At 34.4% G+C, this 122,961-nt stretch overlaps 7 protein-coding genes across 9 annotated transcripts; 4 read left to right on the top strand and 3 right to left on the bottom strand.

Moving 5' to 3' along the window:
* The first annotated feature begins 21,733 nt into the window (after positions 1–21,733).
* LOC147071424 (SKA complex subunit 1-like) lies at positions 21,734–31,939 on the top strand. The gene is made up of 4 exons (XM_085948207.1): positions 21,734–22,226; positions 25,401–25,555; positions 27,515–27,687; positions 31,295–31,939. The coding sequence occupies exons 1-4, from the start codon at positions 21,858–21,860 to the stop codon at positions 31,447–31,449; spliced, it is 852 nt and encodes a 283-aa protein (XP_085804333.1). The 5' UTR covers positions 21,734–21,857; the 3' UTR covers positions 31,450–31,939.
* Positions 31,940–34,452: 2,513 nt separating this feature from the next.
* On the top strand, positions 34,453–44,647 carry PTPMT1 (protein tyrosine phosphatase, mitochondrial 1). Its single transcript, XM_085948593.1, has 5 exons — positions 34,453–34,520; positions 34,658–34,804; positions 41,381–41,461; positions 42,584–42,823; positions 44,280–44,647. Exons 1-5 carry the CDS (start codon positions 34,518–34,520, stop codon positions 44,406–44,408), a joined length of 600 nt encoding a protein of 199 aa, XP_085804719.1. The 5' UTR covers positions 34,453–34,517; the 3' UTR covers positions 44,409–44,647.
* A 2,239-nt stretch (positions 44,648–46,886) lies between these two features.
* Positions 46,887–51,031, bottom strand: SdhD (succinate dehydrogenase, subunit D). The gene is made up of 4 exons (XM_085948594.1): positions 50,913–51,031; positions 50,129–50,280; positions 48,047–48,222; positions 46,887–47,338 (listed from the first exon to the last, which is right to left on the bottom strand). Exons 1-4 carry the CDS (start codon positions 50,956–50,958, stop codon positions 47,146–47,148), a joined length of 567 nt encoding a protein of 188 aa, XP_085804720.1. The 5' UTR covers positions 50,959–51,031; the 3' UTR covers positions 46,887–47,145.
* A 434-nt stretch (positions 51,032–51,465) lies between these two features.
* Positions 51,466–56,865, top strand: Rpt5 (26S proteasome regulatory subunit Rpt5). The gene is made up of 4 exons (XM_085948592.1): positions 51,466–52,107; positions 53,740–53,935; positions 55,371–55,698; positions 56,419–56,865. Exons 1-4 carry the CDS (start codon positions 51,553–51,555, stop codon positions 56,624–56,626), a joined length of 1,287 nt encoding a protein of 428 aa, XP_085804718.1. The 5' UTR covers positions 51,466–51,552; the 3' UTR covers positions 56,627–56,865.
* An 8,083-nt stretch (positions 56,866–64,948) lies between these two features.
* Hrd3 (HMG-coA reductase degradation 3) lies at positions 64,949–81,697 on the bottom strand. Its single transcript, XM_085948324.1, has 14 exons — positions 81,467–81,697; positions 80,860–81,165; positions 78,228–78,373; positions 77,148–77,238; positions 76,278–76,501; positions 75,904–76,099; positions 75,613–75,767; positions 72,314–72,439; positions 71,954–72,182; positions 70,801–70,949; positions 69,807–69,972; positions 68,341–68,509; positions 67,938–68,142; positions 64,949–67,053 (listed from the first exon to the last, which is right to left on the bottom strand). Exons 2-14 carry the CDS (start codon positions 81,158–81,160, stop codon positions 66,913–66,915), a joined length of 2,298 nt encoding a protein of 765 aa, XP_085804450.1. The 5' UTR covers positions 81,161–81,165; positions 81,467–81,697; the 3' UTR covers positions 64,949–66,912.
* An 862-nt stretch (positions 81,698–82,559) lies between these two features.
* Positions 82,560–102,558, top strand: AlaRS-m (alanine--tRNA ligase, mitochondrial). 3 transcript variants are annotated; one of them, XM_085948321.1, is made up of 15 exons: positions 82,560–82,635; positions 82,891–83,208; positions 83,868–84,041; positions 89,017–89,162; positions 90,088–90,243; positions 91,033–91,177; positions 92,790–92,923; positions 94,645–94,951; positions 95,144–95,958; positions 96,809–96,970; positions 97,978–98,104; positions 98,271–98,491; positions 98,996–99,203; positions 100,324–100,452; positions 101,870–102,558. In XM_085948321.1, exons 2-15 carry the CDS (start codon positions 82,960–82,962, stop codon positions 102,005–102,007), a joined length of 3,111 nt encoding a protein of 1,036 aa, XP_085804447.1. In that variant the 5' UTR covers positions 82,560–82,635; positions 82,891–82,959; the 3' UTR covers positions 102,008–102,558. The 3 variants fall into 3 exon arrangements, with proteins under 3 accessions (XP_085804447.1, XP_085804448.1, XP_085804449.1); XM_085948322.1 differs by having other exon boundaries at positions 82,591–82,700; XM_085948323.1 differs by lacking the exon at positions 82,560–82,635 and adding an exon at positions 82,650–82,782.
* A 7,638-nt stretch (positions 102,559–110,196) lies between these two features.
* cbc (protein CLP1 homolog) lies at positions 110,197–120,959 on the bottom strand. The gene is made up of 8 exons (XM_085948325.1): positions 120,734–120,959; positions 120,419–120,580; positions 118,211–118,430; positions 114,936–115,106; positions 113,915–114,105; positions 111,794–111,925; positions 111,230–111,411; positions 110,197–110,374 (listed from the first exon to the last, which is right to left on the bottom strand). The coding sequence occupies exons 1-8, from the start codon at positions 120,824–120,826 to the stop codon at positions 110,263–110,265; spliced, it is 1,263 nt and encodes a 420-aa protein (XP_085804451.1). The 5' UTR covers positions 120,827–120,959; the 3' UTR covers positions 110,197–110,262.
* Positions 120,960–122,961: the final 2,002 nt, after the last annotated feature.

Below are 122,961 nucleotides of genomic sequence, written 5' to 3' on the forward strand. Positions count from 1 at the left end.
TAAAATAACTCAATTTTACAGCCAATTAAATGAGAAACGGCGTGGTATTTTCTTTTTTACACTTGCAGATGCGGCAATCATAAAGCAAACACTGAAAGGATTTATCATCAGATGGAGGTCCGCGGAGTGGTTAATAATTAACTCTGGCATCCAGCTTACCTAGATAGGTACCAGTGGCAAAGGGTGGAGGTAGGCTGTTAAGTTCTGACATAAATAGTGCACATTAAACTTTTTCAGACATACGTATTTGTTTTTATTGAACTAAGACTAGGTACAATTTACAGATGGATAAAAAATCAATTAAACCCTGCCTAACCAACCCATAATAGTTTTGGTTAGCCAATATGTTTTGGGCGATCCGACAAAATTGTTTCATTCATTATTCGTTTTCATTGAATTAAAAATAAATATTACACATGTTGTTAGTCAGTTTTTTTATGTTCATTATGCCCTGCTTAAACGAAGACATAGGTATATAAAAATATTATTCTACCTATAAAATATCCAAAATTATGTGTGATTTAATGTCATAATTTTAGATAGTTTATAGATAGACGAGTATTTTTTTACTATTATCTATTATGACTTCATTTTCGCAGGGTTTAATTGAATTTCAAAAACTAGCCAACACCATCTAGTTAGTTAAATGTAAACATTTATTATGCACTCTTTGTATCGGATCATAACAGCCTACCTCCACCCTTCGCCACTGGTAATTATCTAATTGTAAGGAAATTTATGATTTAAACCTACTTATATGCTCTTAGCTAAAATCATATGCATAATGCAGTTAGTTTATACAATCTCGTCAGTTAAGTTAACCATGCAATATCTTGGCTTATCTTCCCATTCATATCTTATTTATGTTCCGCTGTGTCCAGCTGAATGTCTCCCCAAAAACAATAGTGGGTATGCCGCAAAGAGACCAGCACTGCGTATTCAAATCTACCATTGATTTGAATGCATCCGAGAGACTCAACAATTCCGTCAGGGAGCTCGCTATGTGATAGGTAGAAAATATTATTTCATTAATATACTTATTAATACATTTATGTTTTTGTCTGAATAATCAGCGAAAGTCGGTGATGCTCTGTCAGGGAACACAGAAATATTATGGAAAGTGCGTTTCCTTCCAGGTGCGACAGGAGCACTATTTCCTTAGGCAACTTAGGTATACCGATAGATTTTATTAAACTGTCAATACTAATCAAAACAAGCGATCGAATTAAATACTGAGCGCCGCCGAATACATAATAAAAATGTAAGTCAATTAAAGACAATCGGTTTATTAAAAAACTGTGAACTAACAAGCTCCTCCCATTTAGTCGACGAAAGCGCCTTCCGGCTTGTGCCTAAATCTTCTTGTTGTACAGTACACGCATGTATTGCTATCTCGTACAATAATATTATTACGTTGGTTATAGCAGCGTTTTTTTTAAGTATTGAACAAAGTAATTATTCTTTCTTACTAAGTTTTAGTTAGAATAAGTTTTGATCTACTATATTATATTAAGGACAACTGTATATTAGAGGTATGCTAAATTATTTGTATAGGTAGATAGTAAATAGTAATATGATATTACTATTACAATTCAATATCCTTTCTACTTTCATACATTATTTTGGGTTCACATAATATATTATATTAAAAATATTGGGTGAGTTTATTATATCGATAATACTATTTATATTCTAAGATATATTTCATTCAATTCGTTCAAGTAGTATAAATTATTTTTTAACATATCTCGCTAATACCTACCTACCATTGTTTATTCAGAAAAACGGTGATTGGCCAAGGCGCACAATACTTAACACCGAAATTAACATGTCCCCTATATGTGAATGCAAAGAGTGGAGGTTATATTAATAGATTTTTTATGAGGAATCGTTGTTAACCAGTCGTCCTAACCATCGGAATAAAGACACACGATTACTGATGATGTTACAAATAATCAAACGGGATAGGTAATTTTGCTTTATTTTAGAAATAGAATCGAAAAAACAGAAAGACAGCTAAATTGCAACATTAATTTCTCAAATTGTGGTAAACCGTTTAACTTACCAAATATATTATGTAAAATGCCTTCGTTGTGTAAAATTTAACTGTCTTTATTTCATCTCAGAATTAAAGTTCTCTAACGGTTAATGAAACATTAGCCAAAACTTTGACCGTCATTTTACCAAAATGGCGTCATTTGCCCAATGGACAGATTTGTAATCAGAGTAAATTAGGATAATATTGAAACGAAATATAATAATACTTAGAGATAAAGATATAATTACCAATTTGAATTAGTTGTTTTTCTTGTAGCTAACAGAAATACTCGAGATGGCGGTAGACATGTTGTCAAAGTTTCTCCATCGCTACATCTTTAGTCGAAGCTGCACTGTGAAGTTGCCGAAGAAAATCAGACCAGTAGGTATCCATTCCATACACTATCGCAATAATTTTGCATGCCACAATAACTACCATTATACGAAGAGACTTGATTTGCATAGGAACCTACTATGTAAAATCTCAACATGACCGCGTTTTGTATTCAGAATTAGAATATCAGTTCATCCAATGTTGAATATAAGATATGGATGATATTATCAGATAATATTATATCCATACCGAACATCTCATAGAGTACAATCTGGATCAATAGATTGACTCAGTGACCCGCAAAGGGTGGCTGCCGTCCGGGTGCCAGCTTAAAATTGCCGCCCTCCAAATAAAAACATTTTTTTTTGTTTTTAAGCTGAGAAAACTATTTTATTGTCATATTTTACATCTTGAATCGATAGATATATTGATCTATTAAGCACGAAAGCATCAATTATAAATATTTTTTTAATGACAGAAGAGTGCGATAGGCGACTTTTTTCATTACTTATAAAATTATTTGTATGTAACATCATAGGTATATTTTTTAATAATAGGTATCATCAAATGTTCTTGCCGCCCGTGTGTTTTGCACCCACTAACACCCCTGCTTTGTGCGTCTTTTGACTGACTAATCCATTTACTTTACAGGACATACGATGTCCCACAAAATCTCAATTTTAAAGTGAAAGTGTACAAAAACGTAAACCCGATGTTGGGGTCCCCGGGTCCGGACATGAGTCCAGGAACCAGTGGCGGTTTTCCATGAAGCAGATGATGCGGACGGTTCATCAGGAAGTTTGAAAAGTTTTAAAATATTCGTATGTTTCTCAGCATGAGTGTAAACAACTAACAAAATCATAAAATGTTAGCAGCAGTGGTGAGTTTAGAGACGTGGAGGCCCGCCCTTAACAATAATTAGTAGGTATTGAGGATGACAGTGATGACTTTATTACTTTTTTTCGTCTAGAAGTAGAGTTGCCACTTCATAATTTTGGATCCGGTTACAATCCGGCTTTATGATGACAATGATGTACTTAATATTATATCTACCTTATTCTAAAAATATATATATTTACATATATTATAATATATTTATTTATTTATTACTAGATACATATTATATTAATACAAGTGAATATAATTTGATCTAATTGTATGCGAGGTACCTAATCAGGCAAAGAGGCGTATCAGTGTAGTAAAAAGTGCAAAGTTATAAAGCGTATAACTACGTATCTGTTTGAGTTGTTATGTTATGTGCCCCTTTGTCGTTTTGCATGGATTTTTTATGCTTTGGGTGGTAACTGATAACAATGCCTAGGTACTGAATTTGTGAGAAATACGCACCTTTTTAAGATTCTGGTAAAATTTAATAATTGTGTGATTAGTTTGAACTGTTTCGAGGCCCCTTTATAAAACTTCTGACGAATCGATGGCACAATGCGCCCATGAAACTCGCCGCTGGTTAATACCACTACAAAAAAATCCTGACGACATTGCTATCCTGGCAGTCTTTTCGTAAGGGGATCTCCAAACCCGACAATGCCTTCGGTTTCTACATAAGTACTTACAAACATCAACACTGCCAAGAACGAAATAAAATCATAAATTGTATATAAGTAAGTACCTATAAATAAGAAATGTTTGCTATTAGTATTGCTATACAGTATACAGCATGTCTAAAAGACAACACAAACGATCCTAACAATTGGGCCACGCGCACATGATAACCACTCGTGGGCGCGACCAATCCCACCAATTCATATGTGAGCATCCCATACTTGATTAAGGCTGGAAGTTAAAAGTAAAATTACAATTTGGCACTGGGAGTCGATTCTAAGCTTCGCGTATTTCAATTTCGTGATAGTAATTAGGATCGTGTTGTAAAGATGTGGACACGAATTTGTAATAGTAATTACCTACCCTTATTGCAATGTTGATGATCAAATGTATGTGAGCAATCAACAGACCCAACTGTCTCTGAGCAGGCTTGTTTACGAGGACATTTTTTCTTAACCTTCTGCGTCGATTATTGTTTATCTATATAACTTTATCTAACTTTGTATAATAGTGTCTGTATACGTGCATGGATTTACTGTCGGCAGTAGTGCTTATTTTAAACTATCATGATAATAACTGTTTACACGTAAAAGTGCTGACTGTCTCTCCAATCTCATTCTTCAAGAATCAAGAGCATATAAAGAGTAAGCGAGGCGCATTCGCGTTCTCATTTTATAGTACTACTTGACAGGACGTACCCATTGAAAATCGGTTAACCTCAAAATGAGTAGGTAGTTCCTTTTGTTACGGGCAGGTTCGCCATTGTCGTTATACTGCGCAGGCGCAAATCTTACTTGCGCGTTAAAATTCAGAAGCTTCCAAACTTGTTTGATTCATGCACGCATCTTGCAACTGCAGGATAATACCTACATGTTTACCGATATATTTTCTTACTGTGATCAGTAAATCCATGCACGTGTAAACGGGGTATAATACCTCTTTTACACGTGCATGGATGTACTGTGCACAGTAAGAAAATGCAAAATTGCGTGCATAAATCAAATAATGGAAGATTCCAAATTGTGATGATTTATTGCGCGCAAGTACGATTATTTTCGATCTGCGCCTGCGCAGTAGGAACATGCCGGTAAAAAAATGAACTACTCATTTTGAGCTCTGATTTTCAATACGACCTGTCAGATAGTAGTATAAAATGACAACATCGCGCCTCGCTTACTCTTGAAGAATGAGATTGGAGAGACAGTCAGTACTTTAACGTGTAAACAGTTATTGTCATGACAGTTTAAAATAAGTACAATTGCCGACAGTAATTCCATGCATGTGTACAGGCGCTATTATAATGCTAATTCGAGAGAATTCGTCGTCAGTGTCCGACAATGTTTTCAAAAATAGAACACAAATCCATCAGGCGTTGCGATAGTTGATGCGAACATCGTGAAACTAGCCCCCGAAGTAACATTAAACCAGGCAGCCAACATAATAAAGACATTTTTTATTACCAAAAAATACGCGATAAATTTTCTAACCCCCCAAAACGGATGTCACTAACGACTAACATCACATTGTTTCGGTTTAAAAATGTCTACATAAGTAACCTATAGGTTGGTCACTATTTTTATTTAGTTTAAACTTTATTTGAAATAATATTATTACTTATAATCATGTAGTTTGGACTATAAAAAATAAATAGGGTATCTATTAGAGCTTTTATGTATTACAATCGTCCCTAGGCAAAGTGCAGCCCTTAGCCAAACTTAGAATATCGTCCCCTTTCATTTTTTAATCTCAAATCGTATGCAAAAATGTGCGCAGCTGGGTACCCATTTAATTATCATAAACAGACAAGAATGATAAATCCAACCAAAATCTTGAAAAAAAATAATAATTAGGTACATAATATCATCTCTACTGAGCATTTCTACGAAACCTACTCTAAAACAGCGGTGGTATTAGGTACGCGGAGGTCTGAGGCGCTGACAAGCTTGGAGGCCCTCTTGTTAATTTAAAAAATTGACATGTCAGTACTTTCTAACGAAGTGACCGCATCAGACCGCTTCATGGGAAACCACCACTACTTTCAAAAGCATTGATGTTTGTATTTGTTCGTTCACTTGCCGCCCTTTATAATTTTCGCCCCTAAGCAACGTATGACCTGCCGACACCCACGGGACATCACTGATTACAATATTTCACAGCAATTCCTGTATTTAATTTACCTACACATTACAGTACAGATTTATAATAAGTATAGACAATACCTATGTGAAATTTTGTAAGGTCATTAATCCGTCGTCGTCGTCGCAAATCGCAAGAAACACAAAGCGCACCGAGTGTCCTCAAATATCACCAATATTCAATGTGCGTTTCGTTTACGTGTAAATACATATTATGTTACATACGTAATTATTGAAAACAATATATTATTTTTTACCCACACTCGAGATTTAAACCTTGTTATTACCTCACTCAGAAGGCAACCCACTCCCCATTATTTATGTATTCCCCGGTAAACACTGTACCCACTATGAACAGATACTCGTTATAGATTGTTTTTATACATTATATAAAATACCTATTGTGTAGTTCCTAGTTTTACATTCTATACAAGTTGCTTGAAAATTCAATATAGGTACCTACTGTTTTAGACGATAATATTCAGCACTCGAAATGGAGAATTTTACGAACTGGAGCGCTCGGTAATTTTATGTGTTTTATAAAAAATAAGTGTGTGATTTTTTGTTATATTATGGCCATTCTAGCTCAAATGGTATAATTATTTTTTCCATGAGATGGAACGACAATGTTGCCGATTTTACGACCCGGAACGGCGCTCCGGTGCGTTCCGGTCCATTTCGAGCCCTGATAATATTGTGTCATCAAAATACGATCCTTATAATATATATTATTATACTCTTATTAGAATAGGTATTCAATTGATTGTTGTTGACTGTCATTAAATCCATCATTGATTCGTTGATTTTACCACACTATGTTTGATATTTTCTAATCCACTCCCTTTTTATAATTTGATCCTGTAAATACAGTGTAGGTACAGCACATAAAAGTGGTATGGAAAAATATCAGATCACAATCGAACCGAGAAGCTCCTGATTCAAAATTAAGATAGGGCTCGCAGCAGACGCTAGTTGGCTCTCGAAGCCTCGACTCTCCAGCGTCCGCCTTGTTAGCGACGAATCTTAAATCTGAATCTCGGATCTTTTATCAGCTGATCGTGGAGACGCTTTTGTCAGGCTGACGGCTCTTCTGACCGGCGCACCGGTGACATAAATCGTGCTGTTTTTCGACTGTGATCGCTGATCATCCTGAGACGAGAAGAGATAGCTTGAGGCCTGAGCCGTGGCAAATTATTAAGAGCTTTATTTTAAACTTGACATGTCGACTTCTTTAGGTGAATATCGATTTCACCAATGACAATTTTTCACCTCGACATGACTGTCAAATAAAATGGGGGGTGGCAAACCTCTTTATCAAATAAAATGAATGTTGAGCGAAAAAGTTGTTGGTGAAAAATCCTTAAACAAAGTAGCTGTAGGTACCTACACCTATGGTGTTTAAATTGCATGTCTATCTAAACCAGTGTTTCGTAACCTGTTTTGTATGGCAGAACCAGGGCTTTTTTTAAAACAAAGGTGCCGGAACTCACTTCTTTCCAAACTTCTTCCCTACTAAAGAAAATTATATTCAAATATCATTACTTTTCCTATGCCACGAAGCGGATAAAAAATTAAGCAAACAAACATATACAAATAAACAACTAAAGTTGTAAAAACATCATATAGATCAGTGCTCCGCAACCTTTTCTTACCCACGGCACACCAAAGTTGTTCTCAGAATTCCACGGCATACCACATGTAAAACAATTTATAGACCAAAACGTGGTCCCCACATCCTGAAGGGAGACCCCAAGCCAGGATTTTTGGTGGCCCCCCCTACCTATCACTAAGGTTAAAGACAGTGTGATACTCTAAAATAGCGTTTTTCAAATGGTGTTCGGGGTGGAATTAATGGTATTGATTGTATGTTTAGCGATTTTTCGTATTTACTAATATATCCATTTGAATTATGGATAGTTGTCGGGTTAAGAATAATTTTATTATTTGTCGAGTATTGACATAATAATAATAAATTTTATCCTACAATCGCATGTTTTAAAATATTAATACCAGCGTAATAAAATAGCGCCGCAGGCGACATTTTTACTATTAATGCAAATTTGTAATTTGTTTTTATCTCACTTATCTGGTTGACCTGCCACACAGGCCCCCCTGAGCCTGGGCCCAAAGGCTAAAGCCCTGTCAGCTCCCCTCTTGTGGGGGCCATGCACCAAAATTACATTAATTTATGTTTTTTTATTTGATAAATAATTAAATATACAAACAACATAACACACGACGAAGAACTAAAAATGTACAAATTTTCATGTATTTGTATTATCAATTTAATAACTAATTAATGTGATAACTGAGCTTGTTTCAATGAACGTAAAAATTATATATATTTTGACTTGATATTTGAAAGTGCAAGACCGGTCAAGACCTTTCAAGCAAGACTGCTAATTATTTTTAATAATAACTTGAGTTGAAAAACTTTGCTCACCTAGATATTTCGTAGGTAATGCGAGCTGAACTGCGATAGCCTTGTCGGAAATCCGAGGATATTCTTTATTAACCGAAATCCAGAAAATAGCTAATGGAACATCAGTGAAGGTCAGTTTTAGCGTCCCGTCGTTTCTCAATCCAACGAATTCCTCTCGAATTTATAGGGAAAGCGCTTCTATACAATTTTCAGCATTGGTTGCAAAGGGATTTCGAATCCAGTCATATTGATTGTATGAAAGTAATGATGAAATTTATTTTGCAGCAAAGTTAAATGTTTTTGAGACGGATCCAAAATTAATTGTTTGTTTTCAATGGTGGTCTGGTAGGTCTTTTGGTAAATTTGTAGAGATCCTTGTCTTAACTCCTTCTACTTTATCAGAGCACGTCAATATATTTTCATTCTGATCTTGCATTGTTTTATTAAGTTAATACAGGTGCTCAAATATATTACCAGCCATGTACGAAAATTTGACTATTAAGTATTAATAATTAATATTGTAATTAATTAATTAAAGTAATAATTAATTAATATATAATATATATTGTATAATGAGATTGGAGAGACAGTCAGTACTTTAACGTGTAAACAGTTATTGTCATGACAGTTTAAAATAAGTACAATTGCCGACAGTAATTCCATGCATGTGTACAGGCGCTATTATAATGCTAATTCGAGAGAATTCGTCGTCAGTGTCCGACAATGTTTTCAAAAATAGAACACAAATCCATCAGGCGTTGCGATAGTTGATGCGAACATCGTGAAACTAGCCCCCGAAGTAACATTAAACCAGGCAGCCAACATAATAAAGACATTTTTTATTACCAAAAAATACGCGATAAATTTTCTAACCCCCCAAAACGGATGTCACTAACGACTAACATCACATTGTTTCGGTTTAAAAATGTCTACATAAGTAACCTATAGGTTGGTCACTATTTTTATTTAGTTTAAACTTTATTTGAAATAATATTATTACTTATAATCATGTAGTTTGGACTATAAAAAATAAATAGGGTATCTATTAGAGCTTTTATGTATTACAATCGTCCCTAGGCAAAGTGCAGCCCTTAGCCAAACTTAGAATATCGTCCCCTTTCATTTTTTAATCTCAAATCGTATGCAAAAATGTGCGCAGCTGGGTACCCATTTAATTATCATAAACAGACAAGAATGATAAATCCAACCAAAATCTTGAAAAAAAATAATAATTAGGTACATAATATCATCTCTACTGAGCATTTCTACGAAACCTACTCTAAAACAGCGGTGGTATTAGGTACGCGGAGGTCTGAGGCGCTGACAAGCTTGGAGGCCCTCTTGTTAATTTAAAAAATTGACATGTCAGTACTTTCTAACGAAGTGACCGCATCAGACCGCTTCATGGGAAACCACCACTACTTTCAAAAGCATTGATGTTTGTATTTGTTCGTTCACTTGCCGCCCTTTATAATTTTCGCCCCTAAGCAACGTATGACCTGCCGACACCCACGGGACATCACTGATTACAATATTTCACAGCAATTCCTGTATTTAATTTACCTACACATTACAGTACAGATTTATAATAAGTATAGACAATACCTATGTGAAATTTTGTAAGGTCATTAATCCGTCGTCGTCGTCGCAAATCGCAAGAAACACAAAGCGCACCGAGTGTCCTCAAATATCACCAATATTCAATGTGCGTTTCGTTTACGTGTAAATACATATTATGTTACATACGTAATTATTGAAAACAATATATTATTTTTTACCCACACTCGAGATTTAAACCTTGTTATTACCTCACTCAGAAGGCAACCCACTCCCCATTATTTATGTATTCCCCGGTAAACACTGTACCCACTATGAACAGATACTCGTTATAGATTGTTTTTATACATTATATAAAATACCTATTGTGTAGTTCCTAGTTTTACATTCTATACAAGTTGCTTGAAAATTCAATATAGGTACCTACTGTTTTAGACGATAATATTCAGCACTCGAAATGGAGAATTTTACGAACTGGAGCGCTCGGTAATTTTATGTGTTTTATAAAAAATAAGTGTGTGATTTTTTGTTATATTATGGCCATTCTAGCTCAAATGGTATAATTATTTTTTCCATGAGATGGAACGACAATGTTGCCGATTTTACGACCCGGAACGGCGCTCCGGTGCGTTCCGGTCCATTTCGAGCCCTGATAATATTGTGTCATCAAAATACGATCCTTATAATATATATTATTATACTCTTATTAGAATAGGTATTCAATTGATTGTTGTTGACTGTCATTAAATCCATCATTGATTCGTTGATTTTACCACACTATGTTTGATATTTTCTAATCCACTCCCTTTTTATAATTTGATCCTGTAAATACAGTGTAGGTACAGCACATAAAAGTGGTATGGAAAAATATCAGATCACAATCGAACCGAGAAGCTCCTGATTCAAAATTAAGATAGGGCTCGCAGCAGACGCTAGTTGGCTCTCGAAGCCTCGACTCTCCAGCGTCCGCCTTGTTAGCGACGAATCTTAAATCTGAATCTCGGATCTTTTATCAGCTGATCGTGGAGACGCTTTTGTCAGGCTGACGGCTCTTCTGACCGGCGCACCGGTGACATAAATCGTGCTGTTTTTCGACTGTGATCGCTGATCATCCTGAGACGAGAAGAGATAGCTTGAGGCCTGAGCCGTGGCAAATTATTAAGAGCTTTATTTTAAACTTGACATGTCGACTTCTTTAGGTGAATATCGATTTCACCAATGACAATTTTTCACCTCGACATGACTGTCAAATAAAATGGGGGGTGGCAAACCTCTTTATCAAATAAAATGAATGTTGAGCGAAAAAGTTGTTGGTGAAAAATCCTTAAACAAAGTAGCTGTAGGTACCTACACCTATGGTGTTTAAATTGCATGTCTATCTAAACCAGTGTTTCGTAACCTGTTTTGTATGGCAGAACCAGGGCTTTTTTTAAAACAAAGGTGCCGGAACTCACTTCTTTCCAAACTTCTTCCCTACTAAAGAAAATTATATTCAAATATCATTACTTTTCCTATGCCACGAAGCGGATAAAAAATTAAGCAAACAAACATATACAAATAAACAACTAAAGTTGTAAAAACATCATATAGATCAGTGCTCCGCAACCTTTTCTTACCCACGGCACACCAAAGTTGTTCTCAGAATTCCACGGCATACCACATGTAAAACAATTTATAGACCAAAACGTGGTCCCCACATCCTGAAGGGAGACCCCAAGCCAGGATTTTTGGTGGGCCCCCCTACCTATCACTAAGGTTAAAGACAGTGTGATACTCTAAAATAGCGTTTTTCAAATGGTGTTCGGGGTGGAATTAATGGTATTGATTGTATGTTTAGCGATTTTTCGTATTTACTAATATATCCATTTGAATTATGGATAGTTGTCGGGTTAAGAATAATTTTATTATTTGTCGAGTATTGACATAATAATAATAAATTTTATCCTACAATCGCATGTTTTAAAATATTAATACCAGCGTAATAAAATAGCGCCGCAGGCGACATTTTTACTATTAATGCAAATTTGTAATTTGTTTTTATCTCACTTATCTGGTTGACCTGCCACACAGGCCCCCCTGAGCCTGGGCCCAAAGGCTAAAGCCCTGTCAGCTCCCCTCTTGTGGGGGCCATGCACCAAAATTACATTAATTTATGTTTTTTTATTTGATAAATAATTAAATATACAAACAACATAACACACGACGAAGAACTAAAAATGTACAAATTTTCATGTATTTGTATTATCAATTTAATAACTAATTAATGTGATAACTGAGCTTGTTTCAATGAACGTAAAAATTATATATATTTTGACTTGATATTTGAAAGTGCAAGACCGGTCAAGACCTTTCAAGCAAGACTGCTAATTATTTTTAATAATAACTTGAGTTGAAAAACTTTGCTCACCTAGATATTTCGTAGGTAATGCGAGCTGAACTGCGATAGCCTTGTCGGAAATCCGAGGATATTCTTTATTAACCGAAATCCAGAAAATAGCTAATGGAACATCAGTGAAGGTCAGTTTTAGCGTCCCGTCGTTTCTCAATCCAACGAATTCCTCTCGAATTTATAGGGAAAGCGCTTCTATACAATTTTCAGCATTGGTTGCAAAGGGATTTCGAATCCAGTCATATTGATTGTATGAAAGTAATGATGAAATTTATTTTGCAGCAAAGTTAAATGTTTTTGAGACGGATCCAAAATTAATTGTTTGTTTTCAATGGTGGTCTGGTAGGTCTTTTGGTAAATTTGTAGAGATCCTTGTCTTAACTCCTTCTACTTTATCAGAGCACGTCAATATATTTTCATTCTGATCTTGCATTGTTTTATTAAGTTAATACAGGTGCTCAAATATATTACCAGCCATGTACGAAAATTTGACTATTAAGTATTAATAATTAATATTGTATAATATACAAAATTATTTGTATTTTTTTTATTGGGAGCAATGCGCCGCGGCACACCTAGCATCGTCTCACGGCACACCGGTTGCGGAGCACTGATATAGATATTTGAATAAAAGTATATAGTGATTTCATTACATACACACAATAATGATGGTAAAATACACACCTACATGAATGCTTTGCTTCGTCTGATAAATAAGTGGTAATATTTCGATACAAACGTGCCCTAGATAGCTGCTGTAGCGGCCGAAAGCAGTCTTGTGTATAGAATAAATGATTACCTTGGTATCAAAATGGGACATGAGCCATCTGCAAAAAATTACAGGAGACGTGATTTTTCATTTCATATAAATATTGAAACATAATGTATATGAAAAAATACTAGAGTAATGCTTAGAGGTTCTGAATCACATTTATTAAGTTAAATCTAAGATATTCATTTTGTAAATATCAAATATAATCGTTCAAAATTGCTTCGCTTTTGACACAAACTTTTGCGTTTGTCCGTGTTTGATACGCAATCGACCGTACGTGTCCGTTTTTGACAGAAACTTTAATTTTTTAAAATAAAATTTCAAGGTAGTTCAGATTTTTTTTACTGACAAAATTTAACAATAAATGAAAAGCCGTTTATAATGTGACTCAATTCCCTTGAGACATTTGATGAAATCGATGACAGAATTCATCTTGTTTTCAAAAAGTTTATTCTTTCTTGATCCACCTCTTGTTTCAATGGGTCAGTGGCGCACCCAGGTGGGGGGGGGCAAGGGGCCCTGGCACCCCCCCAAAAATGAAAATTATCAGAATGATTTTAAACATTGAAATTGAAAGCCAATAAACTATACCTTTGGGCTTAGACAAATAAAGACACGGCAAAAAAATGATTTTTAATAATTCTCCAGCACCCTTTTTAGAAAAATTTCTTTCAAAAATTTCGAAACACTAATGACAGGTTTTTTAGAAACACAATCCCTAATGGAACTGTCAAAAAATTCTCGGTGTCCACCCGAATTCCGGAGTGGTGTAGCTGATGGCTGGTGAGGGCTGACAGAGCTCTAGCCTGGGGGCCCGGGCTGTGGGGGGCCCGGCGTGTCGGGTTGACCAGATAAGAGAGATAAATTAGCCTTAATAGTAAAAAAAGTCACCTGTGGCGCTATTATACTTCATGGCCATGAACATTTTCAATTACTTATATAATTGTGCAATATATTTTTTGATTATTATGTGTCGATACTCGACAGCTCCATTATTAAAGTAGATGTATTAAAAATCGCCAATAATTCACTGTATAAGTACCCTTAATTTGAACTGAAACACAATTTGAAGAACGTTAATGTAGTGTTTCACACTTAGCGGTAGGTAGGGGGCCCGTTTCAGAATGTGGGGACCATGGTGTAGGTACACTGCAATAGACAAAAGACCGAAAACGAGAAATTAGATTGTGAAGAAGAAAAAGATCCTATGGGACTAATTTACATTCTCCTCCTTGACCCCCCCCCCCCAATATTAAATCCTGGGTGCGCCACTGCAATGGATACTAAAATGTTATCTTTTTTAAACGTTTGGAAGACTCCGGTAACTCTATGCCGGCTCGCACATCACAACTCTCCTTGTGTGCCTGACGGCCATAAATCAAAACATCCGAGACCGCCGGAGAATGTTCCATGTTACAACCTCGCACATCTGCCTAGCGACATCGACATTCGCGCATAATCTCCCGAAACGTCAAAATATACTCTAGCTAGACGACACCATTAAGCAAATATGTCATCAGACGCGGAAACAGCGATTATTATGTATTGGTACCGGAGACAAGTCTCTCGTCTGCCATTTTTATTGTGTTGATTGTATGAACAAACGTCAAACGCGGTGACCAGCGATGAGCGAGCAATGACAGTGTAGACAGAGACAGAAATAGCCGATCGTGCGGCTGTGCGCATGCGCGGAGTCGACATTTTTCGATATCGACATGCAGGCTCTAGCAAACGCAATTCGTCGCATGCAGGAGCGTCGCAGTAGCATCGGCCAATCTGCGAAGCTCCATTTGATATCGTTTGTTTCTTGGTTTACGATGACGTCACATAGACGAATTCGTCGTAAGACGCATGCTTTGACGCAGACTTTGGCACGCAAACTACTCTACTTGATGCTAGTCAAATGAAAATTGTGCCGGCTGAGAGAATATGCCTTACTGAAAACTGTTCTTCTACCCGCATCGGGTATTACTAATTTGAATTCGGCCAGGACATATGAAACCGCCTTGCAAAAACCCTGGAAAATTCTTAGTAGCGCAAGGCGGAGGTGATTCTAATGAATATTTTGTCGTATTCATTGGGAACTGAGGACTGCGATTTGTAGTCGAGATTTTTCCCGTGGTAAAAGAAATGTCGCATAGGACTGATATTCTGAGCATATACTTATCCTATCTTATATGATTGCAGTCACTGGATCTGAAAGGCATGAATCATCATTACATGTCACCATTTATTATTTTTATTCTTTTTATTACATCAATACAGAAATTAAAAAGTGCATCTCTTCCGGCCTCGTTTGCCATGGTCCCCGGAAGGTCTCGAATGTCCGCATCTGCCATCTGTAATAAAAAGTTCATGTTGTACCGCTCGTTGCTAAAGATTTGACAATCTAGAAGTAAATGTAGGACGTCCTGGTCGCTTCCGTCGTCGCATGGACACTTTCCATCAGATGTTATTTTAAACCGGTGCAGGTATGCTCGCATGACTCCGTGACCTGATGCACCCTGACGTCTCGTGCTGCTAAAATTGAAGGTAAAAACTTTCGGGTCAACTCCCCTGTCGATGAGTTTATGTATCGTGAGTTCCATTCGTTTTTCACCATATCTGAAATTGTAATTTTCGCGTAGCTCAGAGGAAATTTGTCATAAGCTATAGCGGTCTTGGGTTCAGAGGCACCATGCCGAGCCAATTTGTCGGCTCTTTCATTTCCTTCTATCCCGGTGTGTCCCCTTATCCACTTGAAGTGTACCTCGGGGTGGCGCCGTCTCAGTATTGCGGACTCACTGTGGATAGAAAAGACAATCGGATTAGTAGACAAGGGATCTCCAATTGCTTGGATTGAGCTTTTGGAGTCCGAATAAATACAAATACTATGGTTTTCGGTGAGCTTTCGTTGGATTGGATCTGAGCCTGCCCACTCCAGAGCGCATTGGATGGCATAGAGTTCAGCCTGCATTACCGTACAATAGCTGGCAAGGCGGTACTTACGAGCCGCTATCTCGCCGCTATTAATTATTAATGTATGCCACAAACCCTGCACCAGTACCGCCATCAATTTTGCTCCCATCCGTGAAAATCGTCATGTTATTGCATTCGTTGCTTTCCAACGTTGCAGGATAAGAAACCACTTCAGAAAATAGTCTAGCCGGGTGTGGCAGCCTTCTATAGTCCACCGGTTTTTCGTAAAGCCTGTCGTCAGGCAGAAAACCTGCGAGGCCCTCCTCGCCCTTCTTAGCTCTGTAAATGAGAGCGATTTGTTTTAAACGTCTTCATTATGATATGACTCAAGGAACCAGGTAGAAGTTACCTGGACTTCAAAGTCAACATGAATAATAAGAGTTTTATTGGTAGGTAAAACTCCTTTCATTATTCGAATTTGACTTTGAAGTCCTTGAGATATCTGTTTGTTATCACCTGGTGTTGGGTATGCCAAATTCCTGAATGTGACAATGATTCATTGACGAGGTATAGACCATCGTGACTTTCAATGTATATGGTTGAATAGAGAAGTCAATGGGTTCTTTTCCCCTTCTGATGGTGGTGTGTCCATCGTTCTCTGGTAGTTGTCGTGAAATCGTCGCTATAGGATTTGTTTCCCGAATAGACCAAATGTCAATTTTACAGGAGACGAAAAACAAATTTCACTGTCGTATATTTTAATATCAGTAGATGTAACAATCATTCTTTCTATACTGTATGATTGCAACATTATCTAAGAATAGATTCCAAGAATAATATACTGGTATAAATCATTAAATGCACAGAAAATGCGTTTTATTTACAAGTACTCACTGTGGATATTCGGGAAATTTTTAGCGTTCTCTTAGAATAATGGATATTCGGGACAAAACATGGACGTTCGGGATTTAAGACCGTAGCGTATTGCTGCACGGCCCACAGATTACTGAGTGGTCAAAAAGTACGCGCCTCAAATGTTATATTTATTTACACGATAATTGTTAATAATTACCTCTACTATTTAAATACTTAATGATCGTAATTATCCAAGTTCGTATGTAACAATAACACGCGGCAATCGCTTTTTTCGGTTTTTTTTTTCGGATTAAGTAATAAAATAGTTTTTAAGTAATTAACTATTTTTTTATTGAACGAATATTTCACAAGATTTAAGAATGTACCATTCTAATAATTGAACATACTTACATATTTTTTTTAAATCACTTCTGAGAAAATATATTATAAGGTATCTACTACTTCAATTACTAACCGACGTCACGGTCATTTCTCCAATATTTTATGATGGTACTTACTCGTACTTGCTAACAATTTTGTATTAATACTTTTTCCAAAAAAAAAAATCTATTTATATATATCTGTATATTATTATATATATATATATATTTCTATAATTGACAATTAAACTTATTACAAACCACCAAATAAATATTATATATTTACTATTGTAAGGAACAACAACACAAAATAATAGCATGTATAAATTAATTACCATTGGCTGCTAATATTAGGTAGGTACCAATATCATAAGTATATAATATCCACCAAATAAATAGTTACTAACATACATATTAAATTAAAATATTAATTATCAGCGCATTCAAAAATAAATAATAGCATCGCCTTTATTTTTATAGAAATACCTAGATTAAAAGTAAAATAAAGACAAACAATGTTTGATTAATAATAATTTGAAATAATAATTATTTTTTACGTCATAGTAGTTGCCGGGTCATACTGTAGAATTCATATAACCGTTGGGATTTTGTGTCATTTATCAAAACAAAATGCAGTTATTTAGGTTGAAATACTCACTTCCACAACTCTATTGTAAGTTCAGGGCGAACTGGTGGTGTATCAGCTATGAATGATCTCTTCAAATTTGATGAATTCACTATTAAAACAATAGTAACGTTAAAAACAATATCAATAAGACGAAATTTGAAAGAAGTCTCCAGACGGCGGAAAAATATGAAAGTGGGCGTGATTGTTTTAGAGCTAGACAGCGTGAATGTGGGAGCGAGATGCACGGCGTGAGCGCGGTTTGATTGGCTAAAGTCATATTCGGGAAATAAACACTCAGCCAGAGATATATTTAGACCGAAATTAACTTGGATATTCAGGTACGAATAGTTGGCCATTCGGGAGAAAACCACGGAGTAATTGTAACTTAACATGGCGTATTCGGGTTTTTTAAAAAAATATCTCTGTTCCTAGATAAAAATATATTGTTTTTATAAATGATTTCGGTAGAGTTCGATAAAAGAAATTGAACTGCATTAAAATGTTGATTTCGACAAAAATGGATATTCGGAAAACAAATCCTATAGCGACGAAATGTCGACTCACTACGCCAGTTACCTCTCTTTAAGATATCATCTATTGGGTATATTTACAGTTTAAGGAAGCCACCACTGAGCGGACACTGCCTGGTGGTTCTTGTACCCCTGCTTCCAACAGTACTGACCTTATCCAATTACCTATAACTGTCCTGGTGGCTGGTTTTGATGATTCTCTTGAAGATATAAATAATTCCGAAATATCCCCACCTTCCCCTCTCCTTGGGTTTGACATGCAGACGAGTTTCCGTAACCAGAATACTGGGTCGATGTTTTGACACGTGGAAGCGCTTAGCTTCCATTCCGATTGACGATGCTTGGCGGTATCTGTATTTGCACCAAACATTGGCCATACAATTATGTGGTCACTTTTATCCACTAATCCATTGTCTACTATTACTGAGTAGTGTGAGGTCATGAACCCTTCGTCCCGATGCGAGATGCAGCCGAGTCCTGCGAGACGTTTCGAATAGGTTGTACTCCACCGGTGTTGTTTTTCCTAAGATGATCTACCACTCGTCCTGGATCCCAAACCGGTGGTTTGACGGGTTTCGTTTTATGTACCGAAATTGCCTGTAACATATTGTGTTGTACTACCACGTTGATGCTGATATCTACAATGATAATCGGTTTGCAAAATGTGGCTATGGCTGACTTATGCACCAGGATGGTGTTGTACGACAAACCCTCCATGTTGTGCATGTAGCCTAGGTATCTGGCCAATTCCATTGGTTGAGGGCTATTATGATCCATTAGGTTCATGTTACCCATGTCATTGTCTTCCATTTGTTCCAAGCTGGTTTGTAAGTTTTTAGAGTCGAAGGCCGCCATCTGGAAGTAAGGAGTGCCCTTTCTTCCGCCATTCAATTTGATGTTATTTCCACCCCACCTAAAATTATCCATAGTTAAAGGGACAGGTCCTGGGTCCTTGGAGGTGGACGGTTGGTCTCCATACCTATTAGTGTCGCATGTAGGTGAGGCATTGTATAAGGAGGTACTATCGCCCTTTTTCGTAAGTCCACTCCCCAAAAGCATTGTTTCCAGCTCGGTGCCACTAGTAAGTAAGTACTTCCCTTTTGCTGAGTTCAGATGCGCTAGGACTCGTGAAAGTATGTTTGGTGGGGAAATATCCACGCCATACATACACGAGTCCTACACTCGGCTCAAGGCGTCGTGAAACAGCGCGCCACTATCTGTAACGTCTCGTGACACATACGTTGCAATGGCATGTGCTGTTTCGCTTGCGAATAAATCCACCTCGGGAACACTCCATCTTTGAAACAGGGGGGTGGTTGCGGTGTTGATGAGGTGCCATTCGGGAATGAGTTGTCTGCGGGAGAGATGATCTGCCACGCAGTTGTAATTTCTGCGGAAGTATTTATTGTGCAGTAAACGAGATTTTGGCTCGACTGGTAAATACTAGTATCTGTCGGCATAGGTTTAGGAGGGTGACAGATTTTGTGCCTCCCTCGTTGTTGATGTATGCCACCACTGTTTTGTTGTCTGTCTGCAGAAGCAGATCTGATCCTATGATTGATTGTACCTGAGATTGAATTGCAAACATTTCCTTCCTGTTGGAATGCCATGCCATGCTAACTGGTCTTGTTCCCACGTACCTGATAGGTGGTGTTCATTCAGTTGGGCTCCCTAGCCTGTGTCGGCTGCGTCTGTCGTCAGGAAGTGATTGATGTGTGTCAACAATGAGGAGCCTATCACCTGGAGCCACCACATGATGTCCTGTTAGGCCTGTGGTGTGATTGTCGTCTATGGCGAGAATGGGACCTCGACAATATTGATGACTGGAGCTTTGTAGCCGTCGGCAATGCAACCTTCCTCATGGAGGTAGGATGCGAAGTTAAGTCGCCCCAGAAGAGATTGGACATGTGCCTGCCGGCGGCCTGGAACGGCGCTCCGGTGCGTTCCGGTCCATTTTGAGCCCTGGATTTGACCCGTTTCTTCTAGAACTCCTGAGTTCTTTAAGTCCTCGATCTCGAGAGTGACCTCTGCTGATTGTTGCGTTTGAAATTCTTTCCGTAAATGTAAAGAAGGACTTACCAATGGTGGTGTCCGCACAAAAGGTATGCGGGCTACGACTATTATTTTTACCAATGTTGGGGGGGGGGGTACACTACGACATCCAGACTCCCCGAAAGTCTCTTAGGCGGCCCCCAATGTTGTTGGTCGTCCAGATGCGGTCACCTTCGCTTAGAGTACGGATCCCTGGTGGAGCCCGTACCTCCGATGGAATTGGGCGTTGTGCCACTCCTTGCCGATCCCCCTGCTGAAATAAGGTGCGTAACGGGGATACCTCAAACATCAGCATCTTAATCGACGCTCGTACGTTGAACTTTTCCTCCTGTAGCAGTTCTGCTTCGCCGTCTGGTGTCCATTGCTTTTAGAATATCCTCCACATGGTCATTCAGATGTTGCGCCATAATCACTGATCACTTAACGTTCGTCTAAGATATTTTTTTTGATAGAATGAACTGTCAGACGTGACATGTAAACAATAAGAAACTCAAATCCAGAATGAAGACAAAAGGATCCCAAACTCCATACATACAAAATGGACGCGCGGGTATGACCAGTAAATAAAAACGGAGGAATGACCAACGACAAGAAAAAGGAAAATAAATTAGTAGAATATAACCTCACGCGAAGAAGAAAGAGAAAACCCTATCTCAAGGACTTCAAAGTCAAATTCGAATAATATAAAATAATATGTAAGTACCTACCTTTGTAAGTAAAAACAACAATACATATTGTAAAGTTGTACCTATTCATATAATTTCTTTTTACCTAAGTAAAACATTATTCATGACAGGCTCAGATTAATGGATATTAGATTTATATAAAAAATCATGAAAATCCAAAAAATGTTTTGTGTTGCCTGAAGATCTTTAGCTTGTTGAATATTATTTCACGCGATAGCCATAAATAGCATAAACAATAAACATACACTGTACCTACTACCAGTGTTGCCAACCGTACTATAATTATAGTACAATACTATAATTTTGATTTCGCAAAAAATGTAAAATACTATAATTTTACGCCAAATATGCCAAAATACTATAATTTTAAAGGATTCAATGCAAAAAATGTTCCTGTACTATATTTTTTACAGAAATACTATAATTTTTATGCCTTTGTACTATAATCAGTACAGAAAAAGATGGCAACACTGCCTACTACTGTCAGTTCTGCCGATATTTAAAATTGTAAAACGAGTGGTCGTTATTGTGATTGAGTTTAAAACATTGTTTCATAATAATATAACCTGTAGGTTTAGAAGTATCAGATTCCGATTTATGTGTATTAGGTGCTTAATAAATTATGACTAATATGGATTCGAAACCGTCGATTGATACGTATCAAAGTATTGCAGAAATAATAGAAACTCACGAAACCAGAAAAAATAATTTGACTCGGATGATATCCTTGGTCCACGATCAAAAGTTTTTGAAGGATGATATAAAATGTGCTTTTGAATCGATACAAAAGATAGCGGCAGATTTAAAAATTGCACAAGAAGAGTTACAGATAACACGAGAATATGCAGAACGTTTCAAAAAACTCGAAACCGTTGCTGAAGACTTGGACGCGGCTTTGGAACATATGGACAATAGCCTTCCTGCGAGATTCAATAAGCTGGCTGCTGTTGAAGAAAATTTTGAAAATAATTTTAATATACAAGATGAAAACGTGAGTATGTTTTTAAACTCTACTGATCCTGACCATTTACTCTATCTCAAATATTATCTTGTAAGCAATAGTAATGTTAATACTATCTAGGTAAAGGTACAGTAGGTAGGTACTTACTTCATATAATCTTTGTCGACACAATCTACTGAAAAACAAACGAAAACCTAACCAACTTGTTTTTGGGTTACAATAGATGGTGTTCAAAAAGATAGGGAATGTCCAACCTTTTTTGTTTTGTTAGGTTTTGATTTATTTCTAGTTCTACAATGACCACGTAAACAATATGGATTATTGTATCTTTATTTTAATATAAATATTCATTCATTTTTACAACCCTTGGTGGGTCTTGGCCTCCTTTAAAAACTTCCTCCATCCTAGACGATCCAGTGCCGACACTCTTCAGTTCCTTCGACCAAGCATTTTTAAATCTTCTGTGGCGCAGTCCAGCCATCTTAATTTTCGGGGGTTGCGTACATAGCCCACCTCCCCGGTATATCCTCTGGCATTCTATCCATGTGGCCTATCATATGCCACATGATCTTTTCGCCCCCATAAAGTCTGTAAAATAATAAGTACTTAATATAAATATAGGTATTAAGGATTATTATTCAATATTAGGTGTTTTATGAGGGTAAAGATCTTTAAAACCCAACTCCACATAATCCTTTTTGGCATTTAACTATAATTCATTTGCACAGCTAATTGGTACCAATATATTTATTTATTCATTAGTAGTTAATGTTCTTTCAAAATATCCATATAACAAAGGTTTCCAAAGAGGGCGCTAAAGGGATCTAGGTGACATATTACTGACCCTAGGGGTGGTAGGGAGCGTTGACAAGCACATGGGCAGTGAGAAATATAGACAAATTGATTGCACCATGGTCAACCTTCGCATTAGTTGTTATTTTAAATTATATTGATTTAATTAATTCATTTAATGGTGAGCAATCTAGTGTGTTTGTGTACAATGTTATCCTCATAATTTATTTTAATAAATACAGGTACCCCACCATTGATATCGGGGGACGTTATGGAGCAAAATTTCGATCACGGGATATTAATTAACAAACATTTTAAAGCAGGAAAACACTTTATTAATAAATTAAATGACAAAATAAATGTTATACATAAAATAAAAGTAATATAACTTTGTAATAAACTGAAAAATAATTACAAGATAAAAAGAACTTTATATATACCTACTTACAACGTTTTTAAATTTTCTGTTGAATCATATAAACTTGACTTGACTAGCTTAAACGATCAAAAAAATTTGTACTTAATAGAAATAATACTGAAATGTCATTTTGACATTCATATTGACTTCCATAATAACGCTTGTATATATTAATAATTTAGTTGCTAGGACCCTAGACCCCTAGCAACCAATAATAGTGGATTGGATTACGGATTTCTTCCGAAATAACTATTCATACAAAACAGAATTAACTGAAAATGAATTCAATTCTACTTAAAGATGGCTAAAAGTATTAAAATAATACATTGGCATCGTGTTCTGATATATTCTAAAAGTTTCAAATGTCTAGCTAGTCGGGAAGTTAGTTAAAAATCGATTGCAAGATTTGTACCAACAACCACCGGATAAATAAGAATACGAGCTAATAAAAACGTTGTAATAACATTAAATTGGTTCCGTGTTGTAAAAAAGAACGCAGTTAATATCCATAATCCAGATTAAACTATTGGTGTAGTTTTCTTTCACCGGTGTTCATAACTTCATTATAATAATTGTGAACGAGTGTGAAAGGTTATACACGTGCGATTCCTTACAAGTTCGGTTGCAAGTTTTATTTCAAAAGCAGCTTTTTGAAATGCAAAAATTACACACGGTACATAAATATTTTGATGAAATTGGTGGAAATATCTTAAATGGTAATGAAAAGGATTAACGTGCAATATTGGAAATAGTGAAACATTTTGAATGTAATACAGTGTTGTTAGATATCCCATTTTACTATTTTTAATTTTTGAAATAGCGAGGGTAATTTTTGGGCAATAAATTTTTTAGCAACAGTAGTTAGTTGTTATCTATTAAGCCTACTGACAATATTGTTCCATGCGGATGAACTGCGTAGGGGTGGAATGCAAATAATGCAACATTTGAGAATAGATTCCATGGAGATGCCAAAATTTTAGCTTACACTGCTTGCAGTGACAACAGCTAATAATATGGCTGTTTGTAAATGTGTATAAAAGACCTGTTTTTATAAATTTTCTTTGCATGTATTATTGCCCACATGGAAATAATAAAATACAATTTTATTTATAGTGAATTTACATAAAATTTTTGACCAGTATGACACTGCCTACCGTTTCATATATTTTTTTAAATTAGTTCTATAATCCTATGTGGATCTGGGCATTTAACAGATTTTTGTTTTACAATAAATGGATATTAGTCACTTGCTCAACCTATTAGGTGCATACTCTGTGTCGAAAAACAACATGCAAATTTTTGACAGATCCGGGATTCGAACCTGGGAACCATGACATAAGCCTGATGCATAGCCGCTCGACCATCATGGGCACATATATATTTTGTAATTTACCCCTCTTCGCCTTAATATGAATCACCCAGTTAGGGTTCCTCAAGATTTTTCAAAATCTCTCAAGTGCTCTGCGAAACAAAAATTGGTTGAGAATCACTGATCTAGCATAAAGAGGTATAGACCCTAATTATACTCAGATGGGTGAATCTTAATTGTACATATTTTAAATTATCAAAATGTACATTTGGATACAGTACTTCTACTACAGCACCTCAATGGCCGCGCGGCTTAAGCGTCGGCCTATAGCGTCGTGGGTCCCAGGTTCGAATCCTGGGTCTGACTGCTACACATATTGTTTTTCAATTTGTGTATGAGTCAGAGTATATCTAATAGGTTGAGCAAGTGGCAGACATCCATTTCTAGGAAAAACAAAATCTGTTAACACAAACCTCCACTCTGTGGAGGCCCATATGATCTTATTAGGATCGGACACGGTCGGGACTTTCCTTTGGACAACCCTTTTCCTCCTGAGTGTCGACCGAATATCTCACAATGAATCCTCATACATCAACAACACACCTTCCCATACACCTGACGACTATTTATGCCGAACAATTATGATGGAAAAATCTTTTAACACAATTTTTATATCAAATTTCAGGTGGACCATGCCAACCTACCGACGACACCTGGTCTTCCAATTAAAAGGCATCTCGACTTTGCTGAGGGTGCCATGATCTGCCAAAGCGCACAAAAAACAATAGTTGATCATGATATCCAATACCTCACCCAATCAGAGTTTATGAAAATACCTGGGTAATATTATAAAAAAAATATTTTAAACTTAATAGACAATTGTCTTTCTAAAGTCAACTACTCCTAACACTCACAAGTCTCTGTATGCCATCTAGTTACCGAAGTCGTAGCCGTCCCGTACTCTGTTTTCCTATTGGAATATTAAACATGATGCGCCTCGTCTATGCTTGGTCATCCATATTTGTCACATGGCCGTCCATCGTTAGGTTTAGATAAATCTGACGACGTCAGGTTCATCAGGCTTGTGGGGATGATGAGGTGTGTAGAGATGAGTCGTCGCTTGGAAGTTTCGAGGAGAGAGTTTATTTATCAATACAAGAATAAATAAATACAATGTGAAAGAGAGTGATAATAATCGCGGGTAAGGATGTACTGATGAGATTGATATTATTGAGAGTTTAATCGGACCGCGAGACTGGACTCGAGTGAATGACGGTTGACTGTGTTGAGTGAATGGATTCGTGATGAGTGGTGAGCTGAGTCACGGACTCGAGATAAGTAACGAGTTATGGATCGTCCTTGCTATTTATACAAATGCAAATTACAAGGGACATTGTCGCAACTAAATAAATCATAATAAACACTATTGATCTGCGTTATGATTGAGGAAATGCTGACGATCGCTTCCGCTACTTTATTTTGTTTTGATAACATAATATAAATATTGAAGTGTGTCACACTTGTTATGCTGAGTGGTATGCATATAGTGCAAAAGATTATGACGCTATTGCTAGATGCCATCCTCGCAGATTGGGCCAAAGATCTTTAGCAAGATTCTGCAGTCAAACACCTTTAACTTCTGGGAATCACTGACAGTTAATGCCCATGTCTATGATCTGTAACATAATATTGGTTGCAACAGTGTTTTATGTAGGCGGACTTTTGTGTTTCTTAAGAGTCTGTAGGATTTAAGGTCTCTATAGATAGACCAGTGGCGAAGGGTGAAGGTAGGCAGTTAAGATTCAACTTAAATAGTGCATACTAAACCTTGTCAGTTAAACATACTTGTTTTCATTGAAATAAGACTACAATGTGTAGATAGTGTTTGTTAGTTTTTAAAATTCAATTAAACCCTGCCTAATCCAAGCCATACTTGATAATAGTCAAAAAATATTCGTTTTTCTATGAAATATCTAGAATTATGTCATTAAACCATACATAATTTCAGATATTTTATAGATAGAATAATATTTTTTATCGATTATGGTTTAGTATAGGTAGGGCTTAAATTAAAAAAAAAACTAACTAACTATGACTGAAAAATGTGCACATTTTTTGTTGGATCGCCCATAGCACACCCATACTATTACTGTTTGGTTTTTCAATTTGTGTTTTTAGTCAGAGTATGGACCCAATAGGTTAAGCAAGTGGCTAACATCCGTTTCTCGTAAAAACAAAAATCTGTTAATGCAAACCTCCACTCCGTGGAGACTCATAATAATGATCCTATTAGGATCGGACATGGTCAAAATAAATAAAAAGATATATTTGGTTTAATGAAACGTCCTTCAAGAAAATTACATTTGAACTTACGAATAATTGAGTTAAGAGAACCAGTCTTAAATTAATAACACTTAACTACAAAATCATGCAAAATTATGATAAGATGCGTTTAGTATGAAACATCATAAACAACACTTCACGGCAGTTTTGCCAGGTGAGTTAATTAGATAAATCCTCGAACTGACATGCTATTGTAACGTTAGCGATACCGCACTGATCAAGCGCGACTTCGCATTAAACTTCTGAAGCACCGCAAGTTCGAACTTTGGGTAAAACACGCGTAGCAATTCAAAGATTCGCCTTTCAGATAACCGTATTATATGCCGAATACATCTATAACATATTGGGGTTATCACGGATCTCGGTGTTATGGAGTTACGTAGATGGAATAGTTCATCTGGGTACTATAAAATAATTTCATCATTTGAATTCTACATGTTTATTTTTTTTCCCCAGTTACATGAGAGGGCGGATAACATATGACATGCTGAACAGTTTTATTGATAAAATCAATAGTTGCGTGAAAGACAAATACGCCCTGCTACGCATGCCGGCATCTTCCGCTAAACGAAGAGCGAATATTGATAAATATAATGTTTATAAAAGACAGGAGTGTCCCAGAACAAAAGGTATTTCCATCCATCTCATTTAATTATGAAAGAAATTTATATTATAGCTCCACCAAGCTGTTCCGGGTAGGAGATGATAAAGCAAAGTTCGCCCTAATGGTGGTCGACCTCCGTTGGGTGATGGCACGATAAGAAGAAGAATTTATATTACTAGCGAGACAGACTGGCGAGAGCCAGCTGGCTCAGCTAGTTTATATTAAATCTATACTATAAAGCAGAAACTTTCACATTGTATAATTATTTGTAACTCGATGACTCCGAAAACGGATTCTGCTGAACATTCCGTGGCTGATATTTAAATCAACTCAAGTAGCCTGTGGTCATTGTGTGGTTTCATTTACATGATATGAGCATTTGAAATTTCTATGCATACACAAGAAAAGACAATGAAATGGAGCAGAAAATTTAAATTTGTTTACGTACCAACCTCATTTTACATTCATCAGTAACCTTGGTAACAGAACGACGACGTTGGTGGAGTCACGACATGTATGTAAGAAGAGGCAGTTCTCCTTTACTTACTGTTTTGAAATATCAACACATCAGTGGTCATTACAAGAATTTCACACAAATAAGTCATACAGATTTTGAGTATGTAATTAATATTTGATTGGACCTAAGGCCGCGGTTAGCGTACAGACGCTCATGCGACTTGCGATGGAGTCTAGACTAATTATCTGCTCCAAATGCTTGGCCTGTCCAAAGTAGGACCGTCCTTTACCAGCGGTTTGAGCCAGTGGCACTTCACCTTTTCAATATAAATATTTATTTAATGTATTTAATGAAATTGAGAACCTGAACAGAGTTGTTTGGATTATAACCAGAAGGTATTATTGTATGATCTTTTTGTAGAATACCCACCTTGTTTGTAAACTTATATCGCTTAACAAATGCACGTTACAAACATTTGGAAGTCTACGCACGTATTCACCTGCACACATTGTTATCAATTAAATGTAGTCTGGGCAGCCCGTATCATACAAATTTATGAGATTTAATCAAAACAACATTCGTCGAGACCACACGGCGTTATTTTTAGTGAAACAAAATCTGTAGACACGTCCACGCTTGCATGTTTGTTTGTGCGTTTGCATACGTTTTCTATTCGTGGCGAAATACAAAAAAGTGCACATTTGTTTAAAATAGTATCTATGAATTGTTTTTATACAAATGTTTGCAAACAATTGATATGCAACTTTAAAACTGTTTATATAATGTTTTTTTTTATTTATCTTGATTTGGGACGTAATTATAATATTATATAAAATCTGGTAAAAGTTAATTACAAATTATTTTATTCAGAATTAAATAGTATAATAAAATAATAAAAGGTTTCGTAGCGCTGCTGATCGCATATGGTTTTGAAAAGAAACATGATGCCTAACGCAATAAAATAAGAAATTTATTGAGTTGAAGTGTCATCGGCATTATTATTATTTTATCAATAACAAAATAATTAAAATATTATAATATTTCATTTTATGTTCTGCATAATTAAAAAAATACACTGGAGCAGGTTATATCATAATATTATGACTTCAATGACGTAATTATAGTAGGTATGTATTTAGTTAAAAATAGACATTTCCGATCCATTCAAAATTACAGTATTTTGGACGTACCTGCTATAATACCTATAGACATTTTTTATATCGTACATAGTACGCGGACCAAAAGCATATGCCAAATAGCTCTAAAAGCTTGGTAACCTACGAGGAATGGTTATCAGCCATTTGGCGAATTCATTGGAACCTTGCTCTGTTACATGTGTTAGGTTACAAGGTTAATGTGCATTTTAAATCTAAAATCGTAAATAAATTTCATCAGTGTACCTATATCAGTGGCGGGTTTAGAGACTTGAAAGGCCGAGTCACTGACTGATGTTGAGGCTCCCCACAATAAAGAATACTACCAACGTACCTAATAAAAATAACAATGTATCTATTTCCCTATCCAATTATTATTGAAGATGACCAGTGATGACACATAATATTGGTGGTTTATTTTTTGTATGTACACGTACGTGTGAGTTGGAGGAATTCTGCATCTCTGCATTCGACATCTTCAGGCAATATGTAGGTAATCTTGACTCAATAGGTAGGTAATAAGTTTTTACCTACTTTGTTGTATTAATTTTATTATATAAGATATAATTAACTTCATTTGTTGACATTTGTTGTTTATTTACCATTGGTGATTGCGCATAGTGCCTGAAGATGCCGTAAGTCAAAAACCGGGTCGCAAAAAACGACTCAAATGGAATACATAGTACAAAACTTAAATGCATTAGATTATTTATACCTGTACATATTTAAAAAAAAACCTAAAGTATAGGTACATGCTAAATGGAATACATAGTACAAAACTTAAATGCATTTGATTATTTATACCTGTACATATTTAAAAAAAACTTAAAGTATAGGTACATGCTAGTGTAATTTATAATAATATGGGCTTAGTAGGTATTTTCCTTCAAATAAAAATGAATAGCAAACTAAGACGCGCGTAAAACACAAACTATTTTGTGATCCAAAAGATTCATAGCAGCGGCTAACCTAACGCTACCGATTGCAGACGCTTTTCGAAGTCGTGGAAAGGAAGGGCGAGGGGAACAGTCAATTTTGTTTGACACACCGCTAGTTAGCCGCTCGAAACGCTGCAAATTCGACGAGCGGCCAGACTGTCTACCGCTCACTCTCCGCGCTTTCATGGTGGTCCCCATACATTTTTTGGCTCCGCTCGACCTGGCCGCTTGTAGGCTAGCCACGGGCTAATATTGAGAGAAGAAGCACTAGGTTTCGAGAAGCAGCATCATTGCAAGATAGATTAGCTGTTACCTTAAGATATTTGGCTACTGGGGAGTCTTTCACAAGTTTGCAGTATCTTTTTCACATATCTAAACAGGCCAGGCCATCAGCACAATTGTTCCGGAAGTCAGTTAGGCGATTATCGATGGATTGAAAGAACATGTCATGATAATTTATATTATATACTTATTTATTTCCTGAAAAAATATATGGAACCAAATCATTTATATTCATATCCAAGTACATATACTACAAGGAGAGTAATTATAAGTTTCCAAAGGTGTAAAAATGTATAACACTATCGAAGTATTTTCACTGTTCGCTGCGGGTAACGGGTGTCACTTTTAACATCCACGAGCGACTGTGAGTCTCCTTTTGATTCGCAGCAAAAATTGACAAACGGTAGATAGCTGCGAGCGCGCCTTGAGCTGCTCGCAGCGGGCTCATCAACTAATTATTTGGCGTCCATACTAGTTACTGTATCTGCAACGGTCACAATTATGGCTTGCTAATGAGTACCCAGCTTATGAGCAGTTGCAATTTTTAGCTTTCATCATTTTCAAAAAAATGTTATCAATTTTAGTAAAAAAACATCTATTTCACAAGTTAATATTATTGTATTGTTCCTGAAAAACATATAAACTTTTCTGCATTTTCATCCACTCTTTCAATGCATTGATTTTTAAATTAAGATCGGAGAACGATAGAACATACTTCAAACACCTTCCTTGTATTGAAGGACTATCAAAAATACTACGATGGCTGACACATTTATTGTTATGGGGCTTATTTTTTTCCAGGTAAGAGGTTCATAACACAAGATGACTTGAAGGAAGTAATGGGAGGAAAGTTGGACAAGCACACTCTCAACTTGCTTCCGATGTTACGGCACACTTCCAGACTGCAGGAAGTCCGAGAAGGCGGAATTATCCGATACTTGGCATTGACAAATTGATTACTAAGATTATTTAGAAAATTTATTGCTCAAAACCCAGCATAATTATTGTTATATTTAAAATTACGTTATTCAGTCTATTATTATGTACCAATATTATAAGCAAAGGCCTTCAGGATAGGGCAATAGTAAATAATATCAATTATTCATTATTGATAATTTTTTATCTACAATTAACATAATTATTTTTGTACAAAAAATGTCTGCAAAACTTCACCTTGGGGTCGAAATACACCAGACGCGAAACGAAGTCGATAATGACAGGTAAATTAAGACCAGTATCGGCAGATTGTCATTTTCACACGATTCATTCTTTGAATACAGTTGTGTTTTTTTGGTTAGTATCGATTACGTTTTACAGCTGTTGTGTCTCTGCCTTAAAGTATAAGTATACAGGGTGTATTTATCTTATTATTGTGTAACAACATACTTTGTCAGTAATTTATTATTTAAGAAAAAGAAAATGTGTATATTGTTCAAATCTATAAAATACCTATTATTAATATCTCAATAAATATTTTCTATTTAAACATAAATATTTTTCTGTGATCCACCGTATTATGTATACCAGAGGCGAAGGATGGGAGTAGGCTGTTAAGATCCGACATAAATAGTGCACACTGAATTTTGTCAGACATACGTCTTTGTTTTTATTGAACTAAGACTACAATATACAGATGGTGTCAGTCATAAAGTCAAAAATCAATTAAACTGCATAAACGAAACCATAATAGTTTTGGTATGCTATGGGCATAATATGCTGGGCTAGTACGCACTCTTTCATACATACTTATTTCTTTTCGTTGAATTAAGAATACATAGGTGTCGCTGAGTTTCAAAACCAGCTATAACACTTTTTTGAAATAATTAAGATATATATATATCGTTAGATTCGTTATTAAAATCTCTACATGAAAATTTTATCGCCTCTTTCAAAAGCCGCTACGATTAACTGTCATTTATGAAACAAAATCAATGTGTCTATCAAATACCGCTATAACACTACTGAAACATTCAAAAACCTTTTTAGTTAAAAAAGTTTTTGTTGATTTTCTCAACATAATGAAAAAGTGTTATAGCGGGTTTTGAAACTCAGCGACACATATTACACATGGTGTTGGTTAGATTTTTAAAATTCATTAAGCCCTGCCTAACCAAACCATAATTGATAAAAAAATATTCTATCTACAAAATATCTAAAGTATGTGTGGTTTAATGGCGTAACTTTAGATATTTTATAGATAAACAAATATTTTTTGACTATTATCTACTATGGCTTGGATTAGGCAGCGTTTAATTGAATTTTAAAAACTAATAAACGCCATCTGTAAATTATGGTCATGGTTCGATGAAAACAAATACGCGTGACTGACAGAGCTTAGTGTGAACTATTTATGTCAGATCTTAACAGCCTACCTCCACTCTTCGCCACTGATGTATACAGGTAATGGAACTGCTAGAGTCTTGCTATTGAATGTGATTGTCTCTTTCGTTTTTCCACTACACATCACAAAGCAGGTTTAAATGCAGTACATAATATATGCTGCGAGATCTTGAGGAGATTGATTGCTCAAACTGAATTCTTGTAATGTTTTTAATTTAATGAGTCAGGCCAAATTTCTTGTTAGTGTTATTCCAAAATACTACTGTTATCTACGATAAACATGATACATACAGAACTATCTCATCTGTTGTTCAGAGATCATATTTTGAGTCCAACAGAGTGACCCCCTGAGACCATTATACTTTTGTTTAATGACGCACCCTCTGTCATCAATTTTGATTTAAAATTCCGATGTTTGGTATCTGCGCAATGGTAGTCATGGGGATTCCAGCCATGTTGTTTTACAAGATCTTTTGGGAAGAACAATATGGTTTTTGGTCTATAAGAGTGAACTACACGTCACCGGTGGTGGATTGGATGATTAAAAAATAGACTAATAGAATCATTTCAAACTGTTGTCCCCAGCATCAAGTTACTTGAATCCATCAACTTATTGGGTATTCCTGTAACAGATGAGGCGATTAAAATCCTTACTTCAATGCTAACAGCATTATGTCACAGCATGGTGTTTTTTCTATTAAAAAACTAGATTAATCTTTAAATTGACTTTGAGGTCCATTAAGACCTGTGTATAGAAATACCTGACTCATTTTCATGGGATTAATGGTCAGCTATTGAAATGATCACATGTGAGATGTTGAATGGTCTCATGTGATTACAGACAACATATTATTCTGAATAGAAATCTGAAAAGGTAATGCAGTCGCTGTTTTGATAGTCTTGGAGTATCCAGAGGACTGGGGAGACATTTTATATGCATGGGGAGACCTAAGATATTGAAAGCTTTATAGTATCGAAATTGAAATCTTTATAGTATTATAAGTATCAAAGAGATTGGACATGTCTTTGGTAAGTATGTATTTATATTATTTAATTTTACACCTTTACAAACTGTTATTGCACTAAATATGAACGACACAGAGTACAGCTGCGAATTGCAGATATCTTTAAGAATGTCGACGAATTGAAAAATGTCCTGGCGGTCAGTAGGACGGAAGAGCTTGGCAAAATTGTGAAGGACCTGATCGGCGGATCCTCATCTAGATGTATTATTTTTTTTTACTTACTATGTTGTATAGGTAGAAGAAATTAATAAATTATTCATGTAATTTATGATTTTTGAACCAATCTCTTTGGTTATCTAGTTAAAATTTAAAAAAAAAATGGGTGGGGAATATTGGTGTTGTGATTAGAGCCCCAAAATGGTTAAATGCGCTCATGAGAAAGTGATATTAGTAATTTACTATTGATTTTAGTAGACAGGGTATTTTATTCATTACAAATCATTCATTTATTCGCAGTAGATTAATTAAAATAATTGGTTTAAAACTTCGCCTGAGTTAATAATATTGTTGATGTGTAGCATAATAAATCTGAAAAAGCTATGTATTTATTCTATTTTAGTCTATGGTACAGTAAAAATATATTAGTCTATGGCTATTACACAGCTGTCAAATCTGACAGATAAGTAGGTCTTTCACTCCCCTCCAAAAAAACTTTCACCATGGTGAGTAGGTATTACAAATTTAAAACCGCAATGTACTTGATTATCTACGAGTCTCGCTCTTGAACTACTTTGATGAAATATCTGCTAATTGTGTTAACACTTACCACATGTTAATTTATTTTTTGTTCGAAATATAGGTGACCACTATGTTTGCTCGATTTACGTTCTATCCGACATTAGTTTATAATGTTTTTATGGAAAAGGTGTCTAGCAGGAGGTGGTATGACAGAATGGATGACTCCATCATTCTAGGGGCTCTTCCATTCAGGTCAATGGCTGCGCAGGTATTTAAACTTGTGCAATATTTTATTGTTACTCAGTACAGATTTTTGGATTGGAAAACAATCAAATAATTGCGTATTTTCAGTCGTGGTATAAGGGAGGAGTCCAATCTCTTTGGTATAAACACTATTATTTATAGAACATAATCCTTTTTTCTGTTTCCAAACTGGAAAACATCTCTAAACTTTATTGATTCTCTATTATCTTCAATAAGTATATTTACATACTTAACCAACCAATGGTGATAATGTACCTATACAAACATTATGCCCTGTGAATACTTTTCCCACAATCATGTTAACCACTTCCCAAAGATTAGGCACACTTCTCTTCTTCAAATTATTCTTCAACCGGATGTTTACCACAAGCGCGTTTACACTCTACAATTCCGTGTGTGCAAGGCCGGCCATAGAAAATGAATGTGTATACGGGCATTTTCGCGAAAGTTTGTACATTGCGTTTTTGGCATGTCCCATGACTTTGATTGATTTTTTCATAGTTATTATATTGTAGAATATTGGAAAGTTATGTATTTTTAACATGAAAATTTATTAATTTACTTTATTCGATCAGTTAAATACAACTGTCTAACATGTATATATTTTTAATTGATTATTTAGATCGAAAGGTAGTGTGTTTTTACCATGTCCCACCCCTAAATTCAAATAAACAATGTCTGATTTCGTCATTAATTTTGAGTGTGTAAAATTAAATTTGAAATGTCTTCAACAGCTTACATTATATATTTTTGGAAAATATACAGTTTTTCCGTAAATTTGGACCAATATTGAAAAAAATCACGTTTAAAGTGTGTCCCAGGGTATTTGAAAAAGTGGAATTCCACACTCCGTTACCACAATTTTAGCATGAAGGCGAAAAATTTCCACTATAAATATGTATTTTTTTTAATGTAGCAACACTTTTGTATAACACTGATCGCCATTTACAATTTAAATTGTTGGTGTGTGTCGGTATCGCTATCGGAACAGGTTGCTTTCTGGGTTAGTCATTTAAGAAGTTCCACTACTGGTACCACGATTTGTAAGGTAAGAAATCACATATTTCCATTTCACATACTATACATATGGAGCTTATCTTTCATACTACAGATATAATAAAACATATCGCAGGTTTAACATTAAAACTAAGCTAAATTTTGGCTTCAAACACTTCTGAAACAGAATCCGTTACTTCCTTTCCGAAACTATATTGGTGGTAACGTATATGTGGAATGTAAAAGTAACGAAATGGAATGCATAAAGTTGGGTTTACATTGTGTGTTTAGTTCTTCATAGATTATAAAAAGTTTTATTTTGTCTGTTCGTATGAAAAACAAAAATATTTTCATTAAAAAATATAGAAAATAACCTGACTATATAATAAAGATTAAAAAAGTATGTGATATGTCTGAATACGCAAAACTAGCGCAGATAAAAGTATGGAGAGATAAAAAAACAACAGAAGGAAAAGAAAAAACACCAGACTGAAATAATTGCGAGACAGGCACTGGCTCTGTCATACTCTTTCTGTTATACGCCACCAAAATTTTAAAACTTCTCCATACATTTTAGGCATAGAAATTTATAAAAATGTATGAAAAAGTATTTTTTGTCACGTTTAACAGAAATGTGTACCCTGTTAGATTTAATACCTGGAACTGTAGGTATTCGCGAAATGTCAGAAAAGTACGTCTTGATTACAATCAACCTGTATAGCTACATTTTATGTTGATGAATACAAGTAAATTTCAAGACAGCATACAGTCGAACTTGGTTATTACGAGGAAGATGGGACCGACTGAATTTGCTTGTTATAAGCGTTACTCGTTATATCAGAGAATAGGTATTTTTAAATGAGAATGTCACATTACACAAAAAGTCGAAAATAAAAAATTTGGAAACCATCGTAAAAATCCCTGAAACGAGCATGGCATTCATAAACTACAAAAGAAGTTGTTTATTGTAATGAACGCTGGTAGGTACCTACGGACTTCACAAACCTTGGATTTTTCAACCATGTGCGTGGATACTTTTTTATTATTGTCGGCGAAACACCAATAAGGTAGGTACTTAGACACTTTACTAGTGTCATAAACGTAATCCGACCCCGGTGGCATCCTGTCAAATCGAATTTTAATGTTTAGGGTCGAAATGTTTTAAAACGATCAACACATTAACAGTATTTTAGCTCGGTATATCCGATAAGTTGCTCGTTATAACAGTGAATAAATTAAATGTATGGCGAAAATCATAAACCGAATGTTTCCTTATTACATCCGAGATCGTAATAACCGAGTTCGACTGTAATTATTTTCGTAAAAGTTATATACTCCGTGCCGTGCTAGGAACTCGCGTCCGAATCCCTTGCTGATTTAATTTTTTTCATATATTGTTAATTTGCTTTAAAATATTTTTTATCTGAGTTACAAATAATATAAATGCCAAATAAAAGTTATGGTAATGTATAGTGTGTCAAAATTATTACCTACCTTATTTTACTAGTATTGTGAAATTTATTATAAAATATGTCTATTTTAGTGATTAAGTTTGATTTGTTTTGTTATTGTGACGCACGTTGAATATATATCTGACTATCAAAAATTCAAATAAATTTCATAAAACAAAAATTTGTTTTTATGGTAACATGTAACTTTAGCTTTACAAATTACATTCCGTTACCATTTCGTTCCATTCCGAAAATGTCCCCAAAAAAGATGAACGTTAAGGCCATTGGACCCGTTTTTTCCTGTCTTCTCAGAATCGTGGAAATGGCAAGGACGTTTAACAGGAATTGACACATAATAAACACTTTATTTATTTAAAATCTAATAAATAATATTCAAATAACACTTTTTGTGTCATTAAAATTTTCTGATTCGCTTTACTTTTTAAAATAAATGAAAAATAGTCGGTCCTGTTTTCGAAATTGGCCAAAACGACTGTCACGCCACAGTGAATTTTTGAACTCAATAATAGTTTTGCAGGTGTTATTGTATGAAAGAAATGGGTAAAATAATACATTTGATTGATTAACCCACGTACTTTTTTTAATATCAGAAAAATAAATATTTTAAAGCCATTTTAGTTTGAGTATACATCAGCCAATTTTGAATGATTTTTACTCACAAAATAATATATACTGCACAATAAAAATATTTTCTTATTATAATATAACATTCAAGTAATACTATAAATAATAATTAACAATGAAAAAATAAATAAAACCCTATAAATTCGGTACAATTAGTGACGCTATATTACCAAAACACATCATACGTTTTCATGTATTTATCCTATTTTCAGACAATTTAGAAATATAATTATTTTGCAAAATTAACAAAAAGAGACCATTTGATCGATTAATCCATATAGTTTGTCTAATTTCTCATTTCTAACCTTAGTAGGCTTCTGAATTTCAAGGCAGAGTCTTTTTTTTCCAAAATTTTATCCATTGCGAACAGTATTTTAACTCATAGAAAAATGACCTTTACTCGCATTGCAGTAACAATCAAATTGGCAAGACCACATGATGTAGACCAGGTGTTATAATTTGTGTTGACAAATCAAACATCATAAAATACCACTGAATGTCAAACTGAGAAAAATGTAGTTATATTATATTATTTATTATCTTGTAATACAAATGGTTGCAGCATGTGAGATATTGTAAGATAATTGAATCTTATAACCACGATGGCTACAAAGAAGTCCTAAAGGTATTCGTTCGGTGCAACATTTATAAAAAAAAAATATTTTGGACTTGAGCAGTTTAGATAAAATATAGGTGGACTTTAATAATTTTGATAAATACCTACTTGGTTGGGCTTTAAGCGATTTGAAAAACTTTGCATGTACTTAATACAGTTTTTATGTACCTGGGTGGCCATGTTTTGTTATTTTCAAAGGGACGTATCCAGGAGTATGTTTATTGGCATTATCAATAGAAACAAAATAATATTATTTTTCAAGGTCTATTTATTATCAATCTTAAGTGGTTTATGTCACAAATAGTAAATTTGTAGAAAATTTAAAGTAAAATACGTTTTCGAATGCTGTCATAGTAATGGCCACTGAAACATGTGTCATTATTTTCCTAATCGTCAAAATAATAATAAAATAAGTGTTTTGGGGCACAAAATCACGTATATGTTTTATGATGTATGTATTTTTCAGATGGTTTGTGGTAAAATCTTTTTTTTTCATACTGCCACAATTCAACTATTCATAATTAATTGTTTGTTAAATTTTTCATTGTGCACTTTGACTTAATAGGTAGGTGATAAAGTTTTTACCTTACTTTATTGTATTAATTTATTGTTAAGTGAGAATTAGCTGCTTTCGTTGTCAGTGTATATTTGATGAGTTCGCATCCTGACGATGTCGAAAGGCGAAACCAGGATCGCATAAAACGACTCAAATGAAATAGTACAAAACTTTTAGAATTTAATATATTTAATGCCGAGTTGAATTGAATGGAATCACCTTAGGCATTTATTAGTAATTATTTAACTCAAGTAAAACATATATTGAGGTAAGAACCTATTTCATTGAATAATAAAAACAATATTACTCTTCACATCACAAGTGACAAGATTTATATGAATTGTGTATTGCCTGAACTCGTTGATCCTAGACTAACACGGTCGATGGATATAAGAAACCCTCAATATAATAATTATCAAGTTAACAATTAATATCTATCAATATAATAATATCAATTATCAATTAATAGCTATCAATAGAAAAGAAAATAAAATTATAAAAAAACAATTTATAATAGTTATTCTAATACATTGCATACCGTTAAACCTATACACTAATTAAGGAACCAATTATTAATTTTCTATACACTAATGTTCCGAAATCCTCCGCGGCGACCAAAACGTACTGCCGTCAAATACACGCTATTATAATAATTGTTTCTTAAATCATAATTGTTGTGTACTAAATTTAAAAAAAAACGTTCCTCGACAAATATTCATTGAATTGCTTTCTTTTATGAGTCATTTTTTTATAATTTAATAAAAACGCAATAATAACAGAAATCTTTCATGCCATCTTGTGAATGTTTTAAACTTATAATTTGTAATGTTAGCTTATGAAAATGAATAAAATTATATTTGTTTACACTTTCGTGTTTTTTAGTATTAGATTTTTTTTTTGAAAAATATTTGCACTGAATTTTAACCTACAATATGATAGGTTCAAGAAAAGGTGTCACTTCACAAATTCAGCATATCAATAATATGAGGTTCTTATTTAGAGGTATACTATTTTTATTCTTATAATTTATTCTACCGACTACAAAAATGTTTATAAAATTTGTTAGGAAAAAAATATTATTAATTCCAACACTTTTAAAACCTCTGATTTCGTATCTACTAGGGAATTGTTATTTTTTATGGTGCTTATGTCAAATTTAAACCCATATGCCTTAACTATTTTTCATTTGATTATTAAATAACAAAAATTATGTATTTTTCCAATAAAATTTAGTAAAAGTGATTACTGTCTTTAAAAAAATAGCAGAATGAACATTGATTGGTTTTTTCAAATTTCTTTTTTTTTCTCTTTTAAGTGATAAAAAGTGTCTCATTCATGTTTTATAAGCTTAGTTTCGTAGTCACGGAACGGAAACTTATTATGCCCAATTTCATAATAAAAATGATATAAATATTCTATTAATCAATATTTTGCTGAAAAATTGCTATTACCAATTCAGCAATAGAACAAGGAATCTGCTAGCTATATAAAAATGGTTAATTTGAGTGAAAAAATAATATTACCTAAATTTCAAACATGTACAAACTTTGGCGAAAATGCCCATACATACTTTACGCTCATAATACTAACCTCGGTCGATTGTTTTAAATAATTTAATATATTATGCGCACACTACCATCTCTTGGAATCATAATGAAATCAAACCGAAATACAAGTCTTTATGATATACTTTTAAAAAGATATGTGTATAAAGTTTTATTTTTTTAATACCTAATGGTATTTAATGAGTTAAGTATTTACCTACTACTGTAGGTCCAATGCAGAGAATATAAAATGCATCGTAAAAGTGGAGATTACATCAGGTTTTTTATGAGCCTAACACCCACGATTGCCGCGCGGTTTAAGCGTCGGCCTATAGCGTCGTGGGTCCTAGGTTCGAATCCTGGGGCTGGCAAGTTCACATACGGTTTTTCAATATGTGTATGAGTCAGAGTATGGACCTAATAGGTTGAGCAAGTGCCTGAAATCCATTTCTCGTAAAATCTAAATATGTTAATACAAACCTCCACTCTGTGGAGGCCCATATGATCTTATTAGATCGGACATGGTCAAAGAAGAAGGACTCATTCAGTCCTTACCATGAATCAAATTCACATTGTAAAAATCACTGTGATTTTTTTCAAATGCAGAAATTAAACCCACACTCTTATCTTCAGAGGCGGGTATTCTAGCATTACTTCTCTATGGGGACGACTGTTATTTTATTTATGTTAATAATTATAAGACTACAGAGAAAGCTAAGAAATTCATTTACTTACATATGTACCTACTAAATATATATATATTTTTTTTTAGTTAAAACAAGAAGAAAATGTGAAGGGAGTTGTTTCTATGAATGAAACATACGAATTGAAGATATTTTCAAATGATGATGTGGTAAGTGGATATCATTTGAAATCATTTTAATTCAGCTGACTTCCATAGCTACCCATAGGTTTACACTCGGATATGCGACAAATTCTCGGTTCGGATCCTGGCTGGATCTCCAATATTGCCTTTTGTTAAGTAAAATCTTCAGTGAAACTCAAGAAATCACCTTGTTTCGAGACACTTTTTTACCTAGCAAACGTCTCATGAATAAAATAAAATATGAATCTTTTGACAGGTATTTCCGTGGTTAGTAACTACATACTTAAGAGCGTACATAAGAGAAACGGCAAATAATTTTCAACACTATGTGGGACGTAATTTTGGCTGCGTTGCCATTCGAAGAGCGATAGTCAACTTGTGAGCACGTCAATTTGTTTTGTGATGGCGTCGGAGGAATATATTCTTAATTGTGTAAAGATGGCTAAAAAATGTTCGGCATGTACTTGAAAAAGAAAACATGTCAATGAATATACTATTATTATTAATAATATAACAATAAACATTACATTAAATGGACGTATGTTGGATTTTTATGACAAATTATATTTCGTTCGGGTCGCGTCATTTGCACAATCTGCGCATCGCGTAGTCACGATATTTTTAGACCATGCCTCAGCTGAGGTATAGCCTTAACTAATTTTTAGAATTTTCGCTTAGTTATCGAATTATTTAAAACCCATATAAAAAGTTTGCATTAAAATATATAACCGGCAATTGTATAATTTTTTATATCTACAAGTTTTAAAATATCGTATAAGTATCGTGCATTAATTTTACAGCCGTGCATTTACAATGACGGGGGGTCATATTATATCTACCGTCTTAAATAATAGTACGTATTTTTATCCGATACTTATACTGCCCCGCTAAGTAAAAAGACAATGTTTTTGGTTTTAGTGAAATGAGAACCCAAGTTTTAAACTACCTTGTCTCTTGTATGATTCAATGACAACAAATACATGTCTGAAAAAGTTTAGTGTCCACTATTTATGTCGGATCTTAACAGCCTACCTCTCCACCCTTCGCCACCGTCTAATAGTACCAGTGAAACTCAGAACAAAAAGGTAAACATCAAATTTACTGATTTTATTTGTTATTATGATTATCAACCTATAATTTATGTTTTAGGGATGGAAGGACCATAATATAGAGTTTCTACAACTCGCTACAACCGACATATTTGAAGCTCCGTGCCAAGACAAATTATTGCAAGGAGTTAAATTTATCAATCGCTTTTTACCACTGAACGGTAAAATTATGAACTCAACAGAGTCAATCAACGATCAAGTAAACAGCGGAACAGTCTACGTTCATTGTAAAGCTGGCAGAACCAGAAGTGCTACATTAGTCGGGTGCTATCTGATGATGGTAAGTAATGAAATATAAATTTCAAATACAAAAGCATCGGTTCTATTAATCTTCAGATTATTTCTGCAATACATTTTTTTAAAACAATATTTATCAAACAAAATTCAAAGCGATAGAAATAATATAACAATAGGTACATTCTATTCCTTTGAATTTTGTTTGATAAATATTGTTTTAAAAAAATGTATTCAGTTGAAAATGTCCCACTAAGGCGGACGAAACCGGTCCTAATATATTAATTAAAGTGGAATAAGTACTATAAAAAAATTGCATTTTATTAAATAAAAACAACAATACAATGCAGTTCCACCATGAATTGACAGTTAACAAAATAAAAGAAATTTCTCATTACCTAATTTTCAATACTTTACCTAGTTCTATTGCTTTGAATTTATTAATAGTGGGTATCTATGTTAATGTACGCTATTTCCATTATTTTCTACATACTTCTTTACTAAATAATAATCTTTTAATGTATTATTTTGATATAAAAACGTTAATTAACTATATTTTGTGTCACTGTGCAGTGTCTGAAAATACTGAAAGACGAAACCCAGGTTCCAAAAAATCACTCAAATAGAATTTAGAATTTAATTTTTATCGAGTATTGATTTATTAATCTTTGTATATGCTTATCAAGACCCAGAGCAAAAGCAACTTTTTGAAATGTTACCCCATTTCTCTCCTCGTAAAAAAGTCACCTTCCATATTGTAGGAATTCATTCATTTTCTGGAATAAATATGATGACAGAAAGACTACCTAAACTACTAAAACACCACCAGGTGTTTAAAAGTTAACACTTTGGCAGTGATGATGTTGGTGATGAATGGGCCGGAGATTGTTGTGTGGTCACCATTTTGGGGCTGAAGGAGTAGAGGATAAAAAACTGGTTGGAGGTTGCTCGAGTGAATTGAGGAGAGTTTATTTTACCGAATAAAGAAATACAATAATACAAAATACAGGTGCGAAGTTAACAGTGCCAGATACTTCGTGGTGAGATATGCTAAGTCCTGGAATTATGATAGAGTGTACCACCGTCTGATGCGTGTTGGTAGAGAGTACTATACTCCATCAACTATGACTCGCTTTTTATTGAAATGAATATTCGATATATTGCGTTAAGCTATTATTGGTCACAATTATTGGGTAATATGGATGACTCTCACATTGCTGCTATCTCACAGCGTTCCGCTGACAAGGCTTGGGTTGACGACCCTCACTGACATATGTCACACTTGCAGAATGTGCTGACTGTAGTTGAAGTGATATCAGAAACTTGGGCAATTCGCTGATATGCTCTATCTCAGAGTGAAAATAGTGATTTATTTTTGTTTTAAGAACAATCACCGATACGACAATGTAACAATTTGATCGCAAACTCCAGAGAATGGGACGGCTGTTGCCATACTTTATAAATTACTTTTATACTTATATTGAAATATATTTTTTTTTCAGAAAAACAAATGGACTCCTGAGTTGGCGGTAGAATATATGAGGGAAAGAAGACCACACATTTTACTCCACACAAAGCAATGGGATGCCCTCTCAATATTTTATAAGAATCATGTAATCAATAGTAGTTAAAATTTATGATTCATAAAATGTAAATAATTAATTTAAAAATAACCAATGTACCTATATTTTGTTTCTAGAGAATTGAACCAAAGATGTTGAAAAAACCTTATTCTATAAACATAGAGCTGACGGTCAAAATGGTCTATTTTACAACCCGGAGTGCTTGATAATTTACGAAATATTTTAAAAGGTGTTAATTTTTTTTTATATATATACGTTGGACGGGCAAATACAACAATTTAAATATCTAACACTTATATCTACCGATAATTCTCTTTTATTCTTCTGTCTGTCGCCTATAAGTAGTGCATCACTGCTTTGTACTTAAAAATAATGTACTATTTATGTTTGTTTCATTAATTAATTTAGTAATTGCAATTGTATCCACAAATATGTCGTAAGCTGCAACAAAGACAATGTTTGCTTAAGGCTATACCTCAGCTGAGGCATGGTCTAAAAAGATCGTGACTGGGCGATGCGCGGGTGCAAATGACCGAAGCCGAACGAAATATAATTTATCATAAAAGTTCAACATGCGTCCTTTTTATGTTATGTTTATTATTATATTCATAATAATAATAGTATATTCATTGACATCTTTTCTTTTTTAAGTACATACGTAAAGTTTTTTAGTCATCTTTACACGATTTAAGAATATTTTCATCCGACGCCATGACAAAACGAATCGACGTGCAGACGCCTTGACTATCGCTCTCCGAATGACAACGCGGCCGTAATTTCATTCTACATACAGCTGAAAGTTATTTGCCGTTTCACTTATGTACGCTCTTAACGGGACCACCAGATAAAAAAAATTGTCTATTTGCTGAAAATCGAAGTGAATTAGTCAAAAGCATTTGTAGCAAAATAACACAAAAGCTAATTATTGCTTGTGGAAATAGGGGTTTATGATAAGTCATTAATATTAGTTTTGTATTTATCTTTTAAGAAAAAATATGTAAAGTAAATTAATTTGATTATAATATTATTAATAATTCACGAACCAAAACATAATTTTTAATTTTTCCACACGACACGGTGTGATAGTCACGAAGATTTTACGAACCCTCAATGGGACCTAAATATATCATGAATGTGAAGCATAAAGGACCTCTGGCTACTAATTTTCATACAAACAGTAAAAAGAGAGAGGAACAGTTCGTTGAACTTGCATAAATAAAAATTACATACATAGTACTGCAGGTTGTTTCAATTTTAGGCAATACAAAAGTTGACACTTAGACCCTTGTAATACTGCACTTGCTAAATTGTACCTTTGACAAACTGGATCTTACTACAGTGATTTTGATAGGGAAACCACAGAATGTTCTATCCGACAGAAGAAGGGTTTCTTCAAAATCTTTGGGTTGAATCAATATTATTTTTATTTTTAGTTTCTCAAATACATAGTCATTAAATTGTAATATATAAACATAGGCTGATTTGGTTACAATCTGTTTATAGACGGACCAAAAATAATGGCTGTTGCATCATGACGTCGGTGGTATATGTGTGAAAGAGCAGGAGGGATTCTTAGCACCGTAAATGGTCCCTATGATGTCCCAGCCATGATATTTTGGTCCATTGGTAATAACGTGTACCTGACAGGCCGTAGTACTTCTCGTAGTAATCTCACTACTGTGTGTAATTTGTGTAAAAAATTGTGACTACTAATTACAGGTATTCCTCCAGTTTTGTTCTTACGCAAAGAATACTTGTATGTACAGTAAATTTTCTATTATCCCAGATTACGAATATTATTGTTATGTAGCTTTCGTTTCACAAATGACCAGTGACAGCGATTATCATAAATCTTGTTAATTATTTTAAGTTTATTGTCAAGTGGGAGTGTTACGTAGTGCTACTATGGACATTTATTAAGTGACTTAATTACTTAACATGTAATTAAATACAATTTACGTATCCAAAAAAAAAATGAATTCAAAAATAAATTTGCAATTAAAAAAAACTATTAAAATGTCTTTTACTTGAAATTATTTTTATTTAAATCTAATTAAGCTTTGGTATTGTCACAATACACATATGTGTTACTATCATAGTAACTATACTAGTGGAACAACTTAACCTTGCGCAGAGTGTGATTTCTTCTACTGTACACGAATTACAAAGGGTAAATTTAATTATTTTTACCGTAAACGTTATTTCTGACTGTTCTTTTACATGAAGCCTATTGCATCGTTTTCTCTCGCTCTAACTACATTATGTCAAAACTATCGAACTTCACGCTTATATGGTATGTTTCCAATAACATTACAGTAGCAGTACCCACATTTCTACTTATATGTATTTAAAATATCTATCAATTTGTAAATGTCTTTCAATACCAAATTTGGTAATTTACTACCCAATTGTGTTCATGTTGTACTGGAGATTATAATGGAATTAATATTATGCGTTAAAGTTTTTAAAGAAATGTAATGTTATTAACTTAATTTTAATTATACAGGTAATTAAATTAAATATTTTCAATATTACATAATTCTTTTATTTAAAATAAATAAACATTCAACAATTTCAAATACAAAATTAATGTGCTGTAAATTAATCATAAACTGAGTAAATTTGATTCAATCTAAAGTTTTTAAAGGAAATGAGAGTGTTCAAAAATAATATTTCACCGAACGAAACTTGAAAAAGAATCAAAATTTCCAACTAAAATACTGTTTAACACACTTTGAGTGTTTCGTTTTTGTGTAGGCACAGAATATACATAAAACTGAATCGATTAGGATTGCTTCGGTTTGATATTCCACAATCTTCTGATGGCGCCAGCGAAGCCGATGTCGTCAAATATTAAGTAGAAAAGGCCTCCGAGGGTGGTCATCATCAGGGCAATCAGGAGTATGTGTGCGATCTTAGGAATGACACTTCCAAATAATAGAACTCGGACGTATTCGGAAATGATAGCTTCAAATCCCCTGAAAAAGTGTAAAACATTAAATATGAAATGACCTTATCATAATTACATACTCATCGTATTGCGATAGGATTTGTTTGTAGAATGATCTTAAATGATGCAATTAGTAAAAAACAAATTAAAGTTAAGTAGGGTAAAATTCCCTAGTGGATGAAGTTAAATGTTTATCTATCGAGAGTGAAGTTATATTTAAACAATCTTACAAAGATTGCTTGCCATCTATTGGACAAACTGAGCAAGAGAATGTTGCTAACCTAACCTCACCTCTACACAGTGGGTGAAATATGCAAAATGAAACTTTGAAAGAATAATAAAGAATCATTTATAACTACGATTTCTCGCTTTATTGTTGTGGTATTGTAGGGGTGTGATTTATTGTTCCTTAAAATCATCGCTCACGCAGTAACGTCAGTGACGCAATGCGCAGCGCATTCTGATGTTAACCGACAAGTTGAAAGTTCAACCGCAGCCGGCGGCGTTATTTTTTTCATGTTTCAGTGTTAAATAAGACACTACGAAATATAACTGGAGATACTTTCATCAATCTGAGCCCAGAGATATAGCTCTGCTAAAACATTTTACTGCTGATCTAAAGGGGATATTTTTCACTTTTGGAATCAGTCATGCTTTTTTATTATATATCAGCTAGACAATTTTCCTGTATGACATATAAATTCTACAAACAAGTCAATTGTTTTTTCTCATTTACCAGTAAGTATGTGCGACAAGACTGACAGCAAGCAGCACGTCTAAAGGCTTTGAAGGGAAAGCGATGGCCAGAGGTACGACAGCAACCAAAGAGGCGGATACAATTCGCTCCGCAATCCACAGTGTGGTCGTGCTTGAACCCTCGGCAGCCTTTGCTGGGGCGGCTGTGCTGTATGTCTGGAATCAACCCAACATAAGAACTTAGATGAACAGCAATATACGATATGTACTACTATAAGAATTATTAGATAGCCGATGTAGACTGTGTCACTACTAAAATTCGGAGTAATTTCATTTAAAAGAGGTAAGAGAACAAAACAGTTCCACACGATCACTGTGATGGTTGATGATACATAGTTCTGCAGAGTACAATATAATAAATACAAATGGAGTGATTAATTATTACGATACAGTTGTAATTAACGCAAATGGTCATGGTACATTCTCTTATTTCTCTACAAAAACTGCTCAAACGAGTTCCAATTTGATATAATTGAAATGCCATGTATAGATAAGTTTCTCTGATCCTAAAACGTAATTAGTATATTATCTGGCTTTGTGAGAAAATCAGTTGTCCCGGTGGTCATTTTTTACCATCACTTTCATACATTTAGGCTCAATCTCTAAACAGGAAGGTTTCCAATAAACTATTTTTTTTCATTCAACGAATTATCTACAAGATTTGAGAATGTAATATTCTTCATTGAACACACATAATATGACAATGCCTTAGAAACACACTTACTAGAAAAATCGTTGAAAAGAATATGATGCCGGGCAGTACACGAACCTGCATCCATCGGATTCTGGCCAATGTGCGTTTTACCTAACTACAATAACATTAGCTAGTATTCATACTTCTTATAACTGAAGCACTTCTCAAATTGCATTATTTGGCAATCGGCTATTGTGGTTTGAATCAAGGTACCAACAGTGGCGAAGGGTGGAGGTAGAGTGCAGAGATTCGACATAAATGGTGCACACTAAACTTTGTCAGTCATACAGGCGGCCCTCGACTTTAGAACGTTCTATTTTCGTTCAATTCGCCGTTTCGTACATTTCTTAAAATTTAGATTTTTGTTGATAATGCAAAAACTGTGCGCTTCCATGCAGTCGCTCCTCTCTCTTCCGCTCCCCTAGCCTTCTCACGTTCTGAAATATGTAAAAGGGTGGTATTCAACTATCTCTTGACAAGTTTATAAAGAAAACACCTGATTGCTAATACGCCTCGTTAACTTTATTGTACCCATTGATAAATAAATATTTTACAGTACACTTTTTGATTATGTTATTTTTAAATACCTCTACTTTTCAAGAACCAATTACGTGCAAAAGTCGAGGGCCACCTGTACTTATTTGTTATCATTGAACTAAGAATACAAATTGCAGATGGTAAACCCTGCCTAACCAAACCATAATTAAATAAAATTATGGCATTAAATCATACATAACTACAGATATTTTATAGATAGAATATTTTTTATCTATTATGGTTTGGTTTAGGCAGGGTTTAATAGAATTATAAAAACCATCTGCAATTTGTACTTTTAGTTCAAATGCAAACAGCTGTGCATTATTTTCGTCAGATTTCCACAGCCTACTAACTAACCAACACCATTCTTAAATTCAACGAAAACAAATAAGTATGTGAAAAAGTGTGCAATATCGTTGTCGGATCGCCCATAGCTTATCAAGAGTATTATAGTTTGGTGGTATAGGCAGGGTTTAATTGAATTTTAAAAACTAACCAATCCCATCTGTAAATAATTGTAGTCTTGGGGTTCAACAAAAACAAATACGTATGGCTGACAAAGTTAAATGTGCAATATTTATGTCGGATCTAAACAGCCAACCTCCACCCTTTGCCACTGGGTACCAATAATAGATACCTGCCTGAAGTACTTTTTTCAAAGATTTATTCTAGTACCTATGTATGTTTCTGAGGTGTTTTTTTTTCTTTTTTCTTTTTCTTCCAATATCTTTGGTTCAAACCTTTTTAACTTATCGTGATATGGCAGCCTAATAGTCCGTAATCCGCTTCTCACATCAAGGTGTGATTTAATTATGATTTCAAAATACTTACGGTATTGAATATGGCAGGCTGAATTTTCGGTATGTTTACAAAACTGGCAGTGATTGGCTGAATGGGCAGAACTGTTCTCAATCGTGAAGCATTTTGTAACGTGAAAGAACTGAATCTTGATGCATGTACATTAAGCATAGAACCAGTGCATCCTGAAAAAATATAATCAGTCAAATACTTAAGTGTTATTTGTAAGAATGTATAATATTCAAATACATATCTGTAGCTGAGAGACAATGTATAGTACCTATGTCCAAAAAGAACAGTTTTGGGAAAACACTATTTAAGATTTTTCAGCCACTATATGTGTATGGACTTTCGGCTATAGGTTTCTGTAGTGTACAAAATCTGTACTTACTTATGTCATTTTCTGCAAATCGTATATACGACACACTGGTTCTGAGGTACAGATATTACTTTTGGGTCTATTAAATTATACAACACAATTTAAATAAAAGAGGGCTTGGATGTTGAGAAACGAATGGACGAGTGATTTAAAAATAATGAAGATTCCAATTTTGACAGGAGAGTGAAGGAAGGTTAGGTCTCATAATAGATGTTTTTACTGGAAATAAATGAGCGAGAAAGTTATAGAATTTATTTATGATAAATGATAACTATGGCAGTTTTAATAGAAAGTAAACAGAAAGGGATACAATATTATAATATACAATAACAATATGTGGTAACATGCCAGACGACAGGCGTTGGATTGGAGGAAATATTATTATGTAACATTCATGAGTGACTCGTGTCAAGGTAAATGATGTGAGTTAAAAATTACCACTGAATTTCGTGGACGCACTCCGAATAAACATCGAAAGAGCCATTTTGAGGGAAATATTAGTTTATTTATCCAATACCAGATATTTTGCCGAAGACACTTCGAATGGAATGAAGTATGAAAATATTTACGTACTACCAATCAATGATAAGCTAAAAAATAAATATTTTTTTTTACAATTCCCAATTATTGGCCATAACCTGTAGTTTTATTGTGGCCTAATAAATATATTGATCGTTTATAATATTATTAAAATTGAACTGAGTCTAAGTGTTTATTAAATTTTATAATAAATAGTATAAAAAATTATATTTTACACACCTAAATAGTTAGGTAGGTACTTACCATACATACCACGAACCATCTCATGCGTATTATGAGTTTTTTTAGATTCTCAAATTATATTTTTAAAATTTCTTATTCGTTCAAAACTAGAATAATTAAATTTGACTTTTGCATTGTTTTCTGATCTTTTATTTAATATGTTGTCTATGAATATTTAATTCTGATGGAGTAGACTTGTCGTCTGAAGATCGTCATACAGCATAATGACATTTTAGTTTTGAACAGCGGCCCAGCATTGTCATCGTGTAGTTTATGTATGTACCGTTCGAAAAGTATTTGAAATTAAACAATAATAATGGCCGGCACTTTGGAAGATAAATCCATTTGGGAAGATGGAGAAGATTCCCTGGGCGAAGAAGTGCTCAGAATGCCCACAGACGAGATCGTAAGTCGCACTCGTTTGATGGACAATGAAATCAAAATTATGAAGAGTGAAGTAATGAGAATCTCTCATGAACTGCAGGCACAGAATGAGAAGATCAAAGAAAACACTGAAAAGATTAAAGTCAACAAGACCCTGCCCTATTTAGTGTCTAATGTGATAGAGCTTTTGGACGTAGACCCGCAAGAAGAAGAGGAAGACGGTGCCGTTGTCGATCTTGATTCTCAGAGAAAAGGTAAATGCGCCGTCATCAAGACGTCAACGCGACAAACGTACTTTTTACCAGTTATCGGTTTAGTGGATGCCGAAAAATTGAAGCCAGGAGACCTCGTAGGTGTCAACAAAGATTCATATTTAATATTGGAAACGTTGCCCGCTGAATATGATGCCAGGGTTAAAGCCATGGAAGTAGACGAAAGACCAACTGAACAGTATTCTGATATTGGAGGACTCGATAAACAAATTCAGGTACTTTTACATTCACAATATTAACCCTCGACATTGCACTTTTTGCATGTCATCCAATGACTTTTTTTATTACTGCGGCTAATCGATATTATACCAATGAACTTAAAGCATTCCTTATGGATAAATGACACAAGCAGATTCCCTCCGGCCGTCTGGTGCAGCCGAAATAACACTTTGAGTCCTTTCATCGAGTCTAGTTTGCTCGCCGTATGTCTAATTTAGAGGCCATCCATAGACTGAAACCGTAAGTGGTTTGCCTTACTAAACTTATGATTTCTGTCCATGAAAGTATATTTTCACTAAGTTTGCAATTGTAAGTGTATGGTATAAACATAAACGGATACGATCACGATCAGTGGGTCTATTCTATACTTATCGAACACTAAATTGATAAATAGTATCAAACTTAGGGTAGGTTTGTATCAAAATATTAGCACTTATTGTAACAATTACACGAAGCCGGTTTTTATTGTTGCAATAAGTGCGATATTTTAACAGCAGCAAGATAGGTGCTGTTAAAATATAGCACTTATTGCAACAATAAAAACCGGCTTCGTGTAATTGTTACAATAAGTGCTAATATTTTGATACAAACCTACCCTAAGTTTGATAATATTTTTCACTTTATCACTTAAGCGGTCGATAAGCATAGAATAGACCCACTGATGGTTATAATATCTTCTTTCACCCTATCACAACCCAGCATTGGGGCATAGGGCAAGCACAAGTTCGGCCACTTCCCTCGGTCCACCGCCAACTCTTGCGTCTCCCGCCATGTCAAACCTGCAGCACGTAGATCGTTTTGGTAGCACCGTTGCAGGGTGAGGGAGGGCTGGCCACGGCGACGGAACCCTTGAGGCTGTGCCACAAGGGTACGAAGGGTCACACTCTTTGGCGGCATCCGGAACACGTGTCCCAGCCACGTAAAGCGTCTCTTCGTGATTACCTCAATCACCGAAGGCTACTGTGTCCGCTCACGAACTCGGGTGTTTGTAACACGGTCATACCAATGGACCCATAAGATTCGGTGGAGACATCGATTCTCAAAGATCAAAAGCCGAGACCCTTGAAGCTTAGTAAGATGCCATGTCTCACAGCCATACAGGAGCACAGGTAGCACGCACGCGTTAAACAAACGACATTTGGTCCTCACAGAATACAGCCTTGACCTACCTTCATGCGACTCCAAGTATAATAATTACTTTGTGAAAATATATTTCCATGAACAGAAATCATAAGTTTAGTATGGCACACGGTTCTAAACCGCAAACAGTTTCAGAGTATGGATGGCCTCTAAAATACGGACAAATAAATCAATTTGCAAGATTGGTAGGTAATTGACATATTTCTTTTGTGAAGGTAAACATTAAGTAATTGTCTATCACCAAGTCTTCACCACTGCTTGAGTCCTCCGACCATCCTTATCCCCACTATTTACTTAGTTTATTGAAAATAATTTTTATTAAAATAATATTAAATTAGATCAAATAGGTATAGAACAAACAAACGGGTACAGTTCGGTTATGAGGAATACAGCGGAAAACACATTTTGAAAATACCCAATATACTGGATTATCTGTTAGTTATGTCTTTCCTATAATGTCAAATGATATGAATTTTGTCATCTTTCAGGAATTAATTGAAGCTGTGGTGCTACCGATGACTCACAAAGAGAAGTTTGTAAATCTTGGAATCCATCCTCCGAAGGGAGTGCTCTTATATGGACCTCCCGGCACTGGCAAAACTCTGTTGGCGCGCGCGTGTGCAGCACAAACCAAATCTTCATTCCTCAAACTCGCCGGACCTCAATTAGTGCAGATGTTCATCGGTAAACAACTACATTCTTCTTCCAATTGTGCTACAGTCCAAAATCAGCTTTAAACTCCTCCAGTTTCCTCGGTCTCAGCAGTCTCTGACCAGTCCTGCACGTCAAACACCTCCGACGCGTCCTCCTTCACGCTATGCAATCAACAGAGTCATGTTCTACCAACCTGAACCATAGCCACTCACAGTTGCAAAATATTCGCATCACTTGATCTATGATGTTCGTATCGGCTTAAAAGAAAGAGCAAACTTGCACGACAGTCTTGTGCGTAGCGTGTGAATTTGCAATAAAACATTTGCTGCGAATTTCGATGATGCATTCGACTACGTTTTTTCGCTGAGCACAAATATCGCAATGCAAATAAAAATGATAACGATTGAGAAGCTTATTGAGTTGGTCCGTAATTATTGCATATACAATTTGTCGGACATGGATTATAAAAATATTCTTGAAAAAAGATGAAGTTAGGAGAGAAATGAATGAAAGTGTTCTGTTGGTAGTCATGTAATATGTAGACAAGTAGTATTATGCTGAATATTGAACATTCTGTCTTTTGTTACTTTGACATTTGTAATTTAGTCATGGCTTCAACCTGTGCTGCCATCTCGTTTTTATAGAATTATAATATATTTTACGTGAACTGGGTAAAAATTACAGTAATTCTGAAAACGCTATACTGTACCTACATTTTTTCATATTTAATTCTTTAGAACTATAGAATATTTGGCGTAAAATATTAGTATTATTTACTATTTTACACCTGGTGTGGAAATATAATTATTTAGTCTGGCTGCGATATTAACGCGTTGGTTTGATGCCAAACACGAAATTGGCATCAAATGCAAGCGTAATATTTTTGGTAGTGGTTGCGTTGCGAATATTTCGCATCGGTCAGTGGCTACCTTAATACGAATGGAAAGTCAGAGTCTACTGCACATGATTGAACAAACAACAGAGCACTACGTTGTGCTTTATTTTGAAGGCTCCCCCATCCGCTTGAGTCAGTGTCGTATGGATCGTAAACCATGACTCTCTGATTACATGCGATCCGCGAGGGTGATTTTTTGTCTAAAAAAATTAAGTGATGAGAAGTTACTGGCCATAGTTTAACATCGTTTAGTTTTGTTCATACCAGTCTGCATTTATAATTTATGATATCGAAGGGAACCTGTTACTCCTTTCATGAATGTTTTAATCTTAAATGCCAGGCAAAGCTGTACCGGATAATTGAATCTTATCTTCCATCCTACGACGTGACCTGAGCAAGTATAATATGTTCACTAACACGTGTAATTGTCGAAAGTCCATCATGAAAATTGATGAAGACGTTCTTTCAACAGTAGTAGTTGATGTAAATGTACAATAAATAGCGTAGATTTTTAAATGTAGCCAAAGTTGTACCCTCACATTTTGAAGATATGAAAACTTAACTTTTCAGGTGATGGTGCAAAGCTTGTACGAGATGCATTCGCCCTCGCAAAAGAGAAATCTCCGGCCATCATATTCATAGATGAGTTGGACGCCATAGGAACAAAAAGATTCGACTCGGAGAAAGCGGGAGACAGGGAAGTTCAGAGGACCATGTTGGAGCTGTTAAATCAGTTGGACGGGTTCAGCTCAACGGCCGACATCAAAGTGATCGCCGCCACAAACAGAGTGGACATCCTCGACCCCGCCCTGCTCCGTTCGGGCCGTCTCGACAGGAAAATTGAATTCCCTCATCCCAACGAGGAGGCCAGAGCACGTATTATGCAAATTCACTCAAGGTAATCAATAATAACTATAGTCTATTTCCAACTCATCCACTCGAAAGTCAACTAGATTTCATTTTATCGTGAATCTTGAGTAATAGCTTGACTAGCTGGGCTCAACTCATTCATTCAATCTCTAAAAAAACCAATAATAACAACGCTGCAAAAAGAGTTGCCAGCATAACTTAACGTTTTTCTCTGTATGTACACACCTTTTGTGTTAAATCGAGACGTCCATGTCCAAATATCTTTATAGTGTTTGTGTCATCTTTTTGATCTAAAGATTGCCTTTGAACGCAAATTAAAAGCCAAGTATTGGCGTCTACTTTGCACTCTCTCCTGAAGTTTATGTATTTTCTTTAAATTCAGTGGAATTTTACATTTCTGAAACATCATTCACATTTCATTTTAATACATATTTGATACCCGGTTTTACATATTTATTTCCCGTAATTTATGTTTGAAATATCCCAACTTTGAATTAGTGACCCACGGTATTGCCATATGGCAGGAAGAAATGTAGAGTTATGTGTGAACAAAATAAAAATGACACAGAATGCTGTCAGTAGCATTAACCTGCCACCGTTGCGCATACATATGCATTCTATACAAATGTTTGAAAATAAGAAGCACGCCACTGAGTTAGACATAAAATTCTACTGCGTAAGGGATCTAATTCTACACAATATATGTGTGGCTATTTTTTTTTTGCTTATAAAATGTTATACTTTACAGAAAAATGAATGTTAGTCCTGATGTGAACTTCGAGGAGCTCTCCCGCTCAACGGACGACTTTAACGGTGCTCAGTGCAAAGCGGTGTGCGTTGAGGCAGGTATGATCGCGCTGCGGAGGTCAGCCACGTCCGTCACTCACGAGGACTTCATGGACGCCATCTTGGAAGTGCAAGCGAAGAAGAAGGCAAACCTCAGCTACTACGCATAGGGTGCGAAGCAATTCAGTGTTTGTGGTAATCAATCCTCGGTTAAGCGGAGTCAGTTTTCCTTCTGCCGTATCAGATTCGGAAAGAAAACACAGACTGAGCGTACAGTTTAGTTGGCAATTTTTGTACGATCATTCTTTATAATAATTAAATATTATGACTGCTTTTATTATTTGTACAAAATACGAGATATCTAAAAATGTCACTGCAACTCAAATAAAATGTTGTTATATAAATTTTCTTTGTCTTTTATTTGTGTATTGTCATCCATCAAACTTTGTAGTATAACCACTTGGCCATCGTGGCCATAATGGAAGAAATAATGGATTATTTTACGGCAACATGAGATTTAAGTGGTGACATCTTCAGTGGAAAGAATAGTGAGTGGGCGTGATAAATATGACTGCATGCTCTTCTTCCCAATGATGCCAGAAACTTAAGACAATGACACGAACATAATTCGTTGGCCCTGAGTGGGTGCCCCCCTAGTGGAGTAGTTGGAGACCCAACCATTTTGGTCTGACCTCAATAGTCAAATCTGCCACTGGATATATGATAGACGCCCCTTGATAAAGCTAAACATAACAAAATATGTAAATGAGTCCCACAGTTTACCTTGTCAGGTCCCACCACCTCTCAAGGTGAACTGTGGAGGAGATAAGTCGGTCGCAGACCATGTACATATAGGGTTAAATTTTGATTAAGTACACGTTTAGGTAAAGGATTAATTAAGATAGATTAAATGTAAAATATGATTTGGTTTGTAAGGTAATTGGTAATATAAAATTGTAATATAATGGTTAATGTAATGTAATATGCAAAGGGTTAGTTAAATAATAAAGCGGGATGTATGGACGGGCGTTAATAGTATATGGTAATTAAGGTAGATTTAATATTAATCGTATATAAATCGATGTCGCACATAAACGGCGTGATAATTGTAAACATATGCTCATAGCCTGTTGCGAAGGCTTCCATTTGCACATTTTGTGCAATCACAGAGCGGAACAACATATAGGCAACCATCGAACCGACTTTAATCATGATTTCCAGCGTAATCAAATTCATTTGAAATTCGCGGGCATCTCTGAGAGCGACGTCTCCAAACCGATAATGCGGCAGCTTTCCTGCTCACACATATGGCGGCGTCTCTGTCATGTGTGTCGAAGCTCGATTTCGCAAACGTAAAAATGCCCCCTCTACTAAAAGAACCTCTCCCGCTCGCACGTATAGCAGCATCACTGTCACGCGCGCACCGAGCCGGGCCAGAGTCGGGCCGGTGGCTGTCCGTCTCTCAGGTTAGTCGAGTACCGGAATAAGGTACGAGAAATCCTTGATTGGCGGAATATGAGTATGTACTAAAGAATTATTAATACCTAGAATAACACCCGTCAACCGGATGTAAATGTGTAACCTGTGGCGATATCGATGTACACAGGCATAAGGGTAGAAAAGCTTACGCGACGGGCACAAATTTAAAATCATATTGGTCAACGCTCCCGGTTGATAATCATAAATATTATGCTTTTATTCGATAGGGAGGTTCGTAACCTACAGATTTCATATTCGGAGACCAACGTCCGCGGGATATTCAGGCCGTCAGAGGTCCACAAAGCTGGCACTCTGGCGGGAGCCAGCCGAAGGATTGGTATGCGTTATTGCAGGCCTGGTGCCGCAGATATTCCAATTTGACCACTGGAATATGATACCTTACCATCCAGGCTAGCTCGTAAGCATTCTTGTTTGTGGGTAGGAGGTACCTGCACGCCACCAGAGCCCACCGCCTGGCCGCCTCTGTAACGGCCCTCGGTCAGCCATGAGGAACGTCACCACACGGGGGGTATACTGTATCGAAGAGGAATTCGAAGACGAATCTTTTGATACCAGATACTCCATCGTACGTGCGTTTTTCGCTTGGTTAACCCAGAAACAAGGAATCAATGCTTCACCGGGTACTCAGTCTATGTACCAACAAGTACGAAAAACAGGCGCGTAATGTAAACATTGTACCGCCCATATGGGGGCGGAGCCCAATACCTATCCTTGGGTATAATTATTTTGAACTTCCATATCAGTTCTTCTCGTGCGTTCGGAGGTTGTCTCTGACACCTTGAATCGCGAATATCTTCAAAATTCCCATACAAATTTGTCAGACGCGCGTTGTGTGGTTCCGCCGAGCGGAGTCACCACCCCCTTTTGAGTCGCCCGCCGAGATCTCAAATACCTCTTGGTCGCATCCATTTGGAGGGGCGTGGTACTTACGTCGAATACCTAACCGTCACTCTGACAGCTCGCGCTCAAGTACAGTGTGCCCAGTGACATTGACTTTTCAAAATTTTTGGACCTGGTTCCCAACCTTTTACTTCAGTGCCCCGGCACTCGCGCAATCTCGTCTGCATAACTAATTAGGAATAATTAAGTTAATGTTAAATAATTAGTTAATAATAATTAAGCTAATTTTAAAATAATTAATTAACAATAAATGAATTAATTTTAATAATTAATTAAATAATAATTAAATTACGATTTTTTTTTGTGAACTTCGGATATGACAATTTCGACTTTATCTTTGATTAATTGTGACCTGTGGACTTTAAATAATTTTGCCATCAACAATAATATAAATAATAATCAATCAATAATATACCAGTTCCGAAGTTTAACCAGTGTTTTCTTTCTTTTATATTGACTTTTTCTACCGTAACTTCTTGGTTACTCGACGTCCATGAGACCTTGGCCTGTTCCTCCACATTGATGAACCTCCACTTCCGGCATCAGAGCTAGCCAGGAATGCGGAGGCCTTCAACAGCTTAGATAATCAACCTTTTTACACCTGCAGACCACTGAAAATAGGAAAAACGTTTTGTGGACCACTAACACAGTAATTTAAAATATTATTTATATGGTAACGTATAATAACGTCTGATCGCGGTTGATTTCGTCATGTAAAACCATTAATCTATTTTAAGAACAAAAACACTTACAGGTGTCCGGGTTCTGAGGATTTTATTGGAATTTTTAGCATATGCATTTGGATGCTAAAAATTCATGGACCACCGGTTTAGATAACCAGAAGCCATACCCATCTCACAAAAAACAAATGTAGCATTGAGAAAACCACGGTACACATGATATGTCCAGCTGTACCGTCAATGCCACCAATTCTCACATCTCTCAAACATGATAAAATAAGAGGGGGGGGGGGGGATTGGAAAAAAGAAAAAAATATTGTCAGATTTAAAAAATTATTTCTTTTTCTAATGACTAACTTTAACTTATATGTAATTATCACACACACATAATTTATCATTTACACATATATACATTTCATTATGCATAACATTAGTGTGCACAGTACGTTTATCAGTTAATACAATTTACAAAAAAAAAACTGTTTATATTAAATTTTCAAATACACGCTAATTTTTTAATAAAACATTCATGCAATAAAAAGTGTGGTCTTTTCGGATAAGACGATCAAACGGATTGCTTTAATTTTAAAGGAAAATAAATTTAAGTTGTCAAGATGATTGATGACTTTAACAGCGATATGCATTTCCAGGTAAAACAATTTCTTTGCAATTGACACTTAATTTGAAACTCTCAAAATGTGAAATATATCTGGACTTGTTATGTGTATTTAGTCAAATTCAGTACGAAACTGATATTTTTCAATAGTTTGAAGCATTAATCTCTCCCAGTAAACTAAAAATACTTTATTTCAACAGTCTGCATTAACCAAACGGAAGAAGTTAGTAAAGCAATATAATTATTGTGTACCTAACTCAAAATTACCATAAATTGACCAAAGATCAAAAATGTTTTCGCAAAATAAAATTACTAAGCACTGACAGCATTAAAAATACGTCACTTTTAAAATGGACAATTTTCATTGAAACACAGACAATGGCCAAATGACAGAATATATTTGCATCATGAAAAAAATTTACTTATTTCATTTTTTAATGGAATAGTTTAATTATTTGTACAAGTACCAACAATTCAACATGGATATGTTTTATTATTATGGTGACACAATTTTATGAGTAATCATTTACTAGTTTAAAGAAATAACCTACTGGGTAGGTATTTATACCTAGGTTACAGTAGGTTTGTTTTGTTTTTAAGGCTATGCTTCAGTTGAGGCATGGTTTAAAAAGATCGTGGCTAGGCGATGCGCGGATTGTGCAAATGACGCGTGCCGAATGAAATATAATTTGTCATAAAAATCTAACATGCGTCCATTTAATGTTATGTTTATTGTTATATTACTAATAATTATAGTATATTCATTGACATGTTTTCTAAGTCCATACGTAAAGTTTTTTATTCATCTTTACACGATTTAAGAATATTTTCATCTGACGCCATGACAAAACAAATCGACGTGCGGACACCTCGACGATCGGTCTCCGTTTGGCGACTAGTGAGAAATTTCATCGCACCTACTGTTGAAAAATATTTGCCGTTTCACTGAAGTACGCTCTTAAGATTCAAATGATCTCAGATGTCTTCATTTAAAAAATTATGATATCCCATGTGAAAGTTATCCATTTGATTATGGGGTATTTTTAGTATGCTTTTATTTAGTGCAACAATCAACTTAAGTGACTTCATTTCATTGTGAATTAATTTAAACAATTTTCAATCATCCAAATCAATTATTTTTAGAGACACCAGAATATGCATCCATAATTTAGGCTATTCGAGACCAACAACTGTGACTTTAGATGCCGCGGTTTTGAGTAAAAATAGCTCGCCATATACCAGCAATACTCACATTGTGACACTAGCACCAAGGTCACGCCTCAAGTTTATAATTGTTAGTCTTTATATTATGTATATTTTATTTATTTAAGTTGGACATTTTACTAGTTATTAACAGATAGCATTCAATGTTTTTGGGAATACATAACATTGTCTAATTGAAAAAAGCTTTCGTAATATATAATTATGTACACACGGTTCAGCTTCTATATATCGAAATCTTTGTCAAGGCGCTCTATGCGATGACAGTATTATGTTTCGCGCTTTTTACATGCTGGCGGTATTGCAACGGTTATAGTTCCAGAAACGGCCGCACTGGCGTATACGTCTTTATAGAAGTCAAAGTCTAATATCGTATTATAATTCAGTAAAATAATTAATATTAAATACAAACTGATTTACTAACATGATTCAAATAATATAACTATGTATGTGCGTAGGTATTTAAGGAATTTCTATCAAAACAGCGAAAAGATAGCATACCTATGAAAGTGGCAAATAATATTAAATTTTATAATGCTTTAAAAAAGATGAAACGCATTTCTTGTAGTGGACATAAATCCAGCCCAAAGTAGACATTAAAAATCTAATAAAACATACATTATTCAAAATACCACAAGACAAAATGATGTGTTTTTGCAATTGTAACTAAATAATACATTATTATTGTCTATGGCAGATTGGACTCATTAAAAACAGTGTAAACAATGAACAAAGAAATATACTGGTGACAAACTGTAAACTTTTAGCAAACAAAACAATCCATTATGTGTTTATTGATAAGAATAAAACATTATGTTAATGACTAACGTACCGGTTCCCAACCGTTGGATCGCCAATTACATAGTAGAGTCTAATAATATGCACTTTCATCAAGCAGAATTTCATATTTATTTAGTGTAAAATTGATGTATGTGTATTCGTGTGAGACTCGTCAATTAACTCAGTCAACGAAAAATCAGAGAATTCAGATGAGAGTTACAGATACAATTAATAAAAATGTGTATCCACAATCAAAAATAGTCTGTCACCGTTCGTTACTGGTGGAAAAGATAAAAATTAGTTTTCATGAGCCAAATAGCGTTATGTTTGACAATGGATAAACTGAGACTAGTAAATTAAAACCGAATGTAATGCATGTAAATTTAAAAGTAGAAACCAGGTCTTCGAACAGGAAAAAAATATATCGGTTTTTTCCGGTTGATTACAATGGTCAAACACGCGCGTTAACATGATCTTACTCCACACTTCAATTGTCGTAGTATTTTTAAAATATATGACTACGGCCGTGCGGTGCAGCATAACCATTGGTGTAGGAACACGGCGGTGGGCTATCATACAAGTACCATAAAATGGTCTAAATTATGGTAGAAAATAAAATTTTAATACAAATAAAAACATTTAAAAATTAAAAAACTGTAATTTTTTTTTGGAACGAAAACTGTAAAAGTGCAATGTTTGACAGTGCACAGAAAGGTGAAAAAAAAATGTGACGATTGATAATTCACATAATAAATTTTATTTTATTATTGGTTTTATTGTGTTTTGTTAACATATTAAAATGGCTTTTTATTGTATGTGGCATTTTCCACACTTATAAAAATGGGTTACGACAAGAAAAAGATTGGGAACCAATAGAATCACGGAATAACTCAGCTAACAAATAAAAAAGACACTATTTAAAATCACCAAACAATATCCTCAAATCGATCGGTTTTTTTCAATGGAGTTATGATGTAGAGCTTTATGAGCATTTTAACAATTATTGTGATGGTGCAATTATTCTTGTCAATTGTGCTGAAAGCCAATACAGTTGATATTTTCTTTTGTTTTCTTTATCAGCACGTTAAGTATAAAATTTAGCATTTTAAGTAAATAAAATAAATGACCTAATGGTTAAGACATGGAATGATGGTTATTATACTGAAAAAAAAAAATAATAAAATGGATTTCTTAATAATTATTACTCATAAAAATTATTAGCTAGTCTATAGAGCGACCCCTATGAGATATTGCACATATCAATCAGTTTGAAAATACTGCACCGAAATGAGTGCAAAGCGTGTCAGTTCAGTCATCAACATTGATAATGGCTTAATATATTGGTATTCATGAACCTTACAGCGTTGGTTGAGGCCGTAAAAAAAACCATGTAACACTCATGAATTGTTTAACCTTTGAGACCAAGCGGGCAAAGGTATCATCTAAAAATGTGTACTAGCGTCACATCTGGGATCAAGTTCATTGGTACATAACTATGGAATAAATTTTCTTGCAGATCCATTCCAACGTAACCCTTAATTCCAATATCATTAAAAATCAGGATAAACATGTTATGTATCTGGGGATAAAATAGCATTTAACTAGAATTGACTGCGAACTGTCATTACGCAACAAATTACAATGCCAATATACATACAATATAATATAATAGGAATTGAATTAACTTTGGATATAATATATTTCAATCTGTCCGATTTAACTCCATTAATGTAGCAATGTCTTAAAGAAAATGGCAGTTTGCAGCAGCTGCTTCCAACATTTTGATGCTATTTGACTCGCACGCATTCCAGGTACCTACATGTGACCTCATTGAGCTGTCCACATGCACTCGCGGCGTAACAAGCATCATATGGACAAACTCTAACTCATCATCACACAACCTTGCTCTGGTCAAATTTTACTGTAAAAACTGAAAATTTTCATTTGACGTTTCCTCATAATTTAAACATCCATTTTTTTAATACTTCCGTAACACAATGTTGTTATCTCGAATCTAGACATATAACGAAAGATAGTTATGGTGTTAAGTAATCGGAATAGATCTGCAGAAAGTACAGTTTTTAAATCTTAACATTCTGACATACTATATACATAGTTAAATCATAGACCACAATAAAATATTACAATAATTAAAAATAACATGAACTATGTAGATGCTTTTATATTATTAACAAATAGAATCACCCGACAGTCGGCATACAGATAAATTAAAAAATATAAATACATAACATTTTGACAAACTAATGATAACATGTTTTATACCATAGAATTTAGTAACGGAAACTTGTTAACGCTAAAACAAATAACACTGGCAAAGGTATGTATTATGAATTAAAAATAATCTTTAATTAACACCATTACAAAAATTAGAAACAGGACTTAAAGAATATGAATGGACAGTTCATAATACATTTTCATTTGGGACTTGCCACAGTTTGTAGCGATGTTAGACCAACTCCACAAAAGTGTTGTTTTCGGTAAAAATCTGATTAGAGAGAACCCAATAAACACCAAATAAAAGTATTGTTAGCATATTGTCAGTTCTCTCACACATTGAAAGTCCTTGATATTTGAATGATTCAATGTTTGAAGTTGGCCTTTAAAATGTATTTTAGTAAATTTGTTTAATAAGATTATCATATTTGGCTAAGATCAGTAAATTCTTAATACAAATTTAACAGAATTGCCACCAAATAAATTATGTATGATCAAGTAATAACATTGCTAAATTATAATTTATATTTAGAAGCTAGAAATTTTATTTACTTCTTTTTCAGGTAATTTAAAAATGCCAGTGCGAACTTCTTATATATTTGCATTAGTAACGTAGGTTTGTATATTATTTCAAACATTCATTTACACAAGTAATAATTTTTAAGTGGGTCACACATATTCGCACCCACATGTGTATGTGATTTAGTTGAGGTCCACAAAACACATGTGACTTGAGGTAGTGCTACAGATAGCGTCTATGTAACATTGTTTGCTGAAAAGACAGTTGTTGAGTGCTTGCAACAATGTTGGAAGTCGTTCAGCACGAGTGTCGCTGTAGTTCAAAGTGAAAGCCACCATGGTGTGCGAGTCATTTTTAGTTCAAGTGGCCAACGGACCAGCTAGCCTAATCACAGAGCATAAAACTTACGATGGACAGCAATCATAATGAAATAACATCTCACATTAAGAAACATCCTTACGTGAATTGAATGTATTGATTTATTTCGAATTATTGATGAATGTACCCAATGTTTTATATATATTATTTTTCTGAAGTTCACTGTTACTTTGTCTAATGTACTATGTTTCGGATTGAATAGTTGAAATGGTTGAGTTTTTAACACTTCGACTCTACGGTGTAAACTGAGTGTGTGCATAAAAGCGAATACAATTTTATTGGCATTTCTGAATTCAGATTATGGTAGTGGTGCGTCAAATGTATGTGCGCAGGTGCTTAGTGTATTAGTTTTTATATGTTAAATATGCAGAAATAGAATAGGTAAAGAAAGATATTTAATATATATTGACGGTTCCTACGTAAACTCGGACATCTACAAAAATTCAATTTTACAGGAGAGCAATTTGAAGTAAAAAATCTTAGAACTTCTATGATTTCATTACTAGGCACCTGAAATTCGGTGGGTATTATAAACAATACTATTCATAGTTTTTTTTACAAATTATTACATTCTTTTTAAATTATATACTTTTGGCAGAATTGTAATTGTAGCTGTCCAACTTTACGTCGACTTTCAAACATTCATTAATGAGACAACTACCACATGTCTCACTTTACATGGGACGAAGTGATATCAATTATTAGCAATTATAATTATCACTATCGAAATCATCATAATTTGAATTGTTTAGAGGTATATTATCTTACAAAAAAATACACTTGCAACTCTAACATTCACTAATGGTCACCTGCACGGAGTATGTACATAAAGACAACTGACATTCATCTGTTTATGTGACTGTCTGGGGCCTAATGTAAAGACGGACATATTAACATATCTGTATTTACATGGTTCATTTAATACAATTTTGTCCGTTTTTACGTACATTTTTTTCTGAAATTAATTAATTTTCTGAAGTATTTTAAGTGTTTTAGCAAAAAATGCTTTTTTGATAGATGTTCGAGCTTACGTAGGGACTGTCATTATATTAGTGTTTCTGCTATCTACTATATACCTTGATAAGCACAATTTAATTGATAATTTGTTTCCACATAGACAAAGAACATGACATTTTGTCAATGGAAAAAATGAGTTAGATATAATAAAAAAAACTAGAATGTAAAAGAAAATAAATCTATAGGTGTGAATATAAATATTTATTTCAGATTGATTACTGACGATACGTCAAATTCATTCATATTTTAAACTACCGGTGCTAAAATTTTATACACTTTCAATCCAAAAGCACACATCACGGTAGTTGGGTAGTCTCTACCAAATTGTTAATAAAAACTCGTTTATGTTAAAAACTGATTGCAAATTAGTACCTACCAAGTATTTACCAATTACAATACAGAATTTATGACACCGTTATGTTAATTCTAAGGTTTTCGAGTTGAGACTGTTGGCAACCCATAAGAACACAGCTTCAAACTGACAACATAAAGTCTGTGGATGTTTGAATTAACATTGATGTTTCATCAAGCGCGCCCTCAGTGAATAGCAATTGAACGTTTGTATGTTATTGATCACTTGAACACAGTGAGATGAGAGCGAAGCTTTGCTTATTGGTTCTGGGGCTGCGGCGCCACCGGCCGCCTGAAGTAGATCACCGCCCCCAGGATGCTGGTGAGAGCTGTTATTAGATAGATGTCCCAATTTGAGATGAACGACTCGTCCATTGAGAAGAAGATGGATATCGGGCTCTGTAATTAACAAAAAAGATATATTTACCATCATACATTGACTATAAGAGGATGGGACCGACTGAATTTGCTCGTTATAACCATTACTCGTTATATGGTTATATAACATTTTTCGGGCCACGTTCTATTTAAGAATAGAACATAAATCTGAAAACTATTGTAAAAATCCCCGAAACAAGCATGGCATTCATAAACTACAAAAGAAGCCGGCGCTGGTAGATACCTAGTGACTTCACAAAGCTTGGATCGCCTTCTGCGCGATTTATGTTCACAAGTTTTAATAATAATACTAACATCACTCCTGATTGTTTTAGACATATTTTTATTATAAAAAGTATTAAATTATGTAAATTGACAAATCCGTACACCACGGGAGCGTAAATTGAAATGATAAATTTGGGGGCGTTCCTCATTTGAAAACGGAAGTGTGATTAGCTGCGATGGAGAGGATTGTTAGTTTACAGTGTTAACACGTGGACAAGAAGTTCTTGTTCGACAGTAGGTACATTTTTTATTTAAATTATTTAAACACATCAAAATATATAGAAACTGCACCCACATTTAGCCATTTTTGTATGAATACCCGTTGGTTACGGATTCAAACACGTGACTGGTTAAAAAATTAATGTTGTTTTGTTCAATGTGAATTTAATCCAGAGTAGGGACCCAATAGGTTGTTAACAACAATTCCTAGTAAAACGTGTCTGCTAATAGAACCTCCACAAGCAACCTTTTTTAACTTAGTTAGGTACTTGCTTAAAGCAATGAATTTTCAACATAAAAGATACATAATTAACCAAATAAAAAGTGATAAAGAACAATCAAAAATCTCTTCTTCTATGTCCCCCCTCAGTCAGAGCATGTGGATAATGAAATAAACTCACATCGTGTAGTGACTCCAGATTAAAGATGAGGAACAGTTTGAAGAGGGCGAGGGCAACTGGAACTTTGGCGTCCGTGTTAGTCTCAGCTGCGAGGTCATAGCATCGCTTGGCCAAGTGGACGTCTCGCCGCATCCCAAGACCCTGCTCGTGCATGTAACCCAGGTTGAACATTGCCTGTGCGTTATGTTGCTGCTCCGACGCCAATCTGCGTAATTACAAATGTTGCATTATGGATGTGGGATTAGTGTAGTGCTACTAATAAAATTAGAATGGCATCTTAATATCTGTGGCGCTTGCAAAATAGTTTCAATTGTCGTAACAGAAATGGACTCCTTTTTATAGTCCAAATTCTTTGGTGTATATACAAGTTAGGATTTTAAAATAAAATTGTTGCACGGCTCACCTGTAATGACTTGCAGCAGTTTCATAATCGACAGGCGTTCCCAAGCCGTAATAGTGGTAGTCGCCAAGTTTGACTTGCGCCGGGGAATATCCTTGCGATGCTGCTCGACTCCAAAATGTCAGAGCACGCACATAGTCCTCGGGTGGACCGCCGAATAATGTCACATCGCCTAGAAACATAACGGAGATTAACATTGAATAAAATTAAACACACATATTGTTAAGATTGTAGTCATTATTGACGGAATTTGAAGAGACCTCAGATGGCATAGTTATTATTAAATACCTCACCCAACAAACGAAAGACATGTTTTAGTTTTGAAAGGAGTCCAAGGCGGTCCAAGAAATTCTAGGATTTTTTTAACAGATAATTATAGGTTTACATGTTATTTATCATCGTATCAGAAGTAAATCTCCTTACGTGTAATACGTCATACTTATTAAGTTTTATTGTCAAAAATACATAATTTTGATAAATCTTTGTTGACAGAGTCTCACTCACATCGTTCACTGAGTGAGTGCTTTTATCCTTTGAGCTTTCAAAAAGAAGTATTTAAAGATAAGTAATAAAGAATCTAATATTCTTAAATGATGTGTATATTCAGTATTGAATAAAAAAATTGTAATTAAATTTGTTGACTACCAAGGCAATCTGGTAGTTTTAAACTGACGTAGCATGCCAAAGATTCTGCGTAAAATAACAGTTGAGTAAACATTTTTTTTTCATATATCGCGTATTTGTCTATGTCACAATATGTTTTCATTTTCATATTATGTACTACTTGTTTTCCATGTAAATTTGACAAGAAATTGAATGCATATCTAATACTCATTCAAATGAAAATAGTTATAATTATCGTTTTGCAGCAAGGGTTGGTAACCCTGTCACCACTCACAAGTAAGTATAGCGAATTTGAGTTTACTAGCTACTACAGTAAATAAAAATCTTTCTTGATGTCCTATGCCGAAATGTGGCTTAACATTTTCTGCATATCATTGGAAGTATTTGATGCATTACTCCCACCACTACATACTCTTTGTCCTGACACTTATATATGCAAAAAACGATACTATCAACTGAGAGCATTTGATGGAATCTATGAATGTTTTGTACTATTCCATAGGAATCATATTTCCGTGTTTCGAGTGTTTCGTGTCTAACACATATTTTCAAACATGTGTTTGGGTCTGTTTATTTTACCTTTTTCTCTAGTTTACAAAAAAAATGTTTTAGCATTTTTCCGATTACAGTGACAATACATATTGACCAATATGTAGGACGTAGGTAATGAAAATTTACTTAGTATGGCTAATATCATTTCTTACTTGAGACATCTGTGACTATATAAAAAACGGGTTGCCCACCATCACTTTACGGCATGGAGGTTATAAGAGGCTATAAAAAGGTATATATAGGGAGATAATTCATTCCCGGTTCAAATAGATAGAATGATGTTGCTGCGTTACCTCGATCCAAAAGGAAAGCCGCGTTACTCTGCGCAACTTCATAACCAAGCTGCGCCATGATGGCATACTGCACAAACGCTTTGTTGTCATCAAATTGCTTATAATCATTGTAAGCCAGCATCAGTTGCTCTCCCCACTTTCCACGCTCGGCAACGTTTTTGAACAACTGAAATCAAATCAACATATATTTTGAATATAGATTCAATCAATAAATTTTAATGGATAAAAGAGGACAGAGTGGCAATACCTCTTTGCCAATACAGTTGGCAAATGTTTTGAAGGTACTGGTTATTACAAAGTGAAAACACGATATACAGCAGTGCCACTTTCGTTTAAAAGATACGTGAATTATTGAGGTAAAAAGACTATCTCCACAGGCGGACGTCAAAGTCCAAACTGCAGATGAAGGGATGCTCAAATGCCTGAAAAAGAAGGTCAGTTTCTTCCATATTAAACACACGAAGGCTCCCATTTCCCTTAGTGGATAAGGGTGGAGCATTATGATGAAGACAGAAAGCATGTCATCATCATAGAAGCCCTTTTGTAAAATTGTATTGATCGCATTCTGATTTCTTTCATTTGGTGATAGTACCTATTTTCAAATGAAATGTAAATTAAATATGTATACATACTTGCCAGTGATAAAAACTTTGTGCAATCATAATCACTGAAATTTAATGTGTTTCATAGTAAAATCCCAATTAAATATTCTGCATTATTCTACCATGACAAAAAAATATTTGCAATGCCGACAGTTTAAAGCCTGTAACCGCAATGTTTTGATACTTCATCAATTTCATAACCACGTAGTAGTCAAGCGACACATTTTCAGTATAATAAATTTATTTCATTTGTTCTACAACGCTTAATAACTAGTTTCCAGCAGTTTGGTATATACGTTGTTCTCAGTTATCTGACCCTCCCACAATCCCATTAAATTTGGATAATCGAGACTCTTCTATATTATGACGAGAGAATCGGCTGTGGCACTTACTTCAACAGCAGTAGGGCAGGAGGCCATCATGCCCATTCCCTGAGCGTGCATCTGCCCCAAGTGGTACACAGCCAAGACATGCCCCGACTGGGAGGCCAGGGAGAAGTATTTGTTGGCCAGTTTGAAGTCACGTCGCACACCAATGCCACCTGAAAATAGAAAATTGAGTAATACATAAATACTTCACTATTCTATACATAATATTATTACCAATTCTCTACTCTTTAATTATTTATCAATAATATCCGAGAGCTATTTATTCAGTGCTCAATTTTTAAGCACAACAGGTTTATCAAACAAAAAATGTTAAATGTAAATAAAAAACCAGCAAACTTGTGTACATATATGTAAAGGTAAAATGCTATAGAGCAACCGCTTTCAATACCCATAGTGACACACAATGACACACAGTGAAACCCAGATTTTATGTTGCCAGAATTCACATTTTTCCATTATTTGCATGTAGTTTCTGTAGTCTGCGTTCCATTTTAGTACCTATATTCATTTAATTTACATTTTTATTTCCCGCAATTTATGACAGAAATATTCAAAATTCAATTAAAACTATGTATTAAAATTAAAAATCCAATTAATTTAAATACATTCAAATCAATAGGTGACATCATTAAAATGAATTCTAGACACATGTGTGGATTCTATTTATAGTCCGGATCAAGGTTACAACGCGATTGTAAAAGTTTGTAGTTTTGTGTTTTTTTTTTGTTTACTCCCCTATAATGTCACAGCAAAGAAAAACATTGTTGGTTCTAAAGAAAAGAAATATTCTCAAAAAAGAACAAGTTGACCAATTTGTGTGAATTTTGATTATAAAAAATTTAAAAATTTTAGATTTTTAACACCCATAATTTAGGTTTATGTCGGTATTCAAAAATGTTAAATCAGGGTTTCACTGTATGACACATTAAATTTGTACTTTACTAAAAATTATGGAGAAGTTATTGCACATTTTATATTAAGGGCCTCATGCATAAGTGAGGTCATGTGTTATGATAGGAGAATAGTGAAGGTAATAAGGTTAAACATAGAATTAATCACTCAAAGGAGTGTTCCCATTCTAAGGTATAATGCATGAGCCCATTTCTTTATATTAGAGACAGGGGATTACCTAAGGTCAATGTAACTATTTACAAACCAAAGTACATATTCCCCAGCTGCAACTGTCCGTCGACCCAGCCCTGATCGGCGGCGAGTTTGAAGTACTTGAGCGCCTGATTGGTGTCCTTCTGCACGCCCCGCCCGTGCAGGTACATCAGCCCCAGACCCGACTGCCCCACGGGATTGTTGAGGTCCGCTGCTTTGCGGAAGTAGCGCAGCGCTGTCTCATTGTCCGCCTCTATTGTGTCACTGCCTTGCAGGTGAATCTGAAATGGACAGCCAGTTAACGATTTCAAATTTATGTTCAAATTTCAAAGTTTTGAAGAGTAGATGGCATCAGAAATTTTACCAGACTATACAATATTTAACACCAAAATCGAACAATATTGTAAATTACCTTTCCAAGATATGCCATGGCCTCTGCATTCCCTGCATTGGCTGCCTGCTTGAAGTAGTGCATGGCCTTCTCCATGTCCAGAGTGACTCCACGACCTCCCTGGTAATGCAGCTGCCCAAGACCAACCTGAAACAAACAACATACGATTTCAACAACACGTTTTTCACATATAACCCTCGTACATTGTATGCAAATGAATTCCAAAGGGTGTGTTTTTAAATGTTTTTGAGTAGGTACTGATTTTAAAATTATATCAGGGTTACGTGAATTAAAAATGTATTATGATGGGTTACGCAACAAAAATGTGGAAGAGATCTTGTATGACAGAAATAAAGTGAAGCTGAAAAGGGGGTTACTAAGATGACTTAATTGGCTGTAAGTCATTTGTGCCTGCATCCATCAAAAACCGCAATGTTAGAATATGAGTGTGTTTGGATTCGTGTTTATACATACTTGCTCTTTTAGTTCATAATAATTTTTGCCCATGATGACCGAGCGGCTTACGCATCGGCTTACAATGTCATGGGTCCTAGGTTCGAATCCTGGGTCCGACAAATACAGATATTGTTTTTCAATTTGTGTTTGGAGTCAGAGTATGGACCTAATAGGTTGAGCAAATGGCTAACATAAATTTCTCATAAAAACGAAGATCTGTTAATACAAACCTCCACTCTGTGGAGACCCATATCGTCGGCTTAACTAGAAAACTGCTTATCTACGTATTTGGTCGAAAAAAAGTTGAGAACGCCATTTTGTAGAGAATTTTATACGTCATCGAACTGCAAACTACGTATAATTAAAAAAAATATGGCATTTGCACAATCTTCGCTTTAGAAAAATGCGTAACTTCTAACATCATATTAGTGACAAGAAAAGTGCGTATCTGCTTTCATTCGCTCTAAGTTTGGCGAGCAGCGAGCAACGTTCCTGTTCAGACTAGTTCAATTGCTCAAATTTGGTGTTTTTAAACGAATCTTCACATTATTCGAGGTATGTTATGTCATTATAATATCATTAAATATTAAGTTTATATGAAAAAGTGCTGTTTACATGTTTAAAATGAACTTTAAATTCACTGTGGTAGATACCTACTTTTCTCATAAGAGTGTGTCAGTAGATACGCAGTTTGCGGGCGTTTGTAATACGATTAATATGATATTATTATTTTTGTTGATCCCATTTCTTGTACTAAAACTTAATTACTGACACTACAAAAGTATAGAAAATAATTTACAGTTTGATAATAAATATTATTATGGTTATTTACTTGTTTTATTAAAATTCACGGAAGGGGTTAGTGACACATTGAATTTTTATGTTACAGAAATCAACCATGTCGTCGTTAAGAGCCCATAAAATTATGAATGCCCTTAAAAATTACGTCGTCAATGATGATGGTAGTCTCACAAAGAAAATTGAGCCAGTGGAGACAAGGACTGTAAATACAATTATTGATTCAAACAATCTTGAATTAGGTGAAATTTGCATTTCGGTAGCACAGGTGGAAAATGGTTATGAAGAAAAGACAACTCATTGTTTGCGCAAGCGGAGACTCAAAACTATATCCAAATGGAGTCAAATAACATTTTAGAGACAACTCATTGTTTGATTGAGCAAGTGGAGACTCAAAACTACATCCAAATGGATTCGAATAACAATTCGCTAGACGATGTGTTAGTCTTTGCAGAGCAGGTGGAAGGAATACATACAAAAAAGGAGGTACAGATTAATGCTAGTCTGTCAACTGAAGATAACACAGTTGATAAACGAAGATCTCAAACGGGTCAGATGGATAAAAACCAATGGGCAATCGCAAAAAAGAGAGAAAAGGGTGAATCTTACAAAGGAAAAAAGAAAATAAATGGAAAATGGAAGTATGGCATCGGCAAAGAGAAAAGAACACTGAAAGAAAGGTTTAATTGCAGTTCCTCAAAGAAAGATCGCTCTGTTATAAAATATCAGTCGATATCAGAAGAGAGGAGAGTTATGTTTAATGATTTTTTGGAAGTTATCTTGGGCAGAAAAGAAAGTGTTGGTTAATACGATTGTAACAGTTAATGCAACAAATAGAAAAACCAGTACGAAAAAAGCATCAAGAAGATCAACTTCCACTGTGCTATCCTTAAAATGCAGAAATAGATATGTCAGAGTGTGCAAGAAACTATTTTTGTAAAAATTTTATATGTTAACATTTTAATAAAATATTATTCTTCCATAAGTTAATAGTTCAAACTTATTTTCCTATGATTATACTTGGTAGGAGAAAAGCTTGCTATGTAGGTACTTCTTTCAGCTTGTTATATCATGCTGTTACATTCATTGTGTGTTGATAATTGGGTAATATTAGTATTTTTTTTTTTTTTTTCCGACCATGTCCGATCCTAATAGGATCATATGGGCCTCCACAGAGTAGAGGTTTGAATTAACAGATTTTGTTTTTACGAGAAATGGATGTCAGCCACTTGCTCAACCTATTAGGTCCATACCCTGACTCACACACATATTGAAAAACAATATGTGTACTTGCCAGACCCAGGATTCGAACCTGGGACCCACGGCATGATAGTCCAAAGCTTATGCCGCGCGGCCACCGTGGGTGTGATATTAGTATTAGTATCCTCACACTAAATTTGCATACTTAAAATAAGTTACGCAAACTGCGTATCTCCAAATTTTATGTTGGTAAGGAAAAGAGAATAATACGTATCTGCATTTTTTGTGTTTTTTGGGAGACAGGTTAAAATTTTTCTTAATATTTGAATGCCAAATCAACAAAAATTATTATTTACGTAACATATGTAAAATTCACAACATGATATTGGTTACAACTGATTTTATTCAGTTTTTATGCTCTCCTGAACATTTTGCTAAACTGTAGATAAGCAGTTTTCTAGTTAAGCCGACGATATGATTCTATCAGGATCGGACATGGTCAAAAGAAGAAGTTTTTCAGATCCTTTTATTGAATTAATTAGTTATATGAATTGGTGAGTGTGCATACTGCCTGAAGATGCCGAAAGACGAAACCCCGTTCGTAAAATAGGACTCAAATGGAACAATACAAAATTTAAATCAATTAGAATTTAAATTCAAATTCCATTAAGTACCCATCGATAAGTTGAGCGATCACCCTCAAATGTAACAATACAAAAAGTTCATATGGCTCGTTCTATTTACAGTCCAAACTATTTAGTACTCAGATTAAACCAATATCTCACAAAGGATACGGACACGTTGCAAAGTTAGAAAACACTTGTGTATTGCGGTGGAAAAAAAATTTGAATGCGTTAGTTAATTACCTGCGTTTGTATGTCACCCTTTTCTGCCATGAGTTGGTAATATTCAATAAGGTCACTGTAGAGGATACCCGAGCTGTATCCTGAATTCTCCTGCTCATCTAAAAGCCGAATGCGGTGGACCGCGGCTCCTCCTCCAAGAGATACTTCACTCGCCACTGCAAATTCAAATTAGCCATTAGAATCTTTTTATTTATGAATTTATGTTTATAGGATTACAATAACAAATATTTCTCGTTTGAAGAAATTATAAGCTATGACAAATAACTGACGCAAATAAACTAGAAGTCTTACCCTTAGTTGCTGCCTTTCTGTAAAAATCGAGGGCCTTTTCACACGCAATAGGAACAGTGACTCCCGCCCAGTGTCTGTAACCGAGAGCCATCTGCGCCCAAATGTTTTCTCCGAGAGCTCCCATCGTCAGGTGGATAAGGGCTCGCGCTTGCGACACATTTACTCCTATTCCTGAAGCGTACAAGAGACCCAAACCCTAAAACAATTTTGTCAATAACACAATATGTTAGAACATGACTGAAAACCATTATGATTGCACGCAAAAACAAAGCATTGTAATAAATACATTTCCAAGCATGAAAATAACAACGATCACATTGGATATCATAGACAAATCATGATTTAAGGTTGCGCGCCTCGATATATATATTTACCGTGTGTGCATCTGCATTGCCAAGTTCCGACAGCGCTTCGAAAGTGTTTTTGGCGAGTTCCACATTATGTTCGATGTGGTTGCCGAATAGGCGTCCCCACGCGATCTTAATTTGCGCTTCTTTGTGTCCTCGCTCCGCAGCCTGGTTGATCAGATTGTAGCCGAGCTTTTTGTCTCCGCGGCTCTTGTTCAACTGTGACAATCCGGACTGATATATCTCCTCAACTGTTGAATTAAAATAATACTATAAATATACTGCATTACCAGTATTGTTCGATAATTTGGACAAGAAACAAAAGATAGTAGGAGGGGTCCAAAGATATCACAATACAATAGGTGTGATCTAAACAGAAACCATAGACAATAAACACATTAGCCCAGCCTACATCCTGCACACAGGAAGAAATCGCAAAAGTATGAATAAAATATCATTGTTTAATTATATCCGAACAAGGTGACTGGTACTTGGATAAAATAAATAAATAAATAAAAAATATTTTAATAGGTGGCTAAGTTGGTATCTATCTATGAAGCATGCATGTAAAAAAATGCATGTTGTTTTTTTCAATGTATGTTTGATTCAGTGCAAGTACCCAATGGGTTGGGCGAATGGCTAACATTCCTCATGAAATGATCTGTATGCTGGAAAAAACGGGCATAGTTTTTTTTGTCAGCCATGGGAACGAACCTGGAACCTGCGGGCTTCATAGACATAGACGGGTGTTGCAAACTGTGTAAGGGTTAAAAAAAAGGACCCAGTTAAATGGTTTTTTGTGTTACTTGTAAAAATATGTACATCCATCAGTCACACTGTATATGAGCCATTAAGAATGCCATTGCATAGTGTTATAAGCTGATAAAAAATTCTTACTTTCAATTTCTTCCGGAGTAAGTTCGACAACTGGCTCCTCAGGGAGAGGTAGCAGCATTTCAAGAGCTTCCTCTGCATTATCTTCAATTTCCTAAAAAAGAAAACAAAATGTGATTAAAAACCCTGTTCATATAGTCTGTTTCATGTGGAAGTGGAAAATCTCTGATGAATGCATTTTCTTTTGCAGAAAACAAATGAGTGTAGAGAGGATTACAACTAAAAGATACAAAAATCGTAATATCTATTTCAAAGTAATTAAAATTAATCTACAACCAGTCATTGTCGGCCATACAATATTCTTATTGTTTTTAACACTACGACAAAGAAGGCCCCAATGACAGCGTGTAATAGTAGAAGTGAAACAATCGTACAAACACCCAGGCTTTGAGAAAATCACATAAATGAATTGTGACCTCGCCAGGAATCGAAGTCAGAGCACCAGGGTGAAAACCCAGTGCCTTACACTTTGAAATACGAGGGATACTATTGTCGAACAAGATCTTCTTGTTTACGTGTTAAAACTGTGAACTAACAAGCCCCTCCTATGCGGTTAACCGTACTTCCGTTTCAAATGAGGAATGCCCCTAAATTTATCATTTCATTTTACACTATCGTGGTGTACGGATCTATCAATTTACGTGATTTGATGCTTTTTATAATAAAAATATATATAAAACGATAAGGAGTGATATTAAAATTATTATTAGTAAACTTTTGGTTTATTGTGAAGAAGAAGAGTGGCATCTAAAAAGAGAGCCGATACATTATTTAAACACGCATTGCTGCCATGACAGGTAAGTCACTGAGAAGTCTTCCATATGCAACTACAGCGACTTCCGGTTATCGACTAGATTTCACTAGATCTTGTTAACTTTAAGTCTGTCCAGTTTTGAAAAAAATATAATATCAAAATTACCAAAAAATACAATATAAATTTTATAATTTCTCAAATATAGGTTCAAAGTAGTAAATGGCATGGGGGCACAAAAGATTGGGAAGCCATAAAAGGTTGGGAGCAACTGGATTACAATAGTAATGCCTTATACTTTCTATATTTAAAGCGATATAAAAATATCTTACATCAGAGGATTGTGCTCCCAGTTCTTGTCCCAAATCTGAAAGCATCTTCATCCACTTTTGCATGTTTTCCAAGATTGCAGCCGGAGCCACATTATCCGAATCTACTTCTGACATCTTGTCTGACTCTTCTGACTCGGAATTCTCTCCTAAATTATACAAGAAGGCTATATCATTAAAAAAAAAAAAAACAAAAACACCTAAAAATGTGGTCTAATTCTAATATATAAGGGGTCTGAGGGGCGATTGGATATTTCGTTCATATTATTTAATGTAATAATCATTTTTTTTAAACAATAAAATTAAAGATATTGCATTCAAAGTATTAATAATAACAAACACTATGATTGGAATTCACAGTTTTGTGGTTTAGCAGGATTTCTTTTTTAATGAGTTTTTCATAGACTTATATAGGTACCTACTACCTTTTATATCTGAATATAATATGTATGTACAATAATACTAATGTTAAAATATTCTTTTAATTAAGTAATTTAACCGCAATGACGAGCAAACTATATTTTCCATCCTATTCATTTTTGAGTGTTACAATAATCTATTGACAAAGTGAGAACTATTTCTTTCCATAGCATTGATATACTACTAGATGAGCAGTTCCCATACAAGTGTCATTTTAAAAATGTACCACAAAAGATATAACGAATATCGTCTTATAATATTTCCTTGTAGGTATAATGCGTTAAGACCGTTAACATGGATTCCCGAATTTCAACCGTATTGCCCTGGCTGTAAAACTAAATTTGCGTTCTTGGAATAGTGAACCTAAGGGTGGCTGCAACGCAAAACAGACAGAGCAAGTCGTCATGCGCTGACTATTAGTTAGAGTAAGATGCACTGGCGGCTCCCTCTATAGGTCATTCGGTCATTGACCTGCCAAAATAAATACCTTACAATCGACATAATAATATTAATAATATGTGCAATGTCATATATAATAATATTAATAATAATCGGTGGATTTGAAATTATAGGGCGCGCGATATTGTGTCAACCCAGTCTATTGGGCTTTTTTTGTTTGGGCGATAATTCCCCGAACAAAAATATTGTGTTCGCCGGCAGTCTGAAAATTGACCCAAATTGAATATTTTTATAAAATTTTCTCTCTCGTTTCTCATACATAAGACAGAGATCGATATAACACAAAATACGAGATCGAAGCTTGTAACGGTGCGTGAATTACTGTAATATCGGCAATGCCCGAGTGTGAGACAAAAGATTTTTTCACCTAATTAAATGAAACAGAATGATAACACTGACTAGATAATTGGTCTCAAGACGCAACTGTGTATGCGGTTCGGATTCGTTGACAGGTTTTGACGAATGCTTTTGGTTATTTTAATAATATATAAGGAGTTTTTGGTGATTTATAACATTTTTGTGAAGCAGTTAGTACGCACGCAGTAGCAATTGAAGTCTGTGATACAATTATAATGGAAATGGAAGCACGATTTGCATCCAACGATCATCTCATTATATCCGATTTGTTCAATAAAGAAAATTACACTGATTTTAAAAATAATTTTCCCACACGTCAAGTAAATTTGGTAAAACTGTTAGAAGAAATAAACATAATCAAGTTAAAAAATGAATTATTGGTGTTTTATCAACGAGATGATTTGCATGGCGCTATTAGTGCAGCTTCTCTTCTACATTTTTTACTCAGCAATAATTTCAACGAAACATTTTCCGAGTCGATCAAAGTTCTCCAATTTATTTGCGTCATACCAATGACAACAGTTGAAAGTGAAAGATGTTTTTCCACTCTCAAAAGAATAAAAACCTTTCTACGCAATAGGGCCAGGATAGACTGACCGCTCTTGCAACGCTCAGTATTGAAAAAAAATATGTGGGAAAAATAGACAATTTTTATAATCGTGTGATTGATGATTTTTCAAAAAGCAAAGAAAGAAAAGTGGACCTGATTTACAAAAAATTATAACGCGTTGTGTGCAATTTCGGTTAACGATGGGTTGGCGTTATGAAAAACGGACATTTTTTGAAGGGTTAGTAGGTACCGACCTATAACAATTTCTAGCACTTATTCTATAATGTATAAAAAGTCAATTTGCAATACGTCTTTTCAGTATACAACGAAAAGGCAAATTAAAATAATATATTTTAAAATTGACCTGCTAGGTTTTTCCGGATTAAGCCGCCAATGGTAAGATGCAAGCTAGACCGGGCTTACTCAGTAAGTTTTAACAAAGGCCGACTCGCTGAAAATCGGGCGTCATTTTAAGAAGCATATGATTCATCCAGTAGTATATCAATGTTCCATAGTGAAAATCTACCATTTGACAGTTGTCAATCATTTGTGAAACCATCCATTTCCGATGTGAATCTCATCTTTTTAAATGTTGTTGGCACTTTGTGAAAACTGTCTATTTTTTTTTCTTTTATTAATAAATAATAAATAAACAAATAAATCTAAATTTATTTTCCCCAAATAAATACCTTACGAGTTCCATGTCTCTATTTTAAAAAGTTTTTGATTAGACAATTCTTTAAGGAATGTATCCAATACATTATTATTAATGTGTGTCGTACAGGAAAGGCATAAAGTAAACTTTATTCTAAAATCTAAACCAAATAGAAAGCAAAATTAAATACCGACCTTTGGAAAGATCTGGGGGTTTGACAACAGTCAAGGGGCCACCAGAGGATCCCATATCCTTCATGCTCGATATAAAGTCTTTCATTCGTTTTTCAACAGTTTCCAATTCTTTTAAGAGCTCATTGTCATCCTTGGGAACGTTATTATCCATCGGACTGTCGGCAGGAGACTCGTCTTCCGCATTTGTCTCCGCAGCTGCTTTCTTAGGTAACTCTTTCTTCAAATTCAATGGTCCTGATAATTCACCTAAGACCATTGAAACGAGTAGAGCCCCTATGAATATCTCCGTTAATCTACCCATGGTGCCTGAAATATTAATAAAAAAAAAAAAAAATAATGAATTGCTGCTTATTTATTCAATAGTTTTTGTAGCACTAACATAAATTTCGGCTCCGTGTATACAGTTTCTTGCCTTTAAACAGCAATAAATAATAACAATCCAATTGCATATTGTTACTATTCAATTAAGTCACCATTTCTCCGAAATTTTAAAAATTTCAACAATCAATATTATTATTTTATCAATATCAAAATTAACAATACCGGCTATAATGTCCCTTCTATACCGTTCGAATAATTCAATTTCATTGATAAACTTTATACTTACGTGTCTCTCAAGACGTCACTTTTCGATTAGACTAGTCAATACAAAAAGAATAGAATGCGTGTTAGAGAAATGTGTACAAAAACTTCAACGGTAACTTGGAGTTATCGGTGCTTATAAGGTATTTGGAAAAATACTAATTCATTTTGACATTATTTCAAGCCTTATAACCACACTCTCAATAAATTATATTCTTCGGCAGTATGACATTTTTGTTGATAATATTTTTGTGTCAGATACTGCCAGACGTCAAACATTATAATTCCTCTTTTTAATATCAAGACAATATTGTTATACGCTACAATAGTATCGTGTAAAAATTATACTAGTCTAGAAGTTTAAGAAGGTGCTGTATACACACGTCACGTCAATATTATTGAAGCCAATGATATTACTTTAAAGCTCTAAAAACTAATAGTTATTTAATAAATAAACATATTTTGATAGTTTCATAGAAAATTTTGTAGATTTTAAAGTTGTAATTATTTTATAAAAATATATTTCTTAAAAGGTTGGACTGTTTTGTTACAGTATATTACAATATATAAATATATTTATATAAAGGCTACATTTACTGTGGTTACAAAAAAATAATGATCAAAACCAAAATTGTTGATTTCAGAAAAAAGTATAAAAATGATAATATGGTTGCCAGTTTTATTCTTTTTATTATTTTAATTTAATTTTAATAAAGGAAATGAATTATGTAGTTTTTTGCAGGTTAGAAAATGGTAACATACTATATTATTATCTATGGTAATAACTATCTGACCAGTGTTGCCAACCGTACTATAGTTATAGTATTTGTACTATAATTTTGGTCCGCGTACTATGTACGATATAAAATAGGTATAGTACGCCCAAAATACTATAATTTTATATAAAAGTACTATAATTCTGCATTTGCCATTTCGCAATCGAGTGGTCTTCGAAAACCGCAACGAAATATTTTTCCTAAAAAAAACAAGCCGACTATGAAAAATCGGGAAAATTTTCATTTTCAACAGATGACAACGCGTACTATTTTTTATCTCCAAATACTATAATTTTGGAGGCTCTGTACTATAATTCCTCTTTCAAAATATGGCAACACTGTATCTGACACTTGCCTTGACAGAACATTTTCTGACAGGTCGTACGTGACTTGGTGCCTGTGTTTTGAATATGCGATGGTGAAAAAAATATAAATTTATTCCGTTATTTTTTGGCCACTAATTAGTAAAAACATATAATTTGGGTAATAGCTAACGTAGTTATATATGTATTTTTCATGTACACGTTACATTAGCCACGGTACTATTCTTTTAGAATTGCTAGCGGTTCGTTAACTTATTGGTTATCTTTGGCGTATTATTTTTTACTACTTATTTGCATAAGATTCTAGGAATGATTTTAATATTAAGTGTTAATTTTTTATTTATTTTTAGATGGTGATATCATAGTAAATTGGATTTAATTAAAAGCTATATTATCCTTAACTGAAATTACTTTCATTTATGATACTTGTAAACATAAACATGAATCTAACCACAGCAGCGAGACATACGACCAAGCGCTTGTTCAAAAGTCCTGCGTTATATTTCCAATGTAAAAAATGCAACTATTCAATTCAAAGCAGTACAGATATCAGGAAAAAGTTCATAGATTTTTTTGTGAAAGACAATGATCACAAATTTGTTGCATCTAGTCCTGTTGTACCGTTTTGCGATCCAACAGTTGCTTTTGTCAATGCTGGAATGAATCAGGTATTTATAAAGTTTTTTTTCTGTATAGTTTTTACATATATACTTAAATACATATTATGCTACTCCATTTTATTACATTTTGCTTTCTGGAGGCACCCACTTGCAAATAGTACTTTGGCCACTGCCAGCAGGCTTATCGATTTGACCGGGATTATCCCAGTTTGACGATGGGTCCTGAAGCCCCAGCCGGTTTGCCATTTTGTGTCAATTTATAATGTTATTCTTCTTCCGACCATGTCCGATCCTAATAAGATCATATGGGCCTCCAGAGTGGAGGTTTGTATTAACAGATTTTGTTTTACGAGAAATGGATGTCAGCCACTTGCTCAACCTATTAAGGTCCATACTCTGACTCATACACAAATTGAAAAACAATATGTGTACTTGCCAGACCCAGGATTCGACCCACGACGCTTAAGCCGCGCTATAAATATAAGTCAAGTATAATGTTATACTTAGTACATAATATTTTCCGATCCACACGCACAAGATCGATAGTTTTAGCCCTATTGTATTTTTTTTAAATTATATAGAGCACACACATTTAGCTAAAATAGATAGATGGCGTCACATCATATCACAAGAATTATGTGCATTTTTGTTTAATGCAAATCAATAAAAAAAATCATATTTTCAGTTGGGTGAATTAATCTTTTCAGTTCAAAGGTGTTTTCCTGGGTCAGTTTTCTCCACCGCACCCGAGAGTGGCAAACTCACAGAAATGCGTACGAGTCGGCGGGAAGCACAATGACCTAGATGTGGTCGGGTGTGACGGATTCCATCACACCTTCTTCGAAATGCTTGGAAACTGGTCTTTTGGAGACTACTATAAGGTGATAATCAAACATTCAAATAATCTCTATAATATGTATTTTCTCATGATAATCCAACACTGCTTGGGCTGTTTTCTTGCTCTCCTCTCAACATTTCATACTTTTTACAGGATCGATTTTTAAGGCCCTACATTAGCTGTGTAATTTTTCTTAACATCTTATTCTTCTGAGAGAGCTTGGTCAAGGAGTATGTCAGTTAAAACTGTATTATTTCCAAAATAGATCATCGATCTAAGATACATTCCCAACTGAAGGACATTTAAAAAAACTCACAACTGTCTAGTATAGGGGTTCTCAATTGACTTTTTATCAGGAGGATAAAAATCAAGTACTGGAAAATCAAAAGATATACTCATAAAAGTCTATAGAAATCTGTTCCATCTAAAAACATTTCAAGGTAAATTAGCTGAATTGTTTCCATACAGCAGTGGCACCTTATTTAAAAATTATGTCGGTTTTACCTCGAAAACTTATTTTTAATCATCTGCCATTTCACATAATACCTAGGCACCACATTAGTGAAGATTAAAACTAGTTTTTATTTATTTTAATTCACCGCAATAACTAACGACATACTATGTACATTAATACTGATCTAATATTTTTCTGTCAAATAATTTGCATAAAACATAACATGAGAAAATATTATTTTTGTATGAAAAATTAGTAACATCTACTGGACAATTATATCAAAGTATGCTATGATTGCTCAGTTTGAATGAATGATCATTACAGGGAAGTTGAATATGTAATGGGAAAATTAAAATAAGTATGGCTACATAAAATTAGTCACTTTTCAACGTAATCTACATTAAAAAATACTAAAATTAAGTTCACCGCTCTACGGTCACTGTTAGTGAACTTTTAAAATGCCATTGATTTTGTTAGTCATTGGTATTAATGTGTACCTATTCTTAATAGTATACATATTATAATTATCTACTTCAATACCGTCAATACAACACTCTCAGTGTGCACTATTATTTTCAGTTAACCATCGTTTACCTATGCTATGCAGTGATAATGTTGATGGAATTTACCCAGTTGTATATCCATCCTCAATCGACATATTGCCCTGAAGATTACTAATTACAATTGTAGCAATCATACCACTCAGCATTACATGGTTGACATACTTTAGTATGTATGTTTTGTTATCAAAACAAAACAATAGAGCGAAAACGATGTCAGAATTTCCTCCATCATAAGTAGATCAGTAGGATCTATTATGATTTGTTAATTGCAACAATATCTCTTGTAATATATCGTCAGCGTACAGGCAGAAGTAACTAACTCCAGTTTTGACGAAATTGAGATTTTAATGACATTATATAGAAAAAGTAATGCTGCTTGACTGGCATAAGTCACGATTTAAGATTATTGAACTTATAAAAAAATAAAAGTAATGAAAAAATAAAGTTTTTACCACCATTTGAAGAACACCATAAACACAAAACATTGATTATCTCAGAACTGTGTATTTGGAGTTAGTGACTTCTGCCTGTACGCCCATGATATGGACTGCATTTGTATAAATACGAAGGACAATCTATAATCAATCTCTCAATCACACAAGTACATCCATACCCGAGATTATAACCTCACACCAACGTTCCCTCTAATTGTTCTACTGTGTGTGCGGATCATCAACGCATCTGATTAATTTAATATTTTAGGGTATTTATTAATTTCAGTGATTTTATATAATAATAACACTAACAACGATTAAAAAAATAGAAAATAATGAATTATATATCTGTATATCTGTGTATTTAGATACATGATTATGAATATCTTGTACAGAAAGCATTCAAGCATTTATTTTTATAGCCAATGGTACATTATCAATTAATACTTTGACTAGATCACAATCAATTTTTTTGTGCTCAGCCATCTCAATCCTATTCTTTCGTTCTTTGGGTGTTTCCGTCATTATTTTGAAAAGTCCACCTCTTTTCAAATTTTTCAATTTCGTAACAGCATCCCGGTGTACTTTTTGACTTAAATGCCTTTTTAAAAAATACAACCTCCGATCAATCCACTTCTTTCCAGTCGTGAATTATTCTTATTGCATATTTGCTGCGAAGCATATGATGCATTTGCTTATTTTTTGCGAATGCATTGAAAATGGCATTTCTGTTTTAACGATTCCAGGGAGCCATTCCAATTGAAATTTTTTGCAGGCTATCTTCTTAATGATCGCATTTGAAATATCACATCCACTCCTTTTTGACGTTTTTAGGGGATAAGTTTTCTATACCTAATTAATAAGGAATTGTTTGCTTTCTTTTACAATATTTTTGTGTGAGGACCTCACAACATCCGAGCAACAACGACTTTATCTCCTCCACCTCATCTACCGCCAAACAATGTAATCCCGATTTTACTTGCCCAGAATTCACGTTTTCCCGCTATTTCTGTCTCATTTCATTTTAGTACTTGCATTTAATACCCGGTTCTACTTGTTTTTCCCCCGCATTTTAAAACTGAAATATTTAAAATTCAATCAAAATTGATGATTGACTTGGCAAGGCAAAGGTTGCACAACGTGATTAATGGGCGATTTTTTATTTCAGCTAATTAGAGGTGGGGACACAGTATTGTTTGTCATTCTGCGTTTTGATTTGAATATTACAGTCGTCTTTTGCTGACATTTTTTGTTTACATTATTTTCACTTTTTTTTTGGTTAGTCTTATGTCGTTTTTTTGTTTACCTTTATTCAAATAATGTTTCAGCACACAAAAACATTGTTACAAAACAACTTACATAAACAAGCCAAAAATAATGCAATTAACATCAGAGCAATAATAAAACAGAGAGAGAGTATTAATATTATTGTCTGGATGTATAACCGTTTTCATTGCATACGACACACAGTAGAACCTCAATTTTGTTATTATTAACTTACCCATGAAATATTATAATTATACCATCATCCTGCTTCTCAGTACGGTTACCAAATTTAAACGTAACATAGTTAATTACCCCTTCTACTCACTGGCGGCTCCCTGCTTAGGTCATTCGGTCATTGACCTGCCAAAATAAATACCTTACAATCGACATAATAATATTAATAATATGTGCAATGTCATATATAATAATCGGTGGATTTGAAATTATAGGGCGCGCGATATTGTGTCGACGCTGTCTATTGGGCTTTTTTTTGTTTGGGCGATAATTCCCCGAACAAAAATATTGTGTTCGCCGGCAGTCTGAAAATTGACCCAAATTGAATATTTTTATAAAATTTTCTCTCTCGTTTCTCATACATAAGACAGAGATCGATATAACACAAAATACGAGATCGAAGCTTGTAACGGTGCGTGAATTACTGTAATATCGGCAATGCCCGAGTGTGAGACAAAAGATTTTTTCACCTAATTAAATGAAACAGAATGATAACACTGACTAGATAATTGGTCTCAAGACGCAACTGTGTATGCGGTTCGGATTCGTTGACAGGTTTTGATGAATGCCTTTGGTTATTTTAATCATATGTAAGGAGTTTTTGGTGCAGTTATTGCATATACACACAACGTTTGGTTTTTAGTGATTTATAACATTTTTGTGAAGCAGTTAGTACGCACGCAGTAGCAATTGAAGTCTGTGATACAATTATAATGGAAATGGAAGCACGATCCAACGATCATCTCATTATATCCGATTTGTTCAATAAAGAAAATTACACTGATTTTAAAAATAATTTTCCCACACGTCAAGTAAATTTGGTAAAACTGTTAGAAGAAATAAACATAATCAAGTTAAAAAATGAATTATTGGTGTTTTATCAACGAGATGATTTGCATGGCGCTAATAGTGCAGTTTCTCTTCTACATTTTTTACTCAGCAATAATTTCAACGAAACATTTTCCGAGTCGATCAAAGTTCTCCAATTTATTTGCGTCATACCAATGACAACAGTTGAAAGTGAAAGATGTTTTTCCACTCTCAAAAGAATAAAAACCTTTCTACGCAATAGGGCCAGGATAGACTGACCGCTCTTGCAATGCTCAGTATTGAAAAAAAATATGTGGGAAAAATAGACAATTTTTATAATCTTGTGATTGATGATTTTTCAAAAAGCAAAGAAAGAAAAGTGGACCTAATTTACAAAAAATTATAACGCGTTGTGCGCAATTTCGGTTATCGATGGGTTGGCGTTATGAAAAACGGACATTTTTTGAAGGGTAAGTAGGTACCTACCTATAACAATTTCTAGCACTTATTCTATAATGTATAAAAAGTCAATTTGCAATACGTCTTTTCAGTATACAACGAAAAGGCAAATTAAAATAATATATTCAAATTTGACCTGCTAGTTTTTTCCGGATTAAGCCGCCAATGCTTCTACTAAATTAACTAAAAGTATTGACCTGTAAATTTATATTTCACACTAACAAACTATATTTCAGCAACACATACTCCCCGGATTGCCCTAAGCACATAATGCAAACCAATATTTACCGGCTACTCTAAGTTGATTATTTATATGTCTTCTATCTTACTCTAACGCATATTGCAGAGATTATACGCGTACCGAATGTATTTTCACTCGCACCTATGGATAATTTTTGTTCAGGCCTTGCAATTAACCAATTCGTATGATTTTTTAATGAAAAATAATATCTCTCTATTTACATTTATTTTTGTCAGTCCCTTAATTTTTTTTAATTCGGAGTTTAATGTAATTAATATAAGTCGAAAATCCATTGAATATTAATGTCTAGTATGTAGCATTCAATTTCCATACAAATACCGGCCAATTTGTGAAATTTAAGTAAATATTATCAAACTTGCAAAAATTGCGCATGAATTATTTATCAACTTTTGAATTTCCAAATGAATATGAATGATTCCATTGTATTTCTTTCACAACAGGCATAATTAAAATGAATTACAATAAGACTATCGAACCAATTCATTGACTTTAGGAAACTTGTAAGTCACTGACGCATTTATTAATTTGTCTTGCAGAAGGAAGCATGTGAAATGGCATGGAAGCTATTGACAGGTCCTTACGGTATATCACCGGATAAACTAGCCATCACTTACTTTGGCGGTGATAAAGCCCTTGGACTAGAAGCTGACTCGGAATGCCGAGACATATGGAGGAGTATTGGGTAAGTGTTCATTTCTCGTCACCATGTACTATATCCTATTTTAAATAAAGCCTCTTGAATAATTATTGAGTTGTCAGCACTCAGCATCATAATATTATGAAGCACTGATGGTGACCCCTTTTAGTAGTAGTCAGGTAATACAAAATAAAATAACCAATCTTTATATCTCATCGAATTGCATCGCACAGCCACATTTTTTAAAATGTTAAATCCTATAAGGAGAATGCGCCTGCAACTTTTTTTAACTACTAAAGCAGATTTGTGGTGTGTGTTTATCTCACTTAACTGGTTGACCCGTCACGTCAGGCCCCTCCTAAGCCCGAGCCTCAAGCTAGAGCCCTGTCAGCCCCTCCTTGTGGGGGCCATGGTACAGGTGATTTTAATATTCTGGCCAACTCATCAGCATTATGTGTAGTGAGAAAAAACAGAAATGGACATTATAATATATTATATGCGTATGAAATGAATTGAGGATTTGTAGGAAATGGGAGATAGAGAGGCATAGAGATGTTCTCAAGGAGTGAAGTTACTTTTAGTTTAGCAGATATATAAGATAATTAATTAAACCTACATACCTCATAATACAGAATGTGCTTAAATAAAAAAAAGTGTTATTTTTTGTAAATTCACAAATTTAGAAAAGTAATCAAATATAGAAACGCTCATCTATATGTCCCAGGAACACAGGTATACACATTAGTATCGTGATCAGTGAATCATGCATGTTGTTTTTAAAAAGCTTTCTACATTAAAAGACTCTTTCGTAATCACGTACCGGTTTATATGATCTGATGGTCTACAATAGAATAAGTGGTTTAACATTAACCTATGATATGTACAATATAATTGCATTTAATGTTGTGGGGATTTATCGTTAAATGAATTCTTTCATTATGATTTGTTTTCTCTATTTATTCTTTAATAGGGTTCCTGATTCCTCACTAATCCCTGGAAATTCAAAAGACAATTTTTGGGAGATGGGTGCAATGGGACCCTGTGGACCTTGTACAGAAATACATTACCGCGGAGACAACAATCAACTGATGGAGATCTGGAATATTGTATTTATTCAATTTAACCGGTAACAATTATTGTCATATTGCATGTGTAGAAATTTCGAGAGATTAATGAATAATATATTGCATGACGCTTTCAAAGATATTGTTTTAGGCTGTCACCGTGTGTAGTGAAGTGAATTATTAGGGATATGAATGTGAACCCTACGAACTGTGTGTGTCGATAACGTTAGGATTGCAGATATAGCGAACCCTGCTCAGACTAGAAATATTGTAGTCACTGTATAAATTGAGTCCAGAGACACAAACCGCATATCAGATTTTGTTGAAAGAGCCAGATTCCGTTACGTTTTCAAACATAGCCCATCATCCCCAATAATGTTGTCGGGATCGCAGTTTTTCAACCCCCAGTCCAACGTCATTGTATCGAAGTCAAATATGTAGCCAATATCCATAAATTTATATACCTAACAATACATTTTTACCACATTATATCTTGAGAATGCCCTCTACAACTAGCTCGAAACATTAAGGATAGAAGAAAATGGAAGTACATACACAGATTAGTGGACATGATTATCATGAGCAGAACATTCTTTACTAGCTAGTGGTGACACTTGGATTTAAACATCTATAATATTAATAGGATGTTTTTAACAATTTTCACATTTGACCCGATATATTATCCATTATATCCGAAGTCCGTTATATATGTTACGCCGAATGTGCGAAATTTAGCCCATTTCATTTAATAGTCAATTTCACACATTTGACGTAACATATAGACTATAGAGGTCAGTTATATCGAGGCTTTACTGTATTATAGAAATATTTAATGATGAAATTTTTTTTAGGCAAAATGATGGTCGGATAATACCTCTTCCAAAATGCCATATTGACACGGGAATGGGACTAGAAAGAATGGCTGCTTTGCTGCAGAATAAATCTTCTAATTACGACACTGACCTTTTCACTCCCCTTCTGCAACTAATACATGAGGTGTAATATATTTTTTAATATATAATATGATAATTAGTTGCAAGGAAAGTATTTTTTATGCGGATTAATAAACATGGTAGAGGAAGAACAGATTCTTCCAACGCGACCATGACGAAATCACTTTGGAACGGTGTTAGTGTCATTTTAAAGTAACGATGCCAACACCTAAATGAGTTGCTTGGTCTGCACTGCCAGAAGAATCTGATACCATTCTACAAGTATGAGAAATTTATGGTTTAGCTATTAACTTGAAGGACATAATCGTAATAGGTATTGCTACTCCGATGAAGAAACTCTGGTGTATGAATTCTCCTAGCGAGAGACATTACGGGGATTTGTGTTACATTATAACAGGCAAAAGTATAAAATTAATAACGCCGAACTTTAAATTTGTTAACTCCGCGGAGAGTTATATTTTATTACAATTGGACAAGCATTGATTTTATTACATTACATTAAAACGATTCAACGGGGGTTTTCAATTTTGCACGGCACTGACACTTGAGGGTTGGTTAATTTTAGGTATCTTACGGTATTCACTTTGTATTAGGTTTCACGGGTCACTTTTTATTTATTTCGATCCTGCTTAGTAGGCGTCACACGATGATGTATGTTTGGCTGCCGTAAGAAAAGTCTTGGCAGTACCTAACAGGCCAAATATTATTTTGCAAAAAAAAATCAAATAACTACGACATTTCAGTTGTAACACTTGGCAAAATTCAAGGTAAATCGATATTCATTCACTAATATGGTAAAATGTTTTAGGAACATTCCGATAGATGTCAGTATGTGTCCTATTTTGAAATTATTTGTTTTGACCGAATTATTAGTACTACCGAGATATCTCGTATCTGGCGTAGCAAACTTGGACCTTTTGACGAGATATCTCGGATCTGGTAGTGATCGGGTTGAGTAGGAGATTTTATTTGCACTGTGAGGCGAAGTGTGCGCGGGAAGTTAAGATTTGTAAAATCCATTGTCCGGAGGCGTCAGTTGCTAGGGGCCGTTTTCTCGATTTGGCGGTCATGTTGGTACTGACCTCCTTATATTTTTTTAAAACGCATCCACGCTCGTGGGGAAGGCAAATGTGGGCAAGGGGCAGAGGGTGAACTTAACAAATTGTAAGCGTCTCAGCAACTTTAACGGTAAATTTGGCATGGGTATTTTCAAGGTTGAATGTTATTTGCTACCTCGGAGCGGTCAGATACCTATGATTTCGGTTTGAAAGGACGCTGAGAAAGCCCATTCGTTTTGCAAAGTAGTAACTTGTAATGCAGGGCTGGTCAATTTTTACTAGATGGGGTTGTTTCTATTTTACATTAGGTTTTTGATGCGGAATTGGAGACATTCTTTCGGGAGGGGTTTATTTGGTATTAGTATAATATATTATATAAGACATTAAATAAAACCTTTTCTTGAATATACAAAAATTAACGTAACTATGAAACGATTGAAAATGACCCCCGGTTAACATAATATCTTGTTAAGTGTAAAAGTATTTAAATTCAAGTGTCAGTCACTTGTATATTAAGTAGGTAATTACGGAACAGTTATGCGTATTTAGCTGCATCATTGTTTGAGTAATATCTTCAATTATATTATTTATTTCCAGAAAAGCGTCGGTGTGCCCCCTTACAGTGGTAAGTTTGGCCAAGATGCTGCATTGGACACAGCTTACCGAATACTCGCAGATCACGCCAGGATGATAAGCATCTCTTTAGCCGATGGTGTTTTCCCATGCCGAAAGTAAATATTATCGTGGTTTTGAAACAAACTTTTTTTTGTTAATTCTACATTTAAGCTATTTACGTTGATAGCTGTTTCGTCTTACAAAACCGATCCTTTAATGTAATTTCCTTTGATAAAACTCTTTCAATATTGTTTCGAAGGTTTTTTCTTGTACATCATCAATACTAGATTTGTTGTTTTTGTTGTTCGCTTGAAACTCTTCATGGAAGTTGTCATCTTGGACGATTGTCGTCAACTCCAACTTATAGGTAATCGACTGTGTTTAGGAAAAAGGGCATAACCCTCAATTTTTCGAAAAGTGCTTTTATTAGATATTAACAATGTTACAACTAAATACACATTCTATAAAAAGGAAGTAAGCCGCAAATGCCGAATTATTATCTAAATTCAGGTTTTAATTGAGATTAATTAAGTTTTAATTTAAGGAAAAAAGCATTTACCCTCAATGTTAATGGTTTTTTCTGTAATAACTTCTCTTATCTTACACCAAATCATCAATCATCATGCACCCAATGTATGTGCCTATTTAAAAAAAAATATTAAACTAAAATCATTCAAAAAAACGTTTTTTGCCCCTCCCGTAAAATTTGTTCTGTGAGGGTGACGCCCTTTTTCCTAAACACGGTCTTAATGTATTAGATTGGGGCAGGCGTAACAAACTGGACCTCAATATTGAAAAATGCAATATTTTATCGTTTACCAGAGCCTCGCGAGTATTATTTTTCCAATATTTGATGCATGGCAGAGTTCTTTCCCGAATACCATCTGTAAGGGATCTTGGCATTACGTTTGACAGTAAACTGTCATTTAGTGGCCATATAGCTATCATTTGTAAAAAGACGCCACAAATGTTGGGCTTTGTCTTACGTACTTCCCGGGTCTTTTCGGATGTTATGGTATTAAAACTTTTGTTTAAATCTTTAGTTCGAAGCAGGCTTGAGAGTGGATTTATTGTTTGGGCACCGCATCAGTTGAAGTATGGCCTTATGGTGGAGAGGGTTCAGAAGAAATTCTTGAGACTCCTTTGCTTGAGGTTGTATGGATACTATCCGTGGCTTTATCCAACTGACTTTCTCTTAGGTATGCTTACATACTGCAGTCTGAAATTTAGAATAGATCTTTATTTAGCTACCTATTTTTTTCGACTTATACGAGGTATAAATGAGAACTCTGCTATTCTGGTTAGTGTTGACCTGTGTGTCCCTGATAACTATCTTAGAAATAGAGAGCATCAGATGTTTATTCTCCCAAGGTGCAGAACCAACCTGCCTGCCAATTGGGAGGGCGATAACTATGTTTAACCAAATTGCTTCGGGTGTTGATATATTCCACTTGCGTGAGGTGAGTTCAGGTGGACGCTATTTTATAAATTCTTAAAATAGGGTCTCCTTAGCAAACTCGGTGTACTTCTTTGAACTTCTATAGATATATAATTGTATTTTCACTGCTTTTGTATGTTTATATTATATTCTCTTTTTATATATTTCATTTTTATTGTTTTTATTACTTTTTTCCTTATAATAATGTTTCATGTCATGTTGTGAATGTCTTAAACTTATAATTTGTAATGTCCACAATATGTTTAAAAAAGGAATTGAAATTGAAATTGAATCGATGTACCACATAACATCATCTTTTATAGTGTTCAACGCAACAAACAAAATGTGAAAATGGTGTAAACAATAGGAACTAAAAATAATGATTTATTTTATCTCCAGTTTGCGGCTACGAACTGTTCTACGCAAAGCACTATCAATAAGCAGCGAAACATTCAAGAGACCATCCGGTATGTTGCTCGATTTGTATGATGGAGTCGCCAAAAGCCTGGGAGACGCATATCCCGAACTTCACAAAAAGAGAGATGACGCTTATCAGATAATCATTCAAGAGGAACAATCTCTGGCCACGCTTGAGAAATCTTTCGCCAAACAGAGGAAAGAAATGCTCGAGAAGTATCCCGAAACTGTTCATTTATCGGATGAGCTGTCACCGGGTCTCGCTGAAGGTTATAAGTTATTAAAACAGGTACAAATTACATGTTAAATTGTATACATATTCAATTCCCTTACAATGCGAAAATTATGGGAATTAATATTGAAACTTTAAATGTCTCAATTTTGTTGGTTCAATACACAAAATTATGGATGTGTACACATTCTATTTGATATGTTTAAGTATAACTAAATGTATTCTAATTGGAATTTCATTTATTTTCAGTCGATGAAAAACAACAAAGGTCACACCATTCCGGGAAGTTTAGCATTTAAACTATACGATACTTACGGCCTGGACGAGGAAATGATTTTAAAGATTGCGTACATCAATAATATATCGGTCGACATGGACTCATTCAAAGAATATCTCTCAGATCACAAAAACAAACATAAGGCAGTTTTTACAGAGAATATCAATTCAAAAATAAATCTAGGCTTTAATTCGAAAATTAATTTGTTAATAAATAATGGTGTTAAGTTAACTGATGATAGTTTTAAATATGATTACAATATAACAGATGACGGCGTATACAGTTTTCCAAAGTTAACGTCAAACTTAGTTGCTATATTATCTGGTAGTGGAGATTCAACGGATTCTATAAAGATTACACACGGTGTCGAATATCATTTAGTTTTCGACAAAACAAACTTTTATTGTGAAGAAGGTGGACAAATGCGCGATATAGGAAAAATAACTCCTCAAGACGGGTCTATTTTCAATGTTAAAAGTGTTTCCAAGATACGCGGAGTCGTTTTACATACAGGATGCTTTTTAAAAGACAAGAATAATCCGTCCTATGGTAAATTGAACATCGGTGATACTGTAGAGATGATGATCGACGGGGAAAATCGATTTTGCACGATGCAACACCACACCGCTACGCATTTGTTAAACGCCGCCATCAAGAAGGTGCTGCCGGGCAGCGTCACCTGCCAGATGGGATCCAAAGTCATGGCGAATGGTCTTAGTCTTGATCTGGCGATTTACGGAAATAAATTGTCAGCGAAGATTATTAATGATGCTCAAGAGATAGTGAGGTTGGTTCACCTGATATTAATCAATATTCATTGAATTGATTCTAATATAAAGATAGATTTATCTTCTAATTTGACAATGTGTATTAGATTAGACCAGTATTTTTCAACCTTTATTAGTTAGACATGGCCCCCACATCCTGAAGCGGGCCTCCAAGTCAGGATCTTTGACGAGCCCCCCTACCCATTGCTAGGCTTGAAGGTAGTGGGACGCCCTACAGAAGCGTTTTCTTAATGGTGTTTCTGGAAAAATTAAGGTTATTTTATGTATTTCTAACGATTATTTTGTATTGTTGAATAAATTCACTCGAATTGTGAAGTTGTCAATTATCAACATATAATAATCAAAAATTGTATCACAGAACTAGATATTATAAAAGTGTAGCTCCGCAGGCGACTTTTTTCCCTTTAGAGCAAATTTGTGATGAATGTTTATCTTACTTATCAGGACGACCCGTCACGCCGGGCCCCCTCAGATCCTGGGCCCTCAGGCTAGAGCCCTGTCAGCCCCCCCTTTGTGGGGGCCATGGAGTTAGACACACACTTAAAACTAATTTAGATTTTGTCCTTTTTTCATCTCTATAATCTGATATAGATCTTAGCCGTCTCATGAAGAGTTTTCTTGACAAGAGTTTTTTTATGAGGAATGGATATTAACCACTTGCTCAACCAGATAACCCGTACTGTTCAAACAAGTCGAGTTTATGTTCAATGGTCAACGGACATTTAAACATATCAATAAGAAATCAATTTTTTCCACAGCTTGTTAATAAATTATAACATAATTAAATGTCAAAATCAATAACATTTGTGGTAATATTATATCAGTAACACATAATTTGTTTTGTTGAAGGTTGGCATGTTCTAAAAGCTCACCCGTGAGGACATCTGTAATAGACGGCCAGCAGTTATTAACCATCAGCGATGTGACAACGGTACCTGGAGAAATATACCCTGAGTCTGGTTTACGTTTAGTCGAAATAGATCTGCTCGGTGCCCAAAAGAGTTTTTCAAAGTGAGTAACTTACACCTCACTATACAGCCGCTTGTTATATGGCTTTTCACTATAATGGTCTTTCTTAGTTACGGTACATTTTTTTTTCGATATATTGCCAATTTGTACAAGATGGAGGGATAGTGTCGAGTTGGATTTAAAGACCTTGAACGTTTTAAACTAGGAACACGGCTTTGGACAAACGTGGATGAAGGTAGTTGCTGGAGGAGGCCTATTCCCAAATTGGGTTGTAGCGCCACGAAGAAACATATAAAATATATGCATCGTACAAATATATAATTGGAGATGGAAATATTTGGACTGGACATCAAAAAATAACAAGTCATCTAACTGAAGCTACAGTTAACCTCAAAAGATTTGTCAAAATCGCTTACTCATTTTGAACATCCACCTACAGACCTACAAACTTATCTGTAGAATGGCCAAAAATGGAATTACGAACTACCATAGGACGCCATTTTGAAAATGTCATTCGAATGTCAGATTTTGTCCAGTTACGAGTCATGATTGGGTAGTTTTCGACAGTGGCTTCCCCCATCCCATTCTTCAGATAAGTTTGTAGTTCTGTACGTCAAATTCATTCCAATTAACAATGCATTAATTTTTGTCTTGGAAATATAAATTTTGAAATAAATGAAATGCAATTTCTACTCAAGACTTTCGAGATTTTCTATTTTTTTTCTAAAATTGGAACTGTTCCTATGAAATTTGTATGGATATAATTAATGATTTCAGCATTTTCATGCATTTCTACAGAATATAATATTATTATCTTTGTACTTTTCGGCATCTTTATAGCACTTGATAATAATTTTCAGTTTTATCCAAAGTTACCCACAGTATATTAAATACAACCGTCTAAAGCTTGAAGATGCCGAAAGGTCAAACCCAGTCACTAATCATGAAAAAGTACGAAAATATTAGTAAATTCGAATTAAAATTAATTTGTCATTAAGTATTGTCAAGCTCAGTCAATGGTGTTAATTTATTGTTGATTTTTTTTCTAGAGAACTATGTTGTGGAACGCATGTGCCGTCCGCTCATTTAATTGGTGACTTTTGTGTGACGGGGGTTCGAGGCGCTGGCGGGCTCGCGCCTACCATCAGAGCACTCGCTGGGAAACATGCCACACAAGTAATTATTTTACTCAACAGTACAGTTGTTAATTTTCATATCAATACAATAAACATGACCAAAGATGTCGAAGAAATTTCTCGTATGGGCTTGGAGCCTTTATAATAAACAAAGTGAAGCTGTTAATTTTCAATGAAATACTTTAAGTGTGATTTTATTATTTTAGGTAAACAATCTGGCTAAAGCGGCTGTCAATCTTCTCAATGAATTTGAATGCAATGACGTGTCCGATCACAAGGTAGTGATGGACAAAATAAAGGTCATTCAAAATGAGCTGCATGAATTGTGCATGGGTGAGGGAGCGCCGTATGGCGTGCGAGCTGATTGCTTAGATACACTACAGTGTATTGAGAAGAAAATGAAAGAAAAGGATGCAAAAGTTCACCTGTAAGTCGATTGTAGCCATATTTAAGGAAGCGGGTACTTTAAATGGGGTGAAAATTAAGTATAATATTTCATTTTATAAGATATCCGTGGTACACACCCATTAAGTAGACCCTACATGATCAATATTACCGACAGCAATTCCGCATCAGTAATACTGACCGTATTCATGAAAATGGCATGTATGTTTTATCGACCGTATTATAAGTATTACTATCAGTACTGTTATTTATATTATTTCAAAAATATCACTTTTCACATGACGTTTTTACTAAATTTAAATTGGGAGATTATAACGATATACATGTTTAAAAAAATCGGTGTATTTACATTGCACCAAGAAGAGTGGAGGAGCTATGGAGAGGCCTTCATCCAGCAGTGGATCAATCCACATTAAACATTAAATGTATTAGCTATATCGACCCTTGATAATTAAGTATTAAAATAAAAGTAAGGATTTGAGTTATTTTATGGCCGATATCTTAATTATCACAATTTTACTTTTAGAGAATTGGTGAAAACAGAGATGGCGACAGTAGTGACCGAAGCAGAAGCGCTAAACAAGAGATACTTAGTACACTTTCTAATTTGCTCTTATCTTCTGGAGCCGAGCAATTTATCCCTGACCACGGCGACACAGTGCGGAGCTGGCAAACCTGTTCTCGTAATGGGATGCGCTAATGGAATTGTTAAAGCCACATGCCAAGTGCCAATGGTGAGTCATTCTTGAATATACTGCAACTTTACTGTTATTGTTACAACCGCCAATTAAATAATTTTAACTTGACACAGTTATATAATATGTTACACCGAATGTGCGAAATTGACTATTACATGAAATGGGCAAAATTTTGGCTAATTCATGTAACGGTCAAGCCTGTTGCCTTATTCATGAATTAGGTAAATTTTCTGCTGGGTACATGAATTCGCCAGGGTATGGAATTCTTGAACTGTCAACATGACAGAAGAAAAAGTAAATTTAATACGGATGGTTTTATTAGTTATAATTGGACATAATATAATATTATTATTATTAGGTTAGGTTAGGTTTTGTAATTCTGAATTAAAGTATTCAACTAAATGTCCATTTTGAGGTTAGCTATCAAGTGTCAACAAACTATCACAAACATTCAATCGACCAAGCACGAGTCAAATCACGAAAATACTTTTCAATAAAATTCTTCCGTTATCATATTATAGTTCTAGATTTTTTTTGCGCATAGTAAATGGATATGAACGTCATTGCAGTTATTGATTGGTATATTTTTATATTATAATCAATGACATTCGACGCATTTGTTGAGTTTGATTAGTTGCAAAAAATACCACCGGAGCGCGATCATCTATTTTGACCATAGATAATATATGTACATTTTGACCAATGCATGAGCATTTTGATACATTTAGTTTAGTTGCAAAAAATACCACCGTAGCGCCACTATCTAATTTGTCCAAGACATGAACTAGACAGAAAAATTACTACCAAATTCACGCACTCCAGATATTTTATCTAATTCATGAATAAGGTAACGGGTTTGCATTTTTCATGATTTAGGCAAAATTTTGCCCATTTCATGTAATATTCAATTTCGCACATTCGGCGTAACATATACATAATTCTAAAATTGAACTGCTTCAAAATTTCTAATACGGAATGAGTATAAGATTCTTTGTTTACAATCCATATTAAAAATTATTGTTTAGGTTGTTGGCCACTGTTTGAAGGCCAAGTGTAATATATACAGGGTGACACCAGAAACATAATTTAAGAAACACAACTATTTTAATTTTTTGCTCAAACAAACTGTACAAGGAAGTTAAATGTCATATTTCAGAACTACGTCAACAAAAACTTTACTGCTGAAAAGTGGATGGAGAGTGTAACGCCTGCATTTGGAACATATGTAATTCCAGCAACCAAGAACCAAGATCCCTTACTAATAGCCCACATGAAAGGAAAAAAGGTACCTAACGATTTTCTTCTTCTTTGTCCATGTCCGCTCATAATGTGAAACATATGGACACCATACAGCACCGCAAGTCGTCTTCTTGTGTCTTCCTTGGTCATAACAGCATCTCATAATTCATAACACTTTGAAGATTTTAATCAGAAGCTTTCCAGGATGCTGGAATTCAGCTAACTTAAATGAAAGGCAGATCAAATAAAGACTTGAGACACCCATACCACTTGGCCTAGTCAGATCCAGTGTCGTATCTTCACTTTAGATGTGATGAGATGCTGCATGGCTTGCTCTCTTTCATCCCCATGTTTTTTGTAGACTCGCTACCCTAAAGCAACGCTGTTAGAATGCAATCATTAAACAGTTGGCATTTTGTTTTGACCCAGTACAACTGCAGCTTTTAGAGTAATGGATAATAAGATGAATTTTAACGCACATATCAATGAAACTATCAATAAGCATTAAAATTACTAGGTTTTATTCTTCGGATCTCTAAACCATTCAGATCACCTGATGTTCTGAAGGTACATTATTTCTCATATGTTCGATCCATAGTTGAGTTTGCTTCTGTCGTGTGGAATCCACAGTACGTTACATACATAAACCGTCTCGAAGCGGTGCAAAACCGATTTCATAAGCACGTCAATTTTAAAGCTTACTGTTATGATTTATCTAATTCTATTTCGACCACTGCAACTTTTATGGTACCATCTTTGGAAAGTTGACGTTCTATATCTGATCAATATGTTCTTTTTAAAATTATCAATGGTTTTGTTGACTAGCCAAACCTACTCGAAAGGGTGGGTTTCAATTGTCCATCAAGATTTACGCGAAACCAAACTTTGTACCATGTCAGTCGTAGCGATTCTAATTATGCACAAAACTCTCTTATTTGGCGCTCTTTTTAAAATTATAATATGTATTTTTCCAACGTTGATCCTTTTAGTAATTCACCTGTTTCATTTAAACGCTATCTCCAAAATTTTGTATAAATAGATATATATACTTAGGTATATATATTTTTTTTAAATGTTACTTTTTGTGTAAGTATAATTTAATTATTCATTATTCTTCCTCATTTTTCTCAAACTTTGCTGGTTGCAATAACTTTTCATTATTATATTTTAAATTTTTGTAATCAATATGTAATTGTTTGTTTCCTTAATAAAAAAATTAAATTTAAAAAAATAATGATAATAAATATTAAAATCGTCCACCCATGTCGCTTACCTCTTGGCAATTAGGCTCTCCTATATTTTTAATTGGATTTTTTTTTGTTATTGTCTGCTTGGATAAAGATCATAGTATCTCACAAATCCTTGAAGAAGTATTTATTGCAAACTGTGACCTTTCCTTAATAACAACTCCATATTTCTCGAGAATTTGTTTTTACTATAATATATGTTCATTTTCTCCATAGGTCAGTCTGATAAATTGCGAATCGTTAGTAGCAGATGCAATCAAACGAGCTACAACTTTTGCGGACAAATATTTGGATGAAAATATCGACAACGATGACAAGCGATGGATTGAAAATGAACTTAAGAAGAAGAATTGATCATCACGCCTTTCCTGCCATGTATCAAAGAGCATCCAGTTCAAAAAGAATACCTGTAAAACTGAAAGCATTTACATGGTTAAACGAATATCACATTGTGAAATACTGCAACACGTCACAGTGTACACGGGTCTTAAATGATAACCACTAAGGATTTTAAATTATTTCTTCCATCTTTGTGTGTATTAATATATCTAGATTCGTTACCTGTATTGAAAGCATTTATATAGAGTATTTTATATATTTAACAATCTAGACTAGCGATGGCAAACTCTTGGAACGCGTAGCAATAAGCAAATAAATAACTGCCCACTTCCCAATAAATCAAATATTTTGTTCCATAAAACAAAATTTTTCTATACTTAGTTTTTTTTGTGAATACATATTTTATCAAAAAGAAAATACACACCAGAATGTCACTGATTGAACAATTGTCTACCTGTGACTACCAACATATTCAGTCATCCAATGTTGGCACATTTGAATGTACATTTTTTACATACATAAACATATACATAAGTCAGACTTTCCAGAGGTAGATTATGTATATTAAAACCATAATAATTTTTTTAAATTCTTAATATTTTTTTTATTTAAATGTTATGTATGCATATGTGAGTATATTTTGTGTATAAAGCAAAGCTTAGTATGTGTAAAATAAATTATATGAGAACTAGAGTGAGGCTATTAGCTTGAAAGTTGGTAACCTTCATTTTTTTTAAATTCTAATCTGATATATCAAATTCAGCTCTGTTTGAGGTTAATTACAGTAATTTATTTATAGTCAGTAGTCATTTTTTACACTGTACGACTAACTTTTAACATGAGTTTAATGACATTAACAATATTTTATTTCGCTATTAGCTTTTTCTAATTTTTTACTAATATGTTTTCAAAAATAAAATATTCTATTTGCAGTCGTTTTTTGCGAATATCTCAAAATGGTGGAATATGAAGGTTACCAACCAGTCATATCAGATCCCCAACGCCTTGGACATCGGGCCACTTACAAAGGTTGCGCAGTTAAGAGAATATCTTTTTACCTACACTTATACTGCCCTCTACCTTCCCCTGCATTATGAGTTGGAGTAAATCATACTTCTCATTGTAGGAAATATGGCCAAAGTATGCAGCTTTTGTACGCATTGTAGTAGTTATAAATTCTCTTGTCTTAAAGCTTCATTGGTAATATAATCAACCCAGAATATCTTCACGGTATACCGATACAGCCACATCTTGACAGCCCAGTATTTATATTGTCTGTTCCTTTAATGTTGAGGCTTCTACTCCGTAAACCAGTAGCTCTTGATGGCAAGAAATATTTTTTTTTTCAAAAATGTTAATCATCTCAATCCTGATTTTAATCTCATGGTTTGAGCTTCAGTCTTCATGTAGACGGCAACCGATGTATTTTACAGGCTCCACTGTTTACTTGCAAATTGTGTCTCATATTGAAATTTATATTATATTATGTACAGTATAGAAGGTATATTTTTATATCCTTTCTTTGAATTGCGTATAAATCTATTTTTGTTGTAAATTATAATAAAAATTTATCGCATATAGCATATTTTGATTGTTATTTTTACAGTCTAGAATAGACTATCTATAAGCTCTTGTCTTTTTATGATATTGACCACGGTGTCATGAAGACAGCCATGTTTAAAATTGTTCATTTTGTCTTTGAATAATATGTGTTCATGTCTTGTTAATTTAATATTATATAACATTGTTCAAATTAACTACAATCATTGGTAATTTCTTTGGTATGCACAGTATTAATACCACTAACTGCTAGTCAATGTTCACCTCATAACAAACACTGCCCTATTTGTTATTTTGACTTTTTGCCTGCTTTATGGTGAGAGGAATTTTTTTATATTATTTAACTAGAAGACCACAAAAATTGTTAAAAAAAATCTTTCTTTTAAAACCATGATAATTTGAAACATTTTTTCATATTTCATATTCAAATCTGTCAATAGAATTAATAGTAAAATAGTAATTTTTCAATTAGTGAAGTTGTGTTTTTTATCTGTCATTAAAATAATGTTGTAACTTATTTTCATTGTCGTTAAACCTAAGGGTCTGGTCACACAGGGCAGAGGAGAAGAGGAATTTATGGTCCGAACATATTACCATCACGCCACATGCTGCCCCGGGGAGATAGAAACGTTGAGATATATATTTAGTGAATCATATGACGTGATAGTAATGTGTTCAGGCCATTAATCGCATCATTAACTGCGGCTTTATGGATTTATAATTTGAAAGAGTTCATATTGTGTATCTTTTATACTGCATTTATGCATTTATGAACCTCTACTTTTGAATATAACAAGATTAGTTAGATAGCAAATGACAGAAATTTATATATCCTGAATCCTGTCTGTAACTACAAAGCAATTTGATGCTCCTCATATTACAATATTATGTGTTCATCAGCAACACCTGTGCCATTCTGCAGAATGCATCAGCTTCGTGTGACCAAGTCCTTAAAGCATATTTTTAATATTACAACGATTGTTTCTGTTGATATCAAATCAAATATGGTGCTAATAGGAAACTTTTACTCCATATATCTCAAGAGAACTTGTTGTTATAAACCTATAATGAAATTTTAATACCCATATATCGTCACCGTTTTAGCAAAACCATCTATGTGCACTTTCTCAAATTGTGCAGGAGAAGGATAAAACTGAATAAAAAAATAATGTTAACATTTAAACATTAAAATTATAAAGAATGCTTTATTATAATCAGAAAATGGTCTAAGATTATTATTTTGTTCACAAAAATCTTTTATTTTTAATACAAAAATAATAAAAATACAGTTTGTGATGTCACATAAGTTGTTTTGACCGTTTTGTAAATACACATAGTTTAATTTATTCATCAAAATGTGAATAATAATAAATTCATGAAAAACTGTTACATAAATAATAGTTGAAATATACATAGTGCATTAGTGATAAATTGCAATATCATTTTATTAATTATTAATGCAATAGTGAGATGATATTATATTTATAAGTTCGTTTACTTTCTATTAGCAGGTTTAAATGTTAGGTTATCGTAGAAATAGTGGTGATCTTTCTCTATTACACTTTTTAATTCCTGAAGATGTATGTATTTCGACTGTGATATTGGCAATGATTCATTATATATATTATAAAGGCAGTCAAACGGTTGCACTGATAAAGTTGAGTTTGTAAAAGATTGTTCCATCTGGTAGATACTGTAACATTTTAATATCATATACAATAGGATCTCCGATTCGTTTTCCTGGTCTGATTGAACTTAATCCAGATTTAATCTTATCCATAATTCTTAAAAATTAAAAATCAATGACATTAATTTTATAAGGTTGTTTTGGTCTTGCTAGCCGCATACGTGCTATATAATCAGATGGTGAATATATTGGAGGCTTAAAATACTTTTCTTAGGTGGCATGTGCACTATCGGCCTCTATCATGGTGTGGCCTTTTTCCAGAAAAAGCTGTTGAATCTCGATGTTTTTTCTCTCTAAAGATATAACTTAGAGCAGTAGCGAATAATTTATTTCGGTTTTGATATCCACACCCATCCGATATTAGAATTATTTCATTGTATTGTCCTGCTTTCGATGAGATGAGACAAATTCATTAGAAGATACATTATGAAGAATGTATATGGTGAAATTGTGTAGTTGCAGCTTTTGTTTATAATACATTTGTGCCTGTGTTTTGGACATAGCAGCACACTTTGGAGATCCATTGTGATTACTAACCGTCCAGTAATACTTCTGGTACTCTCCTTCATTTCATTTTTGGTCTTCTAGCATCTTTTTTTTTTAATAATGTGGCTATTGTATTCCATTTCTGAAACATTCTTCATTTTATAACTACAGCAGATGGCAGTGATGGAACACTGATCTTTACGTGGTTGGTGGATACTGATTTTTTGGTGGTAAATATACTGGAGTATATTCTGCTGCTTTATGACCATTTTCCAGAGACCATTTTTTATATTCATCATGCATTTGTATTTTGGATCGGAAACACAATTCCACATACACCCTGGAGGTATTTTCTCTGCAATAATGGCTGGGAACTTTGGAATTAGATCCAACCATAATGTAACATTTTTCCACAAATCTCTCCGTTTTGATTTTTGGTTGCACTACCAATTATTTATCTTCAGTCAGATTCTTATTACTTGTCATTGTTGCTTTCAATTGGCCACTGTCATCGAGACGTTTGTAGTTGTTTATCCAACTTTTAAATTAATTCTCGCCTATACCCTATTGACCATGTAAGCATCTTCCAGAAATTATTGAATATTTCCTGTCTCTCTTTTTGAGAAAGCATCTTTCAAACCGTCGTGCAAGACCATAATGCATAGCATATAACATAGAAACAAACTATGTGTAGCCAAACTGTAAAAAAACATTACACTCTCGATATCAAAATACCATCTATATGTTACTATATATACACATAGTTGTTTTTGTGAACCGTGGTTTTTGAACCTTACACATAGCTGTTTTTTATTTTTTGAAATAACTTCGGAGCGAGTTTACCCAACACATAGATCATTTTACTGGCCTATAGAGAAAAAAATAAGGAATGACTTGGTATTTAAAAGTCATTTTTGATAAAAGTGACACATAGATGGTTTTGCTAAAACGGTGACGATATTTTGAACAAAAATTGTAAAAAAACCAACATTTTTGCTAGAATAATAATGTTCACTTTCAATTCATGGTAATAAGCCATTATGTATTATCGAACTGCATTATAAACAGATCGAGTGACATATTGAAAAAAATATAGTTACGAATCACTCTCAAGGTACGCATTTTTTTCTTAATTTGTCATACCCTGTGTGCGCCCTTAAGCAGATCATGACCTGTGTACTCTTAAGGTGCATTTAGACCAAACGAACAAGAACATAAGAGCAAGAGCTAGAGCATTCTGTTCCTGCCCGCCTGGTGTAAACGCCTAGTGAACAAATTCCACAACACAACAAATACTGCGACCGAATGCTCTGGCTCTCTATATTTTGTTCAGATGTATTGAGAGTTTTCTTGATTTATATTTGTCCAGTAAAAATGCATACTATTATATGCAAACCATTTTGATATATGAGTGGCATCGGAACCACTACCAGATTTTTGAGGCAGCCATTTTTGACGCTCCCTTCTGTAGGAAGCGAGAAGAGACTCGCATCTTTTTCTTCGCCTCTTCACAGCGGACACCCATGTCAGTTGCAATCTCATCCCGATCGTAATAATAGTATAAGTAATCGTATAGGTATGTTCAGCCCCGAGGGAAGAACACTTTGATGAAACCGCTCCGCCGAGCGTGACAGAACAGGAAAGAATGCTCGACGCAATTGTGCTCTCGCTCTAACATACGTTTAAATCAAACGAGCATTCTAGCTAGTTGCAGCGAACCTCTGTAGAATTCAAAAGAATGCTCGCTCGGTCGACAAAGAGCATTTACGTCAAGAGAATTTCGCTGGAGTGGGGGAAGAACATTCGCTCGCTTGGTCTAAATGCTGCTTTACAGAATGTCATTGGCTGATAATTAAGAAAAACACATTTAAAGATAATTCTCAGCAAAAACATTCCTTGATCTCTGAATACATATTAATACCTTCCAAGTAGAAAAAAATAAATGTTACATGTAGTAAGTACTTAACTTAAAATAATAATAATCCTTTCATCTCAAGCAAATATTTTCAACTGAAATCAATATCGAATATTATAAGAATTATTTTTGAATTTAGGTACCTACTGTAAAGTTTGTTTTATTCCTATTGTACTTCTGCCTTGACTTGGAATTTTAAAATTTCAATAATTGAAGAGTGCACGAACAACTATGAATGCACATTTGCAAAATGTTGAGGAATGAATGAAACGTAAATAAAATTATTATTAAGGGATGTTGTTTATGTATTTTATTTCAAAGATATAGTTATTCATACAGGTAATACAATTAATAAAATTTATTATAAAAGTAATCAAATTAATTAAAAAATCAATAAACAAAAATTCCTGTAGGAGAATAATGATGAACATCATGTGCCTTATAGCGTTGTTTTCGTGAATAATTTTTTTATACGAGAACAACGATGAACAGCATGTGCCGTACAGCGTTGTTCTTCTGCATGAAACGAAACTAAGAATATTAGTCTTAAGAAAATAGGTTTGTGACATTCACTATTATTCTACTACTTTTGGCGGCTGTTTCCGTGGAATTACAACTCCTTTCTTAGAAGTATATGATTTCCCAGCATCTTTAAGTGTTTTTCTTTTAACATTTTTCCAATCTTGTATGTTTATCTTGCGTTTTCTACTCCTATTTAAACCACCCGGTGACAAAAAAATACCACCCGGGTCCGCCATGTTTGTAGTATTCATCGTTGTTCATCGGTAAAGCAGTTTTTTACCAACTATATCTGTCATCTAGTGGTGTTTTTAAAACTAAAACACATTCGTTATGATCTATATACCAATGTTCTATTCATAACTCACTTATGCCCAAAGTGCCATTATGCCATTCATCATTGTTCGTGCACACTTTTTAATTACCATCAAATTAAATAGAAGAAGAAATATGAAATACATATTATTTTATTTTTATGATCTCATGAATGTTTCTTCCTTTCCAATAGTTTTAACATTGTTTTATACACCTATGAATCATCTACACGCAAAATATTATGATTTTATTAAATAAGTGTTTTTTCTAATTCCTCTAAATACTAAACAAACCTATATTATGTTTTTTTTTATTCATTACTGAATTTTGCTGCATTACTGGCATACACAAGACACATAACTTAGGCCTCTTACGGCACTGGTGACTAGACAACCACATGTGTAAATGCTTGTATCCTTTCTTCTACCTCGTGGTTGCTGTCAACCTGGAGACTGGTCGGCAGTGCGTAAGTGGGGTTCAAAGTGTCGATACAACATTGTTCTATTGGAAAAAACCTGTTAATGCATATTGAGCACAAATATCGCTTTCAGGAAGTTCAAAAAGGTCATCACGTGTAGACGCACAGGCAGCTATATACAACCGAACCATTAATATTTAGATGAATACTCCAAAATCACTAATTTTACACATTATTTGACCATATCCGGTCCTAATAAAATCGTATGGGCCTCACAAGACTGGTGGTTTGTATTAAAAGATTTTTTTTTTATGAGAAATGGATGTTAGACACTTGCTCAACCTATTGGGTTCATACTCTGACTCCAAACACAAATTGAAAAACAATATGTGTATTTGCCAGACCCAGGATTCGAACCTGGGACCTACGACATTATAAGCCGCTCGGCCATTGTGGGATAATATGTCAAAATCTCAAGAGTAATGATATATAGAGAATGTCTATTGTTCGGCAAAATGAAGTCATGTTTCTTGTGTATAACACACAGTAGAACCTCGATTTTATTATTATCAACTTAACTATGAAACGTTATACCATCGTGTTGCTTCTCAGTACGGCTACTAAAATTAACCATATTATGTTCTACTAAAAAATAATTACCACTAACTTTATATTTAACACAAAAACAATAAATTTCAGCAACTACTCGTAGTTTTTGAATGAATATAATCAGTCAAATCCATATTTACCGGTGACGTTTCCAAAAGATATTTAATTCAGCTTTAGAAATTCTATCTTACTCTAAAACATAGTGCGGAGATATAAGCATGCCGAATGCTTATGGTTCGTTTTTTCTCCAGGCCTTAAGTCAAAATAGCTACCAAATATGACATCATGCTGATTCATTTGTCAATGTCTAAAATTTTTCCATTACTACCAGGGAACATCTGGGTAAGGCTGTAAAAAGATTTAAATCTCGAGTATGGAGAAATATGGGACAAAAATAATTACGTGTTAAGGAATATGTTATTTCCAATAGTTACGTCTGTTAACACACATTCAATATTGGTGATATTTGAGGACTATTTCTGGCGTTTTATGGCCTGACTGACATAAAGTAATAAAACCTAACCAGGTTTGAAAATCTTGGTTCATGGCGACTGGATCACATTTCTGTCTTAATTAATCAGTTCTATAGTGAGTACCAAATCCAGCCATACTGAAAGTGATACAGTATCAAAAATACAATAATACTAAGAAACTGTAGGGCTCCATTTTGTAAGGGAAAAAAATACAAAAAATAATAATTTTCATTGATTTATTTATTAAAATAGTTTAAAAATATACACAAGATGTGGCAGAATATTATCCTAATGAGCGTCCATGAACAGCATTTCTGTTAGAAGAAGCATTGTGTTTGGTAGGGGACGAGGTTGCGGTGAAAGAACTGTTAATACTTGACGCTCCATATCGACAGCAGTCCTGGGGAGAATACAAAAATTCTTTCATCAGCACATGTTTTGTGTTCAGACGTTTCGACTATCTTGCAAAGACCCACTGAACAAGAAAATAAAAATGATTATGAGATGTATTTCATCACAATATGTTCTTTCCTCGACATTTTAGGCTCATTGTGGAGACTATTTTATTGCATGAATGTTGCATAATGACTACTCAAATCCCAAGATAGCAAAATACTTGAGAAAGTCTGAATCTATATATTATAACAGTGGCGACCAGTTGAATGGAGGATGTGGTGTGTAACTGAAAAAAAGTCCTACGCCAGCCACATTTACAGGACTTGATTATGAATTTAGTTCATCTTCAGTATTTTACTGAACCAAAAATACTATATTTTACCTTTTTATAATCGATAGTCCAAGAAAAAAAAAACAGGCACTAAAATAGATAGGTATTGAAGAAAAATTAATGCTCACCACGTTTCGAACTCGGATAAGAATGTTCTGTCACGGTAATTGAGCATTTTGACCATTACGTTTATAATCGTATGTATGTGTTGTATAAGTGAAATGTTCGAAATTACTTGCAGACCCTTTTTGCCATGTATTTTTTGGTCTGGTTAGGCAAGTCGACAATCAATTTATAATACATACCTACAGACAGATATCATTGGCAAATTATATTATTTTTGTAGAATATAAGACAATAAAGTTATTATTGAAATACATTGATAAGCAATTAAAAAAAAAAAATCCTACAAAGGTAGACTTTAAATAATGGCCTAATATGGTATGGAGTCTTCGCACTGATATATAATTTACTAAAAATTGTATGTAAATTAAATGGCCTACAATGTTTTCACATCATTTTACTTACACACAAATGAAACCAGCAACGTTGGTTCGTATTACATCATCATCATTGTTGAGAGCAAAAGAGACGGCGAGTAATCGATGGACCAGTGACGGACTGGGTGGAACGGCCACTACTTTGGTTAGGGCGTCAGTCACTTTCATTCCCAACGGCATGCAAGAATCTGGTAGACATGGCGCTCCAATCTGTAATAAAATACATTTATCATTTGACATTCGTCACATGTTTTCTGTAAATACCGTATGGTGGGGGTAGAAAAACAGCCATGCAAAGTGGGAAAGGGACAACCGACGTTATAATTGAGTAGAGGAGGTGGGAATGTTTAAGAGTGGACAAAATTAGGGTTTAAAATATTACTTAATGTGTTACTGCTGTTAATATTATTTATTTCTAGAAATTCTATCCCAGATCCAAACTAAAATATGGTATTCTACATACGTATTGGGACCAAGGTCTTTCAATCAAGCTATCAAACACTGAAATAAGTTCAGTGGTTTTTGCATAATTTTAAGTACAATATTATGAAATTATATAATATAATAATAATATTATTTATATATTTTGTACCTTAAATATTCTTGCATCTGAAAATTTGACATCAAACGAATGCGGGTAATAGGGTGTCCGTTTGCCATAGAAATACTCCTTTATTCTCATATCTCGGCTTTCTGCTCTCTGCTTTTTCGTTCTTTCGACAACCTATGAGAGAAATCTTATTAACAACCGATTCACTAATTTAACAAATACAGTTAGGTATAAGTATTATTATACAGTCGAACTTGGTTATTACGATCACAGAAATAGCGAGATCTCAGATGTAATGAGAACATTCGTTGACATTTTAGTTTATGATTTTCTCCATACGTTTATTCACTTTTATAACGAGTTACTTTTCGGGTATAATACCGAGCAAACTGTTAATGTGTCAATCGTTTAAAAACAACATTTTCGACCCTAAGCAATAAAATCCGACCGGGCAGTTAACTAGATCGATGTCCCCGGGATCGGATTATATTTTTGACACTAGTGAAGTGTCTAAGTACCTAATTGGTGTTTTCACCAACAACATTGAAAAGTATCCACGCATATGGTTGAAATTGCATGTAAAAAATCCAAGCTTTGTGAAGTCAGTAGGTACCTATCAGCGCCGGCGGCTCAACATTTCATTACAATACACAACTTCCTTTGTAGTTTATGAATGCCATGCTTGTTTTGGGGATTTTTACGATGGTTTTCAAATTTTTTATGTTCTATCCTTAACCCTTTTACTCCCAGCTGATTTAGCCTAGCATATGTGAAAACTCCCAAGCGTTTTTTGCCAAAAAATCGTTGATTTAGTTTTTTTTCAATAAATAATTCTACACATGTTTTTAAAATTTGAAACTTTTTTTGTATGTTCTCAATGGTGTATAAAGCAATAATAAGTAATAATATTGAGAGTTTACACCAATAAAACAAAAGAAAAAAATAATGTATCAATATTTATTTAGAAATGAACGGATAAAACTATGTTTGAACTACAAAACAAGTGTGACAACATTTTTTTATTTATAATTGATATATCAAATTTTATAATATAATCTATTCTTATCTAGTATCAGAAAAAAAAATAAACATATTATTTCTCTATAAAATAGAATTTTTATAAAGTAATCAAAAAAAATCGTATAGTGTCAAGATATTCAAGAATATTTATTCAATTCACGAAATCGCAAGAGAATTCGATACAGTATCGAGCACTAACTGATATGGGAATGAAGTAATTTCAAAAAATAAGTTTCAAAGCACTAAATCATTTATAATAATATTTATTCATGTATTTTTTCACCATCTACCAAAAGAACAGTGGGCATTCATTGTTTGTTCGGTCAGTTCATAAAAATTACAAAATTCATTTTGTAAAGTGATATATGAATCATAAAACAACTAAAAGAAATATCAGAATTTAAAATGTGTCATAAAAATAACATTTTATTATTTTAAAACCCTCTTTGGTCTCGAGTTCGACAGCAAGAGCAATTATGACTTGTGAGTTATTAGGGTATGACATAATTATAAACAAGTGACACTAAAATAAATATTAGTCACACCCAACACAGAGTGAATATAGTGCTCTGTCTACACCAGACGAAATATGACGGGAAAAAATTTGGAATAAATCGTAAATTTGGTTCCAAACTTTCGGCCGATGGATCGGCCCAGATGGAGTTTTCGCATAGGTATGGTGGGCCGAAATATCGGCTGAATGGGAGTAAAAGGGTTAAATAGAACGTGGTGCGGAAAATGTTATATAACGATATAAGGAGTAAAGCTTATAATGAGCAAATTCAGTTGGTTCCATCTTCCTCGTAATAACCAAGTTCAACTGTATAGTAAAACAAAAACATCCAAAATTTAAAAGCACAGCCTATGCCAATGTATGAATTTTATTACACTTTACTAGCCACCACTTTGGAATATAATTTATATTACTTCTAAACAATTCATATATCTGGCAGGCACAATGCAGTGACGTATGGATGAGTGTACAAATATGTACATAAAACCAAATAAAACTAATTTCTAAAAAAAATGTGAAACATATTATATTTATTTTATCAACAATTTATATTTTGATTGCATGTTTTACCACCTTTATGATAAATCTTTAACGCCTTATACGCTAACGAATAAAATGTTATTAATTACCCCTCCGCTCTTTGGTAGTAGGACAACTTTGACGAATTTAGGCATGTCCCTGACAAGTTCAGTGTATAATCTTTCATTATCTAGAACCAGAATGACATCAACTTCGAAGGCTTGAGCTGCGTGCGTCAGTAATTTGTAGCCGACACCCTTTACCCATCCGCAGGTATTTATAATACATCCGGAACTGCGTGCTTAAACAATAATAGACAATAATTAATTTATACAAAAAACCATAAAGAAAAACCATCTACAGAAACAGAGCCTAAACATAAGAGGTGTCTATTTCGAAATCTTACACATTCACACAAGATGTAATGATTTATAACTTTCTAAACATGCCAAACGTATATGAAAAAATGTTTAAAAACTTCGACACAAAAATCATAGAATAATGAATGCCAATATGTTGAATGTTATTTTGTTTATAATCATTGCAATAAAGGGTTTATTGGCTAACAAAAATTAGCAGCATATTATTCTAAGAAATTGAATCACAAAAATGTCATTCGCCAAAATTATTGACGTGTGGACCCGGTATTTGAAAATAAACACCCCATATGAAAGGGAAGCTAAAAAATAGTTTACTAAAGCTGATGGTTAAATTACACATTGAACCATTATTACTTAGAATATTTAAATAAACAATCACAAAAAAACGGATGATACATATTGTAATTAATAATAAATGTAAGCATATTTTTTCGTCATTCGTCATTTGAGTTTTCCATAAAACTATACAATATATTGGCCGTAGCGTTTCATGTTTGCATGAATAGATCGATGAATTAGAGCACAGATATTGCATGTCCAGTTTTTTTTCGAAAATCATATTGTTACATAATTAACCTTTATCCTGTAAAAATATTTTTTGTCAAAATAGGGTACTTATGTATTTGAGAAGACAATGTCTCAACCGAATACATTGTAACGTGTCCGATTCAAATCTTTCAAAACATACAATACCCATCGACATGTGAGCACTGACGGGTGACAAAAGCACTTTATGAGAACTATCCCATACCTTTCTTGTTGATCTCCATTCGTTCAGAAATGACCTCAGCCAATTTAGAGGTGATGGCATTGAAGAGTTGAAGGTTTTCGTCGGGACACTTTTGTCCAAAGTGATAAACTAGAGGGGCCTGCTGACTAAAGCCCTCTTCCACTGTCGCTGGCCTTTCTATCAACAGAGCACCTGAAAGACAACATTCTTTGTATTCACTTCTCATCAGTGGCGAAGACTATCCGGACTCCTAGCCTCTGTCATCTATTCAAAAGTGATCTTAACCCATTGACTCCGGGGAACATGGAATCCATGTTATTGATCTTTTTGTGTTGCGGTGGGGAACGCGTTTTCCACGTGATTCGATATAAACGACATTAATCGCTCATAACTATTTGAATTTTTTTTTTTTAATTTTATTGTCTACAAGCCATGCGTTATTGATATACATACTCATTTATATGGGTGGCCATGTCTGCAATTATGAACTAAAGCCATTTAAATAATGTGATATTTTATCGCATATCCCAAACACGAATGATAACAACACATATCACAATGGTATGTTTCGCGCAATCGCTCAATTAAGCCGGGTGAATCAATCAGGACTCCCAAACATTTGGAATTTTATTGAAATCAATAAAATACAACTACTAAAGTTAATAATTAATATTGGACAACTATTTGACATTCATTGACGAATACTTCGGGTATTCCCTTAATACTTAATTCGAGAATACCCATATTCGACTTGATTCGTGGACCTTAGTTTAATTAATAATATTATTATTGAAAGAAGTTAATCAGTTTTTTATCAAACGCCGTTACGAGAACATCGAAACTTACTTTCGCGTGATTGTCGGTCGGCCAAATTAACTCTGTTCTTTTTAAAAATCAAGCCCAAAGTATAGATGACGATATGTTTATAGATGAAATTTATGAAGACAGATATAGCAAATTCAGTGATTCTGATAGTGGCAGTGACGTAGGGGGGGATTGTCTCCAAACGACCACGCACAATGCATTAGCTTACGTAATAAAAACATATTTTGCTTAGTGTATAAATAATATTGTGTTTCGTTTCTTGTGACTTGTATGACAAATACTTGATTTATGTTTTGGAAAAACTATATTAGTGTAATGCACTACATATGCCAACTACCAGACGATATTACTCAGTGAGTTATTTAACTTATTTTCATTTTAAAAAATTAGAGCCACTGATTTTGCAATGGAGACATAATAAATCATGAAAAAATCCATTACAACACCGGTGATGAAGTAGAAACAGTTGTTTCGGTGGCTTCTTCGATATTTTCGCTTTTAAATTTCTTTAGAATGGCCATATTTATAACCTTATTCACAAGACAAAGCTCTGTTTGATTAGATTGAGGATATGAGCCAATTTTCTAAAAATATTTCCCGCTAGAGTAAAAGTTATGATGATTTACAATTCTTATCAGTTTTGCGTGAATCAGCGTAATCACTGTGCGTACTTTGGGCATATATATGTTACGCCAAATGTGCGAAATTGACTATTACATGAAATGGGCTAAATTTTGGCTAATTCATGTAATAGTCAAGCCTGTTGCCTTATTCATGAATTAGATAAATTTTCTACCTAGTACATGAATTCACCAGGGCATGGAATTCTTAAACTGTCAACATGACAGCAAAAAAAGTAAATTTAATACGGATGATTTTATTAGTTATAATTGGACATAATATAATATTATTAGGTTAGGTTAGGTTAGGTTTTGAAATTCTGAATTATTCAACTGAATGTCCATTTTGAGGTTAGCTAACAAGTGTCAACAAACTATCAAAAACATACAATCGACCATTGCATGTACGATACCCAAGCACGAATCAAATCGCGAAAATACCTTTTAATAAAATTCATCCGTTATCATATTACAGTTCTAGTTTTTTTGCGCATAGTAAATGGATATGAACGTCATTGACATTTGACACATTTGGTTAGTTTGATTAGTTGCAAAAAATACCACCGGAGCGCGACCACCTATTTTGACCATAGATAATATACGTATATTTTGACCAATCCACGAGCATTTCACACATTTAGTTTAGTTGCAAAAAATACCACCGTAGCGCTACTATCTAATTTGTCCAATGCATGAACAAAGCAGAAAAATTACTGCGGAATTCATGCACTCACCAGATATTTTGTCTAATTCATGAATAAGGCAACGGGCTTGCATTTTTCATGATTTAGGCAAAATTTAGCCCATTTCATGTAATAGTCAATTTCGCACATTCGGCGTAACATATATACCGGTGTGAATGTGTTAAGGCTCGAGGTATTATTACCTACATGCATTGTTTTCATGTGTGTACGTTTGCATTACATGATCTATTTCACCTTCTAATTCTATTTGTCATTTTAAATAATTCATCCCAGAACAAGACCGTTGTCATAAGATAAGCGATCTGCGAAAAGGGAATCGTGAATTACTTGAAAAGTTTATTCGAACTTACCAAGTTACTGGCAAAAAAAAAATTGAAAACTCTTCCATACCGGCATGATTTCAGAAATTTATCATAATATGGTGTTATACTAAAATACTTACAAAAATTATAAATTTATGAGATTTATTTTTGTCAGCACGCTCCTTTATGAAGAAGCACATTGCATTCTTCACAAAGGTAGCGTGTCTCTCCTCTCCCCTTGTCTGCAACACACACCTGGCAAACCCTTGAAGGATATTGCTTTTTTCAGTCGGCAGAATCGCCTTCAGAGTATGTCTGGACATTATTCCAGACAATCTGTTGGGCGAATCTACCGAACCGCATGAAGTGGTTACAGTTACCGATTCATTCGGTTCTAAAACCGGTTCCTCCGCTGACAGAAGGTGACACGAATACTCGAACAAATATTTTTTTAAATCTATCTTACTACTAGGGTTAGACTTACAAAATAGAACAAAAGAATTAAATTGGGCACACATGATTAGCCAGAAGAACAATTTTTTAGTCCATTTTACTGTTTTCTTGTGTAAATTGTAATACGACAGATATTGGTCGGCACAATCCACTCCGCCCTTGATTTTATTACACTCCAAGATGCTTCTCGGCTTGGTGACAACCTGTCCATTGAGATTAAAATAATAGATATTACATTGTCTAATTTAACTATGTAGACAAATACATGTTAATTTCTAACGCTGAACACAAATCAACATAAATGTTAAATTATCATTAGCTATTGAGTCTTCCTTTTGAAGGTAAGCCTTAGATATTCCATTAGAAACGGAGTTTCCGCCACCGCTACTTACCTATTGTACCAGGCACACTGATTTGACCTTGTCCGACATCTAAATCTACTAGTATAGGCCGTCTTCGCATCCTCACAGCATAATTGAGCAAGATCCGAGTGACGGTAGATTTTCCAACATCGGTGGGGCCGACAATCATTGTTATGGGCCCCCTAGTTCCATTTTGCTCGGCTTCGGTTCTATGCTGCTCCAGTGCAGCATGCGCATTCAAATATATGACCTGAATAAATTGACATTCGACATTTTGTCATTATTTTCTGATTGCTTTCGTTGTTAGTTGTACACCAAGTGAAGTGTGTAAGTAGTATGGACACCAGTGGCAAAGAGTGGAGGTAGATTGTTAAGATTCGAGACAATCTTAATACAATGCTTACGGGCCCTTTTAATTAATTTTGTAATTAACGTGTTAATTTGCATTTGAAAAGTAATTAGCAAAAACACAATTTTGTGCGGCCCGTAAGCATTGGGTTAATAATAAATAAATAAGTTTGGGAAAATATAGGAATTTCAGCCAACTACCTATATAGGTAGCTTTTTTAATTATCCTATCTGGCATATTTTTCTCAACAGTTGACAATACTGGCTGAGGATATTTAAATGTTAGCATTCCTGTCACCATGGGTCCTCGTATCATAAGAATTAACCTTCATTGTACAAGCAAACATTGTAAGGGTGTAGAGATTGACAAGACTCTAGCGGCATAAAAACGGCATAGTCGAAGTAATCCGTGACTGATTTTTATCTATTACACAATTTCAATATATTGACTGCTCCAAGCCAAAAAGAGCGTTGGTGACAAATCGCCACTATTCAGGAGAGCAAAAAGAGTTCATTTCTTAGTATTGGAGTTTTTTTTTCTTTCATTTACGGTAGAATAATATTGTTTTGGAGTATGTAGTGTTAATTTATTTATTTATTTGCAATTATAATTTTTAAATCACTCAAGTAATTCCTTTTGGCTGTCCAAGAAAAAATACAATGTTCATAAAGAAAACACCGAATTGTTTTTCTTTCCATTATTTTATTCATGTTTTTGTTTGTATTTCTGTTATATTTTATTTGTTTATTAAAATCATTTTAATTTTGGTACGTTACGTTAGTGGTAGGTACGTTAATTCTTATTGGCTTTCTGTAGGGTTATCACTTACGCCCATATTGGGAAATCGTAACTCTGTTTGCAATCATCTATGAAGAACACCCTTTTGTCAGTCTGTAGATATTTTTTTTGTAAACCTAACCTCATATTTAACTCAAAATCACCAAAATGATACTTTTTCCCTTTTGGCTTGGAGAAGTCGATATAAATCAATTGTTTTGAAAAATCAAATACAGTCAAACTCGGAATTTACTATCACGGATATAGCAAGATCTCGGATGTAATGAGGAAACATTTGTTGACATTTTAGTTTATGATTTTCTCCATACATTTATTCACTTGTATAACGAGGTACTTATCAGGTATACCGAGCTAAAATATCATCAAAAATTTTCTTAAAACTGTTAATTTGTCGATCGTTTAAAAACATTTTGACCCTACGCAATAAAATCCGACCGAACAGGATGCCGCCGGGATCGGATTACGTTTACGACACTAGTAAAGTGTCTAAGTACCTACCTAATTGGTGTTTTCGCCGACAATATTGAAAAAGTATCCACGCATATGGTTGAAATTGCATGTAAAAAATCCAAGGTTTGTGAAGTCAGTAGGTACCTACCAGCGTTCATTACAATAGACAACTTCTTTTGTAGTTTATGAATGCTATGCTTGTTTCGGGGAAAAATTCTAATTGTCTATTTTTGTTTGAATTGCGACTTTTTGTGTTATGTGACTGCTCATTTAAAAATACCTATTCTCTGATATAACAAGTAACGCTTATAACGATCAAATTCAGTCTGTCCCATCTTCCTCGTAATAGCCAGGTTCGACTGTTTTCAGAAAAAATATAGCTAATGGAATAAAAAATGTACCCGTCATGTGTCCACATGTACCTACTCACACCTAGACATTGACGCCTGCCACAGTCAAGCCGATATATGATCGGAACATCAGGCAGTTGGATTGAACAGGCACCCGAGACATGGCCCGATATTAAGTCGGATTAACTGCCTGACCAAATCTGAATATCTGTAGGGCTTAAGGTTGGTTGGAACCCATAGAAACGCCTAAATGTCCCGGTTTCGTTGATACGTTGATATAAATGTACAAACCATGGGAGTCTCTTTGGCAATATAGCTGACTTCTGTTTTTCCTTTTAGTTCAATTGTACAACCATGCCACGTGTATACAGCCACTTTTGCGCCAGTATGAAACTCATACAATTTTCCTTTAAATAATTCCGTCCCGAACAATTCGGCCAGACCGCTCTTAACCTATAAAAAAAATACACCGTTATCTTTCGATTTAGCAATTAAAATATCAATCAATTTTAATTAGGTAGGTATTAATTAGAAAGTGTATCTGCTTTAATGGATATTGTCGAGTCGAATATAAAATCATTTATAATATTATTGTTTATTCTCAACCTCAAGGATGACTTTTTCATTTTTCGATTCCACTTCGAAGCGCAGTTCACAGTCAGCTTCCAACTTGAACTCTTGGACTTGAACTTCCGTCATATTCGTTTATAAATTCCACCAGAATTGATAACAATGTCTTCATCCAATATTTAAAAAAAACATAAATATAAACACCAATTATTCCACTTGCACAAAACGAAACGGAATTACAGTCAAGTTTATCTTTATCTATGACAGTTTGCCATCTTTTCAAAGTGGAATTATAGTGCAGAGCCTCCAAAATTATAGTATTTGGGGGGAAAATATAGTACGCGTTGTCATATTCTGTTGAAAATGTATGGGTTTTTTGTTTTTCAGAAAAAATAATTACAATGTAAAAAGAACTTTTTAAATACAACGTTTTTAAATTTTCTGTTGAATCATATAAACTAGACTTGACTAGCTTAAACGATCAAAAAAAATTGTACTTGATAGAAATAGTACTGAAATGTCATATTGATTTCCATAGTAACACACGTATATATTAATAATTTATTTGCTAGGACCCCAGACCCCTAGCAACCAATAATGGTGTCGAAATAACTGAAAATTAATTCAAAATCCTACTTAAAGATGGCTAAAAGTATTAAAAACATGCATTGGCATCGTGTTCTGATATATTCTAAAAGTTTCAAATGTCTAGCTAGTCGGATTGCAAGATTTGTACTGGACAAACAACCACCGGACAAACAAGAATACGAGCTAATAAAAACGTTGTAAAAAATAACCAGTACCATTTGCAAAATGTAGTTTTAGTTCAATGAAAACAAATAAGTATGACTGACAAATTTTAGTGTGGACTATTTATGTCGAATCTTAACAGCCTACGTCCACCCCTCGGTGGACTACATATCGATTGCAAGGGGCGGCAGGTTATATGAAAGTATGGTGAAGCCGGCTAGTATGGCGAAAAAGTATGGTGGGGCGGGCTGGTAATCAATTTGTGGCAAAATTTGAATGTTAACATTATATTATATGGGTACATTATAATGACCAAAGTAAATCCTCTGTGATGTCCTGATTTTTTTTTATCGCGTCGCTATTTTTCGTAAGTTATCGGCTATTATTGTAGTATATTCTTGGGTTTTCACCGTGTCTCCTTCTTCCTTCTTTACTCGACGTTTCGGGTTCGTTGCAGAGGCCATTGTCAAGAGATATGTTTTATGATGAAATGTAGTGTATGTATGTGAATGTAAACGTTGCTCTAAGAATGACAGAATGAATCCGATTATCTAAGAGCAAACGCTGCTCAGAGTAATCTGTCAATCATTACGATCGGGGATACCGGCTCGAATATTAGATTTTGCTGATAGTGCCGGAAGCCATGACGTTTTTAACCGTAATCCATCATCCCTATTGATATTTTCAGGGTTTCTGTGGATTTCAATGGCCTCCTTTAGCAATCGTGCGAAATATCCTTTATTCCGACCCAATATCTTGGTCTCAAAGTCAAATTTGTGCCCTGTATCCATCGAGTGCTCGGCAATTGCCGACATCGTGTAATGTTTAAGTCGGTATGCTCTCTCGTGTTCACTCACAGGCTTCTTTACTGTTCTAGAAGTCTGGCCTATATACTTTTTTGGGCATCCACGACAGCTTAACTGATATACACCTGCCGAGTCCAAAGGTTGTGAGTCTTTCACTGGTCTTAACATATTTCGGACCTTTGTCGATGTTGAGAATATTGTTTCAATATTATGTTTCCGAAGTATCCTGGAAATAGTATCGGTGGTGTTTTTGATATAAGGTAGATAGGCCCGGCCTTTGAACTGTATCTCTTCCTCCTGACTGACCGGGTTAAGGTTGATTTTGCTTCTGGTGGCTTTTTGGATCATATTGTGAGAATATCCGTTTGCTTGAAGAGCCTTTGATACTTGAGATATCTCGGATTTCAAATACGAAGATTCGCAGATACGCCGAGCTCTTGTCATCAAAGTCGAAATCAGACCCATTTTTTGAGCAGGGTGGTGGTGAGAAGAAGCATGTAAATAACGATTGGTATGAGTTGGTTTCCGATAGACTCTGTGTCCTAGAGAACCATACAATTTTCTGATAACTTCCACGTCAAGAAATGGTAGAGCTCCGTTTTGTTCAATCTCCATCGTGAATTTAATCATCGAATGTAGATTGTTTAAATGGGCCAAAAACTCATTTAGAGCTTCTATACCATGAGGCCATATTAAGAAGGTATCATC

This window comes from Rhyacophila brunnea, unplaced genomic scaffold (genome assembly GCF_057557595.1).
Source record: "Rhyacophila brunnea isolate RB1 unplaced genomic scaffold, BYU_Rbru_1.0 scaffold_20, whole genome shotgun sequence".
In the NCBI taxonomy this organism is placed as follows: Eukaryota; Metazoa; Arthropoda; class Insecta; order Trichoptera; family Rhyacophilidae; genus Rhyacophila; species Rhyacophila brunnea.

What these genes read in the sequence shown, in the direction of transcription:
- LOC147071424 (XM_085948207.1), top strand. Translation starts at nt 21,858, where the DNA reads ATGACTAATATGGATTCGAAACCGTCGATTGATACGTATCAAAGTATT. An exon ending in TTAATATACAAGATGAAAAC is followed by an intron (nt 22,227 to 25,400) that starts GTGAGTATGTTT and finishes ATCAAATTTCAG; the next exon opens with GTGGACCATGCCAACCTACC. An exon ending in GGAGTGTCCCAGAACAAAAG is followed by an intron (nt 27,688 to 31,294) that starts GTATTTCCATCC and finishes ATTTTTTTCCAG; the next exon opens with GTAAGAGGTTCATAACACAA.
- PTPMT1 (XM_085948593.1), top strand. An exon ending in TATTTTCAAATGATGATGTG is followed by an intron (nt 41,462 to 42,583) that starts GTAAGTGGATAT and finishes TTTATGTTTTAG; the next exon opens with GGATGGAAGGACCATAATAT. An exon ending in TCGGGTGCTATCTGATGATG is followed by an intron (nt 42,824 to 44,279) that starts GTAAGTAATGAA and finishes TTTTTTTTTCAG; the next exon opens with AAAAACAAATGGACTCCTGA.
- SdhD (XM_085948594.1), bottom strand. Translation starts at nt 50,958, where the DNA reads ATGGCTCTTTCGATGTTTATTCGGAGTGCGTCCACGAAATTCAGTG. An exon ending in TGCGTCCACGAAATTCAGTG is followed by an intron (nt 50,281 to 50,912) that starts GTAATTTTTAAC and finishes ATATTTTTTCAG; the next exon opens with GATGCACTGGTTCTATGCTT. An exon ending in CTTGTCGCACATACTTACTG is followed by an intron (nt 47,339 to 48,046) that starts GTAAATGAGAAA and finishes ACACTTTTTCAG; the next exon opens with GGGATTTGAAGCTATCATTT.
- Rpt5 (XM_085948592.1), top strand. Translation starts at nt 51,553, where the DNA reads ATGGCCGGCACTTTGGAAGATAAATCCATTTGGGAAGATGGAGAAGAT. An exon ending in GACTCGATAAACAAATTCAG is followed by an intron (nt 52,108 to 53,739) that starts GTACTTTTACAT and finishes GTCATCTTTCAG; the next exon opens with GAATTAATTGAAGCTGTGGT. An exon ending in ATTATGCAAATTCACTCAAG is followed by an intron (nt 55,699 to 56,418) that starts GTAATCAATAAT and finishes TATACTTTACAG; the next exon opens with AAAAATGAATGTTAGTCCTG.
- Hrd3 (XM_085948324.1), bottom strand. Translation starts at nt 81,160, where the DNA reads ATGGGTAGATTAACGGAGATATTCATAGGGGCTCTACTCGTTTCAATG. An exon ending in GCAATGCAGATGCACACACG is followed by an intron (nt 76,100 to 76,277) that starts GTAAATATATAT and finishes AAATTGTTTTAG; the next exon opens with GGTTTGGGTCTCTTGTACGC. An exon ending in ATCTGGAGTCACTACACGAT is followed by an intron (nt 67,054 to 67,937) that starts GTGAGTTTATTT and finishes TGTTAATTACAG; the next exon opens with AGCCCGATATCCATCTTCTT.
- AlaRS-m (XM_085948321.1), top strand. Translation starts at nt 82,960, where the DNA reads ATGATACTTGTAAACATAAACATGAATCTAACCACAGCAGCGAGACAT. An exon ending in GATGCTCAAGAGATAGTGAG is followed by an intron (nt 95,959 to 96,808) that starts GTTGGTTCACCT and finishes GTTTTGTTGAAG; the next exon opens with GTTGGCATGTTCTAAAAGCT. An exon ending in CTGGGAAACATGCCACACAA is followed by an intron (nt 98,105 to 98,270) that starts GTAATTATTTTA and finishes TTATTATTTTAG; the next exon opens with GTAAACAATCTGGCTAAAGC.
- cbc (XM_085948325.1), bottom strand. Translation starts at nt 120,826, where the DNA reads ATGACGGAAGTTCAAGTCCAAGAGTTCAAGTTGGAAGCTGACTGTGAA. An exon ending in CAGTGTGCCTGGTACAATAG is followed by an intron (nt 115,107 to 118,210) that starts GTAAGTAGCGGT and finishes GTTGTCTTTCAG; the next exon opens with GTGCTCTGTTGATAGAAAGG. An exon ending in GTTGCTGGTTTCATTTGTGT is followed by an intron (nt 110,375 to 111,229) that starts GTAAGTAAAATG and finishes TATTCTCCCCAG; the next exon opens with GACTGCTGTCGATATGGAGC.